This window comes from Hylobates moloch, unplaced genomic scaffold (assembly GCF_009828535.3).
Source record: "Hylobates moloch isolate HMO894 unplaced genomic scaffold, HMol_V3 SCAFFOLD_12, whole genome shotgun sequence".
Taxonomy (NCBI): domain Eukaryota; kingdom Metazoa; phylum Chordata; class Mammalia; order Primates; family Hylobatidae; genus Hylobates; species Hylobates moloch.
This window is the reverse complement of record NW_026652287.1, coordinates 99,950,967-100,095,145: the sequence shown is the minus strand read 5'-3', so window position 1 is coordinate 100,095,145 and position 144,179 is coordinate 99,950,967. Positions and strand designations below refer to the sequence as shown.

At 40.4% G+C, this 144,179-nt stretch overlaps 2 protein-coding genes across 6 annotated transcripts; both read left to right on the top strand.

Moving 5' to 3' along the window:
• Nucleotides 1–18,631: 18,631 nt before the first annotated feature.
• Nucleotides 18,632–22,725, top strand: LOC116479146 (putative golgin subfamily A member 2B). 2 transcript variants are annotated; one of them, XM_058425907.1, is made up of 7 exons: nucleotides 18,632–18,929; nucleotides 19,406–19,651; nucleotides 19,736–19,811; nucleotides 20,529–20,614; nucleotides 20,876–21,087; nucleotides 21,354–21,460; nucleotides 21,558–22,725. In XM_058425907.1, exons 2-7 carry the CDS (start codon nucleotides 19,622–19,624, stop codon nucleotides 21,677–21,679), a joined length of 633 nt encoding a protein of 210 aa, XP_058281890.1. In that variant the 5' UTR covers nucleotides 18,632–18,929; nucleotides 19,406–19,621; the 3' UTR covers nucleotides 21,680–22,725. The 2 variants fall into 2 exon arrangements, with proteins under 2 accessions (XP_058281890.1, XP_032026903.1); XM_032171012.2 differs by lacking the exon at nucleotides 18,632–18,929 and having other exon boundaries at nucleotides 19,343–19,651.
• Nucleotides 22,726–31,319: 8,594 nt separating this feature from the next.
• BLTP3B (bridge-like lipid transfer protein family member 3B) lies at nucleotides 31,320–133,929 on the top strand. 4 transcript variants are annotated; one of them, XM_032171008.2, is made up of 22 exons: nucleotides 31,516–31,602; nucleotides 42,243–42,388; nucleotides 62,477–62,639; nucleotides 67,050–67,088; nucleotides 68,144–68,235; nucleotides 72,486–72,675; nucleotides 73,526–73,666; nucleotides 75,234–75,404; nucleotides 81,898–82,078; nucleotides 84,491–84,574; nucleotides 86,173–86,355; nucleotides 87,715–87,836; nucleotides 98,340–98,481; nucleotides 111,496–111,689; nucleotides 112,012–113,516; nucleotides 113,799–113,974; nucleotides 120,329–120,471; nucleotides 121,237–121,387; nucleotides 123,294–123,547; nucleotides 123,853–123,961; nucleotides 131,653–131,846; nucleotides 133,683–133,929. In XM_032171008.2, the coding sequence occupies exons 3-22, from the start codon at nucleotides 62,577–62,579 to the stop codon at nucleotides 133,800–133,802; spliced, it is 4,254 nt and encodes a 1,417-aa protein (XP_032026899.1). In that variant the 5' UTR covers nucleotides 31,516–31,602; nucleotides 42,243–42,388; nucleotides 62,477–62,576; the 3' UTR covers nucleotides 133,803–133,929. The 4 variants fall into 4 exon arrangements, with proteins under 4 accessions (XP_032026898.1, XP_032026897.1, XP_032026899.1 ...); XM_032171007.2 differs by lacking the exon at nucleotides 42,243–42,388 and having other exon boundaries at nucleotides 31,320–31,602; nucleotides 87,718–87,836; XM_032171006.2 differs by lacking the exon at nucleotides 42,243–42,388 and having other exon boundaries at nucleotides 31,341–31,602.
• Nucleotides 133,930–144,179: the final 10,250 nt, after the last annotated feature.

Below are 144,179 nucleotides of genomic sequence, written 5' to 3'. Positions count from 1 at the left end.
TTGATAATTCAGAATAACATTGGATTTTTGTTATTTGAGTAATATATGACTGTGGCATTTTGGGAAAATCATTTCATTCTTTCTGTATCAGGCACATTTAGAGTTTATGACCTGGTTCTGTGTGTAATCTTATTCTTCAGATTCCCAATGCACAGTTTTTACTTGTCTGTAGATGCTGTTGTTATTACAACACACGTAATAGGTGTGTCCATTAGGGTAGGGTAGGGTAGGGTAGGGTAGGGTAGGGTAGGGTCCATTGGAGTCACCGTAGCTATTAATTCAAATAGGATCTTTCCAGAAGCATTTATTATAGATAGTATTTGATATTGAATCTTTATTAAAAATTGTTTTAATGGTTAATAGATATTGTGAACTGCCACTGTATGTTCAGTTGGTTACCTTCTGCCCTCATTTATTCTACTCCAACAACCGGCCTAGGTTCTGTTCTTCAAACCTACAAGGCATGCTCCTATCTCAGTAACCTTTACAATTGCTGTTCTTTCCATCTGGAATGCTTTCTCCACATATCTGCATAACTGACTTCCTATCTTCCTTCAGATCTTTGTGCAAATGTCATCTTAGGGAAATATTTTCTGATCGCCCTAGTTATAATTGCAACTTAAATCTCCTACTTCTTGTCCCTCTTTTCTACTTAGTTTTCTCCTTAGCAACTATCACTATCTGGCAGGCCCTATATTTCACTGCCTCATTGTCTTTCTCCCCTTTCCTAGAATATTAGTTTCATGAGAGTAGGAACTGTATCCACCTAGTTGCCTACTGAATACATTATACCTAAAACAGTACCTGGAGTAAAGCAGATACTAAACTATTTGAGTGAATGAAAAAACAAAAAAACAAGAATGATTGAGTGAGTGGATGAATAAAAATATAAATGGTTGAAAACATATATGAATAAATATATAGATGAAAAGTACTCTAAGGCCAGATGCGGTGGCTCACGCCTACAATCCCAGCACTTTGGGAGACCAAGGCAGGCGGATCATGAGGTCAGGAGTTCGAGACCAGCCTGGGCAACATGGTGAAACCTGTCTCTACTAAAAATACAAAAATTAGCCAGGTGTGGTGGTGGTGTGTGCCTGTAGTCCCAGCTACTCAGGAGGCTGAGGCAGGAGAATCGCCTGAACTCAGGAGGTAGAGGTTGCAGTGAGCTGAGATTGTGCCACTGCACTCCAGCCTGGACGACAAAGTGAGATTCCGTCTCAAAACAAAAAAAAATACTCTGATAGTAACTTGTATTTTTGTGCAGTAGAAATAAGATAACCCATTTAAAAATTGAGTTTTTAGAGATGGATAATTTTTTGCCTGTCTGCCTGGCAATATTTAAGTTAAGTTGGTATCCAATGTTATTTAGCTACAGTAATGTTTGGAGTGCTATAAAATCTGTAATCAAATACATTTGTTACTTTTTAAAAAGTTTATTATCTGTGAGAAAAGAATAATTTTCAAATTTTTATAGAATTAAGCAATACAGGGGACAGAATTTTTTTTTTTTTTTTAAGACAGAGCCTTGTTCCATCGACCATGCTGGATGGAGTGCAGTGATGCAATCATGGCTCACTACAGCCTCCTGGGCTCAAGCACTCTTCCCACCTCAGCCTCCTGAATAGCTGGGACCACAGGTACACCACCACAGCTGGCTTATTTGTTTATTTTTATTTTTTTTTGTGGAGACAGCGTCTCCCTGTGTTGCCCAGGATAGACTCAAACTCCTGGGCTCAAGCGAATCCTCCTGCCTTGGCCTCCGAGTCCTGGTATTATAGTTGTAATCCACCACACCTGGCTGAGAAATCTTAATTCTTTCTGATAATATGTCAAGTGTCCCTTTATCATCCCAATAATGTTTATGCAGTCTGGCTAGATTTATAATGATGAGAGCTCTTTTTTTGCACGTAAATCCTAGAGGTATATGAAGTCTGACTTTCAAATCAATAGAGTAACTAAAATATTTTAGAGCCACTTAAATAGATGACTACGCTGGTAGGTGTGAGACTCATCAGTCCGTCAGAGCCATAGTAACTGTATATTGGAGAAATTGCAACCACTTTATCTCTGGATAGCCCTGGGCTGCTGCTTACCTGCTAATTTTGAGTTTCAGTTTAGTTAATAGATTGGGAGTTTGGAAGAAAGCTTAGCTTTCCTCATTGAAAACTTTAAAAGGCAGATGGTCTGACTCCTCCAGACCCCTCAACCCACACCAATATTACATACAACCCTCCACCTACATACATATGTGCACAGTCTAGATAAAAAATTAGTTGTACACTATAGGATACTGAACATAGTGAAGCTACTAGATTGTGACTTTCTGAGGACTTGCTTGGTTCTGAGTCTTCTTCTCCTTTTCGAGTAGTCTGGAGATTATGGTTTCACATTAGGGTAATTCATCTAACAATAACTGCTTTGCCAAAATCTGCTTTTTTGCATTGGACAAGTGCTGCACTTACTTTATTCTATACTGTGTGCTGTGTTTATCACTTTTATCTTTGTATTGTTTGCATCTGTAGCATGTTTGCTGGTGGTTTGTTTTCTCTTTGCTATTTTGACCAGTTGACACATTGCAGATTTTCTCATCTATGAGAAACTATTTTTAAAAGTTTATGTTCCATCCCCTTTTCTTTCTAACTTAATGCACTAAGCATCACTTTTTTGTTTCTTTTTGACTTTTTTTTTTCTTTTTGTGGAGAACGGGGTCTCTTGCTTCTAGGATTCTAACATATTTGCACCTTATGGTTTCTACTCTTTGATAAATTTTCAAGTTTGTGTCAGAAGCGATAGCCTTTATCTTGTACTTCCAGGAAAATATTACAATTCCTTATTTTTCAACAGTTTCACAAAGGCTGAAAAATTTGCCTCATACTTCGCTCAAAGCCAAACAGTTGCTTCAAACTTCATCTACAAATAGAGGTAAGTACTAAGTTTAAAGTTCAGCAGATGATCTAATTCAATCTTAAGCCTTTTGACATACTGAGTCAGTGGTGTCTGTAATATAATATGTTTTAGTCTTTTAAAAAAAATAACAATAGGCTGGGCGCTGTGGCTTATGCCCGTAATCCCAACACTTTGGGAGGCTGAGGTGGGTGGATCACGAGGTAAGGAGATCAAGATCATCCTCGTTAACACAGTGAAACCCCGTCTCTACTAAAAGTAGAAAAAACTAGCTGGGCATGGTGGCACATACCTGTAATCCCATCTACTCAGGAGGCTGAGGTAGGAGAATCACTTGAACCCTGGAGGCGGAGGTTTCATTGAGCCGAGATTGTGCCACTGCATTCCTGGGCGACAGAGCAAGACTCCGTCTCAAAAAAATGAATAAATAAAAAATTTAAAAAAGCAATAAAATAATGAGAATTTATTATTTGGGTAAATCCAGAAGAAACATTTTCTACAGAGGTATGTATTGGGTTGCTTTTCTGAAAGGAGTAAGTGATATATAGAGAATTTATTTTTGTTACCAACTTAAAACTAAAGGTCATTGTTTCAACTTTATGCCAACTGAAATTCATAAGTGCTTTACAATGAACTTTATATATACATTTTAATGGACTTGAGCAAGCATTTTTGGACTGATTTCATAGAAGTAGAATTTCTGGAGGAAAATAATATAAAACAGTTTTAGGGATTTTAATAGAAATTTTCAAATTATCCTGCAGGAAAATTGGTTCAGTTTATACTCCCACCAACAGTGACAGAGCTCCAGTTTCCTCCTTCCATCTGTCATCTTTGCTGGTCTTTAAGAAGAAAATATTGTTTTCATTACATTTCTTTGGTTTCTAGTGCTTTTGAATCTTTTTTACGTGCTTACTGGCCATTTTTATTTTTTAGGAAGTGCCAGTTTCTCCATTGCCCACTTCCTGTTGGAAATCATTTGGTTTTTTTCTGAGTAATTTTATAAAATTATAAAATATTTTCTCTTTTTTTATCATTTGTCTTTTTCTGAGTAACTTTAAAGATTTCTTTATAAGCTAAGGATACAAACCTTTTATCTGTTATTGAAGTTACAAAAACTTTCTCCCAGTAAGTAATTTGTCATTTTTCTTTATTTTTTCTTTCTTTGTTTTTTGCTAGCCAAACTCCAAAGTCACATTTTACTTAATTTTTATCCTGCTGAATGAAAGCATTTTAACTTAGTGATTTTAGTGTAAACTGGAGCAGGACAGAATGTAATTATCTAGGTCTCGCTCTGTCACCCAGGCTGGAGTGCAGTGGCATGAGCATAGCTACTGCAGCCTCAAACTCTTGGGCTCAAGCGATTTTCCTGCCTCAGCCTCCCAAGTAGCTAGGACTACAGGTGTGTGCCACCACGCTCTGCTAATTTTTAAAATTTTCTGTAGAGATATGAATTCTCTATGCTGCCCAGGCTGGTCTTGAACTCCTGAGTTCAAGTAATCCTCCCACCTTGGCTTGCCAAAGTGCTGGGATTACAGGTGTGAACTACTGCTCCTGGTTGAGAGTTTACTTTTGTTTGCTAGTGGTGTTCTTGGTATCTTTTCACATTTGAGGCTTTGGTCCTAGTGCTGAAGTATTACACTCACCATCTAAGGTTTACAGGGCTTTTGTTTTAATATTGAACAGATGGAACTGCTCTGCATCTTTGCAGGTATACAAAATGTGCCTACCAGGACTCTCCTTTGTATCCATTGAAAGCAAGAAGTAATAGAGTAAAATTTTGCCTGGCTAGAGGCTTTGAAAGAATGGAGTATTATGGTTTAATTCTATTAACTTAGAATTATGAAGGTGAAAAAATTTCAAAACTTTTAATTTCGTGTTGAATGCAATTCGAAAATATAACCAATGATTCCATTTTTTTTTTTTCTCTAATAAGTTTGGACATTCCATCCATCTGGGAGTTTGGACACTCCCAGAGTGAGCAGAGACAGCGGTTGCATGAGCAGTTTTCCTTGTGAGGCCACAGGTCCCTCTGGACGCGCTGCTGCCTGGCCACACCTCCTTTCCCTTTCATCTTTCTAATAGACCAATGGGCTTGGAGCATTAAGGCCATACCCCTATTATGCATTCTAGTGCGACCTTGTTTACATCTCCTCTGGCTCAGTCACACAGCTGTGTGGTAGGCTACTAGAAGTGTTTAGTAGTTGTCACTGGGATCATGCTGATGTGGCCCCATTCCCGGCCTCTCCCTGCTCTGTGATATCAGAAGAAACCTGACAGAGCAAATTGGCCATGGCCAAGGAAAAGGTAAAATGCACCAGGTTGTGGCCCCCCTGTCCCAGGCCCCTTCCGATGGCAGGACTGCTGCCAGAGTCTGTGCCACTCCTGAGGCACACTGGGCTGGGCTCCACCCGGTGCCTCTGGGCTCCCCCAACCAAAATATTGTCAGCCAGCCCCTCCCCCTCAGCAGCCCAGCCTCTGCCCTCACCAGTCGCCCCAGGGTGACTTTGGGTGGGTGACTTCTGGGGCTCCCTGCTCCATACTCAGTCTTCACCTTCTGCTGCCCCAAGCCTGACCTCCCTGGGGTCTCTGGGCTGACATCTCCAAGGTCCTGGGTCCTGGCCCTGCACCCACCTCCCACATCTCAAAGTGGTGACTTGGGCCTCATGCTGATAGCCAGCCCCCACCCCAGGGAGGAGTAAAATATAGTGACATCACAGTCCCCCTAGGAACTGTCATTACTGCCACGAGACTGGCCTTTGATCTTAGGACCCAGTACACTAAGTGTTCTCACCCTGCTTCTGGTTCCTCTGGTCACAGCACAGATTTCCAGCTGGAAGGGGAATGGGGACTATGGGACCTAGGAGCGAGAGATTTCAGGCTGCCTTACTCCCTTAGCATAGACATTGACAATGTGAAAAGCCCACACTTTCCCCATGAGCTCAAAATGTTGACAGTGTCTCTGGGTAGCAATAGAACGGGTTTGGTTTGGTTTTCTCCCAGACTTCTACTCTCCAGAGAGTTTAGCATTTTTTTTTTTTTTTTTTTTTTTGCGTTGTCCACCTCATATTCGAATTCTCCATGGTTCTAGGACCAGAATGCCCTTCAATCAGTCATCTCTGGAGTAAGATCTGCTTATCTGCTGTGGAACAGATCTTGGGAAATTGAATTTGACAGTTTGAATCTTCCTAATATCATCTCAACCTAGGCTACTTTGAGTGCCTGGGGTTGTTGCCTGTTGGGGAAGCGCTAGCCTGACTAGTTGTCAGGAGCCCTGTATTTTTACCTTGATTGAGTCCCTAATTTGTTCTTTGATTCTGAACAAGCCACCTCTTCTCCTTGGGCTTGCATTTCCTGAGGAGGTAAAGTTAGAGCATATCAAAGGTCTTTGTTAGCTCTGAGAGTCCAAGGTTTAAAGGCCCACTAGAGCTGGGCATGGTTGCTCATGCCTGTAATCCCAGCACTTTGGGAGGCTGAGGCGGGCAGATCAGGAGGTCAGGAGTTCGAGACCAGCCTGGCCAACACAGGGAAACCCCGTCTGTATTAAAAGTACAAAAATTAGCCAGGCATGGTAGCACACACCTGTAGTCCCAGCTACTTGAGAGGCTGAGGCAGGAGAATCACTTGAACTTGGGAGGTGGAGTTTGCAGTGAGTTGAGATGGTACCACTACACTCCAGCCTGGGCAACAGAGCAAGACTCCGTCTCAAAAAAAAAAAAAAAACAAAAAAGCCTACCAGAATGAAAATCTCAGGGCCAAGGGCTCCTGTCTGTCTTTTTCTGTCTTATATCCCTGCTATTAAGAACCATACCTGGCGCATATGTGCTCAGTAAATGTTTGTTGAATGAATGCACCTTTCTAAATTACAAGCTGGCAGAAGAAGGGTGGGCTTTTCTCACACTTCATCTCTAGAGGTTTATGTTACTGTCCCTTTGAGAGAATCTAGATTCAGACTTTCAGTTCTATGGCTGTGGGCCAAAACCAACAAAGACCCAAATCCTCTTTCCTTGGGAGCTTGAGGAGAGTTTACCAGTTCATGTTTCCATTGAGTCTGAGAACTTTGCCTTTAAAATCCATTCCTGGCTGCTGCCTACTGCTTCCTGATCTGGGGAATAGAGTCAAGGGGGCCACCCTCAGTCACCTTCTTTTAACTCTCTACAGAAACAACAGAACCAAGAAATGGTGGATCAGTTGGAAGAAGTAACTCTTTGCTCACAACATGACTGCTGGGTTTGGGGGACACTCAGATGTAGAGGCCTCAGTCTCGTCTCACCCACTCCCAGCCTGGGGAAGAAGGCTCACCCCCCAGATTCCACCCCATCCCCATAAGTTCCCTGATAACTTGGTCCCATGGGTGGAACTGTCCTGGGGCATTGGTGCCATTCTGGGGGCATGTCCCTTGCTGTACCATCTCTGCCTCCCCCTAGTAAGAGCTCTGTCTTCCTCTTCCTATAGGAAAAGAAGGAGTGCCACCAAAAGCAGGGAGCCCTAAGGGAGCAGTTACAGGTGAGTAATTGTTACATTCTCCTGTCCTCTGGAGAATGTTTCTTTCCTTCTCTATCAGCTTTTGGCTTTTCTACCAAAGGTTCACATTCAGAATGTAGAAATCCTTGTATCAGAGAAAGCTGAGTTAAAGACAGCCCTGGCTTGCACTTAGCATGCTGCCAGGCCGAAAGAAGGTGGGAATCTGGGCACCCTATCATCCTTCAACTTGGCACTTTGACAGGCCATTAGAGGGAGTCCTTTGGGCCCCACCTGAACCTCTCTCATTCCAGGAGAGTCTGAAGATCTGGCCAGCCGCCTTTAGTATTCCTGGCAGTGTGTGGGAGAGTTGGAGCAGGCTCTCTGCTGTCTCCCTACAGCAGAAGAAAGCAGACAGGGTGAGTCCAACCGCCTGCCCCATCCCCTGGCAGCCTGGCTTCCTAGATGGCGGAGTGAGCCTAAAGTTTCCTTCTGCAGGATGGAATGTCCTGCCCAGAAGGCAGCATGGGCCATTTCTTGCTGCTTTTGTGTGTGGTTGTTAGAGGTAGCCTGGGGCTGAGTCAGCTGCTATGGGTGAGTTAGGGACCCTGTGGGGAGTGAGCACTGGACGCAGAGCTTGGAGGCCAAGTGCTCACCCTGCCCTTAACTAGCTTTGGCCTTTGCCAAGTGCTAGGTGGGGGATATGGTACTTGTACTGTGAAGGTACAGAAGAGTATCTTTAGTATGTTACCATTTGTGTAGAGAGAGGGAACATTGTGTGTGTGTGTGTGTGTGTGTATGTGTGTGTCTACATACATACTATGATCATATACATAAAACATGTCTGCAAGGATTCATAAACTCAGGAGGGGATTAGTGGGAAAGGAGAGGGAGAGCATTAGGACAAATACCTAATGCATGCGGGGCATAAAACCTAGATTATGGGTTGATAGGTGCAGCAAACCACCATGGCACATGTATACCTATGTAACAAACCTGCACATTCAGCACATGTATCCCAGAACTTAAAGTAAAATAATAAATAAATAAAACACAAAAAACTCAGGAGAGAGGAACAGGGTGGCTGGGAGATATTTCCCTTCTGTACCTTCTGAGCTTTGGACTATGTGAATGCATCATCCTTTCAAAAAGTTAACAAAAGATTGATTGCCCCCTTCCTATCTGTGCCCCCACCCCCTGTGAACAAATGGGCTTAGAGAATCAGATATACCTTGGGTTTCAAGTCCCAGCTCTGTCTGAGTGATCTTAGGCAAGCACTTAACCTCTAATACCCCATGTTTTTTGTCGACACGATAGAGGTAATGATAGTAGTTGTCTGATATGGTGGTTGTGAGGATTAAATGGGATTGTTAGCGTGGTGGCTGGTGAAGCACTTAATAAAGGTTCAAACAGTGGTAGTAATAACAGTAAAACAATAGCAATATTATGTAATCCCTCTGGGCCTCTGTTAGCCAGCTATAAATTCAATCTCTTTCCCTGTCCCTTCACCCTTACTAAGTTCTTTTAAAAACAAATGAGACTTGACTGGGCGCGGTGGCTCATACTTGGAATCCTGCACTTTGGGAGGCCTAGGTGGGCGGATCATGAGGTCAGGAGTTTGAGACTAGCCTGGCCAACACAGTGAAACCCTGTCTCTACTAAAAATACAAAAATTAGCTGGGTGCGGTGGTGGGCACCTGTAAATTCCAGCTACTCAGGAGGCTGAGGCAGGAGAATCGCTTGAACCTGGGAGGCCGAGGTTGCAGTGAGCCGAGATCATGACACTGCATTTCCACCTAGGTGACAGAGCTAGACTCCATCTCAAAACAAACAAACAAACAAACAAACAACAACAAAAAACAAATGAGACCATGGGCTTGGAAATGCCTTGAAAAAATGTCAAGTGTGATTCAGAGTGAGGAAGTGTTACTGTGGAATAGTTACTGTAGCTATTATTACCGGTCAGCCAGCTGCTCCTCTGCCTGCTATATCCTGACTTAACCTTGGTCTGTATTTGCAGTACAACAAGGAGGTAACCAGAGAGAGAGACGCCCTCAGGCTGGAGTTATACAAGAACAGGTAGCATGGGGGAAGGTGGGATGGGAGGTCTGGGGGCCCTTAGCATGGGTGATGTGCTGGGAGGTTGAGGGGGTACAGGTAAGCATGGTGAGGTGGTCATACAGGTTTGCATGTGTGCACAGTTAAGCTCTAGTGCTGGTGACTCATGGTGTAGCCTTGGGCAACTCATGCCTTCTCTCGGGCCTGCCATCTGTGACTTTGGATTCCTGGGGTTCCTTCCAATGCTACGGTTCTGTGGTTGTGAGGCAAGGGTGGAGGGTTGATCACCAAAGCAGTCCTTTCTGTTCTTAGTTCATTCCTTTCTCTACTGCCTCTGGCCATAACCGAAGCAATGAGGACCTGAAGCAGGAGAAATCAGAATTGGAAGAGAAGCTTCAAGTCCTAGTGACTGAGAAGGCTGGCATGCAGCTTATCTTAGAAGAGCCACAAAAGAAATTACAAATGACTGCACTCCTGCTTCAACAGGCTAGGGGGTGCGGCTCCGGGGGTGGTTGGGGCCCTATCCAGCTGGTCCATGGTCTAGGGATCATGCGGGGTATGGGGAGGCTCTAGCCAAGAGTTGGAAAATTTAGGTCCCTGTTCTGATCCTACCATAGAATCCTCTAGAGAGTGCTAAAAGTCTACAAATTGGGGCCCTACCATAGACTGGGTAATCAGAATCTCAGGGTTAGGGCTTAAAAAAAATTTTTTTAAAGCATCATAGATGAAAACCATTATTTTATAAACTACATTGGTATGGCTAGCTAATGAGTCTGTTTATTTCCATCTGAGGTTCAAGCCAACACTTTCACTATTCCATGGGTAATAATAGTAGAGATTTTTTTTTTTGAAAACGGGGTCTCTCTTTCTCTCTGTCACCCAGGCTGGAATGCAGTGGTGTGATCTCGGCTCACTGCAGCCTCTACCTCTCAGGCTCAAGTGCTCCTCCTGCCTCAGCTTCTCAAGTAGCTGGGACCATAGGCGCACACCACCACGCCTGGCTAATTTTTGTATTTGTAGAGACGGGGCTTCGCCATGCTGCCCAGGCTGGTTTTGAACTCCTGAGCTCAAGCGATCCACCTCCCTCAGCCTCCCAAAGTGCTGGGATTCAGGCGTGAGCCACCATGCCCAGCCTGAAATCTTTTTAAAATTATTTAATTTTTTATTTCTAAAGCAAAGAAACTTGACAGCAGAGTTGTACTGACTGAGTTGTACATTGAGCCTAGCCCTAGCCCTTTTAAGGCGCACTGTGTGGAACAGCCCGGGCTCCCCAAATCTAAACTTCTCACTCTTCACTATCCAGTTTTCAAGGCACTGTGAAGCCCCTGATGCTAAACAGCAGTTACCGCAGGCCATGGAGGAGCGGGCACAGCTGAAAGCACACCTAGGGCAGGTGAGGCTTTGCAGGGGAGGGATGTGGAAGGAAGATGACCCCAGGTGGCCAGGAGCAGGTGAGGACCAGTGACAGCCCTTTGTAACTTCTGTACCCATTCTTGAAGGTAATGGAGTCAGTTAGATAACTGCAAACGGAGAGAGATACGTATGCTGAAAATCTGAAAGGAGGGAGTGCCATGTGGTGTCAGAGGATGCAGCAGATGTCAGAGCAGGTGAGACCTGACCCTTCAGCCCCCCACCTTAGATCACTTGATCTTTCTAGGCATCTGTAAAATGGGAAGACTATAGCCAGAGTTGGTCATGGGTCTGGGCCGTGTGGAGGCAGGGTCAGAGAGGGAGATGGTAGCCCATCCAGCCACCAGCCCCTCTCTTCAGGGCCCTTTCCCTCTGTATTTTGGGCAGGTGTGCACATTGAGAGAGGAGAAGGAGGATAGCATGAGTTGAGTATAAGAACTGTAGATGAGCTTGGCTGAAGTGAGTAACCAGATGGGTAAGCTGGGGCTGTGGTGACCTGGGAGCAGGACTGGTGTCAGAGGGCTCTGGGGGTGGCTTAGAATGCCCCAGGGAGGTGGGTGGATGGAGGGCTTTGGGGCAGAGGGAGAGAGGTCTGTGCCAGGAGTTGGCAAGTCTGGTAATCTCCGTAAGAATCAGTGTTCCCATCAGCAAAGAGGGAAGCATGTCCATTGTCAGCCATCCACAGTTGTCTCTATCAGAAAGTGGCTTGGAAGATTGACTAATATCTGGCTGCAAGGAATCATTAGCAGGCAGGCCAAGTTTGGGGAGCCTGAGAGGAGCTGTGGACCAAGAGGAGGGTTTTTTTGAGAATCGAGAGGCCCTTACTGTCTGCCTCTTTTCTTACCTGAACCCCTGCCCCTGGAACTCCCAGCAGGGCCCTCCAAGGTGGAGCAGCAGCTACAAGCAGAGGCTGACCACCTGCAGAAGGAGCTGGAGAGTCTGGCAGCTCTGAGCCCAGGAGCGAGACACTGAGGGCTTCAGTCACCAGAACCAGGAGTAGGAGGAGAGGCTGCTGGAGCTGGAGCAGGTGGCCAAGCTCTTGGTGGAGCAGGCAGAGACATGCAGGCAAATCCTGGAGACCATGCAGCACAAATGCACCACCATCAGCCACGTGCTCACCCAGAACCACGAGCTCAAAGAGCAGCTGTCTCAGCTGCAGAACGGATTCATAAAGCTGGTGCGTGACCCCATCTGGAAAGCCTGCCCTCCTCCCTAGCCCTCCTGGCATTTGTTTTCCCACCCATAAAATGAGGCAGTGTACCCCTAATGTGAGATGGTACTTCTGAAGTTACCTGTGAACCAGAGCCCTGCTCTGATGGCTGTGGGGACGAGGGAATGATTTTTCTAACCTGCCTCCACCCTTCCCGGTGCCATGGGAGGCAGACACCAAGTTCTAGGGTCTCCAGCTGCAGTGGGTGGCCGCCAATTGCTTCTCTCTGTCCAGACTAACGAGAACATGGAGATCACCAGTGCACTGCAGTCGGAATAGCACATAAAGAGGGAGCTGGGAAGGAAGCTGGGCAAGCTAAAGGAGACGGTAACCCTGCCCCATCCAAGAAGAGCTGGAAGGCAGGCACCAGCCTCTGGGGAGGGGAGGTGTGAAGCCAGAGGCAGCTCCAGCCTGGGGGACAGGTGACTCCAGCACCCTCCAGGGCAGTCCTGTGACTGTTTCTTGCTTCCCGCCCTCTGACATTTAGTGGTGGACTCCTGCCAGGTCTGGACATCATCATCCCAGCTAGAGTCATGGAGCCCCCCCCAAACATAGGGAAAGAGACGGTGGTATAAGAGGCTCCTTAGAGTCAAACTAGATTCCGGCCTTGGCTCCACTGGTCACCTACTTTTCATCTGTAAGTCTCGGTTTCTTTAACTTAAAAGGGAAGTTAGCACCTTCCTCTTGGAGGTGCTGAGGATTAAATGAGATAATACGTGGAAAGCATTAGGCATGTAGCACAGTTAGCAGATGGTGGTTGGCTCCTTCTGCTTTTCCCTCATTCTGTGGCCTAGTTTAAATGGTGGGAGGAAGTGTGTGAGATTTAAGGCTGGGTGTAGGGGATCAGTCAGTGTGGTTGGAAAAATTGTAAGATGAAGTTATAGGATATAGACACAAACCTTCTTGGAAGGCCAGAAGGTCTGCATAGCTTCATTAAAGGATTTGGCTGAAAGCAGCCTAATCCCCTTTACCTTGAGTTGATAGCAATAGAGCAAATAACATGGGAACATGGGGGAGTTTATTGAATAGCTTGTTTACTCATGTGGTCCTAAGACCAACCTTTGATTATCCACAGGTCCACGATTGCTTTCTACTCCGTGGTCGGCAAATTTAATTACCCACAGGTGTGTTGACTCAAAGGCTCTGACACTAAATCTGTGCTGAATAAATGCCGTCAGGGCCAGCTAGTCAAGGTGCACAACTCTTTTTGTGCGTGGTCTGGCCCCTTAGCTGCTCTGTCACTGAATATCGGTGTCTGAGTATGTTATTCATCTGCCGTGCAGCTGGGGTTTGCAGGACAGACCCCTGCAAGTGGTGCCCCGCATGAGGCACGCTGTGAAGGATCACAACGGACCCCTTGAAAACAAAGGTGAAAAGAACTGTGCAGTCAGTAAGTCACTGATACCCGCTCAGAATTTCCAAGTTTGGTGGGGATTGTTCAGGCTAGGGTTTCATCATGGGACAATAGTTATCAGCTCAACAGGAACAGTATGTAAAAGTATTGAAGCAGCTGCTTAAAACTAATGGAGCCTCGTTTTCACAGGCTCGATTAAGGGACCTAATGCAAACTGTTGTCTCACGTAACCCATGGTTCCCAGAAAAAGGAATGCTAGATGTAGAGCTCTGGGAACAAGTGGGGAGAAATCTTAATCAGTATCATGCGCAAGGGCAACGGGTCCCAGTATCATCTTTAATGCTATGGGCCTTAGGGCAGCCCTGGCTCCGTTATACACAGAAGAGTCTAAAAAGGGGAAAGAGGAGGAACCGTCACCTGCCTTACCACCTCCTTTTCCCTCAGCCCCAATATCACCAGGCCAAAATAACAAAGAGGAGATGGAGGTTTTGCCTGAGCCCCCTCCTCCAATAAATAGGAAAAAAGACAAGAGCTATGCTACAGCTATGGGACCCTTTCTTAGGCAAGGGGCATTACAAGGGGAGCTCTTAGCCTGCCTGGTAATGCAAGATTGACAGGGCAATTGGGTATATAAACCCATTTCTTTTAACATTTATAAAAAGTTAAGAAAAAGCATTAGAGGCTGAAGCCGCGTGGCCAAGCTGGCGGTAGGCAGAAGGAAATGCTTGGCAGCAAAGGAAGCTCGCAGACACAGAGCCAGCGAGTGCTTCCAGGAACTCGGCCTGCACAGAGGCAGCAGTGACAAGGAGCCAGGCCCAGCACACCAGAGCTGGCCTGCTAGGGAGGGTCAGGAGGTGTGCACGAAGGTCCACCCAGCTGGCAGCGGCTGCCCGGTGGCAGCAGGGTGAGGGAGCAGCGCAGGCAAAAGGCGGCACAGACAAAAAGCAGCGCCTGAGCAAGCGCAACATGGCCGCCGCCCCCGGACCCGCCGGCTAGACTCTTCATGGCTCCGCGGGTGGCCCATGGCAAAATTTCATGTGTTCCTTGTATATAAGCGACATCCCAGATTATAATTCTCTGCTAAGATTTAAGTACAATTTAAGAATTTAAAACACCTCTTTCTAATAATGGCCACTGTTGCTTTTACACTATTCCCTTGGCGAAGCAAGACAGAGAAAAATTTGCGTTTACAATACCAGCTATCAATAATGAAAGGTCAGCTTGCCGATTTCATTGGAAAGTGCTTCCTCAAGGAATGCTAAACAGTGCTGCCATGTGTCAGTATCATGTAAATCAAGCTTTGTTCCCCAGTAGGAAAGAATTTCCTGATTGCGAGGTTATTCATTTTATGGATGATATTCTACTAGCAGCCCCAATGGAGCCAATTCTTTTAAGTTTATATACCTCTGTCATAAAGAATGCACAGCTAAGTGGTTTAATCATTGCACCTGAAAAAGCACAAATGTCCTTTCCTTGGAAATATCTTGGGTACATACTTCCTGGTCAGTAAGGCCTCAAAAGGTTAAATTAAATACTAGCAACTTACACACCTTAAATGATTATCAGAAATTACTAGGTAATTTTAGCTGGCTTCACCCCACCTTGGGCATTCCTACTTATAAGCTGCAAACCTGTTTTCTATCTTAAAGGGCAACACAGCCCTGGATTCTCCCAGATATTTAACCCCTGCAGCAAAAAAAAAAAAAAACAAAACAAAAAGAGATGGAAGAAATAGAACAGGCTATTTTCCAAAGACAACTAAATCTCATAGATCCAGAATATTCCGTTCAATTGTTTATTTTTCCCACTAAACACTCCCCTACAGGGTTAATAGGACAAATGGACCCAGAGCTATGCCTTCTAGAATGGATTATTTGCTCACGTACCGAGACTAAAACACTATCTCCCTATATCCAGTTAATCAGTAAAGTCATATATTCAGGCCACAGATGATGCAGTCACTTCCTAGGTTGTGATCCTGATATCATCAGGATTCCTTTGAGTAAAAAGGAATTCAAAGCACTATTGCCCTTATCAATGGCCTTGCAAATAGCACTCTCTGATTATACAGGTCAAAAAGAGCATGTCCTTCCTGTGGATAAACTCCTTCAGTTCTTATCTCATACTCCTATGATTTTCCCTACAAAAATAGTTCACTCCCCCATACCTAATGCTTTAACACTATTTACTGATGGTTCTAGTAAACATGGAAAAGCGGCAGTCTGGTGGAGACCACATAATTCCATCAATCGATCTGGATTTACTAACACTCAGCTGAGGGTGGGGCCTTGATATTGACTTTGGAAACTTTTTCCACTCAGCCCCTCAATATTGTTAGTTACTCGGCTTACTCTGTTTATTTACTGCAGAACCTTGAGACAGCCCTAATTAAGTCAACTCTGGAGCCCACCCTGTGTGCTCTTTGACTTCAGCAATTGCTAGATCAGTGTACACATCCTATTTTTATTTATTTATTTTTTTAAAGTCTCCAAGTAATTTTATTTTTTAAAATTTTTATTTATTTTTTAATTTTATTCTTTAAGTTTTAGGGTACATGTGCACAATGTGCAGGTTTGTTACATATGTATACAACACATCCTATTTTTATTACATTCAGGGCCACAGCTGACTGCCTGGCCCATTGGCTTATGGCAATGATGAAGCAGACCTTCAGGTTATGACATCAATGCTTGACCAAGCCACCCAATCGCATCAATTTTTCTGTCAAAACTGGAGAAACTTGTCTAAACAATTTCAACTTACCCAGAGGCTGGCTAAACAAATTATCCTGCAATGCCGAGATTGCCAGCTCACAGGCACGTCCCCTCCTTCAACCCTAGAGGATTGGAACCTAATAAGTTACGGCAAACAGACGTTACACACATCCCTGAATTTGGAAAACTTAGATACGTACATGTATCCATTGATACCAATTCTCATTTAATTAGTGCACACGCCCTTCCTGGAGAGTCTACTGGGTATGTCATTAAACGTCATCTTTTAACTTTTGCCTTTATGGGGCAACCCACAAAAATTAAAACTAATAATGATCTAGCTTATGCCAGCTCACAATTTCAACAATTTTGTCACATGTGGAACATCCAACATTCCACAGGCATCCCGTATAACCCCCAAGGACAAGCCATAATAGAATATGCCAACTCCACCCTTAAAAATATGCTCAAAAAACAAAAAAGGGGAGTATGGGTAAGGACCCTGCAACATTATTGGCACAAGCCTTATTTACCCTTCATTTTTAAAATTTAGATGATAAATTTCAGTCCATTGTAGAAAAGCACTTTGCTAAAACCTCTCAAGACATAAAACTGCAGTTTTATGGAAAGATGTGAACAGTAATGGATGATGTGGTCCAAATGAATTGTTAACTTGGGGAAGAGGGTATGCTTGTGTTCACACCCCCTCAGTCCCTCTTTGGATTCCAGCACGATGCATCAAACCATACCATGACGTGACTAGGACCCAACCTGGTACCAGAAATGAAGGAACTGACCCTACAGGACTCACAACCCTGGATGATGCGGCTTCCTCGGACGGCACAAGCCCTGGACATTACCTGGGGGATGCTGAAGAAGGCAACTCAGGAGGCTGAATGAATCCTGCTCCAGACACAGACACCATTCACTCCAGATAATTTGTTCCTTGCTATGCTCTCTGTTGTACGTTGCAACTTGCATAGGGTATTGATACTTCATATGCTCTTGCTTTGTCTGCAGCCTGTACCTGGTACACTCTATTGGGCTCATATCTTAGATCCACCTTTCTTTTGCCCTGTCACCTGGGCAGACACCTCCTTCTCAGCCTTTAATAACATAACTGTTTGGCTAGGAGGGATAGACTTACCCCCAGTGGGGTCTCTCATTAATGGCACACATTAGACTAAGGTGCCAGGTAACACTACATATCACTCCACTATCCTCCCACTGTGTGTACCTGCCCTTACTGTGTACCTGCCCAAGCACAATTATGGCTACATCATGGCAAAGGAGATGCCTTAACATTCCTAGCTGCAGGTAGCCTCAAACCGGGCGATGCAATCAATGCCACTTTCCCAAACATTCCTTCCTGTGCTAAAGAACAAAGCCGGGAAAGTAATGGATTCCACTTTAGCTGGGAGATCTGTCACGGGGAATAAGCCTGTATCCTCCAGTTAGGCAATTATAACATCTTAGACTGGAGCCCCCACAGCCATTTGCGGGGCAGCCTTACTAATGTCCTCATCCATCATGGCACCAATCACAGTTTCATAGCCACGTCCCATTTCCCTATGATTTGGGCCTCTGGGGGGATGGGATATTCCAGACCCCAAGTAAAGTCCATGCCACCCCAAGACACTTCGTGGCACCTGGGACATCTTAGCACCTCCTTTGACACCTGGCATTGGACATAGCATAATTCCAGTCACAGCTATACTATAACCTTTATTCATAATCACACTGATCCGTGCCTGATTTGCACTACCCATCCATATGTTTTCCTTGTGGGAACTAATATTTCTGTTATACCCTAAAACTCCACATTTGCGACCCAGGTGCAGGGACAGCCTTGGGTCACCTCATGTATTACTAATTACAATGTATCTAATTATAAATATTACTAGAATCTTGGTATTAAGGAGACAATCTGAGGCATTCCCACCAGTCAATTTGACATGCGGTTGTTAAGGTTCCTCTGCCCTTCCCACTTTAGATCGTGTCCTGTCCCAGGTCAGACCCAAAAGATTCATAGGCACACTTATAGCCTTTATAGTCTCAGCCATAGTAATCCTAGCAACTGCTAGTGTGGCTGTAGCATCTATTACTGAATCAGTACAAACAGCTGCTTTTGTAGATAATTTGGCCGGAAATGTTTCTAATGAACTTCTCTTACAGCAAGGTATAGATCAAAAGATTCTTGCACATCTGCAAGCTCTTGAGGCTGCCCTTGGAATATGTGGGGGAGCGACAAGATGCACTGGCATTCCAACAGCAATTAAACTGTGACTGGGAGCATAAACATATCTGTGTCACTTCTCTACCGTGGAATCAATCAATACATAGTTGGGATGAGGTGAAACAACAACTCTGGGGAACCTTTCATGACAATTTAACAGCAGACATAAGGCAACTTAAAAATACAATTTTAGAATCCCTTCAAACTGTAGATCTACACACCCAACAAACAACCATATGGAAGGGTGTGTGAGATCATCTGTCCTGGATAGACCACCGCTCCTGGGGCAGGGGGGGTGTGTGTGGGGGGGGGTCACTCCTTGATAGGAAAAGAATGTTGCTAATTATACTCATGTTTGTCTTATGTTATTTACTACTTTTAGGATGCAAAGCCGGAATAAGAGCAATGACCACCATGCCTGACAGACCTGTTGCTGCACACACCTGTACTCTCCAATGAACAAGACTGAATGCAAAAAAACCAGAAAAGGGGGAGATTTAGGGGATCAGTCAGTGTGGTTGGAAAATTGTAAGATGAAGTTATAGGATATAGATACAAACCTTCTTGGAAGGCCAGAAGGTTTGCATAGCTTCAGTAAAGGATTTGGCTGAAATCCTTTTTACCCCTAATCCCCTTTGAGTTGATAGCAATAGAGCAAATAACATGGGAATGTGGGGGAGTTTATCTGAGTAGCTTGTTTACTCATGTGGTCCTAAGACCAACCTTTTGATAATCGGCAAGTGCATGATTGTGCTCTACTTGGCGGGGGCGGGGGCGGGGGTGGGGGTGGGCGGCAAAGTTAATTACCCACAGGTATGTTGACTCAAAGCCTTTGTCATTAAGTCTGTGCTGACTAAATGCCGTGAGGGCCAGCTAGTCAAGGCCTGTGGCCGCCACAACTCTACAGCTGGGGAAGGAGGCATGGGACTCTGGGAAAGGGTGGCAGTCATTTAGACCTGGAGCCAAGGGGCCAGGGGCCTGGGTAGGCAACAGAGCCGCACAGTGACCTTGCTACCCTGTTTACAGCTGCCCTCACACCCAGGGTCTTTCTGCAGGTGGAGCTGAAGAGCCAGGAGGCTCAGAGTCTGCAGCAGCAACAGAACCAGTACCTGGGTCACCTGCAGCAGTATGTGGCCACCTATCAGCAGCAGGTGGTCACCTATCAGCAGCTGACCTCTGAGAAGGAGGGGCTGCACAACCAGTTACTGCTGCAGACCCAGCTCGTGGACTGGCTGCAGCAGCAGGAAGCTCAAAGCAAAGCGGTGGCCAAGATGGGCTGCCAAGAGTTGCAGGAGACCCAGGTGAGGGAGTTGCTCAGGGCAGGGCCCTGAGGGTAACGACCTGGCAACCTCTGTGCCTTCTCACTCTCTTTCTTGGCCCCTTAGGAGCGCCTGGAAGCTATCAGCCAGCAGAACCAGCAGCCTCAGGCCCAGTTGAGCCTCATGGCTCTCCCTGAGGAAGGTACTGGAGACTGCTCACAGGAAGAGGAGAGAGCCCCAGGAGGAAGGGGGAACTGTTAGCAGCATAGGATTGAGGAGCTGAAACAGACTTTTAGAACAGCTGGTCATTATGCCAACCAGGTGTTCACACTAAGTTCAGCACCAATATGGTGACCTCCTGGGAGCAGGGGACCACCAGGTTGCCTAAGGGTGGGTGAACTGGCCCAGGTCAGAAATGGAGCAGGTCGGAACTCCCATGCCTGTTGGTAGTGGGACTGCACCTGGGCAACATAGCAAGATCTTGGCTCTTTAAAAAATAAAGAGGCCGGGCACGGTGGCTCATGCCTGTAATCCCAGCACTTTGGGAGCCTGAGGCGGGTGGATCATGAGGTCAAGAGTTCAATCAAGACCAACCTGGCCAAGATGGTGAAACCCCGTCTCTACTAAAAATACAAAAATTAGCCAGGTGTGGTGGCGGGCGCCTATAATCCCAGCACTCGGGAGGCTGAGGCAGAGAATTGCTTGAACCCAGGAGGCGGAGGTTGCAGTGAGCCAAGATCATGCCAGTGCACTCCAGCCTGGACAACAGAACGAAACTCTGTTTCAAAATAAAGAACAGCTGCTCATTCCCCACTAGGGAGGGGCTGGCCTAGGGTTACACAGTGAGGGTGGGGGCAGAGGTGGGCCCACTCTACTCTTGTTGGGTTGTCTGAAAGACCTCTCTGGCCACCCCCAACAGGAGATGGACTGGACAGTGAGGAGGAGGAGGAGGTACCTCAGCCCATGCCAAGCATCCCGAACGATCTAGAGAGCCAGAAGGCCATGGTGAGCCTGACTCCCCCTGCCCCACCTTTGCTGCCTCCCTCTGTGGTCCCTCCCAGACCCCCTTCTGCTCTTGGGTTCCTGGCCTTCTGATTTCTCTGGTCCCTCATCCCTTTCCTGGGAGCCAGTGGTCAGACACCATTTCACGTGTGACTAACAGGTGCATCCTCTGAGACCCCCCTCTGAGGCAAGGGCTGCTCTCCACCTTCCTGCCCCGTTCGTCCTGTGTATCCCCCTATAAGAATGCGTACCTCTTGCCTGCAGGTGGCATTTTTCAACTCAGCTGTAGCTAGTGCTGAGGAGGAGCAGGCATGGCTATGTGGGCAGCTGAAGGAGTGCACTGCCAGCGCCTGGCTCATCTGCGGGCCTCGGCCCAGAAGGAACCTGAGGCAGCAGCCCCAGCCCCAAGAACTGGGAGTGATTCCATGTGTGGGGAGACCCACCAGGCCCTGCAGGGGGCCATGGAGAAGCTGTAGGTGAGTCTTTCCTGGCATGGGCCAAGAAGGGTTGGGGCAGGAAGGTCGCTGCCTTAATGTGACCCCATTATTTGGCTCCAGAGCCGCTTTATGGAGCTCATGCAGGAGAAGGTGGACTTGAAGGAGAGGGTGGAGGAACTGGAACATTGCTGCATCTAGCTGTCTGGAGAGATAGACACCATCGGGGAGTGGGAAGCCAGGGCATGGCAAGGAGAGCTGCACATCGGTTAGAGGGGCCCCAGCGTCTGAGCCCTGTCCTCTTGCAGGAGAGTACGTCGCACTGTACCAGAGCCAGAGGGCAGTGCTGAAGGAGGAGCACCAGGAGAAGGAGGAGTGCATCAGCAGGCTGGCCCAGGACAAGGGAGAGGGGAAGGTAGGGTGTGGAACATCTCTGTAGGGGTGGAGGGTTGGGGGTGGGTTTGGGGATGGTCTCAGGCACAAGCAGAGCAGCTGAGCACCCCTCCCTCCAGGTGAAGCTGCTGGAGCTGGCGTTGCGGCTTGTGGACGACTGCAACAAGTGGCATGGCAGATTCCTGGCAGCTACCCAGAACCCGCTGATGAGCCCACTCCAGGGGCCCCAGCCCCCCAGTAGCTTGGGGCTACCGACAAGCAGGGTAGTGAGCAGAGCCCTCAGGCAGGGTGGGCACGCAGGAGCAGGGTAGGGCTCACACAGCACCCTGCCTCCCTCTCTCCAAAGATCTTTGCGAGGTGAGCCTTGCCAGCAGTGGGGAGCCTGCACAAGGAGAGGCGGGGAAGGGTTCTCCCTGTGACAACCCCACTGAGCAGCAGATCATGCAGCTGCTTCATGAGATGCAGAACCTCCAGGGGCACCCAGGCTTGGGCAGCAGCCTTTGCATTCCTTTTTTGTACCAGACTGATGAGAACGATGAGGTGAAGATCACCATCTAAAAGCCGGCCACTGTCAGCAAAACCTGGGGAAGTGGGGCTGGAGGCTCTGCCCCTAACAAGTCCCTACCACCCCTTCCCAGTTCCTACCACCCCTTCCCAGTCAATCCTGTACCCTCACAGTAGCAAGCATAAGACCCCTGTCTAATGTGGGGAGACAGGTGGAGATGAGGTGAAGATCACCATAATCTAAAAGCAGGCCACTAAATAAAAAAATAAAAATTTTTAAAAAGGTATGGGATTTTTAAAAAATGGGATTATAAAAGAAGTTATGGGATTAAACATGTTATGGGATAAAAGAGTTATGGTATAAAAGTTATGAAGCCAGACACGGTGGCCCACGCCTGTAATCCCAGCACTTTGGGAGGCTGAGGTGGGTGGATCACCTGAGGTCCGGAGTTCGAGACCAGTCTGACCAACATGGAGAAACCCCATCTCTACTAAAAATACAAAATTAGCCAGGCGTGGTGATGCATGCCTGTAATCCCAGCTACTGGGGAGGCTGAAGCAGGAGAATTGCTTGAACCAGGGAGGCAGAGGTTGCAGTGAGCCGAGATTGTGCCATTGCACTCCAGCCTGGGCAACAAGAGTGAAACTCTGTCTCAAAAAAAAAAAAAAAAGTTATGAAAAGCATAAAAAAGGATAAAAATGTGATTAAAATAAAAGCGGGCCACTGTCAGCAAAGTCTGGAGAAGTGTGGGGCCAGAGGCTCCATCCCCATCATGTCCCAGCCACCCCTTCCCAGTCACCCCTTTACCCCACAGTAGCAAAATAAGACTCTTCCGTGTCTAATCAGGGGGAGGCAAACATGCAGACCCTTTGCCACCTTGGCCAGAGCTGACTCCTTAAATTTCTGGATGATGATTATTGTTTTAAGAGTCAGAGGCTCATAGAATTGGCTTGTTTGGAGGAGGCCTGATGGCCTCCTTAACTCTCACCAAAGCAATTTTTTTCCTCAGGGGGGCTCCCATTTTCTTACTCAGAGAGGCAGCTGAGGTAGGACAATGGGGCTAATGTAGACCAGGTGAGGGCATGGGCTCTGGAGTGGCCCCCCCTTAGTGTACATACTATATCTGTGTAACATTTTGTATATTCCAGTGGTAGGGCCACCTCCTGTATCATACATAGCAGATATGGGTAGGAAGTTCTAATAGTTATTTGGGGCTGGAAAACTTATTTATTGATAGCATAGGACAGGGGAAGGAGGCAGAGATGGGGTCGTGGCACCATGGTGATGCGACTCCTGTTTATTTTGCTTTTTATTTTGGAATGTATTTAGCCATACACTGCTTGGCCTGGTGTATTCCTGTTTCCCTCACTGGGTCATGGAGTTTGTGCCACTGAACAGGGAGCCCCAAAGTGAGCATGTCCAGCTGGGGTATTGGGGACCTTCCAGGCGTGTTACCTGTATGCTGCCTGGTAACACCTGGGGAATTCCACAGGAACTGCCATGGCACCTATGGGGGACCATGGGACCCTGATGGCCAACAGGCTCGGAAGCCTGATCTAGTAGTGCCAAGGAAGGCAGGTGCCAGCATCCAAGGGCACTGACTTCCATCCAGCCCAGCTGTCTTCCGTTTTGTTCCCCTGCCTCCCTTGCCTCTCTGTGCCTGGTAGCCTGTTCTGTCTGTCCCTCCAGATTGCCAGCTGCCCCACAGGCTCCCTCCAATCTGAGTTTATGGCCCTGCCCCCTAGTGGCCAGAGCCGGCTTCACAGGATGAGAGCTTGCTGAGCTCCAGAGGCTTTCCAGGAAGTGTCCCTTGGAAAGGATGTGGCCTTTTCACCGCTCCCAATAGCACCCTAGTAATGGGTTGGCCCTTCCCCTCCCCTGAGCTCCACAGAGAACGCAACCAGCAGAGGACACATTCCCCGTGACTTAGAAATGGGTTTTATTCCCAGCCAAGGGACAGCAGGACTGGTAGAGACTGTCAGGCCACACGGCTGTCTGCACAGCACTGCCAAGCTTGTTGGGGGGCAGGAGGGATGGTAGGGATTGGCTGTCCACAGGCCAGGCATGACAGGGAGGCTCACTGGAGGTGGTGGACTTTGGATGGGGATTGTTGGGGGACAGTGTTCTCTTGTAGTTGGGTCACAAGACTCCACAAGGACAGCACGGTGACTGATTCCCAGCGCTGGAGGCGAGGCAGTCGGCCATGTGTAGGGGTGTATACATACATGTACACACACACACGTATATATATATACGTGTGTGTGTATATGCATATGTATACGTATATATGTATATACATATATACACACACACACATATGTATATGTATATATATGAGTATTTATAGAACAAGGCAGGGGTGTACCACAGAGGGGGCACAAGTTTTCACCAAAGGTCATGCCTGGATGTGTCAGCTCACCACTATAACAGACCATCACAGATGAAGGGGGCTGGTTTTGGGGCTAGGGGAGCCACTGTCAAGTCACAGAACAGTCGTTCAGGCAGGCTTGGAAAGGAAGGTCTCTGAGAAGAGGAGGGATCTGTTTAGAGGTAGAAGAGGGCCCTGGGGCTCTCAGGATGGGATGGATTTGCCTGACCCCATTGGCTGGCAGTTGGAGAGAAAGCAGAAAACGGGAGAGAGAAAAGCTAGGAGAGAGCTAGTAAGGCAAGCGCAACGCGCTGCAGCAGTGGTGGGAGGGCCAGGGAGGGGAGGACACAAGTGTGGATGTGGCAAGATTCCTGGAAAAGAGGGGCTAGAAGGGAAAGGGGAGGAAGATGGAGGAGCCGGAGCTTCACAGGTAATGCCTGGGGGCTGCGGCAGCCCTCCCCACCCCACACATGGCCTGTCACACGGCATCTAGGCAGTGCACCCACAGTCCAGACCGATACTCAGCCCCCTCGGGCTTCCCACTTGTCACCCTGTCTTCCAACCCACTGGCCCAGGGCCACCCCTCGCTTTGGGGAGCCCTACACAACAGCCACCAGGCCTGATAGACAAAGAACATTGCTTGAACCAAGAGGATGAAGCTAAAAGGGATGCATGGCTGGAGGGAGTGTCCGAGTCCTCTCTGGGCAGTCAGAAAGCCCAGGACCCTGTGAAGGGACCCTGGGAGAAGCAGAAAGGGCAGGCAGCCAGATGCCAGTGGCCATAGATTTACAAGTCTAAGAGGGGAGCCTCAGCTGGTTGGGGGGCTACAGGTCATAGATGAGGCTGGGCCCTTCCTGCCAGGAAAAGAAGAGCGAGAGTCAGTGGTGGGGGAAGCCTGGCTGGAGCTCAGCCAAGCCAGCAGGCACTGTCGTCCCCTTGGCTGAATAGCATAGGCGACCCCTAGGAGCAACAGGCCAAGGTGCCTGAGCGCACTGGCTGGCTATGGTCCTTCAGCTGGGGCCAGGGACACTGCCTTCAGTCACACGCTAGCAGGTATGACAGTACCCGGGAGGGAGGCAAGACCCCACACTAGCAGGTATGACAGTACCCAGGAGGGAGGCAAGACCCCATCTCTACTAAGAGAAAAAAAAATGACCGGGCTCGGTGGCTCAAGCCTATAATCCCAACACTTTGGGAGGCTGAGGCGGGTGGATCACCTGAGATCAGGAGTTCAAGACCAGCCTGGGCAACATGGTGAAACCCCATCTCTACTAAAAATACAAAAATTAGCTGGACACAGTGGCACGTGCCTGTAATCCCAGCTACTTGGGAGGCTGAGGCAGGATAATCACTTGAACCTGGGAGGCGGAGGTTACAGTGAGCCGAGATTGCGCCACTGCACTCCAGCCTCGGCGAGAAGGGCGAAACTCTGTCTCAAAATTAAAAAAAATTAATAAATCTTTAAAAATTAGGCAGGTGTGGTGGTGCACACCTGTGGTTCCAGCTACTTAGGAGGCTGAGGTGGGAAGATTGCTTGAGCCCAGGAGGTTGAGGCTGCAGTGAGCCATGATTGTGCCACTGCACTCCAGCCTGGGCAACAGAGCAAGACCATGCCTAAAAATAAATAAAAAATAATTTAAAAAATTGAGAAAGATGGGAGGAGGGCGATTGCATCTTGATTTTCTCTAAACTTTAATTGAAATTGAGCTTTTCCTTCCATGGTGAATGTTGCTAGGAACAAACCTCATTAGTGTTAGCAGCACCTGTTACTTTGTTACCAACAGAAATCACAGATATTTTCATATTACACTGCAGCTGTTGCAGACATCTTGAGATAGCATTTTTGCTCATCATTACCTCAAAATTGTAGTAATTAGACCCAACTTTGGATCTTGTTATTTAATGTGCCAATAAAGCATATCATGTAATATCACAAATATTTTCATAAACTTTATTTTGATATAATTTATTTCCATTGCTCTCTGTATTTTGTGCACTTAAAAAAAAAATCTATTCTGAGCAGTCCACGGGCTTCCTCAGATACCAACGAAGTCCATAGCACAAAAAGGCGAAGGAGGCCGGGCGCGGTGGCTCACGCCTGTAATCCCAGCACTTTGGGAGGCCGAGGCGGGCGGATCACGAGGTCAGGAGATCAAAACCATCCTGGCTAACACGGTGAAACCCCGTCTCTACTAGAAATACAAAAAATTAGCCGGGCATGGTGGCGGGTGCCTGTAGTCCCAGCTATTTTGGAGGCTGAGGCAGGTGGATGGCGTGAACCCGGGAGGTGGAGCTTGCAGTGAGCTGAGATTGCGCCACTGCACTCCAACCTGGGCGACAGAGCAAGACTCCGTCTCAAAAAACAAACAAACAAAAAGCTAAGGATGCTGGGGTCTAACCCAGAGTAGGTTTGCTGCCAAAGTGAGGTCCTGGAAGCATTCAAATGCGAAGAAATATGTTTCTGTGATTTTCCATGAGGCACTCTCTCTCCCCCTCCCTTTCAGGTAGGATACTTTTATGGGCAGAACCTGGTCATTTTCCTAAGAAGACAAAGGCTCTGTGTACAAAAGGGGGCAGAGCCCAGGATGGCTGTGGACCAGAGGTGAAGATTCCAAAGTCAGACAAATAAGGGGGGTATCTCTTTATAATCAGTAGAAGTGTGAGGCTGAGGGGGGGGCAAGGCCCAGGTGAGCTCCATGAAGAAGGGTTGGGGTAGGAAGGTAGAGGGACAATCCTGGGAATTGGAGGTTGCAATGAGAATCTGAGATTGTGCCACTGCACTCCAGCCTGAGTGACAGAGCGAGACCCTGTCTCAAACAAACAAACAAAGAGGCTTCCCTGGAGCTCTTTAGTTATTTACAACAGTTTACAAAACAATGTAGGTAAAGAATAAGGCTCATCTATAATCAGAGAAACAAAGGCTACAGCTGCCTAGGTTATAACTACCCTTTGTTTTTTGACTCAGGTGCTGTAATCACATTCCTTTAAGGCTAAGAATATTTTAAAGTTCCAACAATTCATATTTGGTGTTATTTTCTTTTTTAAAAAACTGAGACAGGGTCTTTCTTTGATACCCAGGCTGAACTGCAGTGGCATGATCTCAACTCACTGCAGCCTGTGAGATCAAGTGATCCTCCTGCCTCAGCCTCCCCAGTAGTTGGGACCTCAGGCGTGAGCCATCACACCTAACTAATTTTTTTATTGTTTGTAGAGACTAGGTTTCACCATATTGCCCAGGCCGGTCTTCAACTCCTGAGCTCAAGCAATCCTCCCACCTCATTCTCTCAGAGCGGTGGGATTACAGGCATTGGCCACCACGTACAGCCGGAGTTACTTATTTTCACAGTGGAAAGTTTCTTTGAGCCAAGTTTGAGAACTGCAACCCTGAAGACATAGATTTAAGTTTCCTTGAATGTATGTTCCAACTAGCAGCAGCTACAATTGATTTGTTTTGTTGGTTTTTTGGGGTTTTATTGAGACAGTGTCTCTCTGTCGCCCAAGCTAGAGTGCAGTGGCGTGATCATTGCTCACTGCAGCCTTGACCTGCCAGACTCAAGCAATCCTCCCTCCTCAGCCTCCTAAGTAGCTGGGTCTACAGGCTCAAACCACCACTCCTGGCTAATTTTTGTATTTTTTTTTATAGAGTCAGGCAGGGTTTCACCATATTGCCCAAGCTGGTCTTGAACCCCTGGGCTCAAGAAATCCACCTACCTCAGCCTCCCAAAGTGCTGGGATTACAGGGAGGAGCCAACAAACCTGGCCTGGCCACAAGTGGGTTTTTAAAGGAAAAGAGGGCCGGGCACGGTGGCTCATGCCTGTAATCCCAGCACTTTGGGAGGCCGAGGCGGGTGGATCACTTGAGGTCAGGAGTTTGAGACCAGCCTGGTCAACATAGTGAAACTCCCTCTTTACTAAAAATACAAAAAAAAATTTTAGCTAGATATGCTGGTGGGCGCCTGTAATCCCTGCTACTCGGGAGGCTGAGGCAGGAGAATTGCTTGAACCTGGGAGGCGGAGGTTGTGGTGAGCCAAGATCCCACCATTGCACTCCAGCCTGGGCAACAAGAGTGAAACTCCATCTCAAAGTTCTTAAATTGCTTACCAAGAATTTACATTGGTTCATTAAAATAACATAAGCAATTTATTGGCTATATGTTGCTCTTTGTATCAGAAATTCCAGGAACATGAAGATAGTGAATGAGGGTACACTGTGCAACTTGTGGTAGCATTTTAAGTAATTTGGGCCAGGCTGGGTGGCTCACACCTGTAATCCCAGCACTTGGGGAGGCTGAGGCGGGCGGATTACTTGAGGTCAGGAGTTGGAGACCAGCCTGGCCAACATGAGGAAACCCTGTCTCTACCTAAAAATACAAAAATTAGCCAGGCGTGGTGGCATGTGCCTGTAGTCCCATCTACTTGGGAGGCTGAGGTAGGAGAATCACTTAAACCTGGGAAACGGAGGTTGCAGTGAGCCGAAATCACACCATTGCATTCCAGTCTGGGCATCGCAGTGAGACTCTGTCTCAAAACAAAAAAACAAAACAAACAAAAAAAATTTTAAGTAATTTGTTAGTCTGGAAACTACAGGGTAAGAGATAAAAAACCAAAATGCCTTTAAAGAACCCTAGACATGGGTGGGGGAATGTGACTTATGTCTTATTCTCATGTCTCTCGGGGTCTAATACATTTTACATGCCTCACATTTTCCAGACTGCTCTGAGCTACTTTTCTTTCTCATAGTCATTCTGTTTTCTCCAATTTAATATTAAAGTTATCTAAAAACCCTTAAAAACAAAGTTATAAGATCTCTTACTCCAGTCAAGTAAAGAATACTTTGTAAATCTTACATCATAGAGCAGCCATCATTTCTATTTATCTCTCATCCTTTAAAATATGCTATTTTCAGGCCAGGCATGCTCGCTCACACCTGTAATCCCAGCACTTTGGGAGGCCGAGGCAGGCAGATCACCTGAGGTCAGGAGTTCGAGACCAGCCTGGCCAACATGGCGAAACCCCGTCTCTACTAAAAATACAAAAAATTAGCTGGGCACGGTGGTGCTCTCCTGTTGTCGCAGCTACTCAGGAGGCTGAGGCAGGACAATCGCCCAGTAGGCAAAGGTTGCTGTGAGCCTAGATTGCGCCACTGCACGCCAGCCTGGGCGACAGAGCTAGACTCCATCTCAAAAAAAAAAAAAAAAATACAAATGCTCTTTCCATCTTGTCGCTCCTGTTTATCCGCCCTTTCTCATTTAAGCTTCTTTTTCCTTTCCTCATGACTTACATACCCTTTGATCAAGATTATTCTTGTTCTTGGCTTCAGCTACCACGATTCGTAAGCCGGAATTTCCACCCAAAACTATAACCTTACAAAATTTCCACTGAGAAATCCTCAGAAAGCCTTAACAGCAAGAAATTCAACAGGATCTTATCTCCAAAACTGCCTGTCCAACTATATTACTTAACTAGTGGCATGCCCCGAGCAAAAACCTCAATTACCTTCAATGTTCATCCTTGATTTAATCTCTGGCATGTGTCCTTTACCTTCTTTCACCTCTACTGATACTGTCTTACCTCTCACCTGAAATAATGCCACCACCTTCTCAATGCCCTTTCTGCCTCCATTCTGTTCTCCATCCTCTGAACTGACAGCACAATTGTCTGTAAATATTTTTCTAACTCAGAAATATGAACATCTTCCCCAATTAACCCATCATAGAGGTCTTCAGGACTCACTATTTCCTATAAAATGATGTCTATATATTTACATTTACAATCGCATCTCCCTCCAACTTTTTTTTTTTTTGAGACGGAGTTCCGCTCGTGTTGCCTAGGCTAGAGTGCAGTGGTGCAGTCTTGGCTCACTACAACCTCCATCTCTTGGGTTCAGGCAATTCTTCTCCCTCAGCCTCCCAAGCAGCTGGGATTACAGGCACCCGCCACCATGCCCAGCTAATTTTTTGTATTTTTAGTAGAGACAGAGTTTCACCATGTTGGCCAGGCTGGTCTCTTAACTCCCGACCTCAAGTGATCCACCAGCCTCGGCCTCCCAAAGTGTTGAGATTATAGGCCTGAGTCACCGCGCCCGGCCTAAGCTCATTTTATAGTCTTGTGCTGGTGAATGATTAACAACTAGATCTCTAGGGGGAAAAAACCCTGCTTTCTATGTTGTAAATACTGTCATCATGGCTGATTTCAAACTACCCTTGTGGACAAAAAGAATCAAAGTCTATAAACTATTTGAAGAAATTTATTCTGAGCGAAATATGAGTGACCGTGGCCCATGACACAGCGCTCAGGAGGTCCTGAGAACATGTGCCCAAGGTGGTAGGAGTGCAGCTTGGTTTTATACATTTTAGGGAGGCATAGACATCGATCAAATACATTTAAGAAATACATTGGTTTGGCCGTGTGTGGTGGCTCACGCCTGTAATCCCAGCACTCTGGGAGGCTGAAGCGGGCGGATCATGAGGTCAGGAGATCGAGACCTACTGGCCAATATGGTGAAACCTCATCTCTAATAAAAATACAAAAATCAGCCGGCCGTGGTGGTGCACACCTGTAATCCCAGCTACTCAGGAGGCTGAAGCAGGAGAATCGCTTGAACCCTGGAGGCGGAGGTTGCAATGAGCCGAGATCGTACCACTGGACTCCAGCCTGGGTGACAGAGGGAGACTCGTCAAAAAAAAAAAAAAAAAGAAAAAAAAAAAAAAAAAAATTCTGAGGAAATGAATAAGGGAAGTAGGACATGGAAGGAAAAATCAGCGACAGGTCAGCGATGGAGGCTGGAACGACACCAGCAGAGGGAAGGAGGGAGGATTAAGGCCAAAACGGTTGGTGTATTGGGAGTCAAGGGCCCTGTGTCGCGAGGGCTAAGAGGGACCCTGGGGCTAGGGCTGTAAACCTCCCGCCCCCGCCCAGAGCCGGCCCAGAGCCCGCCCAGAGCCGGCATTGGCCCCGCCCCGCCTCGTGCCGGCCCCGCCTGGAGCCGCCCCGCCCCCGCCCTCCCCCGAGTCTCTTAGGTGATGCTGCAGCCAAGATGGCGCCCGCGGCGGCCGTGGCGGCCTGAGAGCGATGCTCCGGCTTCTCCGCGGCGGCTGTGGCCTTGGCCGGGGCTTCGGGTCTCTCCCGGTCGTGAGCGATCAGCGCCTCTCCTCCGGCCGGGCTAGCCGGGACAGAGAGGAGACGGCGACGAAGAGAGGAGGCAGTGAGCAACAGGACGAGAGCGCGGCGCCTCCAGTCTCGGCACCATGGCCGGGATCATCAAGAAACAAATCCTGAAGCACCTCTCCAGGTCAGTGAGCGCCGCGGATGTCGGCGCCAGTCGGCCTCCGCCCCAGCCCGCACTGGAGTCAGCCTGCGGCTTCGGTAGCGGCGGCGCCTGGCGGCTGTGCGGGAGGCGACCTTCGGACTTCCCCGCTGTGGCCAGGGCAGAGGTCGCGGCCCTGGATCTCTTGTCGCCGGCGGCGCCGGGGGCTGGCCTCACGAGTCGACCCCTGACGCGTCCTCTCCCAGGGCGGGCGCGCGGAGGAGCGCGGAGTGCGGAGCGCGGCGGGCTGGGATCGCTCCCGGCGCGGCGTCTGGGGGCGTCCCGGGTCCGCTCTGTGCGGTACTGAGCAGAGGCTGGAGGTGGCCTGGCGTCACCCAGGTGTCTGGTTAATGTGCTGGGCTCTAACTCGAGCTCGGTGCTCCTTCCCCTTGGAGCAGAGCGGTTCCGTTAACCGAGGGCTTCTGGCGCAGTGTGGACTCTCAGGGGAGGCTATGTTCTCAGTGAAACGTTAACCTTGTGATTGTTCTGAATTCCTCCCACCTTGGCGTTCCCGCTCTGAGGCATCAGAGGGTGTGCCTGTTTGCACAGCTAGGATTTGTTTTAGGTAAATAAGCAGAGTTCGCAGCTTTGGCAAGTTCTTTCTGGAGTCCTATGAGACCCGCATCATTATTACTGAACATTTTTTTGTTGTTGTTTTTTGCTCTTTTTCTTCTGCAACTCTAAAATTCAGGGAGTTAACATCTGTGGTGATTAAACCCAAGACATGTCATTCTCTCCATTTCATAACGCGGTTTTAGTCAGAAACATGACTCAGTAAAGCTGGCAGTTTGTTACTGCTCTTGGCTTCTCCGTGTTTGTCTCAAGACACAGGCTAAATGTATGATCTTGTTCCAAGTTGTTACCAGCGAACTCAAAGCCCTTGGTTAGGATCCCTTTCTGTTCGATTTGTAAGTTAATTTTAACTAATTTTGGGAAGACACTTGGGTATGATGATAGACTTGTATAGTAAACAGAATTCTTGATTTCCCAGATTGTCTTATACCACAGGTTATATATTGGGAACAGAATTCCTACTTCTGTGATTCAGCAAATATTTTCCTCACTTATAATACTGAATAAGATATAGCACTTTTCTTAAAAGTAGCAAAGTATAGCAGCGCGCGTGTGTGTGTACATCTATATACATATATACATATACATACATACACACATATATACATATATACACATATATACATATACATATATACACATATATACATATACATATATACACACATATATACATATACATATATATGTGTATATATGTAGTATTTTTTTAGTAGAGACTGGGTTTCACCATGTTGGCCAGGCTGGTCTTGAACTCCCAACCTCAGGTGATCCGCTCTCTTCGGCCTCCCAGAGTACTGAGATTACAGGTGTGAGCCACCACACCCTGCATGAATATATATTTCTTAATGTTATCACTCATTGGAAAGTTTCTTTTAAAATTATATATATGGTCCAATCCTGAACTATCTTATTTTGGAAGGTTTTATCTATTTTTAATTTATGTCCTCCAGCCTTTCTCATACCCAGCTCCACAAGAAAATATAGATCTGCAGAAAATGATTTGAATGCCTATTTTCTCACTCATCCAAGGATGATGCTGCATAGCTAGTACCACTCTAGATGCTTAGAAGAAAAGTTAATTCAATCAACAAATAGTGCATTGGAGTTTAATTCTTTTATAGAACTCCATTTGAGAGGGGCTCTTAAAAATTAAGAGCATGCATACCAAAGTATAACAAAAAAAATTAAGAACAAAGATGTAATGGCTTACTGCATGAGATAGAAAACACCCATATATTGAAAATTGAGTCCTTAGGGCTAGTTTTTATTTTATTTTTTATTTATATCTTTTTTATTTTTTGAGACAGAGTCTCACTCTGTCTCCCAGGTTGGAGTGCAGTGGCATGATCTCGGCTCACTGCAAGCTCTGCCTGCCGGGTTCACGCCATTCTCCTGCCTCAGCCTCCTGAGTAGCTGGGACTACAGGTGCCCGCCACCACGCCCGGCTAATTTTTTGTATTTTACAAAATACAAAGAGACGGGGTTTCACCGTGTTAGCCAGGATGGTGTCGATCTCCTGACCTCGTGATTCCGCCCGCCTCGGCCTCCCAAAGTGCCGGGATTACAGGCGTGAGCCACCGCGCCCAGCTATTTATATCTTTTTTAAGACGGAGTTTGGCTCTTGTTGCCCAGACTGGAGTGCAATGGCACGATCTCGGCTCACCGCAGCCTCCACCTCCTGGGTTCAATCAATTCTCCTGCCTCAGCCTCCCGAGTAGCTGGGATTACAGGCATGCGCCACCACGCCTGGCTAATTTTGTATTTTTACAAAATGAGGATTTTTTTTTTTTTCAGAGATGAATTTTTGGGACACTTGAGTTTTAAGTTATTTCATATTTCAAAACATCCTTAACTCAGGTGACTAAAGAGTTTGAGACCAGTCTGACCAACACGGTGAAACCCTGTCTTTATTAAAAATACAAAATTAGCCGGGCGTGGTGGCGCATGCCTGTAATCTCAGCTACTTGGGAGGCTGAGGCAGGAGAATTGCTTGAGCCCGGGAGGTGGAAGTTGCAGTGAGCGGAGATCAGGCCATTGCACTCCAGCCTGGGCAACAAGAGCGAAACTCCATCTCAAAAAAAAAAAAAAAGAAAAAAAAAGAAAAGCTATCTGATATGGCCATAGAAGTGAGTTGCTGAAGAAAAGTTAAGGTGCATATAATTGGAGATCAATACTGCTAGGTCTAAAATCTTTCCAGTACTGACCATTCCTAAAAGGAAATGCAGTGTAGCTTATTTAGTCTGCCAGACATTATTTTTTCAAATGCTAACTTCACATCATTACTGATAGGCTAATATTTGTATCATAAACTTTTATGGTAAAGCTCAGTAAATAATTTTTGAGAATTTATGTATTTAACGTTTTTGAGCACATATATATATGCCACATAGTGGGCATTAGAGATACAAAGATGAGTAAGACATGGCTTCAGTTTGTGGGAAGCTTCAGTGATTCCTATTCTAATATAAGAAGCATGAGTAGGATCACTAACTGTAACCTGTTTCTAAATTGGACTACTTGTCTCATTGCAGGTGATGTGAAAAAGGAATAAAAAATAAAAAAAATTGTATTGCCATATGAAATTTGTTAGATTTTGCAACTGGGAAAAAACTGATTTAAATATTGTTTTTTGGATTATAAATTTACTTGAGCATGCAACCTCCTCCTCCTGAATCACATCCTGCCTTAGCCTCCTGAGTAGTGGTTACAGGATGGCCACCACACCACTAATTTTTTTTCACCATGTTGGCCAGGCTGTTCTCGAACTCCTGACCTGTGATCCACCCACCTTGGCCTCCCAAAGTGCTGGGATTACAGGCATGAGCCACCGTGCCTGGCTGACAGTATTCACTTTTAATAATCTCTAATAATGTGAATTTTGACACTGTATATACTAGTTGCTTATTTAAAATAATTTAATGAGTGCCTGCCTTGTACCAAATATTGTACCATACTGCTGGGGATGTAGCAGTTAACACACTAGGCAAAGATCCCTGCCCTCGTGGAGTTTACGTTTTAATCAGAAACAGATAGTAAGTACATAAATAGGTGAAATACTATGTAAGTACAGTATATCAGTGTGTTAAATGCTACTGAAAAAGTAACACAGGGAAAGGGGAGGAGAAGTACAATAAATTGGGGATGGAGTTTGCAATTTTAAATCTGGTGATTGGGAAGGCTTAATTAACAAAGCAATATTTGAGGCCGGGTGTGGTGGCTCACACCTGTAATCCCAGCACTTTGGGAGGCTGAGGCGGGCAGATCACTTCAGGCCAGGAGTTTGAGACCAGCCTGGCCAACATGGTGAAATCCTGTCTCTACTAAAAATACCGAAATTGGCCGAGCGTGGTGGTGCACACCTGTAGTCTCAGCTACTAGAGAGGCTGAGATGGGAGAATTGCTTGAGCCCAGGAGGCAGAGGTTGCAGTGAACTGTGATAGCACCACTACACTCCAGCCTGCAGAGTGAGACCCTGTCTCAAAAAAAAAAAAAAGAAAAAAAAAAGCAATATTTGAGAAGAGACCTGAGAGAGAGAGTGGGAACAAATGCAAAGGGTCCAGAACTGGGAACTTGTTTGATATTTTAAAAACATACGAAGGCCACCAATATAAGTGGAGAGAGTAAAGTGAGAAGAGGAAGATGCGATCAAAGAGAAAACGAGGGCCAGATCATGTGGGACCTTGTAGTGACTTTGACTTTTACTCTGAGATTGGAAGCCACTGGAATGCCTTGAGCCAAGGATCACTCTGGCAGCCATGTGGGAATTAAATAATAGAAGCACAAGGGCAGAAACAGGAACCCAATTAAGAGACGTTAACTATTCAGGTGAGAGAGAAACTGGACTGAACGAAGGCAGATGCAGTGGAGTTGTTGAGATAGTGATAGTCAGGTTCTAGATGTATTTTGAAGGTAGAGACAGGATTGACCAACAGGTAAGATGTGGATTGATAGAGAAGAGAGGAGAGCAGTAATGGGTGACCATCCAGTGTTTGACATAAGCAACATAAGCAATGGAAAAGGTGGAATTGCTGTTAACAAAATCAGAAAATTGGAGAAGACTGCAGGAGGAGCCAGCTTATGGGAGAAGATCAGGAGTTTGTTTTGGATATGTTAAGTTGGATGAAAGTTAGATTTTTTTTTTTTTTTTTTTTTTTTGAGACGGATTCTCGTTCTGTCGCCCAGGCTGGAGTGCAGTGGCACAATCTCAGCTCACTGCAACCCCTGCCTCCTGGGTTCAAGTGATTCTCCTGCCTCAGCCTCCCGAGTGGCTGGGATTACAGGCAGCCACCACCATTTTGGCTAATTTTTTTTTTTAATTTTTTATTTTTAGTAGAGTTGGGGTTTTACCATGTTGGCCAGGCTGGTCTCAAACTCCTGACCTCAAGTGATCCACCTGCCTCAGCTTCCCAAAGTGCTTGGGATTACAGGCCTGAGCCACTGGGCCCAGCCCGAATGTTAGATTTTTAACTGGAGATGTCTTCCCTTTTATTTGTGATCTAATTTAGACTATACATGTTTTAGTCTGACAACAATGGAAGTATGTTTGTGGTTATCCTTTAGCTTATGCAATAAATAATTACTGGGAAGTGAATTGTAAGTTGAATTTTCAGGGGTGGATTTTTTGCTATTGTTTTTTTTTTTCCTTTTAAGTACATGCACTACAGTAGTCCTCCTCCATGGGCAGCACATTTCAAGACCCCCAGTGGATGCCTGAAACTGCAGATAGTACTGAACAATATGTATATTGTGTTTTTTTCTTCATGTACATCCCTCTGGTAAAGTTTAATTTATATATTAGTCATGGTCAGAGAGTAACAAAAACTAATACGAAATAGAAAAATTATAACAATATCTGTATATTGTAATAAAAGTTATGTGAATGTGATCTCTCTCTTTCTCAGACTATCGTACTATACCACAGATAACTGAGACCGTAGAAAGGGAAATCTTGGGTAAGGGAGGACTACTGTATACAGCAGGTGTCTTTCTCTTTCATATTAATTTCCAACTAAAACTGGATACTGATTCTTGTTGGGTGCTTGGTCTAGGAGATGTTGCAATATTAGCATACTAGAATCCTGGAATCAGAAGGGATTTGTTCCTATCTCAGAGAAGGAAATTATTAAAACATTGACGTTTGTGACTTGTCCAAGGTCTCACAGATAGTGTTGAATGGTAAAGTCACTGATCCAGTACTCTTTTCATTGATTTTTCTGTGCTGCCTATTAAGGTGTTTCCTACTCGCCCCCACCCCACCTCAACAGTTTGCTTTTCTTTTTACCCAGTTTTCAACACTACTCTTGTTTTACCATCCTGCTGTAGTATCCCTTAGGAGATTCTTTTATGACTTGAGAATCATTTGACTCTGCAGTCCTTTGAAGTTAGAGGAACATAATGTTTTGACTCAGCATTTCTTGAAAGTTGGGGGATGTCTCTGGCCGTTTTGTGTTGCTATAAAAGATTATGGGGCTGGGTAATTTATTTTAAAAGAGAGGTTTTATTATTTATTTATTTTGAGACAGAGTCTCACCCTGTTGCCAGGCTGGAGTGCAGTGGCGTGATCTCAGCTCACTGCAAGCTCCGCCTCCTGGGTTCATGCCATTCTCCTGCCTCAGCCTCCCGAGTAGCTGGGACTACAGGCACCCGCCACCACCCCTGGCTAAATTTTTTTATTTTTGTAGAGACAGGGTTTCACCATGTTAACTAGGATGGTCTCGATCTCCTGACCTCATGATCCGCCTGCCTCAGCCTCCCAAAGTGCTGGGATTACAGATGTGAGCCACCGCGCCCGGCCTATTTATTTATTTTTGAGACAGAGTTTACTCTGTTGCTCAGGCTGGAGAACAGTGGCACAATCTCAGCTCACTGTAACCTCCACCTCTCAGGCTTAAGCAATTCTTATGCCTCAGCCTCCCGAGTAGCTGGGATTACAGTCATGTGCCGCCACACCTGGCTAATTTTTGTATTTTTAGTAGAGATGGGGTTTCACCTTGTTGGCTAGGCTGGTCTCAGATTCCTGGCCTCAAGTGATCCACCTGCCTTGGCCTCCCAAAGTGCTGGGATTACAGGCGTGAGTCACCACACCCGGCCAAAAAAGAGGTATATTTATAAAGAAAAGAGGTTTATTTAGCTCATGGTTCTACTGGCTGAGAAGTTCAAGGGCATGGTGCTGGCTTCCAGATAGGGCTTTTATGCTGCATGACAACATAGTGGAGAAGGTAAAGGGACGCAAACACTTGAAGAGGGGAGAGCCTGAGGGATGTTCTGGCTTTATAACAACCTATTCACGTGGGAACTACTTTATTTTCTGTGAGAGCTTACTACTGCAAGAACAATACCAAGCCATTTATGAAGACTCTGCCCCCATGACCCAAACACTTCCTACTAGGTGCCACCTCCCAACACTGTCACATTCAGGATCAGATTTCAACATGAATTTTGTTGGGGACAAATAAACCATATTCAGACTCTAGCAGGAAAACATTATTTGTCTTTTTTTTTCTTTTCTTTTTTTGAATAATTTTCCTTTTTTGCAGTATTACACTTTGCTTTAGTACTGCAGTTTAAACACTTTTTAAATAGGTTGATCTCTTATCAAATACATGTGTTTTAAATTCTGCATATTGTATGCTTAGGATGAATAATTTTTTCAACAGTGGGTATGGCTGGGCACGGTGGTTCACACCTGTAATCCCAGCACTTTGGGAGGCCAAGGTGGGTAGATCACCTGAGGTCAGGAGTTCGAGACCAGCCTGGCCAATATGGTGAAACCCCATCTCTACTTAAAAATACAAAAAATTAGCCGGGCATGGTGGCGCATGCCTGTAGTCCCCGCTACTCAAGAGGCTGAGGCAGGAGAATTGCTTGAGCCCAGGAGGCAGAGGTTGCAGTGAGCTGAGATTGTGCCCCTGGACTCCAGCCTGGGCAACAGAGTGAGACTCCATCTCAAAAACAAAACAAAACAGTGGATATTAGTGGCTGGAGTTTAGTTTGAATGTAAGTTACAAGTAAAAGACTTTTGGTTATTTTCATAAGTGAAAATCGAGTAGTTATATTAAAATCAAGTTATTCAAATAAAATTGAAGCCAGTATGATTCAGGATATAATTTATTGTTTGGTTTTTCAGACATTATATTCACTAATAGTTTGATTGACAGTTTATTGACTTATTTTAAGATTATTCCCAGCCAAGATGAATGTTGTGTATAAACTTTGAATTTCCGTATTAGTCATCAACTAGGTCGAATTTGAACTCTATGCATATTTACTCTTTTTCTACCCAAAAATACTACTAAGAAAGAGACCTGCCTTCTTTTTACCACTACTAGTATAGCATCAAATGTTTTCCTTTACTGTTGTCTATTTGTAAATCTTTAAAAAAATTTTGTAATAAATTAAAAAAATATATATTTTAAAAGTTTAAATTAGTTTTTTTTTTTTTTTTTTTGAGACAGGGTCTTGCTCTGTCACCCAGGCTGGAGTGCAGTGGCATGATTACAGCTCACTGCAGCCTTGACTTCCCAGGCTCTAGCAATCCTCCCACTTCAGCCTCCTGAGTAGTGGGGACCACAGGTGTGCACCACCTTGACTGGTGAATTATTGTATTTTTGGTAGAGATGAGATTTTGCCATGTTGCCCAGGCTAGTCTCAAACTCTTGAGCTCAAGCAATCCACCCACTTGGGCCTCCCAAAGTGCTGTGATTACAGGCATGAGCCACTATTTGTAAATCTTTTGTGTGTACTTTTGTTGTTAGGGATGAGTATTTGGGAATAAACTTCATGATACCAGAAAATTCAGTGATTTTAAGATATGGCAAAAAACTATATATATATATGTATGTATGTATGTATGTATGTATTTTTTTGAGATGGAGTTTCATTCTTGTCGCCCAGGCATGGAGCGATCTCAGCTCACTGCAACCTCCACCTCCTGGGTTCAAGTGATTCTCCTGCCTCAGCCTCCCAAGTAGCTGGGATTACAGATGCCTGCCACCACGCCCAGCTAATTTTTGTTTGTTTTTAGTAGAGACAGGGTCTCACCATGTTGACCAGGCTGGTCTCAAACTCCTGACCTCAGGTGATCCGCCTGCCTTGGCCTCCCAAAGTGCTGGGATTACAGGCATGAGCCACCGCGCCCAGCCCCAACTTGTTACTTTTGCTGTGCTGCAACTTTATATATAACTGAAATGCACTATAAAGAGGGGCATCCATAAAATGTAAGATTTATCTTATTTTTAAAGAATATAGGTATTATTGAGTATGATTTTGATTATCCTTGTTGGTAGATTGTTCATTCCTACCAGTACTTAAGGAAGGTTCTGTAAAATATACAAATAAAATTAAGATATAGGAATGTTTTCTGGAAACAGTCTGGTAGATGGGTGAATAAATAGAATTCAAGATAGATAATGAATCTTATGAGAGAGTCACAAGCAAAATGCTATGCAACCTTAACAGAGAGACGGTGAAACAGAGGTGGTCTGAATGTCAGAAAAGCTTGTAAAGAAATAATGAAATAAGGCCCGGGTGTGGTGGCTCACACCTGTAATCCTAGCACTTTGGGAGGCCAAGGCAGGCGCATCACTTGAGGTCAGGAGTTTAAGACCAGCCTGGCCAACATGGTGAAACCCCGTTTCTGCTAAAAATACAAAACAATTACCTGGGTGTAGTGGCGCAAGCCTGTAATCCCGGATACTCAGGAGGCTGAGGCAGGAGAATCACTTGAACCAGGAAGTGGAGGCTTCAGTGAACCAAGATCGTGCCACACTGCACTCCAGCCTGGGCAACAGAGTTAGACTCCGTCCCAAGGAAAAAAAAAAAAAAGGACATAAATGACAGCTTGAGAGTAATAAAATAGTTATTAAATCTGTTTTCCTGGACTAGGGTGTGTATACAAAGGAAATATTTAAGGCAAATATCCAGAGAAGTTAAGGGTAATTTTTTAGGTCCTCCAAATTTGGCTGCAATTTTAATTTCCAATATTACAGTTTTCTCCTTTTTTTCCACCCATCTTTTGTTGTCTTATTCCTGCAGCCAAATTGTCTGCATCTCTTCATAATAGGCCTTCTTCTCTCAGCTTTATTTTAGTAGTACATTTTCCATGGGCAGCTTTAACGAGGCTAATCATTGGCCTCCATTTTAAAACTCCTTTAGGTCTTAAAGCATATCCTGTTTTATTAAAACAAATGCTTTGTTTTTTGTTAATTGTGTGGACAGTCATCTCTTTAAGGGCAGAATTGCCCCGACAATGTTTTAGAAGCCAGGAACTTTGCTTGTCTTGTTCACCATTGTATCTTTAGCATCCGCCACAGGACTGCAGTACATAGTAGTAATTCAAAAACATTTTTAACTGACCGGAGAAATAAATTTGTACTACTTTGGCCTCCATAGAATACATAGAACATAAATTGGTTGCCCTGAATACATTTTTGGCAGGTTTAACTAGTTGACTCATATCCAGAAAATTTAGATTAAAAGCTTTTCTCCCCCCCTCCCCCCGAATACTATAGTTTTCCAATTTATTTTTGAGTATATAGATATGGCCTATTGCTGGATATCTCTTTGGTTTGTGGATTGTTTTTATGGGTAGCTTTATGCCTCAGTATTCTCGGTGAAATGAGAATTACAGTTAAAAGTGGGGCTTTTGTCACTTAAACCAGTTTGATAATCTGTATGTGTAGATTGCTTGCTTTGTAGATTGCTTGTTTAATTGATTTCATTTAATGTAAATTATACAGTTCAGCTTTTGTATAACTTCTACGACATAGTATCTCATTTTTGCTAATTGACAGTTTAATATAAAATTAAAAAGATAATGTGAATGTAATTGGGGAGTAGTAGTAACAGTGATAGAGAAAATGAAGAAAATCTTAAATGGTTAATTCATCTTAGAATTTAGGCAGTTTGCCTTTAGTTAATCCAATGTGAAATGCAACTGTATTTTTTTTCCAAAGGGCACCACAGCTAAATTTTTTTTATCATCATTCCTTTCCTCTTCCTTCCCTTAAACTTGCTCCCTTCTGTGTCCCCTGTGTACCCATTCCCTGCAGCGTTCCCTGCTGGCTGTGGTGGAGATTGGTGTGCTGTGAATTGCATAATCACCCAAATGAGTACCAGAGGAGTCTAAGAAACCCTGGCAACTGACTGCTTGCTTTCACCAGGAATAGGGACCTTTTTCTGAATTTCCTGCCCTCAGGTAATACGTCTATTCCCCATCCTTTTTTTTTTTTCATTCTATAAATGCAAGCACTTAATAATGCCCCACATAAAGATACTTTGAGAATATTTTCTTACTGTTTTAGTCAGATACCTATTTCATTTTCTTTACTATGTAGCTAGAGACTCATGTAATTCCTCTCTGAGTGTCTTCTCTTTCTTTTTTTTTTTTTTGAGACGGAGTCTCGCCCTGTAGTCAGTGTCTTTTCTAACAGATAAGGTTTGGCAACATACTTAAAATTATAACCATCTCTTCCTGATGTTGCAAGAGAGTTTTGTAACTTCCTGCCAGCTGTTTGGAAATAGTAGTTAGCATTTGATCTACTTCTAAATGAATGGGTAGTGCTTCTTAGTCTAATGTAATTAGTGAGGTATGAAGGCTCCTTTGATAAAGAGGCTGTTTTGAATAATTCTCTCATTCGTCATTGAGGGATTTAAGAATTTATTTGTGTATTTAATGATAGTTATAATCTTTATCAAAGAGATTGAAATAGTCTCACAAACAGTAGTGCAAATGGGATTCTTTTTTTGTTTTTTGAAGTGGTGGGGGTGGTGGGGGGAAAAGGTGTTGCTCTGTTGCCTAGGCTAGAGGGCAGTAGTGCAGTCACAGCTCATTATAACCTCAAACTCCTGGGCCCCAGTGATCCTCCTGCTTCAGCCATCAGAGTAGCTGGGACTACAGGCATGTACCCCATGCCTGGCTGAGTTTTTAAATTTTTATAGAAATGAAGTCTCACTATGTTGCCCAGGCTGGTCTCAGAACTCCTGGGCTCAAGCAGTCCTCCCACCTAGGCCTCCCAAAGTGCTGGGATTACAGGTATGCACCAGCATGCTCTGCCAGGATTCATTTTTGAAGAGTTTGAGGGTTTTACCGCATTATCTTCTACCCTCTCCTGTCTTTTTAAAAATTTCATTATCAGGGAAAGCGATTATGTTATAAAACCAGGTTCTTGGAAATGGTGCTGAATTTCTTTGAATTTAAGACTCAGTGAAAAACCTAGAAACTCCTATCACTGAATACTTCTAATTCTTGGGAAATTTATCCACATAAATACTTTGAACTTCCAAAAGTCTTGTAATAAATTGTTAAACGCCACAAGTAGAATTGTGCAACTTATTACATCCTTACCTAAGAGTAATGGACAACTGAGAAACTTGTTGGCTGTATGCTAAAGCAATTGTATAGGCCTAGTGGCCTAAACATTGTTTTATGTTCTTGTCTGCATTGATTCCATGCTTTCATTTGGGAACTTGGATCTCAAACAGAATCGCCAAGGGAAAGGTGCCAAGCTTTAACCTCAGGTAGAAACCTTTGAGATTCACTTTAGTACATTAATAGTTAAGGTCTTTTACTGTTTAAAATGGCTTTCAAGTATGGTTCTGATTTTGTGTATACCTCTAGCAAATCCTCTGAGACACTTACTCGTGAACTATAATCGCAATTGTAGCCCTTTGTTTTTTTCTAGATTATACCTCCTTAAAACATATCTTTTTTTTTTTGGCCTGGTTTATGCTTAGCTTATTCAAGATGAAGTGTTATGATTGTATTCCAAGTTTTAACCACAGCTATCCATGTGTTTATTCAAATCACCTACCAAGATTAATTCCTTTTTCTTCTTTACCTTCCTGTTTTAATCAGTCATGATTATATTGAAATAACTATTGAACTTATCTTCTTTATCCTGAACCTAGGACATAGCAGGCTGCTTGGAATAAAGTAGATATCAGTAAGATTTGAATATCTCTCATCACCAGATTTCATTAGTTATTTATTGCATCAGTTGTTGCAACTAAACGCTAAGTATTTTCATCTCCTTTGGGTCTCATACTTCTGTATTCCATCCTTGGCACTGTAAGAGAAAGATGTTTCCAAAATGCTAATCTTAACATTTAATTTCTTGCTAAAAATCTTTTAATGGCTCCTGTTTAAGCTTTTTTTTTAATAAAAAAATTTTGTTTGTAACAGTAGAATTTTTGTGCCCAAAGAGATTTTAAAAGAGAACTTTACTACGTAAAGTAGACAAAAGTAGAGCTCCTCTAGTTGAATCAGTAATTGGATGGTGGGTGGTGGTGGTTCCTTTGGCATATTCTTTCTTTCTTTTTTTCTCCTCCCACTTGAGTTGAACCATGAGCAGTCTTCTTAGGGGCACTGTGGGAACAACATTGATGTATAGGTTAAAACCCATATTCCTTGGCATGGAAAACAAGAGTCCTTCATCATCTGGCTTCAGTTGGCTTCTCAAGGAATATTGTTTCTTTCCAAACTACCTGATGCCTTATCTTAACATCTGTGCCTACTGTGTGTGACCCTATAATCTTGAACATGCTGCTGCTGCCTCTGAAATGTCCTTCTCTCTGCCTTATTCACTTGGCAAAAACGTACTGTTAAAAACGTAGCTTGAGTGCTGCCTACTTTTAGGAAGCCTTCCCAAAGTCTTCTTTACTATTTTCTTTATTTTAATAGATAGCCTTACTCTTTTGCCCAGGCTGTTCTTGAACTCCTGGGCTCAAGTGATCCTCCCACCTCAGCCTCCCAAAGTGTTGGGATTACAGGCATGAGCCACTGCACCCGGATATCTACTTTACTATTAACAGAATTGATCATCACCCTTTTCCTTGTGACTCCATTTTATCCTGTTGCCATTTTTATTGTGTGACCTATCACATAGTACCCAGCACATAGTAAGATCATAACATATTGCAATGATTTATTTATACGCTTGCTTCTAATAATAAAATGTGAAGTTCTTGAAAAACAGTAACTATTTCTTATTTGTTTAAATTTCCCAAGAGCCTAATGAGTGACTGGCAAATAGTAGGCACTCAGTTTTTGCTGTGAAAGATATATGTCTAGTTGTGTCAGATCTTCTGATATTTCAATAAAATCTGGATGCCCATATTTTCTGCCCTGCCCTGCCCCCCTCACTCTGTTGCCCATGCTGGAGTGCTATGGCGTGATCACAGCTCACTGCAGCCTTGACCTCCCAGGCGTAAGTGATCCTTCTGCTTTACCCTCCCAAGAAGTTGAGACCACAGGTACACCACCATGCTCGGCTAATGTTTAATTTTTTCTAGAGATGGGGTCTCCCTATGTTTCCTAGACTGGTCTCGAACTCTTGCCCTCAGGTAATCCTCCTGCCTTGGGCCTCCCAAAGTGTTGAGATTGTAGGTATTAGCCACCATACCCAGCCTGATGCCCAGATTTTTTTTTTTTTGAGATGGAAACCGGTCACTCTGTCACCCAGGCTGGAGTGCAGTGGTGCAATCTTGGCTCACTGTAGCCTCTGCCTCCCGGGTTCTAGCGATTCTCCTGCCTCAGCCTCCCTGAGTAGCTGGGATTACAGGCGTGCGCCCCCATGTCTGGCTAATTTTTGTATTTTTAGTAGAGATGGGGTTTCACCATGTTGGCCAGGCTTATCTGGAACTCCTGACCTCAGATGACCTGCCCATCTCGGCCTCCCAGAGTGCTGGGATTACAGGCGTGAGCCACTGTGCCCGGCTTCAATGCCCAGATTTTAATGTAAGTTATATATATATATGTATATAATGTAAGGTCTACATATATATATAAAATGTAAGGTCTACATATATATATATAAAATGTAAGGTCTACATATATATATATATATAAAATGTAAGGTCTACATATATATGGGGTTTTTTTTTTTTTTAGGCGGGGTCTCACTCTGTCACCCAGGTGGGAGTATAGTGGTATGATCATAACTCAATGCAACTTTTAGCTCCTGGGATCAAATGATCCTTCTGCCTCAGCCTTCCAAGTGGCTAGGAGTACAGGTGTGTGCCACCATGCCCAGCTAATTTTTGTTTTTATGATTATTATTTTTTGAGACTGAGTCTCACTCTGTTTTCCAGGCTAGAGTACAGTGGAGCAATCTTGGCTCACTGCAACCTCTGCCTCCTGGGTTAAAGTGATTCTCCTGTGTTAGCCTCCTTGAATAGCTGGGATTACAGATGTGTGCCACCACGCCCAGCTAATTTTTTTGTATTTTTAGTAGAGACGGGGTTTCACCATGTTGGTCAGGCTGATCTCGAACTCCCGAGCTCGTGATCTACCCTCCTCAGCCTCTCAGAGTGCTGGGATCACAGGCGTGAGCCACCATGCCCAGCTAGTTGTTTTTTTTTTAAATATTTTGTAGAGACAGGACCTCTGTGTTGCCCAGGCTGGTCTCAAACTCCTGGTGTCAAGCAGTCCTCCTTGCCTCAGCCTCCCTCAGTGCTGGGATTACAGGCGTGAGCCACTGTGCCCTGCCTAGGTCTACCCATTTTTAATGGTTTTTATTTATTTATTTGAGAGACAAGGTCTCACTCTCTCTCCCAGACTGGAGTGCATGGTGTTATCATAGTGCACACTTAAATGCAGCCTGAAACTTCTTGGCTCAAGTGATCCTCCTGCCTCAGCCTCCCAAGTAGCTAGGTCTACAGGCATGCACCACCATGCCTGGCTAATTAAAAAAAAAAAAATTCTTGTAGAGATGGGGTCTTGCTATGTTTCCCAGGCTGATCTTGAACTCCTAGCTTCAAGCAGTCTTTCTGTCTTCGGCCTTCCAAAGTGTTGTGGGTACAGGCATGAGCCACAATGCCTATCCTATTTTAAAGGTTAACAACAAATTGAGATTTTTTAAAACACTGTGTGGGCCAAATAGTATCTGTGGGCAGACAGCTTACAGGCTGCCAGTTTGCATTCTTTCATTCTTTAAATGTTTATTTGGAAAAACTGGTTATATGTGATTGATTTTTTTTCATTACACGCATAATTACAAAAATAACCAAGCCAAACAAACTCTGTGTAAATTGAGAATGCATTAAAAAAAAAAAAGGCAGTTTAAACCATTGGGAGCATACTTTGATTCTTGTTCCATTAACATTGTAGGTTTTAGTTTAAAAAATTTATGCCTTGACGTTAATCATACTCAAAGAGCCTGTCCGTCAGAAGTTCTGGAGGCCCAGACTTGCAACTGTTTTGGTGGGTGAGGACTGGGGTGACGGAGGGCAGTCTTGGGACTGAGCCCTCAGCATGTGGGATTTGGGATCTGAAACTATCTCCAGGTAGACAGTGTCTGAACTGAATTAGAGGGCACCCAGCTGGTGTCCACTGCTTGGTGTGTGGGGGAGAAAACTCGACACACACGGTCACAGAATTTTTCTGTGTTGATGATTATTGTTGTGTGAGCAGAGGAAAAACATGGTTAGAGAGTTTCCATATACACTATAACACTCAGTTCCTTCTAAAATACCATTTTTTAAAAAATTGTTTTTGGCTCTGTCTGCCCTGACTATAGTAAGCCCTACAGGGCAAAGATCTTTGTCTGGTCTCTCATACATCCCAAGCACCCAGATTGGTGTCTGCCACATAGTAGGTCTTCAGTAAATATTTGTTGAATGTACAACACCTTTAATCTCTCAGACACTCTGCCAGGGACTGAGGACAAGATCCCTGCTCTCCTGGAGCTGATCTTCTAGTTGGGGAGAGGCAAACATGTAAGAAGGCAAGTAATTGCAAATTCTGATAGACCAGGAAGATCAAAGTGGATGAAGCGAGCAGAGCATGGGAGGGGAGGAGAGAGGAGAGAAGCTGCTCTGGAGGAGTGATGAATTAGGGTAAACCTAAGAGATGAGAAGGATGAGAGGGTGAAGAGCATGCCAGGCACAGGGAGCTGCGTGTTCAACTGTTCTCAGGGGAGAAAGTTTGGCCTTCTCTAGGAACAGACGAAGAGAAGGCAAGGGATACTAAGGGAGATGGTGCAAGGGCTTTTGGGCTTTGGGGGAGTTTGGGGTTTATCCAAAATGTAGTAGAGAAGAGGGTTCTTGAAGAGTTTTCAGCAGGGATGGGGCATGTGGGATTTGTGTAAAGCAGGGAGCAAACTACAGCTCAAGGGCCTGCTTTGGCTCACTGCCTGTTTTTGGAAACAAAGTTTTATTGGATCACAGACACACTATTAGTTTTCTTAGGAGCTACAAAGGCAGAATTTATGAAAAAAGAAAATGTTTATGCCTGGAATATATGCTAAGTCTTACAAATTTACACTGAAAGCTCCTTGAGGGTAAGAGTTGCCATATACTGCTACAATGCCTAGTAAATGCTCAGTAAATATGGTTGAACTGAAAATTTATCAGTATGATAATGGAATGGTAACTGATCCTAAAATACCTCTTAAATTAAAATTGTACAGGTTTGATTATAGTCTGGGCTCTACTTTAGTGTCACCTTCAGCATTTGACTTAACCTCTCTAGGCTTCACATTCTCTACTATAAAATGAGGAGGTTGGATTAAATTATTTGATATTCTTTGAAGTATGAGGACTGCCTATGGCTCCACTTTTTTAAGCTTAAAATTGCTTCTAATATCTTCATTGGATGGCAGATGCAATGGGGTGGTTTTCAAAAGGCCATAGTTCTAATACCTTATGTATTTTTATTCTGTTGTATTTTATTAATAGTTAACAAGTTCATTTATTTTATTTTATTATTTGAGATGGAGTCTCACTGTGTTGCTCAGGCTGGTCTGGAACTCCTGGGCTTAAGTAATCCCACCTTAGCCTCCTGAGTATCTGGGATTACAAGCAGGCACCACCATGCCTGGCTAAATTCATTATTTTTTAAGATATTTATATATACACATATGTGTGTGTGTGTGTGTATATATATATATATATATATAGTTTGTATATATCTTATTTGAACAGCTTTATTAAAATATAACTGATTTATAGGCAGTAAACTGCACATATTTAAGGTGTACAATTTGATGACTTTTCTTTTTTTTTTTTTTGAGACGGACTTTCACTCTTGTTGCCCATGCTGGAGTGCAGTGGCACGATCTCAGCTCACCACAACCTCCGCCTCCTGGGTTCAAGCAATTCTCCTGCCTCAGCTTCCCGAATAGCTGGGCTTACAGGCGGGTGCCACCATGCCTGGCTAATTTTGTACTTTTAGTAGAGACAGGGTTTCACCATGTTGGTCAGACTGGTCTCGAACTCCCGACCTCAGGTGATCTGCCCGCCTTGGCCTCCCAAAGTGTTGGGATTACAAGCTTGAGCCACCATGCCTGGCCTGATGAAATTTTAACATATATGTAATCATAATACCATTACCATAATTAAGAAAATGAATATTCACCACCCTCAAAAGTTTTCTCACGCTCCTTTGTAATCCTCTCTCTTCTTCTGCCTCATTCCTGGGCAACCACTGATCTATTTTATATCACTTAGGTTAGTTTGCATTTTCTGCTTTTTTTGTTTGTTTGTTTTTTTTTTTTCCATGAGATGGAGTTTCACTCTTGTTGCCCAGGCTGGAGTACAATGACACTATCTCGGCTCACATAGTAGGTCCTCAGTGCAACCTCCACCTCCCAGGTTCAAGCAATTCTCCTGCCTCACCCTCCCGAGTAGCTGGGATTACAGGCATGCGCCACCACACCCCACTAAAAATTTTATATTTTTAGTAGAGGCATGGTTTCTCCATGTTGGTCAGGCTGGTCTCAAACTCCCTACCTCAGGTGATCCGCCCACCTCGGCCTCCCAAAGTGCTGGGATTACAGGCGTGTGCCACTGTGCCCGGCCTAGTTTGCATTTTCTAGATTTTTATATAAATATGCATTTTTTCCTGGCTTCTTTCACTCAGCATAATTATCTTGCAATTAATCTATTTTGTCGTATGCATACATTCTTATTGCTGAGTATTCTATTGTGGATATGCCACAATTTATCCATTTACCTTTTGATAGATATTTGGGTTGTGTCCATTTGTCAGCTATTAGAAATAAAGCTATTATGAACATTCATGTATAAATCTTCATGAGGACATAGGCCTTTCTCTCTCTCTCTCTTTTACATAATTGTATGTGCTATGTTTTCATATGAAGGACCTAAACTTTTCATTCCTTTTAAGTAAATTCCTAGTAGTAGAATGGTTAGGTATATGCCAGGTATATGCATCAATTTAAAAACAAATTCCAAACAGCCTTCCAAAGTGGTTTCAACTTGTTCATTTTGCATTCTCACAAATACGTATATGAGAGTTCCAGTTGCTCCATATCTTCACCAATACTCAGTATAGTTAGCCTTTTTAATTTTAGCTATTTTAATGGATAAGTAGTGGTATCTTACTGTGGTTTTTAATTTGCAGTTTTCTAATGACTAATGTTGGGCATCTTTTCAAGTGCCTATCTGTCATCTGTGTCTTCTTTGGTTCCAAGATCCCTCTGAATCTTTTGCCTATTTTTTTATTTTTTATTTTTTATTTTTTGAGATGGAATCTTGCTGTGTCGCCCAGGTTGGAGTGCAGTGGTGCAATCTTGGCTCACTGAAACCTCCACCTCCTAGGTTCAAGCAATTCTGCCTCAGCCTCCCGAGTAGCTGGGATTACAGGCGCCTGTCTCACACTCAGCTAATTTTTGTATTTTTAGTAGAAATGAAGTTTTGCCATTTTGGCCATGCTGGTCTCAAACTCCTTATCTCAGGTGATCTGCCCACCTAGGCTTCCCAAAGTGCTGGGATTACAGGCGTGAGGCACCACGCCCAGGCCTTTTGCCTGTTAGTGAATTGTCTTATTTTCAAGTTGTAAGAATTAAAAAAAAAATTGTAGGTACAAGTCTTTTTTCAAATATATGCTTTGGAAATATTTTCTCTCAGTCTATGGTCGCCCTGTAGTTACAGTGTCTTTCGAAGGGCAGAGGTTTTAATTTTGATGCACTTATTTATTTTTTTCTCCTATGATTTGTGCATTTTTTGTTGCATTAAATCTACCAAACTCAAGGTTACCAATATTTTCTTCTGTATTTTCTTCAGAAGTTTTAAAGTTGTAGTTCTTAGATTTAGGTCTGTGATAATTTAGAGTTAATTTTTGTTTATGGGGTGAGGTAAAGGTCAAGGATTTTTTTGTTTTTTGTTTTTTTTTTGCATATGGCTATAACATTGTTCTGGTACCACTTGTTAAAAATATTATTTTCATTGACTTGTTTTTGCACCTTTGTTGGAAATTAGCTAACTATAAATTTGGGTCTTTTTCTGGACTCTGTATTTTGTTGCATTTATTATTTATTTACACCCACCATTATCAGACTGCCTTGATTACTGTAGCTTTTAGATAAGTCTTGAAATTGGCAGTATAATGTTTCCAACTTTGTTCATCTTTTTCAGTTATTTTGGATATTCTAGGTCTTCTACATTTTCATTAAAATTTTAGAATCAGTATGTTATTTCTCTCAAAAAAGAAACCTGCTTGGGTTTTGCTTAGGGTTGCCTTGAATCTATAAGTCTTTTTGAGAGAATTGATGACATTTTAACAGTATTGAGTTTAATCCACTAATATGTTTTATTTCTTCATGTATTTAGATCTTCTTCAATTTCTTGCAACAGTATTTTGTAGTTTTCAGTTTCTAGGTCTTGCACACCTTTTGACAAATTTATCCCTAAAAATTTCATATTTCTTATGCTAATGTTAATGGTACTTTAAAATATTCAGTTTTTGATTGTTGCTACTTATAGAAACATAATTGATTTATTTTTTTATTTTATTTCATTTTTGAGACAGTCTCGCTCTGTCGCCTAGGCTGGAGTGTGGTGGCGCGATCTCGGCTTACTGCAACCTCCGCCTCCCGAGTTCAAGCAATTCTCCTGCCTCAGCCTCCTGAGTAGCTGGGACTACAGGTGCACGCCACTAAGCCCAGCTAATTTTTGTATTTTTAGTAAAGACAGAGTTTCACCATGTTGGCCAGGCTGGTCTTTGAACTCCTAACATTGTGATCTGCCCACCTTGGCCTCCCACAGTGCTGGAGTTACAGGCATGAGCCACAACACCCACCTGATTTCTTTATTATAATTTTTATTGAGTGAAATTTACATACAATAAAATGAATAAACTTTCCATCATCAGCTCTGATTTTTTAAAAATAAGCTTTTAATCTTAGAATAGTTATGGATTTATAGAAAGGTTGTGAAGATAATGCAGCATTCTCATACCCAACATTTAGTCTCTCTATTAGCATTTTACATTCGTATGATTCGTCACAATTAACTAATGTTGATAATTATTACAGGCCATACTCTGTTCAAATTACCTTAGTATTTCTTTTACCTGATGTCCTTTTTCTATTCCATGGTCCCATTTCAAATATATTACATTTAGTCATCATGTCTTTTTAGGCTCCTCTTGGTTGTGCCCATTTCTCAGACGTTCCTTGTTTTTGAAGACCTTGAGGGTTTTTTGTTTTGTTTTGAGATGGTCTCACTCAGTCTCCCAGACTGGAGTGCAGTAGTGTGATTATGACTCACTGCAGTCTCAACCTCCTGGGCTTAAGCAGTCCTCCTGCCTCAGCCTCCTGAGTAGCTAGAACTACAGGCATGCACCACTATGCCTGGCTAATTTTTTATTTTATTGGAGAGGCATAAGCCACCGTGCCCAGCCAACCTTGAAAGTTTTGAGGAGACCTGGCCACGTGTTTTGTACAGTGTCCTTCAATTGGGATTTGTCTGCTGTTTTCCTTTAAAAAAAGTACAAAAATTTATATAAAATTACTAATTTTTTTTTTCTGGGACCAAGAGAAATGCAAATTTCAACTGTGTCAAAATATCTTTGGTTGCTCTATAAAATCAATACACATAACAGTCCAGGATTGATAAGAGTAGTATAAAAAAGGCATTCTTTGTATCTCCTCCATGATAAATCTGTGATTTTAAATCTGATGCATACAAATGAGTCCCCCAGATAACTTCCTAAAATGGAGATTTCTAGGCCCTGCTCCATATCAAGAGCACCAGAATCTCTGGGAATGGGCTTGAAATGGAGTAGTTTTAAAAAGCACCCCAAAGGCCAGGTGTGGTGGCTCACGCCTGTAATCCCAGCACTTTGGGAGGCCACAGCAGGAGGATTGCTTGAGCCCAGGAGTTTGAGACCAGCCTGGGCAACATGGTGAGACCCCATCTCTACAAAAAAATTAAAAATGAGCTGGGCATGGTGGCGCTGGGCATGTTGAGGAGGTCAAGGTGGAGGCAGGGGAGGTGGAGGCAGGGGAGGATCTTAGGAAGTCGAGGCAGGGGAGGTTCACTTGAGCCCAGGAGTTCAATGCTGCAGTGAGCTGTGATCACACCACTGCCCTCCAGCCTGGGCGACAGAACGAGACTGCCTCAAAATAAATAAATAAAAAGTTTTGCAGGTAATTCTGAAGTCACTAGTGTATGTCTTCTCTTTTTCTTAGGATTAGATTGGCATTAGGGGTTTTTGGCAAGAAAACCACAGAGGTTAGTTAACAGCTGTTTTTATTATGTCAAATCAGGGGTACATATTATCAACATGTCTTATTGCTGATGTTGACCTTGATAACCTGGCCGATGTAGCATTTGCCAGGTTCTCCACTGTAAAGTTATTCTTTTCCCCATTTTCATGCTGAACATTTTGGAAGGAAGTACTATGTGCAGCCCTCACTAAAAGAATGAGGAGTTATGCTCCACCTCCCTGAGGCTAGAATATCTATGTAAATTTTTTGGAACTTTTCTGCCAGGGAGATTTCTCTATTTTCTCCAAGTTATTTATTTATTTAATCATATGTTTATATTAGTGTAGACTTCTGTATTTTTATTTTATAGTTTATGTTATTATCCAGTGGTTTTATTTATTTTTTTGCTCAGATTCTTTCAGTTTTGGCTATTGGTAATTCTTTCATATGGCTCCTCTGTCCCTTCAACTGATTTATTTTTATATTGGCCTTATATCCTACAACATTGCTACACTCATTTTTTAGTTCTGGCAGTGTCTTTAATAATTCTGTATGATTTTCTACACAGGTGATCGTGTCATCTGGGAAAAAATAATTTTACTACTTTTCAAAACCAGATGTCTTTTATATATTTTTATTACCTTATTGTGTTGGTTAGAACCTTCAATACATTGTTGGAAAAAAGTGATGAGAGCAAACACCCTTTCCTTGTCCCTGTCTTAGGGGAAAAGCAATTTTAGTCTTTTCTCATTACACGTAATTTTAGCTGTAGAATTTTGGTAGATGTCCTTTAGAGTTTTGGGGAAGTTCTCTTCTGTTCCTATCTTGTTGAGAGTTATTTTTTCAAGAATAGGTGTTGGCTTTTGTAAAATGCTTTTTTGGGCTCTATTGAGAACATGATGTAATTTTCCCTTTTTTTTTTTTTTTTTTTTTTTTTTGAGACAGGATCTTGCTCTGTTGCCCAGGCTGGAGTGTGGTGGTATGATCTAGGCACCAACTCCACCTCCTGGGCTCAAATAATCCTCTCACCTCAGCCTTCTGAGTAACTTGGACTATAGGCCCCTGCCACTATGCTTAGCTAACTTTTAATTTTTTATACAGATGAGGTCTCACTACTTCTGGGCTCAAGCCAACCTCCCACGTCAGCTTCCCAAAGTGTCGGGATTACAGGTATGAGCCACTGTGTCTGGCTAGATTTTACTTTTTTTTTTTTTTTTTGAGACCGTCTCATTCTGTCACCCGGGCTGGAGTACATTGGCACCGTCTCAGCTCACTGCAACCTCTGCCTCCTGGGTTCAAGCAATTCTCCTGCCTTAGCCTCCCAAGTAGCTGGGATTGCAGGTGTGCACCACCACACCCAGCTAACTTTTTTTGTATTTTTAGTAGAGATGGGATTTCACCATGTTGGCTAGGCTGGTCTCGAACTCCTGACCTTAGGTGATCCGCCAGCCTTAAAGTGCTGGGATTACAGGTGTGAGCCACCTCGCCTGGCCTAGATTTTACTTTTAATGTGGTGAATTGCATTAGTTGGTTTTTGGTTGTTAAACCAACCCTCATTTCTAGAATAAACACTTGGTCAAGATGTATTATACTTCTGTGTGTGTGTGTGTTTTTTCCCGCCCCCCAGACAGGATCTCACTCTCTCACCAAGGCTGGAGTACAGTGGCACGACCACAGCTCTGCAGCCTCCATCTCCTGGGCTTAAGGGATCTTCCTACTTCAGTCTCCCAGGTAGCTACAGGCATGTGCCACCATGCCTAGCTAATTTAAAAATTTTTTGTAGAGACGAGGTCTCACTATGTTGCCCAGGCTTTCCTGGAACTCCTGAGCTCAAGTGATCCACCTGGCTTTGGCCTCCCGAATTGCTGGGATTCCAGGTGTGAGCCACGATGCCCGGCCTATACTTATTTATTGTTTTAAACTTTAGTTCATACCTTGGCTTGTGAAATCATTTTAGTTATGATCACTATTTTATTTTTTGAGACAGAGTTTCACCCTGTCGCCTAGGCTGGAGTGTGGTGGTGTGATCTCAGCTCACTACAACCTCTGCTTCCCAAGCTCAAGTGATTCTCCTGCCTCAGCCTCCCAGGTAGCTGGGATTACAGGTGCCTGCCACCACATCTGGCTAATTTTTGGTATTTTTAGTGGAGACGGGGTTTTGCCGTGTTGGACAGGCTGGTCTCTAACTGCTGACCTCAGGTGATCCACCCACGTTGGCCTTCCAAAGTGCTGAGATTACAGGCGTGAGCTACTGCGCCTGGCCGATCACTATTTTAAAAGACTGAAATAGAACATATCAGACTATTAAAATACTGCTTCATGAAATTTTGGGCCTTTTTTTTTGTATGCTTATCAAGTTGTTATGTATAGTATATTTCTTGCCTTAGGTTATGTCAAAAAATTTGAAAATCCCTTAACTAATTCACATTGTGACCCTGGAGATAATCAAGTACCTCAAATAATGAAGTGTTGTATTAAAAGAGGTACACCTGGAGTGACAGGAGTGTAGGTGATTAAAAGAGAAAATGAGGAAATAGGAGTTTCTGTAGAAAAGCCTTGATCTGTTTCTTAGTTTTGATTGAAGGGATCTGTATGGTTGCATGATGAGGTCCATGGGCTGTGAAAGGATTTAATTAGTTACAGATAATAACTTAGTGATCCAAGCCAAAGTACTTGGCAGTCTGTCAGATTTGGGGAAGTTTTTCTGAAAACATCTTCTCTTGTATGACTTTAAAATGTGGTTTTAAGGTATTTTCCCATCTGAAAGTATTGTTTTGAATAAAATCAAACAGAAGCTATTAAATTAATTTGCTTGCATGAATTAATTTGCTTGGTTCTTATAAAAACTCTTCATATGATAATGAAAATTTCATCCTTGTAGGGACACACAGTCTTGAGATACTAGCTAGTGATGTCAATTACTGGTTCATATTAAGGATTTGAATTGTGCCCAGTTGAGAAGAATGGAAAATGTTGGAGAAGAATCTTTTCAGTACCGTTCAGTTCTCAACGTTGTGGCTATGTGTTTCTCAGTCACTCTCTATTATTAATTTATAAGTTTGATCCCAAAGTAGTCTATTTGTTTCAAATTTCTGGAGGAAAGAATATGATCGAATAGCCTAGATGCCATGTCAACCTGTAGATCAATCACTATAACCAAGGAAGTATGTCAAAAAATATCTTAGATGTGCATCTTTCTCCTATATATACGGTTTTTCCCAGAGAAGAATGAATCACTGTTAGCTGGGTAGCCACTCCAAGAGGTATTTATTAATAACAAGCTAAATAATTAAATTATAACCATTAAATATTGAATTACAGTGCTGAAATAATTTACTTTTTAGGTGACTAAAATTAATCATTTTCTTTAAGGCAGTGGTTCTTAGCATATTCTGTGTCCAAAAACCCCCTTTGAAAGTCTGATAAAATATTGTAGACTCCTTGAAGCCCATCTAATACCTGCAGATTAAGAGTGCCTACTTTTTAAATTTATTAATTAAACAATCTAACATGCATTGTTAAATTCCCTGTAACATATAGTTTTTCATGTTATACCATGAAATATTGTATAATGGGAATTGTTATTTTCTTTTTTTGTTTTCTGAGACAGGGTGTCACTATGTTGCCCAGACTAGTGTCAAACTCTTGGCCTCAAGTTATCTTCCTACCTTGGCCTCCCAAAGTGCTGGGATTAGAGGCCTGAGCCAACCTATCTGGCCTGTATCTTAGTCTTAATAATAGTGAACACTTACTGAGTTATTACTCATATTGGGCATCATAACTAGCATTTTACATGTTCTGAGTTAATCCTTAAAACAACTCTATGAGGCAGGTACTATTATCCCCATGTTACAGATGAGAAATCTGAGATATAGGTTAAATAGTAAGCAGTAGATAGCATTTTACCTCTTGTTGACATGAGATTTTTTTTTTTACATAGAGTCTCACTCTGTCTCCCAGGCTGGAGTGCAGTGGTGCAGTCTCAGCTCACTGCAACCTCTGCCTCCTGGGTTCAAGTGATTCTCCTGTCTCAGCCTCCAGAGTAGCTGGGATCCACACCCGGCTAATTTTTCTGTATTTTTAGTAGAGACGGGGTTTGGCCACGTTGGCCAGGCTGGTCTCAAACTCCTGACCTCAGGTGATCCGGCCACCTTGGCCTCCCAAGGTGCTGGTATTACAGGCATGAGCCGCCGCACTCGGCCAAGATGAGATTCTTTTTGTGTGTGTGACAGGGTCTTACTCTCTCATCCAGGCTGGAGTGCAGTGGTGCTATCATGGTTCACTGCAGCCTCGACCTCCTGGGCTCAGGTGATCCTCCCACCTTAGCCTCATGGGTAGCTGGGACTACAGATGCATGCCACCATGCCTGACTAAGTTTTGTATTTTTTGTAGAGATAGGGTTTTGTCACGTTATCCAGGCTAGTCTTGAACTCCTGGGCTCAAGCAGTCCACTTGCCTCAGCCTCCCAGAGTGCTGGGATTACAGGCATGAGCTCCTGTGCCTAGCAAGCTGAGATTTTCTTTTCTTTTTTTTTTTTTTTTTGAGATGGAGTGTCGCTCTGTCACCAGGCTGGAGTGCAGTGGTGCAATCTCGGCTCACTGCCACCTCCGCCTTCCGGGTTCAGGCAATTCTCCTGCCTCAGCCTCTTGAGATTCTTGGCTTTTTGTGCATTTATTCTCTGTTCCCTTAACCAAATTATAAATCTTTGATTATATGGACCTTTTTGTTTTGTTTTGTTTTACCCTTAAATGTTTACTTAGTGCAGCGCACATAATTTAGACCCTAATAATGGTGTATTAATTGTAAAATGTATAATCTAAATCAAGTCTTTTTTTCATTTGCTTGGAAGTTTTATTGCTGTTGTTAGCTATTATTTTTGTTTTTTGTTTTGTCTTTGAGACAAAGGCTCTGTCACTCAGGCTGGAGTGCAGTGGCACAATTATGGATCACTGCAACCTTGACCTCCCAGGCTCAAGTGATCCTCCCAGCTCAGTCCCCTCGGTAACTGGGACTACAGGAGTGCTCCACTATGCCTGGCTAATTCCTTTTTAAATTTTTTGTAGACACAGGGTCTCGCTAATATAGTCACTAATATATAGAACAGCCCAGGCTGGTCTCAAACTCTTGGGCTCAAGTCATCTTCTCGCCTTGGCCTCTGAAACTGCCGAGATTTCAAGCATGAGCCACTGCTCCTGGCTAAATTACATATATTTTAATCCTCCTCATTTTTTACGTTTGCTCTTGCCAGGCCAGTCTTTTTTGGTTTCTCTTGAACTTTTGTCTTTATAAAAGTGGTACATGCTCATTATAGAATACTTATACAGAAAAGTATAAATAAGGAGAAGTAAATCAAGGCCGGGTGTGGTGGTTCACACCTGTAATCCCAGCACTTTGGGAGGCTGAGGCAGGAGGATCACTTGACCCCAGGGATTCGATATCAGCCTGAGCAACATAGTGAGTCCCTGTCTTTAAAAAATAACTAGCTGGGGCTGGGCACGGTGGCTCATGCCTGTAATCCCAGCCAGCACTTTGGGAGGCCGAGGTGGATGGATCACAAGGTCGAGAGTTAGACACCAGCCTGCCCAACATGGTGAAACCCCGTCTCTACTAAAAATACAAAAATTAGCTGGGCATGGTGGTGCGTGCCTGTCATCCCAGCTTCTCAGGAGGTTGAGGCAGGAGAATCGCTTGAACCCAGAAGGCAGAGGTTGCAATGAGCCGAGATTACACCACTGTACTCCAGCCTGGGTGACAGAGCAAGACTGTCTCAAAAAAAAAAAAACAAAACAAACAAACAAAAAACAAAAAACTAGCTGAGCATGGTGGCATGTGCCCATGGTCCCAACTGCTTTGGAGGTGGACGTTGCAGTGAGCCAAAATCAAACCACTGCACTCTAGCCTGGGCAACCGGGTGAGACCCTGTCTCTAAGTAAATTAAATAAATAAACAAATTAGCTGGGTGTGGTGGTCCCAGCTACTTGGAAAGCTGAGGTGGGAGTATCACCTGAGTCCAGGAGGTCATGGTTGCAGTGAGCCATGATCACACCACTGCAGTCCACCCTGGACAACAGAACGAGACCCTGTCTCAAAAAAGCAAAAAAAAATCTAAAACCCCACCAGCCATAGGTAGTCATGGGATTTTATGATGCATTTTTTACACACTTGAAATTATAGCACATAATTTTGTGACTTGAATTTTCATCAAACATTATAATATAGGCATTTCTTTATATGATTGGCAACATATATTACTTGATATGTATGTATTAATAATATAGTGTATTATAATTAGATGGGTTATCCCTCTTGGGACATTTAGATTGTTTTCACTCTTTTTTTCTTGTAGGTATCCTTGAAATGAACATTCTTGTACATACCCAATCAAGGTGTTGCCTGATTTCTTCACTAACCATGCTTCACCTCCATCCCCATATTCCTCCATGCCCAAGACTAAGGATATATAGTCAAATGTTAGAATATATAGTCAAATGTTCTGTTTAAGTTACTCAGATTAGTCTGTTGTCCATCCTTCCTTCCCTATAAGTATTACAGGTTACAGTATTTCTGATATTTTTTCAATTCCACTTTATATCATGCTCCCTCCTGTCTTAGAACCTTTATGCATTTTATTCCTCTGCTTGGAATACTTTCTTTCCCTACCCCCTTTTCCTCCTTGCCTAGTTAACTTCTTCTCTTCCTTTAGATACCAGCTCAAAAGTCCCTGTTTCAGAGAAGCTCTGGATTAGAACTCCTGCTATATATTCTCTCTTAGTTGTGCCATTTGATCTGTCTCACCAACTAAACTGAAAACTCCACAAGGGCAGGGACCTCAAGTGTTCTGCTTCCCAGTATGTGTGTCTGCATAATGAATTCTCAATAAATACTGATTGAGTGTTGTCTTCTGGCGCTAATATTCCGCCTCAGGGAAGTGGCAGTGTTTTTGTTTGTTTGTTATCTATGGTTAGGAATGGCATTCTATGAGAAAGCATCGTGGTATTGAATCAAGCATGATCAGAAGCAAGTGTAATACAGCTCAGCATCATTGGTCAAATACATGTGTTAAATGATTGTTGTATTTCTCAGTTGACATCCTGTGAGAAGATAAGAATTCAGATAGAATCTGGCTCAAGAAATTCTGGTTTGGAGTCAGTGGAGAAACATGAGTTTATTGATTGGTATTCTTTAGGGCATGTGAATAACCCAGTATATAATGTTGCTTTATATTTAATTTCCAAAAAAAGTAAAGACTAACTCTTGTTAGCCAGTAGTTTAGTTTTTTTCAGTAATTTCACTTTTGAAAAAGTATTTGTTGGGCATAGTTAGTAATTTTTTACTTTTTCGGGTTGTTTGGAAGAAAAAGTAATACATATGAATGTATTTCAAAGTAGATGTGTAATTTGTTTTCATTGTTAGTTGTGATATTAGGCAAGTAAGTTCAAGTTTCTCCTTATGTTTACTTATTCAAAAATTGGGTTAAAATTAGTATAGACCCTAATAGGTTATCATGGGAACTAAATGAAATAGTCATGCATGTATGCCAAGAGCTTGGAACACAGTAAACCCCTTGGAAGATGCTCATTGTTATGTTAATTATTTCCAATCTTTTTTTTTTTTTTTCCTGAGACAGAGTCTCGCTGTGTCACCCAGGCTGGAGTGCAGTGGCACAATCTGAGCTCACTGCATCCTCCACCTCCTGGACTGAAGCGAAACTCCCACCTCAGCCTCCCGAATAGCTGGGACTACAGGCATGCGCCAACACGCCCAGCTAATATTTTTGTGTTTTTAGTAGCGACCAGCTTTCACCATGTTGGCCAGGCTGGTCTTGAACTCCTGCCCTCAAGTGATCTGCCCTCCTCAGACTCCCAAAATGCTGGGATTATAGGTGTGAGCCACCGCACCTGGCTGTCTTTATCATTTCTTTGTGTTGCAAACATTCCAGTTACACACTTAATTACTTTAAAATGTACAATAAATTATTGTTGACTGTAGTCACTTCGTTGTGCTGTTGAATACTATATCTGTCTTAGTCCGTTTTCATACTGCTATGAAGACATACCTGAGACTGAGTAATTTATGAAGAAAGAAGTCTAATTGGCTCACAGTTCTGCATGGCTGGGGAGGCCTCAGGAAACTTACAATCATGGTGGAAGGTGATGGTGAAGCAAGGCATGTCTCATATGGTGGCAGGAGAGGGAGAGAGAGAGGTGGGGGAAAACTGTCAAACACTTTTAAATCATCAGATTTTGTGAGAACTCACTCCCTAACTATCATGAGAACGGCATGGGAGAAACTACCCCCATGATCCAATCACCTCCCACCAGATCCTTCCCCTGACATGTGGCGATTACAATTAGAGATGAGATTTGGGTGGGGACACAGAGCCAAACCATATCAGTATCGTATTCATTCTACCTAATTGTATTTTTGTACCCACTACCCATTCCCACCCCTGCTCCCCACCACTACCCTTTCCAGCCTCTGGTGACCATCATTTCTACTCTTGATCTCCATGTGTTCAATTGTTTTAATTTTTAGCTCCCACAAATGAACGAGAGTGTGTAAAGTTTGTCTTTGTGTGCCTGGTTTGTTTCACTTAACTGTAATGTCCTCTAGTTCCATCCATGTTGTTGCAAATGACGGGATCTCATTCTTTTTTATGGCTGAATAATACTGCATCGTGTCTATGTACCACATTTTCTTTATCCATTTGTTGTTGATGGACATTAGGTTGCGTCCACTGCTATTACATTTTTAGTGCTCTGTATATTTGAAAAAATGACTCTGGAGGATAGTAACTGACACATAAATAAATGTCAATGTATATTCTCTTTCAGATTTACCAAAAATTTATCTCCTGACAAAATAAATCTAAGTACCCTTAAAGGAGAAGGTGAACTGAAGAATTTGGAATTGGATGAAGAAGTGCTCCAAAATATGTTGGATTTGCCGACATGGCTTGCTATCAACAAAGTTTTTTGTAATAAAGCGTCCATTAGGGTGAGACTTTGATGTCTGTGCCTTGATATTTGTGCAAGGCCTTTCATGTTTTCCTTCTATATTTTGGCGCTATCTCTTAAAATACTTAATTTTAGATAATTCTGTAAAAACATTTTTATTAATATAATTTCAAAAGAAAGATACCTTTGCATAAATGTGTGCCTTCTATTTAAAGGCATATATTCACCACTTTATAGATCTTAATTTTTGTTTAAATGTGATTCCATTAATATTTTGAAATTATTAATTTGTTAATAAAATAATTGCATCCATTTGGTACATGTTCAAAGATAGTTTTTTCATAAGTTTTATTGTCAAATGGGACAATCTAAACCTGTAGCGAGTTGCTGGGCATGGTGGCTCACACTTGTAATCCCAGCGCTTTGGAAGGCCGAGGTAGGCAGATTGCTTGAGCCTAGGAGTTTGAGACTAGCCTGGGTAACATAATGAGACTGCATCTCTACTAAAAAAAGAAAAAAAAAATAGCCCAACATGGTAGCACATGCACCTGTAGGCCCAGCTACCTGGGAAGCTGAAGCAGCATGATTGGTTGAGTCTGGAAGGGTGAGGCTGCAGTGAGTCATGATTGTGCCACTGCACTCCAGCCTGGGTGATGGAGTGAGACCCTGTCTCAAAAAAATTTTTAAAAAGTAGTGAGTAAATACTTTTTCAAATGAAGACATGAGAACTAATAAATTTGCAGTTTTATCCCTTTTCTTCATTAGTTTCTTTTTCATTTTGAGATTTTTTTTTGAGACGGAATCTTGCTCTGTCACCAGGCTGGAGTGCAGTGGTGCAATCTCAGCTCACTGCAACCTCTGCCTCCCGGGTTCAAGCGATTCCCCTGCCTCAGCCTCCCAAGTAGGTGGGATTACAGGCACACGCCACCACGTCTGGCTAATTTTTTTGTATTTTAGTAGAGACGGGGTTTCACCATGTTGGCCAAGATGGTCTCAATCTTCTGACCTTGTGATCTGCCGGTGCCCGGCCCATTTTGAGATTTTTAAGGGTCTCTGTTTACTGTTAGTATCATTCCTATTATTATTATTATAACTTGTTATTCTACTTATCTTTTTTGTTTGTTTGTTTGTTTTTAAGATGGAATCTTGCTCTGTCACCCAGGCTGGAGTGCAGTGGCACCGTCTCAGCCCACTGCAACCTCTACCTCCCAGGTTCATGCAGTTTTCCTGCTTCAGCTTCCCAAGTAGCTGGAATTATAGGCGCATGCTGGCTAATTTTCGTATTTTTTAGTAGAGATGGGGTTTCATCCTGTTGGCCACGCTGGTCTCAAACTCCTGACCTCAGGTGATCCACCACCCGCCTCTGCCTCCCAAAGTGCTGGGATTACAGCATGAGCCACTGTGCCTGGCTGACCTCTACTTATCTTTAATCGTATGTCAATTTGTGTCACTTCTTGGTCTTAAAGATGAGGCTTTGTTTAAGAGTTGTCTGTTTAGTTGAAATACTGCATGCTGATTGTTTCCTAAAACTAAAATTTTGGCTCCTAAGAAAAGATTATAGAAAAGTTCCTATATCCTTTGATGGTCACTTTTAATTTTTGTTCTATCCTTTGGAAACCTAAATATCTACAAAGACTTGACACTTTTATTTTAGTAAATTTTTTTTTTATTTCAATAGCTTTAGAGATACAAGTGGTTTTTGTTCACATGAGTGAATTGTATAGTGGTGAAGTCTGGGATTTTAGTGCACCTGTCAGCTGAGTAGTGTATATTGTACTCAGGAAGTAGTTTCATCCCTCATCCCTCTCCTGCCCTACCCACCTTCTGAGTCTTCAAAGTCTGTTATGCCACTCTGTGTGCCTTTGCATACCCATAGCTCACCCCCCACTTAAAAGAACATGTGGTATTTGGTTTTCAATTCCTGCTACTTCACTTAGAATAATGGCCTCCAGTTCTTTTCAAGTTGCTGCAAAAGACATTATTTTGCTCTTTTTTATGGCTGAGTAGTATTCCATGGTATTTATGTACCACATTTTCTGTATCCACTCATAGGTTGATGGGCACTTAGATTGATTCCATATCTTTGCAATTGTGCATTGTGTTGCAATAGACATATGTGTCCAGGTGTCTTTTTTATTTTTAATAGAGTCATGTTTGAAATGAGGACCAGTGTCTTTTTGATATAGTGACTTCTCTTCCTTTGGATAGGGACCCACTCAGTAGTGGGATTGCTGGATCGAATGGTAGATCTACTTTTAGTTCTTTGAGAAATTTCTATACTGTTTTCTATTGAGGTTGTACTAACTTATATTCCTACCAGCAGTGTATAAGCATTCCTTTTTCATCACTTCCCTGCCAACATCGATTGTTTTTCAGCTTTTTAGTAATGGCCATTCTGGCTGGGAAAAGGTGGTGTCTCAGTGTGGTTTTAATTTGCATTTCCCTTATGATTAATGATTTTGAGCATTTTTTCAGGTGGTTGTTGGCCATTTGTATATCTTCTTTCACAAAATGTCTGTTCCTTGCCCACTTTTTAATGGGCTTGTTTTTTTTCTTGCTGATTTGAGTTCCTTGTAGATTCTGAATATTAGTCCTTTGTCAGACGCATAATTTGTGAATATTTTCTTTGTCAGATGCATAGTTTGTGAATTTTGACACTCTGTACGTTGTCAGTTTACTCAGATGATTATTTCTTTTGTTGTGTAGAAGCGTTTTAGTTTAATTAGGTCTCATTTATTTTTGTTGCATTTGCTTTTGGGGTCTCAGTCATAAATTCTTTGCCTAGGCCAGCGTTCAGAAGAGTTTTTCCTAGGTTTTCTTCCACAGTTTTTATGGTTTCAGATCTTAGATTTAAAACTTTCATTTATCTTGAGTTAATTTTTGTATACAGTAAGAGATAGGGATCCAATTTCATTCTTCTACATGTGGCTATCCACTTTTTCCAGCACCATTTATTGAATATGGTGTCCTTTCTCCAGTTTGCGTTTTTGTATGCTTTGTCAAAGATTAGTTGATTGTTAGTATTTGGCTTTATTTCTTGGTTCTCTATTCTGTTCCATTGGCCTGTGTATTCTGTTCAATGGAACAGAATACTCTTCTCTGTTCTGTCCCATTGGTCCATGTGCCTATTTTTACACCTGTTCCATGCTGTTTTGGTTACTATAGACTTGCATAATTTGAAGTTGGGTAATGTGGTGCCTCCAGGTTTGTTCTTTTTGCTTAGGATTGCTTTGGCTATTTGGGTTCTTTTTTGGTTCCATATGAAGTTTAGGATTGTTTTTTCTAATTCTGTGAAAAATGATGTTGGTACTTTGAGAAGAATTGTATTGAATTTGTAGATTGCTTTGGGCAGTATGGTCATTTTCACAGTATAGATTCTTCCAGTCCATGAGTATGGGATGTATTTCCATTTGTTTATGTCATCTATGATTTTCCACAATGTTTTGTAGTTCTCCATGTGGAGATCTTTCAACTCCTTGGTTAGGTATATTCCTACATTGTTTTGTTTGTTTGTTTGTTTGTTTTTGTAGTAGTAGTAGTTGTTGTAAAAGGGATTGAGTTCCTGATTTGATTATCAGCGTGATTTTTGTTGGTTTGTACCAGTGCTACTGATTTGTGTACATTGATTTTGTAACCTAAACCTTACTGAATTTATTTATTAGATCTAAGAGCCTTTTGGAGGCAAAACTTGGCATTTTTAGTACAGGGTATATCAACATTATATATTTGATGTTTCTTACATTTTATATTAATGGCCGAACTTTTGTATTTGTCTTGAATATTTACAAAATGATTGCTCAGAATTTTAGGATTAAACAGGTTGTTAAGCTCTTCGTTTAAATTATGATATTAAGATTTGTTTTAAGGATTGTTAAAAAAAGATACTTAAAAGAACCTGAAATTGGCCAGGCATGGTGATGGACGCCTGTAATCCCAGCACCTTGAGAGGCCGAGTTGGGTGGATCATTTGAGGCCAGGAGTTAGAAACCAGTCTAGCCACCATATCAAAACACTGTCTCTACTCAAAATACAAAAATTAGCCAGGCGTGGTGGCACTTGATTGTAATCTCAGCTACTGGGAGGCCGAGGCACGAGAATTGCTTGAACCCAGGAGGTGGAGGTTGCAGTGACGAGATCGTGCCACTGCACTCCAATCTGGGCAACAGAAAGAGACTCTGTCTCAAAAACAAAAAATAAAACAAAAAAAACTTACGATTTCGATTCAAAAGATGACTGAGAAGATATAGCTAGTAATAATTTCTTACATAAAATGGGTACATCTGATTTCAAAAGTATGAGTGAGTTGCTCAGTTTATTTTGTAGTTTAAGAAAAGTGATTTTATATAATTTGGTGTGTCTGTCCTATATTAATATAACACCTGTATTGATTACTGTTCACATTATTTTCTTCTTAATGATTGATCTTAAATTAAAAATTTTTCATTCGTAGATCCCATGGACAAAACTGAAAACACATCCCATCTGTTTGGTGAGTTCTGAAACCACTTTAGAAATAAACATTTATATATATACATTATCTAGCTACTCCGTTCATAGTAATTTTTTGTTTCATGGAAATATAGTCTGGATTTTTCACCAGTTAGCTTTCATTTTATTTTGATAGGACTCAGGTTTTTCATCCTTTAAATGAGAAGCTTTAACTTTAAAGTAGGAGCATCTTTAAAGTTTTTCAGGTCTAGAATACTATGTTCTAAATTGGTATAGTATTTTATTGCATCATTTAACTCTTTGTTGATGTACTATGGGATTATTCTTTCAATAACATTTGATTCAGACTGTCTTTGTTTCTCCTTTTACTGATCTAGTAAATTATGAAATATGTTCTTTAATATACTTTGCTTTTTAAGGAAAGTTGAAGAAAATTGATTATTTATTCATTCATTTAAAAAGTACAATGATCAAGAACATGAATAAAACAAGACAGTTTCAGATAATAATAAATGCTATATATGAAATAGAGAATGAGGAATGGCTGGAGTTGTGTTAGTGATGGCTATTAAGGACATTAGATCTTTCTTCAAGGAAAAAAGTATTACCCTGAGAAAGAACCTTTTCCATTATGGGAGTGTTTATTTTTTTTCACATTTCCTGCTTATTTTATATTTCCCATAGTTTTGTGTCTCATAGCTCAGATCTTAGATTGTGGTAAGCTTTTTGGGGTAGTTCAATCCTACTTATTAATGTATAATTTTATCAATGAATATATCTGGGAATAGAGATTCTGTTTTCATGAAATCTGATGATTTCAGTAGTTAATGGCTATGTCTTAATTCCCCACCCCCAAACACCTGTAATACACACAGTTTTTCCACTAGATAATAAATGCCTTGAGAACCAATTGAGTGCTTTGTGTTCTTTTTTGGCATTTGTGTTTTTAGACCTGTAGAGAGACACTTAAATGACTCTGCTTACTTTTTACTTTCTTCCTAAAGAAAAATGAAAGAGAAAATAATCTTAAATAATACTTTAATAATATACATAGAATAAATAATCTAATTGTTTACGTTTTAACGTTTTTATTAGTCCCTGGATAAAGTAATAATGGAAATGAGTACATGTGAAGAACCAAGAAGCCCTAATGGCCCATCACCAATTGCAACTGCTTCAGGACAAAGGTAAGCTACTTCCATTAATCTGCATGACTGCCAAAGGGAGTTCTTTTCTATAGTCAACTCCATTATTGGCAGCAACAGGACACTAAAAAAAAAAAAAAAAAAAAAAAAGCCTTAACCTCAAATGGCCTGTATTTCAGTCAGCTCTCCCATCAAACATTTTACAGTTTTAGTTATATACATTGCAAAGTTGCAGATTTGACTTTTAACTTCCTTTATTCATCTTGCTTTCCTTGCTATTATTAAATAATAGTGATTAACTAATGGCAGAGCAGCAGCAGAAAGTGGAAGCAGAAGAATTTAGGCATTATATAAATCAGATAGCATCTGATCAGTTTCTCTGCATATCATTTTCTGTGCATCAGTGGAACTTTTATGACTCTTAAGAGTTAAGTTGGGGGCCGGTCACGGTGGCTCATGCCTGTAATCCTAGCACTTTGGGAGGACGAGGCAGGTGGATTCCCTGAGCTCAGGTGTTTGAGACCAGCCTGGGCAAAACGGTGAAACCCTGTCTCTACTAAAATGCAAAAAACTTTAGCTGGGCATGGCGCCGTGCACTTTTAATCCCAGTTACTTCGGAGGGTGAGGCAGGAGAATTGCTTGAACTTGGGAGGCGGAGGTTGTAGTGAGCCAAGATTGCACCATTGCACTCCAACCTTGGTGACAGAGCGAGACTCCGTTTCAAAAAAAAAAAAAAAAAAAAGTTAAGTTGGGCTCGGTGTAGTGGCCCACGCCTGTAATACCAGCACTTCGGGAGGCTGAGGTGGGCGGATCACCTGAGGTCAGGAGTTTGCAACCAGCTTGACCAACATGGTGAAACCCTGTCTCTAGCAAAAATACAAAAATTAGCTGGGTGCAGTGGTATACGCCTGTATTCGCAGCTACTGAGGAGGCCCAGGCAGGAGAATTGCTTGAACCCGGGAGGTCAAGGCTGCAGTGAGCTGAGCTCATGCCACTGCACTGCAGCCTGGGTGATGGAGAGAGACTCTGTCTCAAAAAAAAAAAAAAAAAAAAAAAAAGAGTTGATGTCTTAAATTACAGACCTTTTGGGTTACTCTAAAATTCATTAAGTTTAAAATGTTTTTGCTTTCCACAGGTTGTATTTTGATAGATGAAAATCAGATGCTAATAAAGCAGAAGTATGGGGATCATTTCATAAAGTCTTTTTGAAAACTTAGAACTTACTAAATTTTTAAAAATATATTGTCTGCTTTTTTGCACTCAGTTAAATTTCAATCTAGAACTATACATGATTTTTCTACAACAGGATTTCTGCATTATTTTTGCATTCACATCAGTTGTTCACATAGATTTTTAATGTGATTAATGCCTCCTTATGTTGCGTAAAATGGCAGCTCTGAACATGTGTAGTGTTCTAGGTGTTATGTAAAACAATTGATAAAACTTTTCTTGAGGGTGAATGCATTCGTGTGTGTACACAGACACACACTCACTTACTCCTCTTTTACAAAGGTTGAGCCACCTTTATGTTAGTGCATGCCATGAGAATACCTACAGTGCATGCCATGGGAATCTAATGGTGATTCATTCCACTTCTAAGAGTTGACTAAAGGCCACGTTTGTCAGATGTGCAGTTTATATTTGGACTACAGATATTAGTGACTGGGAAAAGAGCTTTCATGTTAACTTCTTTGTAATGTAGCATCATCCCGCAACTTCAGATTTTACAGGTTAGATTATGATTTCAGGTTTCATAGAATAGTTGTTGGCCTTTAGGTTGGCTAGAGTCAGAAAGAACTAAAATGAATCATTTTGTCCTTGTGTGCTTAGTATAGTTGATAGTGTTCTTCCTAATTCTTGTTTTTATAGTATCGTAAGCTTTCTAATTTTGGCTTTCTAATCATGTGATGATTTAATCTATTTAAATCATCCTCATATTTTGACATACGGCAGTATGGTTAATCTATTTCAGCATTTTTCAGACTTGCCTGATTGTAACAGTCATTTAGAGTGCTTATTAAATCTACAAAGTCTCTGAAGCTCCTTTTCTTGAATTTCTGATTCAGTAGGTCTGGAATGGATATCAATAAAATGAATACATTCATTGAGTGGTGTTCAGAGTAAAAAAAAAAAAAGTAGAATGTGAATATGTATTTTTGGTTCTCACTCTGTTGCCCAGGCTGGAATGCAGTGGCGTGATCTTGGCTCACTGCAGCCTTGACCTCCCAGGCTCAATTGATCCTCCCACCTCAGCCTCCCAAGTAGTTGGGACTACAGGTGCGAGTCACCATACCTGGCTAGTTTTTTGTATTTTTTTGTAGAGATGATGGTCTCTATGTGTTGCCTAGGCTGATTTTAACTCCTGGGCTCAAGCAATCCTCCTCCCTTTGCCTCTCATAGTGCTTGGATTATAGGTGTGAGCTACTGTGCCCAGCCAAAAAGTCTTTTACATTTTAAGAAGAGTATTAAAAAAAAAAAAAGTGTGCAGCCCTGAGAACCAGAAAAGGTTTAGAGAATGAGAAGAGCGTTTTTTTTAAAAAACTTATTTTTTTATTGTTTTTTTGAGACAAGGTCTCACTCTGTTGCCCAGGCTGGAGTGCAGTGGTGCCATCTCAGCTCACTGCAACCTCCACCTCCCATACCGAAGCGATCCTCTCAGCTCAGCCTCCCGAGTAGCTGGGACTACAGGCACATGCCACCATGCCCAGTTAACTTTTTTGTATTTTTAGTAGAGACAGGATTTCTCCTTGTTGGTCAGGCTGGTCTCGAACTCCTGGGCTAAAGTGATCCACCTGCCTTGGCCTCCCACAGTGCTAGGATTACAGGTGAGAGCCACTGTCACTGTGCCTGGCTGAGAATAGCATTTTTTTTTAATAACTTATGTGTAACTAGACTAGATTGTTGTGTTTGAGGTTTGTTTTCCTGTTTTATTTAGTTATTTATTTTTTGAAATGTAATCTCTCTCTGTCACCCAGGCTAGACTGCAGTAGCATGATCACAGCTCACTGCAGCCTCGACCTCCTGGCCTCAAGTGATCCTCCCACCTCAGCTTCCCAAGTAGCTGAGACCACAGACATGCACCGCCATGTCCAACTAATTAATCAATTAGTTAATTAATTTTGAGACAAGGTCTCGCCCTGTTGCCCAGGCTAGAGCGCAGTGGTTTCATCTCAGCTCACTGTAACCTCTGCCTCCTGGGCTCAAGAGATCCTCCCACTGCAGCCTTGTGAGTATCTGGGACCACAGGCGAGTGTTACCATGCTCAGCTAGTTTTTAAAATTTCGTACAGATATAAAGTCTGTCTGTGTTGTCCAGGCTGGTCTTGAACTCCTAGGTTCAAGTGGCCTCCCAAAGTGCTGGGATTACAGGCATGAGCTACCATGTGTGGCCTTTTAAAATATTTTGTGGAGACAGGGATCTTGCTATATTGCTCAGGCTAGTTTCGAACTCCAGGTTCAAGAGATCCTCCTGCCTTGGCCTCCCAAAGTGCTGAGATTACAGGCGTGAGCCACCAGGCCCAGCTTAGATTATTGTTTTAATAAAAAACATTTATTTTTCAATATAAAAATGAATAAACTGGGCCTGGTGGCTCACGCCTGTAATCCCATCACTTTGGGAGGCCAAGGTGGGCAGATCATCTGAGGACAGGAGTTTGAGACCAGCCTGGCCAATATGGTGAAACCCAATCTCTACTAAAAATACAAAAAATTAGCCAGGTATGGTGGTGCATGCCTGTAATCCCAGCTACCCCGGAGGCTGAGGCACAAGAATTGCTGGAACCCGGGAGGTAGAGGTTGCAGTGAGCTGAGATCACGCCACTGCACTGAGATTGTCTCAGAAAAAAAAATAATAATAATAATATGGTGATGTGCAAATCTATCTGTCTGTCTATCTGTCTATCTATCTATCTATATTTTTAGACAGAGTCTTGCTCTGTCACCCAGGCTGGAGTGCAGTGTTGCGATCTCAGCTCACTGCAACCTCCACCTCCTGGGTTCAGGTGATTCTCGTGCCTCGGCCTCCCAAGTAGCTGAAATTACAGACACGTGCCACTGTGCCTGGCTAATTTTCTGTGTTTTTTTTTTTTTTTTTTTAGTAGAGATGGGGTTTCACTGTGTTGGCCAGGCTGGTCTTGAACTCCTGGCCTCAAGTGATCTGCCTGCCTCAGCCTCCCAAAGTGCTGGGATTACAGGTATGAGCCACCATCCCTGACCAGAAATGTGCAAATACTAATAGAACTTGTAAAAATTAGTTTTGTCATTAGTGTATTTTATTTTGCTTTGTTTTTCCAGTGAATACGGCTTTGCTGAAAAAGTAGTTGAGGGAATTTCTGTTTCTGTAAATTCTATAGTCATCAGAATTGGAGCAAAAGCCTTCAATGCATCGTTTGAACTTTCTCATCTTCGGATCTATAGTGTAAATGCACACTGGGAACACGGAGATTTGAGATTTACTCGTATTCAGGATCCACAGAGAGGAGAGGTAACTTTTTTTTCTTTCTTTTTTAAATGTTTCATTTAGTGACAAGGAAAAGAGGACGATTAAACAAATCACATCTCGTGGTTGCCTTTTAACTTTGCTTTTCTCTGTATTACTTTTTTTGGGGGAGGGTGCGGGGGAGACAGGGTCTCACTCTGTTGCTCAGGCTGGAATGCAGTGGCGCAATCACGGCTCACCGCAGCCTTGACCTCCCTGGGCTCAGGTGATCCTCCCACCCACCTCAGCATCTTGAGTAGCCGGGACTAACGGCATGTACTACTGCGCCTGCCTAATTTTTGTATTTTTGGTAGAGACAGGGTTTTGCCATGTTGCCCAGGCTGGTCTCATACTCCTGGGCTCAAGCTGTCCACCTGCCTTGTCCTCCCATAGTGCTGGGATTACAGGCCTGAACCATTGCACCCAGGTCTCTGTATTACTCTTAATCATTCAGTTATAAAATGTGCACATTTTAATGCTTTTACTCTAGTAAATCTTTCCCTTTAAAGCCCTATTTTAACTTCTCAGCTACTCAGAATTGAATTTTTAAATTCCCCAAACTAAAATATGTTGTTTGTTTCTTGGTAACGTGATTTAATGCATTTGAGCTTTACATTAACTGAATTATTTAGAATAAAAGTATTAACAGCTTTACATATGATGAATATGAATATGAAGATGTGTAATTGAATTTGATGGAATAATACAATTTACAAAAATAAAAACATGGTGAATATATCTAAAATGTCATGTGAAAATTAACTGAGAATATACATTTGCTTTGTTTTCAAAAATCTACATTTTTCTCATTCTGTTTTGCATGAGTAAATGAAGTTAATCTCTGTGTTCTCCTTAGGTTTTGACTTTTAAAGAAATAAATTGGCAGATGATAAGAATAGAGGCAGATGCCACCCAAAGTTCACATCTTGAAATTATGAGTGCTCCTGTTCGATTAATAACCAACCAATCAAAAATCAGAGTCACACTTAAAAGAAGGGTGAGTCAACAAGATTACATTTTTGATTCATATGTTAACTCTTGGATTTGACTTTTTGATTTGTGTGTTAACTATTAGTTAATTATAGGAAATTTTAAACAATGTCTTAGGTGAAATATTGGCATATTACCAGTGGCATATTAAAATAATACAAAATAAAAGGAGGTATAGTTACTCAGATAATATTTATAGAAAACTGGTATAATGTTCTTCAGTCTTAGGTTTAATAGATTTTTCAAAGGTTTTTTGTTGTTGTTTTTATTTTTATCTTATTTTGTTTTTTTTGAGATGAGATCTCACTATATTGCCCAGGCTTGATTGCAGTGGCATGATCCAGGCTCACTGAAACCTTGACCTCCCAGGCTTAAGTGATTGTCCCACTTCAGCTTCTCAAGTAGCTGGGACAACAGGCACACACCACTATGCCTGAATAATTTTTTAAGTTACTTGTAGAGATGAGGTGTTATTATATTGCCCAGACTGGTCTTGAGCTCCTGGACTTGTGATCCTCCTGCCTCTGCCTTACTTTTATTTTTATTTTTGGAGATGGGGTCTTGCTCTGTTGCCCAGGCTGGAGTACAGTGGCACAATCCTAGCTCACTGCAGCCTCGAACTCCTGGGCTCAAGGGATCCTCCTGCCTTAGCCTCCCAAGTAGCTGAGACTATAGGCATGCACCACCATGCCTAGCTTATTTTTATTTTTTTTGTAGAGACAGGGTCTTGCTCTGTTGTCCAGGCTGGTCATGAACTCCTGGCTTCAAGCAGTCCTTCTGTCTTGACCTCCCAAAGTGTTGGTATTATAGGTGTGAGCCACGATGCCTGGCCTAAACATTTTTATTTTTGGTAAATTGAATATATTTCTCAGTTGCCAAATATTTGTTGAACATTTACTGTCTTATAATTTCATTTCTTCTATTGAATCTTTGAATTAATACAAGTAATTATATAATTTATCAGCTATAAATACAAAATTAAGTTATATAAGTGCCATATAACTTGTAAGGTACAAGGATTTGTCTGTCTTTTGTTACCACTGCATCTCTAGTACTAGGAGATACTCCTCTCATATTATAGGAACTCAGTAAATACTACTACTTTTTTTTTTTTTTTTTTTGAGACAGAGTTTCTCTCTGTTGCCCAGGCTGGAGTGCAGTGGCGCTATCTCCGCTCACTGCAACATCTGCCTCCTGGGCTCAAGCAATTCTCCTGCCTCCACCTCCCAAGTAGCTGGGATTACACAGGTGTCCGCCACCATACCTGGCTAATTTTTGTATTTTTAGTAGCGACAGGGTTTCCACCATGTTGGCCAGGCTGGTCTTGACTTCCTGACCTTGGGGGATCCACCTGCCTTGACCTCCTGACCTCGGGTGATCCACCTGCCTTGGCCTCCCAGAGTGCTGGGATTGCAGGCATGAGCCACTGTGCCCTGCCAGTAAATACTTCTTGTATGAAGGAAGAATCCATATTTAATTCTATTCAAAAAGGTTTTGAAAACATTTTTTAATACAAGTGTATTATAAGGTTTATATCTTGGCTTAATTTTATAAAACATTTTTTTTTCCTACAGTTAAAGGACTGCAATGTCATAGCAACAAAGTTAGTTCTAATATTGGATGACTTATTATGGGTTTTAACTGATTCCCAGTTGAAAGCTATGGTACAATATGCAAAGTCTCTTAGTGAAGCAATAGAAAAATCAACAGAACAAAGGAAGAGTATGGCTCCTGAACCTACACAGGTAAGCTATAAAATTAACAGGAAAAATACTTACTTTACATGAAAATAGTTTAAAAATTAGAAGGAATTGTTTTTTATTTTCTTTAAGAAACAGATTGTGAGGTTTTGAGTACAAGAATCTTCTTTATCTAGACATCTTTTATGTAATTTTATATAAGTAGTAGCTATATGAAAACATATTAAATGTATTTGTATCTGTTAGTGTTTATTTTGTTTAGAGCTCTGTATTAGGCACTGAAGTTAATGATGACATAAAAGTATTTGATGTTTTAATACCTCTGTTTAGGAAGTTAAAAGAGTACAGTTTTAAAACTACTAAAGTAAAAGCAAATGAGGAAAAAACCTGGGTAATTATAGGCAAGAGAGGACATGTGAGAGTTAATTGTGCAGAGAATCAAAGCCATAAGGAATTGCTGAAATTGAACACAAAACTTCTGTTGGAGTTGTCTGATGGCTGGGGCAAGAACAGGGACAAGCATAATGAGCTATTTATCACTTTCTTAAAAGTGATTATTAGTTTGTATAGAGCATTATTAGTTGGTATGGAGAGGAAAAGTTTTTCTGGTTCTTTCCCAGTAGTAAGTTCTGAGTACCAGTACATCAAGGTCTTTATAGAAGAGACAGTGACTGTTATAATGGATAATATTTTTAATAATTTTATGCAAAGTATAAATGAATTTTTATATCTACCTCTAGTAAAAATTTAACTAGATATTATAAAATTATACACCTATGAAGCTATTTCCTTGGAAACAGTGTTATGCATCTCAGATATATAGCTTGTTGGTGGTCCAGCTTTGTACATGAGAATGGCATACATTTAGGCTTTCTTTATTTTTTGAGACAGAGTCTCTCTTTAGCCCACCCTGGAGTTCACTGGCACAATCTCAGCTCACTGCAACCTCCACCTCCCAGGTTCAAGCGATTTTCGTGCCTCAGCCCCCTGCGTAGCTGGGACTACAGGCAAGTGCCACTTCGCCCAGCTAATTTGTTTTGTAATTTTGTTAGAGATGGAGTTTCGCTGTGTTGGCCATGCTGGTCCCGAACTCCTGGCCTTAAGTGATCTGCCCGCCTCGGCCTCCCAAAGTGCTGGGATTACAGGTGTGAGCCACCACGCCCGGCCTAGGCTTTCAATGAATATCACATTGGCATTATCTATTGCCTCCCTACTATGTCCTAAGGTGCAGGGGTAGGGGTAGACACTGATGTAAAAATGAATATCATCTGACCCTGGCCTGAAGAACCTTAGAGAATAATGGTTAGTCAAATATGAAACAAATCTTTGTAAGTGGGGGACAGGGACTCATGTCTATAATCCCAGTACTTTGGGAGGCTGAGGCAGGAGGTTTACTTGAGGCCAGTAATTCAAGACCAGCCTGGGCAATATATTGAGTCCCCATCTCTACAAAAAATTTAAAAATCACCCAAGTGTGGTGGTGGTGGCATATACCTGCAGTCCTTAGCTACTTGGGAGACTGAGGCATGAAGATTGTTTGAACCCAGGAGGGCAAGCCATTGCACCCCTGCACTTCCGCCTGCGTAACAGAGTGAGATCTGTTTCCAAAAAAAAGAAAAAAGAAAAACAAACAAATCCCCAAATCATTGTAGTTCAACATAAATGCTAGCATGAAGAAGTAAGGGAAAGGGTTCTGTGTAGGGACTACAGAAACACAGAGAGGTTTTAGTTAATTGCTTGCAGGGTGTGGAAAGGTTTCACAAAGAGGTTAATAAAATTATGTCTTAGAAATGAGTAGCAGTTCACAGGCAGACATAGGGAAAAGGCATTTCAGAAGAGACAATAGAATCTGCAGAAATATAGTATTTTTAAAGATCATGATATTTTCTGGTAAAGATAAGAAATTTGGTGTTACTAGAGTAGCGTTTTTAGGAGTGAGGTTCACATGTCTCAGGATATATTACAATTTTCCAAGTTTTATATTTTAAAGAAATTGAGTTCCACACATTCCACCTTGATGTGTATTCTTTCTTAAACTTGATCTGCCAGAGAATATGGTTGCATTAAGATGTCAGACTGGTTTTCCCTTTCCATAATGACTCTAATCCTACTTTATAAATGAAAGACATTAGTACTCATCCTCAGTCTTACTAGGATGGATTTGAACAGGAAGCGGGTAAAAACCCCTCTGGGAAACAAGATAGAGTGGCAATTTGAAATATTGCTATTCATGTTGGAAATTGCAAGCCAGATGATTTTTAGTTGTTTTCAACACATGTGAAGAAAGATCAAGTAATTGTCAGCTATTAGAGATTATTAAAGTAATTTTTTATAGTAGATCACTTTGTGAATCCTGGCAGGTAACTTGAAGGCATTGAAAGAATCGAGTCACATGGCTAAAACAAAACTGCTTTCCTTCCAATCTGTCTATTTATGTGAACAAGGTCTTCTAGAGCCTGTAGTCATAAAAACAAAGAGATATAGAATTGAAGGTAAACTCTGTATTATTCTACCAATAAATTATTCATCCATGAGGCATCTGCAGAATTCTCTGGGGGACCTGATATTAAACATTTGGCAAACAGACCACTGGGCTCTAACATAGAATGGTTTTCCTGGACTGGTAGCCTGAGTTGAAACAAAAGTTTGCAGTGACTGTATATGAAACATGTTGTATAATGTATTGAAGAATTTGGACATTTTCTTGTGGGTGTTTGGGATCCAGTGGAAGTTTTTAAGTAAGTTGCGGATAAGGAAGAGAGAAAAGTTCAGAACTTTAGAATGACAGTTGGTAGCACCATTAGCCAATAAGGGAAGGCAGAAGGAAGTAGATTTAAGGGAGATGAGGGTAAGAAAAGTCATTTTGAAGCTGAAAAAGTATAAGGAAAGAAGTACAGGAGAGTATTTTACAATATTACCATCATAGACATAAATACTATTCTGTTAAGGCTTGCAAGGAAGATTTTGGTAGCTTAGGTTGTGATTAACAGAGATGGCAGTCGTAGTTAAAGACTAATAGATTGGGCTGGACGCGGTGGCTCATGCCTGTAATGGGGGAAGGCTGAACCAGAGGCAGACTTGCATGACCTAGGCCCACTGCCTCACCTGGTGACAGATGAGACCCTGTCAAAAAAAGATTGAAGGTTGATATTACTATATAGCTCTTATAATATGTGGATATGTTTATATAAAATGGAATATGGATTAGAAAACTAGATACATATCTATTAGGAAACTAGTAACAAGGACAAAATTTTGTAATCTCACTGTGCTAATAAAACCTGTGCTACCATTTTGAGGTATTTTCTTACAGGTTTTTGCCCCAGCCTATGTACTTTTTCTTAGTTGTAGTTAGTATTTTGAGGTATTTTCTTACAGGTTTTTGCCCCAGCATATGTACTTTTTCCTAGTTGTAGTTAGTGGGCATATGCAAGTTTCTTCCATGTCTTTAGTCTTTGTAGCTATTACGTTTTGTTGCTCCATCATATTTTATAGTGGATATACTTAACCATCACCACAGAATTGCTTTCTTGGGTAGTAGTTATCATGTCACTACTTCAGATGTCACACAGAATGTCCTAATCTGATTGTTTCAGGTCCCAAGACAGCATGTCAGAAAGTGAATTAGTTAACAGTGTTTCTTTGCTCAACTTTACAACTAGGCAGTTGTTTTCTATTATAACTATTTCTATTATAAGTATTTGCTTAGCTTCATTTTATTCTTCTCTAAAATAGAAAGAAGACTATTTTGAAAATTAAGAGTTGTTAACATTATTCATAGGGGCCAGGTGCAATGTAATCCCAGTACTTTGGGAGGCCGAGGTGGGCGGATCTTTTGAGGTCAGAAGTTCAAGACCAGCCTGGCCAACATGGTGAAACCCTGTCTATACAAAAATTAGCCAGGCATGGTGGTGGATGCCTGTAATCCCAGCCACTCAGGAGGCCGAGGCAGGATAATCTCTTGAACCTGGGAGGCGGAGGTTGTTGCAGTGAGCTGAGATTGCACCACTGCACTCTGTCCTGGGCGACAGAGCAAGACTCCGTCTGGAGGCGGGTTGCAGTGACCGATTTTGCCATGATCCAGCCTGGGGACAGCGAGATCCATCTAAAAATGAATAAAATAAGTAAGTAAAATAAATAAGGGGCTGGGCACTGTGGCTCACGCCTGTAATCCCAGTACTTTGGGAGGCCAAGGCAGGCGGATCCCAAGGTCAGGAGTTCGAGACCAGCCTGGCCAATGTGGTGAAACCCCGTCTCTACTAAAAAAATACAAAAATTAGCCGGGCATGGTGGTGGGCGCTGTAGTCCCAGCTACTCCGGAGGCTGAGGCAGGAGAATCGCTTGAACTGGGAAGCAGAGGTTGCGGTGAGCCGAGATCATGCCATTACACTCCAGCCTGGGTGACAGTGAGACTCTATCTCAAAAAAAAAAAAAAATTAGCCAGGCGTGATGGTGCATGCCTGTAATCCCAGCTACTTGGGAGGAAAATCACTTGAACCCGGCAGGTGGACGTTGCAGTGAGCTGAGATCATGCCACTACACTCCAACCTGGGTAACAGAGTGAGACTTTGCCTCAAAAAAAAAAAAAAAAGGATTATTCATGAGGCAGAGAGCTTATAGTGGCCCATTTTTTTTTTTCTTCCAGAAATAGCGTCCAAAAACCTGACTTTACCATAGTATGAAGAAAAAGGTTTGTAGGTAGATTAATGTTTATATTTTTATTTTTATCAGTATTTATCTTGATAAAGAAGGGAGAAAACATAAAGAAGTACTGGAGAGTATTTTAAATAGCACCATCATAGACATAAATACAGTCTTGTTAAAGCTTTGAAAATGGGAAAAACAGGAGAAAAATTGTTTGATTGACATCAGATTAACAATTAATTAATAAAAAGTTTTCTGGAGTCTATAGTATTTAACGTTTTACAGCTGTATTTCACCTGTCTCTTTACTTACTGTGGGCTGCAGTCATTTTCATGAAGAGATTCTCATTTACTAAGTATACTTTGCAGTTCTTTTACAGTATGATCATAGTTCTTCATAGATGTAATATGTATAAATATATACATACAAAATACATATACTTTGATTTTCTTTATCTTTCGTTAATAACTTGTTCTAAATTTGAACATTGTTAATTTTTAAAGTGGAAAATTTGGTCTCCTTTATCATAATTATTATAAAAATTCATCTACAGTTTTGTGGCTCATGTGTCAGATAATCTTACATTATAGTTATATATACAAAATCATTTTAGGCTACTAGAGGTTCATATATATTTTTATGTATCAACAGGGTTCTATACTATTTCTCTTTAGGGAGAAAAATATTTGAACTCACAATCTATTTATAAATCCTGTCTCGTTTCTGGCTTCTTTAGTTATTCAAGTTCAAAGGACATACCACATCTTTTAGGAGAGGCACCAGAGCACTTAGAGTACTAAATAATATCACAGGGGCTTCTACAAAGATGTACGTTATTTCTATAGGATATCATATTAGTCCCTTTTCACACTGCTGATAAAGACATACCCGAGACAGGGCAATTTACAAAAGAAAGAGGTTTAATTGGACTTACAGTTCCATGTGGCTGGGGAAGCCTCATAATCATGGTGAAAGGCAAGGAGGATCAAGTCCCATTTTACATGGATGGCAGCAGTCAAAGAAAGAATGAGGAAGCTGCAAAAGCAGAAATGCCTGAGAAACCATCAGATCTCATGAGACTTATTTACTACCACCAGAACAGTATGGGGGAAGCCGCCCCCATGATTGAATTATCTCCCACCAGGTCTCTCCCACAACACGTGGGAATTGTGGGACTACCATTCAAGATGAGATTTGGGTGGGGACACAGAGCCCAACCATGTCAGATATATAACAGTGTATACAGGGCCCACATTTGTTTTCTTTTTAATATATATAACTAATAATATTCAAATAAACTGCCTTTAAGAGTTAACTACATTTTCTAAAACAAGGGCTATAAATATGTTAAATATAACTTGAGATATTTGGTGAGATATATTGGGTTCATATTTGATTTGTGTATAGTTTTACAGTTTTTTTTTTTTTTTTTTTGATATGGAGTCTTGCTTTTTCACCCAGGCGTGCAGTGGTACAGTCTCGGCTAACTGCAGCCTCTGCCTCCCAGGTTCAAGTGATTCTCCTGCCTCAGCCTCCCAAGTAGCTGGGATTACAGGCATGCGGCACCACGCCCGGCTAATTTTTTATATTTTTAGTAGAAATGGGGTTTCAGCATGTTAGTGAGGCTGGTCTTGAACTCCTGACCTCAGATGATTCGCCCGCCTCGGCCTCCCAAAGAGTTGTGATTACAGGCGTGAGCTTAGTTTTACAGTTTTTAAATTTTGGTTTTATTCTTAGGCAATTCAGAAAATATTTTAGGGAAAATGTATTATTGATGAAAAATAAGATGTATTATGGTTATTTTTCATGACTTTCGACTGAAAATATTTAGATTTTTGTGTGAAATTTCCAGTATTTAAATTGGCAGTGATAAGGCAGTTTCAAATCTTTTTAGAGCTCTACAGTAGTCGCATCTGCCCAGCAAGTGAAGACAACACAAACTTCAAATGCTCCTGATGTAAATGATGCAATTGTGAAACTATTCAGTGATTTTGATGTTAAGGAAACCTCCCATCATTTAGTGATTTCTCATCTAGATCTACACATATGTGATGACATTCATGCTAAAGAAAAAGGTAAAATAACATGCTTATTTCAAACTATTTTGGTTTTTCTAGAATTGACTACAAAACTGGATTGTTTATTAAATCTGTTGTGTAGAATGTCCTGTAAGATAATTTGTCATAACTGTGTTCATGTGAATATATAGATGAAAGGCACAACTAGAAGCGTATATTGGTATGAAATTTTATTTTGCTTTAGCAGTTAGTACTTAAGCTTAATTATTTGTTAGCTATCAATGCTAACAATAAAATTAGCTTTAAAAAATCAAAGACTGAATAGATGATCCTCTAGGAGGATGATGAAGTATTAGACTTGCCTTTGAATTAACTTTTTCATAATGTTGAAATTGTCTCCAAATTAAGTTTTAGTCCATACTTAATTCATAATTATTTGTAGATGTGTTTTCAGCATTGCAGTTTTTCTACCTATTTTGAATAGAAGCACAGCTGTGCGACTGTTTAACATATTTTATGGCCACCTCTCTTCCCATCCTTAGAAAATATGATTAGAAAGCAAAATTCCAGTTAGGAATTTTCTTTTAGTTTTTGTCCTTGTTATTTTTCCTTATTTAGTAGACGTAGTTCTGTAATCTAGGTGCTGGGCATTTTTGTTTCTCTGCTGGAGAGTATCCCTGGCCCAGAAGTGTTGGGAGTGAGTTCAGCAGGTAGGCCTACCTTAAGGACTATAATTCTCAAAATTTGGTGAGCATTAGAATCAGGCTGAAGACCTTTAAACAATAGAGTTATCTGATCTCTGCGCCTCAGATCTGAATCAGGATCTATATCTATGAAAATTTTTGCCATTTTCCCAGTGTTTTGAAGCTGAGAAAGTGAATATTGAGACCCTGGATACTTAGCAGTAGAAGTTACCCTGCCTTCATTAGACAAGGCATCCTAAAAGGTTCCAGCCTAAAAGGTTGGAGGGGCAAAGATGAGGAAGATTTTGGGTTTGTGGAGGGATTTGTTATCTTTTGTTCTGACTACCATTGTGTCATTTGACTTATAGTTGGCATCTTTTACTTTAGAGATTTGAAAGGAAAATCCAAAAAAGTTAGAACAAACCAAACTAAGAAAATGAGGTGGTCAAGATTAAGTAGTAAGAATGAGAATGGAGAAAGTGTTTTCTAAGGCCTTACATTCCTCACTATTCCCTCATAGAATAAATTGAATGATATTATTTAGGAAGAAAACCTTTCCACCAAAATATCTCCTTAATGGTACAGGTCTGTAATCACTATTCTGAAATCCAAAAGGCTCTGAAATATTATGTTTGTGAAAAACTCATTTGGTGGCAAAACCTGACTTACACCAATACATTTTTTTTATTCTTTGCCTGCTTCTTATAAATATTTATGTTTTGCTGCAGAATTGCTATTTTTATTAGTGCTGCCTCAGAACCTGCTGAGAGTGTTGCATGGTATATCCTGTATATACCATATCATATTACTGTCGTGAAATCTAAACATTTCTGAATTCTGAAACCTTTGGCTTTCCAAAGGTTTTACGTAAGGGATTGTAGACCTGTGCTGAAAATTCTACTAGTTGAGATAAATTGGATTTTACAAATTAATATAGGGGGTGTGTACATAGCTATGTCTCAGTTTGTATTTTTCTTTCTTCTGATTGATTTCCCATTTTGTTTTAAAATTTGATTTTTATGTTCACGTTATACCAATTTGTAATCTACTATAGCTGTGTGACTTTGGACAACTTACCTAACCTAACAGACTTTTAATAATTTCCCTTCCTTTTTTCTTTTTGGAAATGGAGTCTCACTCTGTTGCCCAGGCTGGAGTGCAGTGGCTCGATCTCGGCTCACTGCTGGTCTCGAACTCCTGACCTCGTGATCCGCCCGCCTCGGCCTCCCAAAGTGCTGGGATTACAGGCATGAGCCACCGCGCCCAGCCTTAATTTCCTTTTCAGTAAGAGGTAGGATGATGTGGTGTAGTGTTTAAGATTTCCTGGGTTCAAATCCAAGCTTTGCACTTAACTAGCTGTATGTCCTTGGCCTCTTTGTGCCTCAGTTTCCTTATCTTGAAGATGGGGATAATAATGATTGTACCTATCAAATGCGGTTGTTATGAAAACCAAATGAGTAAGTTTACCTAAAGTATTTAAAATAATGCCTGACATATGGGGAGGCCTTGTCAATATAAAAGTTCTGCTAGTATCGTCTGTGAACTCTACTAGGGCAGGGATTCTGCTATTCTTACATTCTTACCTTTTATCCTGGTGCCTTACAAATGAGGGGGCTCAGTAAATACTCATTGGATTGAATTATATTTCCTAAAATCCTTAATATGCTGTCATAAAAGAGAGACGGTTATTACTACTTGGACTCCAAGTATGCTAAAATTTTTTTGTGGTAAATTAAATCTTTCTGATAATTGGCTTAACATTTTTTTTTCCCTTTTTTTCCCCCAGAGTCAAACAGACGTATTACTGGAGGGGCAATGCAACTCTCTTTTACACAGCTAACTATAGATTATTATCCTTATCATAAAGCAGGTGTGTATAACAGCTTCTTTAAAAGATATAAATATTGTTTTCAAATTATATAGCTCATTTATTTAGTTTAGTTTTATTTTGCTTTTATTTGTTAACAGGAAATGAGATGAAGAGACTGGTATTTTTCTCCTGGCAGTATTTTACTAAGAAAGTAGAATTGCCATGAAATGTAGTCATACAGTGTATATTGAGATTTATGTAGATGTTTAGAAATCATAATTTTTAGAAATTGACAGTTTTCCAAATAACCAATTTAAAACTTAAAAAAAAAATCAGGGTACAGAGGACATGTGTTTGTGCTATTTTGTTAGTTGTGACAAAACAAGTATTAATGTTTTAAATTTTTAAATGATTTATATGTTTAAAAATTAGAAAAGTATGAAGCTAAGAATGAAAAGAGTATGAAGCTAAGAATAAGAGTACGTTTAGCTAAATTACATGATTCCAGATTTCATAGGCTCTTAACAATCTAGTATTGGTAGATTCTTTCTCCCAAATAATGAAAAGAAAAAAAAGTATGATTGTTGTGACCAAATTAATTTGACCTTACACCATTTTTGCCTTTTGTTAGTATTTAGCATTCACACAAGTGAGAAAAACCAAACTAGAGATCATAGAGTTTTCCAGGACATTTAAAAAATGGTAAAGTTTTTCTGTTCACACATTTTTGTTTACACATTTTTTACCAATGTTTGTCATTTCTGCGTTGGTACCTGATTAAATTTAAAAGTTGTACGATTTTTTTCATTTAAAATTTTCATTGCCAACATTCAATATAATAATTCTCTTTTGAAGGATTTTGTCTTATATACTATCCTCCTGACTCATAAATTAACTTACAAATGCATAAAATTTTTAACTAGATGTTTATTTTTGAAGAGGTGTGAAACATTCATAGAGTAGATTTTCTTTTTTTTTGGTCCAAGTCCTCACAAGTACAGTGGTGTGATCACTGCTCACTACAGCCTCGACCTCCTGCCTCAGCCTCCCAAAGTGCTGGGATTACAGATGTGAGCCACTGCGCCTGGCCTGATTTTATTGTCTTAACCCTTTTATGTGCATTTTTCTTAGTTGCTACAGAGAAACCTAATAATTCTGATTTTATATTTTTCTTCTGAAAACTAACTATGGCCGAGTACATCTTGAGAAGTTTTATTGGTTTCTTAAATGTTTTAATCATCATCATCTTATCATTTTTGTGGTTTAGGTTTTTGTTAACTTTATAACAAATCTTTGATGAAAGGATTTTATTTATTTGATAATATTTTCTGGGATTCAGTTTAATGCAGGTTTACCAGGTAATTGAGCATCCAGTGAAGGATGACAAGTCATATGGCTTTAAATTGAATCTTAGTGATTTTCTACTAAGAATGGGTACTAGATAGAAACTCCTCCAGATGATTTGCTTTTGACATTCTTTCCCTCTGTTTCAAATGTTTTACTCATATTTCGGAATAACATGTAGGTGAAGGCTGTAAATTTTTCAGATATCAAAGTCTTTCTTGAATAAATGACTAAATCTCATTGGAAGCATTACTATAATATAATAAATGAAAGTTGTACATTTTTCAATGAAATACCTGTTATTCATTTTACAGGAGATAGTTGTAATCATTGGATGTATTTTAGTGATGCAACCAAGACAAAAAATGGATGGGCCAACGAGTTATTGCATGAATTTGAGTGCAACGTTGAAATGCTTAAACAGGCTGTGAGGGATCATAATGTAGGTTCACCTCCTAAATCCCCAACACATGCCTCTCCCCAGCACACACAAACAGGTATTTTACCTATAATAACATTATGGCATTCCCCTAATATTAAGGGTGTTTGCACTGTGTGTGTGTGTGTGTGTGTGTGTGAGATAATATTTCCTGTAAATGAGTATTTTTTTTGTTTTTCTTTTTAATGTAGAAATGGGGGTCTTGCTATGTTGTCTAGGGTAGTCTCAAACTCCTGGCCTCAAGCGATCCTCCCACCTTGGCCCTCTGCAAAGTGCTGGGATTACAAGTGTCAGCTACCATGCCTAGCCAAGTTTTTTTGTTTTTTTTTTTTTCTTTGAGACAGGGTCTCACTCTGTCTTCCAGGCTGAAGTGCAGTGGTGTGATCTTGGCTCACTGCAACCTCTGCTTCCTGGGTTCAAGTGATTCTCCTGCCTCAGCCTCCTGAGTATCTGGGATTACAGGCACGTGCCACCATACCCAACTAATTTTTGGATTTTTAGTAGAGCCAAGGTTTCACTGTGTTAGCCAAGGTTTCACTGTGTTGGCCAGGGTGGTCTCAAACTCCTGACCTCAAGTGATCCACCCGCCTTAGCCTCCCAAAGTGCTGGGATTACAGGCGTGAGCCACCACGCCCGGCCTAAGCCAAGTGTTTTTAATTAATGTCTAAAACCCCTGCATCCTTTGCTCAGACCAACATAGGCTTGTGGACCAAAGAACTTTTAAAATTAATACAACCAATAATAGTCACACCCAGGTGGAATTTTTCTAGAAGATTTCTCTTTTTTTTTTTTAGTCAACACATAATAATTGTACGTATTTATGAGGTACAGTGTGATACTACTACTTTTTTTTTTTTTTTGCTGGCCCAGTAAGGATTGAAGTGTGATATTTTGTTACATGTATACAAACGTATAACTCTAAAAGCAGAGTAATTAGCATATTCGTCACCTCAGACATTTGTTATTTCTTTATGTTGGAAACATTCAAAATCTGCTCTTACTAGCTATTTGAAAAAATAAATTATTAATTATAGTCACCCTATAAATGCTAGAATTTACTTATCCTATCTAGCTGTACCTTTGTATTCACTAATCACCTGTTGTCTGCCCCTCCCCTCCCCACCCCCATACCCTTCCCTTTCTACTTCTATGTAAATACGTCATTTTTAACAAGAATCCCATTCCAGAGTTTTTGTAGGAGACTAACTTAAATGTGACATGTGTGATTCTTCTTAAAAGAATAATCATCACAATAACTTACATCCTGTATTACTTTATAATTTATAAACTATGTCCACAAATATTATCCTGTTTGAGAAGTTAGTATTCACATATATTTCTAGTACCTGCCTTAATAATAAAAGAGTGACTTTAAAAAATAATTTTGCAACAAATTGAAAGGTATTTTTGTTTCCAGCAGAGAAGGATTACCCTCTGAAAGGGACATGCAGAACACCTTCAGTATTATCTCAACAATCAAAACCTAAGCTAATGTCTAGTTCTGTTGTGGTTAGACTTGCAGATTTCAATATATACCAGGTATGTTTTCTTTTCCAATTAAATTTTCTCATAAACACTTTAGTATCTCATCTAAGCAACTTAAATAACAAATGCTACCAGTTTATTTAAAAAATCTTTACAAGGTTTATGAAATGGCCATATTAGATGGCATAGAAAATATCAGTTTATTAATTTTTGATCATATGGTTACTCAGAGTTAGCCAAACTAACTTTATAGGCACAGTCCTTAAGTTTGTCTAAATGCTTCTGACACAAAACAGCATGTTCTTGTCCAAAAACAGATGCATAGACCAATGCAACAGATTAGAGAACCTAGAAATAAAGCTGCACACCTACAACCATCTGATCTTCGACAGAGTTGACAATAACAAGCAGTGGGGAAATGATTTTCTATTTAATAATGTTGCCGGGATAACTGGCTGGCCATATGCAGAAGATTGAAATTAGACCCTGTTCTTTCACCACACACAAAAATTAACACAAGATGAAATGAAAGACTTAAATGTAAAGACTGACACTATAGAAACCCTAGAAGACAACCAAGGAAATAGAATTCTAGAGATTGGCCTCGGCCAAGATCTCATGAGGAAGACTCCAAAAATAATTGCAACAACAACAAAAATAGACAAGTGAGACCTTGTTAAAGATCTTCTGTACAGCAAAATAAACTATCACAGAGTCAACAGACATCCTACAGAATGGGAGAAAATATTCACAAATTATTCATCTGACAAAGGTCTAATATCCAGAACCTATAAGGAAATTGTATCAACAAGCAAAAACCAAACACCATTAAAAAGTGGGCAAAGGACATGAACACACACTTCTCAAAAGAAGACATATGTGCAGCCAACAAGCATATGAAACAATGCTCAACATCACTAATCAACCGAGAAATACAAATCAAAACCACAGTGAAATACCATCTCACACCACTCAGAATGGCTGTTATTAAAAAGTCACAAAAAAATAGATGATGGTGAGGTCGTGGAGAAAAGGGAATGCTTATACACTGTTGGTGGGAATGTAAAATAGTTCAGCCACTGTGGAAAGCAGTTTGGAGTTTTCTCAAAGAATTTAAAAAGGAACTACCAATTGACCCAGCAATCCCATTACTGGGTATATACCCAGAGGAATATAAATTTTTCTACCAAAGATAACGTGCTGTTGTATGTTCATGGCAGCACTATTCACAATAACAAAGTCATGGAATCAACCTAGATGCCCATCCTCAGTGCAGTGGATAAAGAAACTGTCGTACTTATATACCACAGAATACTATGCAGCCATGAAAAGAATGCAGTCATGTTCTTTGTAGCAACATGGATGTAGCTGGAGGCCATTATCCCAAGTGAATTAATGCAGGAAAAGAAAACCATATATTGCATAGTCTCACTTACAAGTGGGAGCTACACATTCAGTGCATATGGACACAAAGAGGGAAACAGTAGACATGGGGTCTTACTTGAGGGTGGAGGGTCAGGGAAGGGTGAGGATTGAAAAACTACTTAACGGGTACTATGCCCGCTACTTGGGTTGTGAAATTATTTATACACCAAACCACAGTGACACTCAGTTTACCCGTATAACAAACCTGCACATGTACCCCTGAACTAAAGCAAAAGTTGGAAGAACAAAAATAAAGACTTCAGACCCCAACTACAACTTTGGGAGTTTCCAAAAACTACCCTCTGGTTCAATAATTCACTGGAAAGACTCACAGAACCACTGAAATATATTAAAGTCACATCCATTATAGTAACATTATACAAATTAGAACCAGCCATAGGAAGAGATGCATAAGGCAGAGTCTTTTTTTTCTCCTCTGTATTAGTCCGTTTTCATGCTTCTGATAAAGATATACCCAAGTCTGGGCAATTTACAAAAGAAAGAGGTTTACTAGACGTATGGTTCCACATGGCTGGGGAAGCCTCACAATCATGGCAGAAGGCAAGCAGGAGCAAATCACATCTTACATGGATGGCAGCAAGCAAAGAGAGAGCTTGTGCAGGGAAACTCCCATTTTTAAAACCATCAGATCTCATGAGACTCATTCACTACCACAAGAACAGCACAGGAAAGACCCACCCCCATAATTCAATCACCTCCCACCAGCTTCCTCCTACAACGTGGGAATTGTGGGAGTTACAATTCAAGGTGAAATTTGGGTGGGGACACAGCCAAACCATATCATTCTGCCCTGGCCCCTCCCAAATCTTATGTCCTCACATTTCTAAACCAATCATGCATTCCTAACTGTCCCCCAAAGTTTTAACTCATTTCACCATTAACTCAGAAGTCCAGAGTCCAATGTCCCATCTGAGACAAGTCCCTTCTGCCTATGAGCCCATAAAATCAAAAGCAATTTAGTTACTTCCTAGATACAATGGGGGTACAAGGCATTGGGTAAATACAACCATTCCAAATGGGAGAAGTTGGCCAAAACAGAGGGGCTACAGGCCCCATGCAAATCCGAAATCCAGCAGGGCAGTCAAATCTTAAAAATTCCAAGATGATTTCCTTTGACTCCATGTCTCACATGCATGTCATGCTGATGTTAAGAGGTGGGTTTCCAAGAGGCGGAGCTTACAGTGAGCCGAGATCGCACCACTGCGCTCCAGCCTGGGCAACAGAGCAAGACTGTCTCAAAAAAAAAAAAAAAGGTGGGTTCCATGGTCTTGGGCAGCTCTGCCCCTGTGGCTTTGCAGGATACAGCCTTCCTCTTGGCTGCTTTCACAGGCTGGCATTGAGTGTCTGCTGGCACCTTTTCCAGGCACACGGTGCAAGGTGTCAGTGGATCCACCCTTCTGGAGTCAGGAGGATGGTGGCCCTCTTTTCATAGCTCCACTAGGTGGTACCCCAGTAGGGACTTTGTGTGGGGGCTTTGACCCCACATTTCCCTTCCACACTGCCCTAGTAGACGTTCTCCATGAGGGCTCCACCCCTGCTGCAAACTTCTGCCTGGGCATCCAGGCATTTCCATACATCCACTGAAATCTGGGCGGAGGCTCCCAAACCCCAAATCTTGACTTCTGTGTACCAGCAGGCTCAGCACCATGTGGAAGCTGCCAAGGCTTGGGGCTTGCACCCTCTGAAGTTATGGCCCAAGCTCTGTGTTGGCCCCTTTCAGCCATGCCTGGAGCAGCTGGGATGCAGGGTACCAAATCCCTAGGCTGCACATAGCACAGGGAGCCTGGGCCTGGCCCACGAAACCACTTTTTCCTTCTAGGCCTCTGGGCCTATAATGGGAGGGGCTGCCGTGAAGACCTCTGACATGCCCTGGAGATATTTTCCCCATTGTCTTGGGGATTGACATTAGGCTTCTCTTTACTTATGCAAATTTCTGTAGCTGGCTTGAATTCTTCCTCAGAAAATGGTGTTTTCTTTTCTATCACATTGTCAGACTGCAAATTTTTTGAACTTTTATACTCTCCTTGCCTTATAAAATGAAATGCCTTTAAGAGCACCCAAGTCACCCTTGAATGCGTTGCTGCTTAGAAATTTCTTCCACGAGATACCCTAAATCATCTCTCAAGTTCAGAGTTCCACAGATCTCTAGGGCAGGGGCAAAATGCTGCCAGTCTGCTAAAACATAACAAGAGTCACCTTTCTTCCAGTTCCCAACAAGTTCCTCATCTCCATCTGAGACCACCTCAGCCTGGACCTTACTGTTCATATCACTTTCAGCATTTTTGTCAAAGCCATTCAACAAGTCTCTAGGAAATTCCAAACTTTCCCACATTTTCCTGTCATCTTCTGACCCCTCCAAACTGTTCCAACCTCTGCCTGTTACCCAGTTCCAAAGTCACTTCCACATTCATGTATCTTTTCAGCAGTGCCCCACTCTACTGGTACCAATTTACTGTATTAGTCCGTTTTCACACTGCTGATAAAGACATACCCAAGACTGGGCAATTTATGCAGGAAAAAAGTTTAATAGACTTACAGTTCCACATGGCTGGGGAAGTCTCACAACCATGGCGGCAGAAAGCAAGGAGGAGCAAGTCATGTCTTACATGGTTGGTGGCAGACGAAGAGAGAGCTTGTGCAGGGAAACTCCCATTTTTAAAACCATCAGATCTTGTGAGACTCATTCACTACCACAAGAACAGTGCAGGAAAGACTCGCTGCCATAATTCAGTCACCCCCTACCAGGTTCCTCACACAACACGTGGGAACTGTGGGAGTTACAATTCAAGATGAGATTTGGGTGGGGACACAGCCAAACCATATCACTCCCACAATACACTGATGTAATAATAATAAGACAGAGTCTTGGAGCACTTGAAATGTGCAACTTTTCCTCAGGACTTGTTAGCTTTCTAGGGATGTGGGACCCTATGCATAGATGTGTAAATATATGGATGGATGGATATTTAACAATATGCATGAAGTATTGGTCATGAGGTTTTACTCAATCTTTAGGTGAATTGGTAATCAGATTACTCAAAGCCCCCACCCTGTTAATGCAACTAGGCTATCAAGTGTGGCCAGCTCTACCCTGCATCGTTTTGCTATCATAAACTATCAGCTGTGGTGTCAGGGGCTGTGTTAGGCTGTTCTTGTGTTGTTATAAAGAAGTACCTGAGACTGGATAATTTACAAAGAAAAGAAGTTTAATTGGCTTTTGGTTCTGCAGGCTGTATTGGAAGCATGATGTGGGCATCTGCTCAGCTTCTGGGGAGGAGGCCTCAGGGAACTTTTACACGTGGTGGAAGGTAAAGCAGGAGCAGGCACATCACATGGCAAAAGCAGGAGCAAGACAGAGAGTGGCACAGGGAGGTGCCACATACTTTTAATCAACCAGACTTTATGAGAACTCACTATTGTGAGCACATCACCAAGCCATGAGGTATCTGCCCCTATGACTCAAATACCTCCCATACTGGGGATTACAATTGAACATGAGATTTAGAGGGGACAATACTCCACCTCCAATACTGGGGATTACAATTGAACATGAGATTTAGAGGGGACAATATCCAAACTATATCAGGGACCAACCATAAATAGGAAATTCCAATTCCTAGTTGCTTCCCAGCAGCAGGGTCAAAGGGAGACCAATTTCCTTATTACACAGTAGTCTCTGTGGAAGGATCTAAAATGCCTTTTTTGCTTTACGGAACTACAGTATACTGTATATACTGTATTGGCTATACTGTGAATATAATTCTATAGCTAAGAACTCTGTCCTATTTATACTAACAATCTTACTCAGCTTATAATCACCTAACATGGTCTAATTGCAATGTTTGAGACCAACACGATAAGAATATATGACCTATTCTTAAAAAATAAAAGATTTCTAGATTTATCATTTATAAATTGTTCTGGTTTATTTTGATAAGTCTATGGATTTGAGACTTAGTTTTATGTGAAAAGTTTTTATTTAACTGTTGATTCCCCTCTGGGACCAATTTTGCCCCCCAGGGGACATTTGGCACTATCTGAAGATAGTTTTCGTTGTTGCAACTGGACAGGGATGCTGCTGACCTCTACTGAGTAAAGACCAGTAATGCTGCCTATTATATCCTACAATGTGCTGGTCAGTTCCCCACGATGAAGAATTATCTAGCCTAAAATGTCGGAAGTGCCAATGTTTAGAAACTCTGATTTAACAGTTATTTTCGCATTATGCAGTTACTACTTACTTTACATTCGATATACAGTCGTGTGTTGCTTAACAGTTAATACTGTACTTAGATGGTATGTAGCCTGCTTACACTCCTAGGCTATATATATGGTATATCCTGTTCCTTCTAGGCTGTAATCCTGTACATCATGTTACTGTATTGAATACTGTAGCAGTTATAACACAATGGTATTTGTGTATTTAAACCTTACCAAACATAGAAAATATACAGTAAAAATACAGTATAAAAGCTATGTTATAATCTTATGGGATCCGCATCTTATAAGTGTCCTGTCATTGGCAGAAATGTCATTATATGGTGCATGACCATATGCTCCAGCTTTTTAAAGGACTTTAAATTTTAGGATTTAAATAAATTTATGTGGAGATGAGAAAGAGGAATCACTTATAATCCCACATGGTTGTGAGTGAAATACAGTAAGAAACCCCACATACATATACACAACCACACTAAACACAAAACAAAATAAACAAAAGTAAGTAGAAGAACATAAGATAGTATGTTTGTCCTAATTTGGATAAGTTTTTAACTCTTTTTTTTTTTTTTTTTTTTTTTTTTTTTTTGAGATGAAGTACCAATGCCAGTTGAGTGCAGTGGTGAGTCTCGGTCATGCAAGTCTGCCTCCTGGTTCAGCCTTTTCCTGCCTCAGCCTCTCCGAGCGCCACCACACCCAGCTAATTTTTTGTATTTTTAGTAGATGCGGGGTTTCACCATGGTCTCGATCTCCTGACCTCATGATCTGCCCGCCTTGGCCTCCCAAAGTGCTGGGATTACAAGCGTGAGCCACCACGCCCGGCCTTTAACTCTTAAAGGAAAAAAGAAATAAGCCGTTATTTGTTAAAATAAGTTGACATTTTGAATTTGAAAAGAATTTGTTTCCATATATGCAGAGAAAAGCTTTTTAATTAGATGCTGTAAGGAACTGACTTGAATTTATAAAGACTATACAAATTAAAATGATTAAGCAATTTGGCTGGGTGTGTTGGCTCACGCCTGTAATCCCAGCCATTTGGGAGGCCAAAGCGGGTGGATCACTTGAGGTCAGGAGTTGGCGACCAGCCTGGCCAGCGCAGCAAAACCCCCTCCCTAGTAAAAATACAAAAATTAACTGGGAGTGATGGTGCACGCCTGTAGTCCCAGCTGCTCGGGAGGCTGAGGCACGATAATCGCTTCAGTCCAGGAGGCAGAGGTTGCAGTGGGCCGAGATTGTGCCACTGCACTCCAGCCTGGATGGCAGAGTGAGACTCTATCTCAAAAAAAATAAATAAATAAAAATAAAAAATAAAAAAAAGATTGCTTAGGCAGTTTATATAAGAGGAAACATAAGTAAACTGTTGAAAGATTATTCTACTTCATATGAGACATATACATGTCTGTTGAATGATGAATGGGGAAAAAACATACATCTCTGGGTCTACTAAACTAAAATAAATGAAACTGATAAAACTTTATTGGTTGAACTTTGTGAATATTAATATATACATTTTTGATGACGGTAGCTGGTTTTGGGGTGTGAAGAAAATGTAACCAGAACCTTAAAACTAATAGTTTTTAAAAAAAATTTCAACTTTTATCGTAAACTCAGGGTACATGTGCAGGTTTGTTACATTTTTATATTGCGTGATGCTGAGGTTCAGGGTGTGATTATCCCATCATCCAGGTGGTCAGCATAGTACCCAATGGGTAGGTTTTCAGCCCTTATTCCCCTTTCTCCCTTCCTCCCTTCCTCCTTTTGGGGTCTCCACTGTCTGTTGTTCCCTTTTTTGTCTCCATGTGTACCCAACATTTAGCTCCCACTTGTAAGTCAGAACATGCAGTACTGCAGTCTCACCAGCATCTGTATTTTGACTTTTTAATGATAGCCATTCTAACTCATGTATCCGAGATGGTATCTCACTGTGGTTTTGATTTACATTTCTCTGATGATTAGTGATGATTAGTGTATTGAGCATTGTTTCATGTGCCTGTTGGCTGCACGTATGTCTTCTTTTGAGAAGTGTGTGTTCATGTCCTTTGCCCACTTTTTAATGGTGTTTGGTTTTTGCTTGTTGACTTTTGTTCAAGTTCCTTATAGATTCTGGATATTAGACCTTTGTCAGATGAATAATTTGTGAATATTTTCTCCCGTTGTGTAGGATGTCTGTTGACTCTGTCGATAGTGTATTTTGCTGTATAGAAGCTCTCCAATGAGGTCTCACTTGTCCATTTTTGTTTTTGTTGTGATTGCTGTTGAGGTCTTAGCCATAAATTCTTTGCTAGAGCCTATGTCCAGAATGGTATTTCCTAGCTTTTCTTCTAGGACTTTTATAGTTTGACTTCTTATATTTAAATATTTGATCCATTTTGAGTTAATTTTTTATATAGTAGAAGGTGTAGCCGGGCGCGGTGGCTCACACTTGTAATCCTAGCACTTTGGGAGGCCGAGGTGGGCGGATCACGAGGTCAGGAGTTTGAGACCAGCCAGGCCAACATAGTGAAACCCCGTCTCTGCTAAAAATACAAAACTTAGCTGGGCGTGGTGGTGCCTGCCTGTAATCCCAGCTACTCAGGAGGCTGAGGCAGGAGAATTGCTTGAACCTGGGAGGCAGAGGTTGCAGTGAGCCGAGATTGTGCCATTGCACTCCAGCCTGGGCGACAGAGCTGGACTCTGTCTAAAAAAAAAAAAAAAGGAAGGTGTAGGGGTCCAGTTTCATTCTTCTAAATATGACTAGCCAGTCATCCAAGCACCATTCATTGAATAGGGTGTCCTTTCCCCATTGCTTGTGATTGTCAAATTTGTCAAAGATCAAATAGTTATAGGTGTGCAGTTTTATTTCTGGGTTCTCTATTCTGTTCCATTGATCTATGTCTCTGTTTTTGTATCAGTACCATGCCATTTTGGTTCCTTATAGTATAGTTAATGTAATGTCTCCAGCTTTGTTCTTTTTTCTTAGAGTTGCTTTGGCTATTCAGGCTTTTGGGTTTCATATGAATTTTTAAATATTTTAAATATTTTTTTCTAATTTTGTGCAAAATGATGTTTGTAGTTTGATAGGAATGACATTGAATCTGTAGATTGTTTTCAGCAGTGTGGACTTTTTTTTGTTGTTTGTTTGAAACAGGGTCTTGTTCTGTTGCCCAGGCTGGAATACAGTGGTGCGATCTCAGCTCACTACAACCTCCGTCTCCCAAGTTCAAGTGATTTTTATGCCTCAGCCTCCCGAGCAACTGGGATTACAGGCGTGTGCCACCATGCCCAGCTGATTTTTGTATTTTTGGTAGAGATGGGGTTTTGCCATGTTGGCCACACTGGTCTCGAACTCCTGGCCTCAAGTGATCTGCCTGCCTCAGCCTCTCACAGTGCTGGGATTACAGGTGTGAGCCATCATGCCTGGCCCAGTTCTTGTAGAGATCTTTTACCTTTTGGTTAGATGTATTCCTAGGATTTTTTTTTGTTGTTGTTGTTGTTGTTGTTGTTGTTTGGCTTTCAGCTTGAATGTTACTGGTATATAAAAATTCTGCTGGTTGTTTACATTGATTTTGTATCCTGAAACTTTATTGAAGTTGCTTATCAGTCATGGGAGTCTTTTCGTGGAGTTTAGCATTTTCTAGGTATAGAATCATATTGTCAGCAAAGAGAAATAATTTGACTTCTTTTCCTATTTGGATGCCTGTTCTTTCTCTTGCCTGACTGCTCTAGCTAGAACTTCCAGTACTATTCTGAATAGGAGTCGTGAGAGGGGGCATCCTTGTCTTGTTCCATTCCTTAAGGGAAATGCTTTCAGCTTTTGCCCTTTCAGAATGATATTAGCTGTGAGTTTGTCATAGATTACTCTTACTGTTTTGAGGTATGTTTCTTTGATTCATAGTTTGTTGAGGGTTATTGTGAAGGGATGTTGCATTTTCTTTGCCTATTGAGATAATCATATGGTTTTTGTTTTTAGTTCTGTTTGTGATGAATCACATTTATTGATTTGTGTATAAAACATAGTCTTTGGAAAATGAATTCGAGCGATCAAACTATTTGACAGAGTGTTTATAGCTATTATTTTTAAATTAATTTTTTATTGTGGTAAGGTATGACTGAATTTACAATAATAATTATACACACACACACACACACACACACACACACATTTAGGTTTTTGCCATTGAAAGTAATGGCAAAACTGCAATTACTTTTGCACCAACCTAATAATATCAGCTAGGTGCAGTGACTCACGCCTGTAATCCCAACACTTTGGGAGGCTGAGGTGGGTGGATTGCTTGAGGTCAGGAGTTTGAGACCAGCCTGGCCAACGTGGCGAAACCCCATCTCTACCAAAAAAAAAAAAACCTATGTCTATATCTATATATTATATAATAATTGGCGTTAAGCACATTCACATTGTTGTGTAACCAGTACCATTATTCGTCTCCAGAATTTTTATTATCTCAAGCTGAAACTGTATATACCTCTATTATTTTTCATGGTAATGGAGAAATTATGATAAAGATTATTTTAAACAGCGTGCAGGGAAGCATTCTGGATTTGAGGACTTGGATCTATGTCCTGACTGCCATTTACTTATCTATATTATCTGATAGAATATCATTATCATTATTTTTCTATCTGTTGTTTTTAAGGCTCACTATAATAAGTTTGTAAGGAATATTGTACAATGTTGATTTTGTGATTGATAAAGGATCCAAAAAGATTATAGAGTTTTCTGAATAGTCGATGGGTGTTTAAAAATAATTCCATATGAAGTTAAATATAAAGTTTACACTGGAAATTAACCATTAGCAAAGTTTTGTAGGTAGTTTTAAAAGTACTGTCTGGGTTGCATAAATTATTTGGAAAGGTTTTTATTCAGTGTGATTTCAGTAAACTTATTTATCTTTTCAGGTCTCTACAGCGGAACAATGTCGTTCTTCCCCCAAAAGCATGATTTGCTGCAATAAAAAATCCCTATATCTTCCACAAGAAATGTCAGCTGTCTATATAGAATTCACAGAATATTACTATCCAGATGGAAAGGATTTTCCAAGTAAGAGAGTTTTTTATTACTATTTGTCCATTATTTGAGAAGGTATTTTTTTCTTGTTAATATTTTTGAGTTTTATAAATATGAAAAATAAATAAAACTATATTGTTCCTTATTTATTGTATTACTACTTTTTTGAGAGATAGCATCTCACCGTATTGCCCAGGCTGGTCTCAAACTCCTAGGCTCAAGCCATACTCCTGCCTTGGCCTTCCAAAGTGTTGGGATTGCAGGCATGAGCCACTGTGCCTAGCCCCTATTGTTCTTTATTCTTATTGTGTATAGTACATAAGTCTAGTCTAACAATTTTAGATGTTGTTGTTATTTGTTCATGTATCCTTTTCCCTCCCTAGCTTGTAGAATCCTTGATGGCAGAAATCATGAAGTTTTTTTGTTTTTTTGTTTTTTTTTCAAGGCAGAGTCTTGCTCTGTCGCCCAGGCTGGAGTGCAGTGGCACGATCTTGGCTCACTGCAGCCTTGGCCTCCCGGGTTCAAGCAATTCTCGTGCCTCAGCCTCCTGAGTAGCTGGGATTACAGGCATGCACCACCAGGCCCAGCTAATTTTTCTGTGTTTTTACTAGAGACAGGGTTTCATCATGTTGGCCAGGCTGGTCTTGAACTCCTGACCTCAAGTGATCTGCCCACCTTAGACTCCCAGAGTGCTGGGATTATAGGCATGAGCCACCATGTCCAGTGCATCTGGTATTTATGATTCATTTTATTCCAGATATTCAACTTACTTTGTGCTTAATAGCTGCTTGTTAGATTAAAGAATCAATGACAGTTAGGTTATTTGTAGAATAAAGTCATTTGTTTCCCCTTAGTAAAACTCCATTTATATGTCAGTTATATAACTTCATTTATATATTATTGAAAAAGTAACAGAAGTTGTCCTTTTAGCTGTAGAGAATTTTTTTGACTGTTTTAAAATGCCTAAATGTATACTTTGGGCAACTTTTGGCATTTACAATTTTCAGAAATATTGAATTACATGAATTTTTATTTTTAGAAGCTTCTTTGGCTTTCTAACATTAAAATGATTGTACATTTGTATTCTTCGAATATTAAAACTCTTTAGCTTCCTAACATTAAAATGATTGTACATTTGTATTCTTCGAATATTAAAACTCTCTGCTATTGTCTCAGTTCATCTAGGAATTCCTTTTTTTCTTTTCTTTTTTTTTGGAGACAGAGTCTTGCTCTGTCGCCCAGGCTGGAGTGCAGTGGCGTGATCTTAGCTCACTGGAACCTCTGCCTCCTGGGCCCAAACAATTCTTGTGCCCCAGGCTTCTGAGTAGCTGGGACTACATGTGTGTGCCAACACTCCTGGCTAATTTTTGTGTTTTTGGTAGAGATAGGGGTTTCGTCATGTTGGCCAGGCTGGTCTCTAACTCCTGGCCTCAAGTGGTCTGTCCAGCTCAGCCTCCTGAAGTGCTGGGATTATAGGTGTGAGCCACTGCACCTGGCCCATCTCGGAATTCTTAAACTAAATGTTGCCCTCTTTTATGTGATACCTTTTTCATCATGTTAGGTGAAAATCATAGTTGAAAATATTTAGATGAAATAGGTTTTGTTATCAGAGGCATAACAAGTTTTATGTCCTTTCTTTAAAAGTAGAACTCCAAAATACTTAGACCTTCTTGCCCATTTGTTTAATATTGATTTATTAATATATGTTGTTTTTTTTTCTGAGACAGATTCTTGCTCTGTTGCCCAGGCTGGCGTGCAGTGGTGCGATCTCAGCTCACTGCAACCTCCACCTACCAGGTTCAAGCGATTCTTCTGAGTAGCTGGGACTACAGGCATGCACCACCACATCTGGCTGATTTTTGTAATTTTTTTTTTTAGTAGAGGCGAAGTTTCTTTTCTCCTTGTTGGCCAAGCTGGTCTTGAGCTCTAGGCCTCAAGTGATCTGACCTCCTTGGCTTCCCAAAGTACTGGGATTACAGGCATGAGCCACTGCACCCACCCTATTAATATATGTTTTTAGTTTCAAAAGGAACTTCTGATCCTTATACCATGGATTTTGCCTTTGTTGCTAAATTAAAAGATGGCATCCTGGGAATTACAAGGCTGTCTATCTATTTTATTGCTTTATTCCTAGTTTGGGTTAAAATTCTGGCATTGGCCAGGCGCAGTAGCTCATGCCTGTAATCCCAGCACTTTAGGAGGCTGAGGCGGGTGGATCACCTGAAGTCAGGAGTTCAAGACCAGCTTAACCAACGTGGTAAAACCCCATCTACTAAAAATGCCAAATTAGCCATGCGTGGTGGCACATGCCTGTAATCTCAGCTACTTAGGAGGCTGAGGCAGGAAAATCACTTGAACCTGGGAGGCGGAGGTTGCGGTGAGCTGGGATCACGCCATTGCACTCCAGCCTGGGCAACAAGAGCGAAACTCCGTCTCAAAAAAAAAAAAAATTAATTAATTAAAAATAAAAAACCTTCTGGCATCTAATCCTATCTTCATGTTTCAACAATCTTTTGTGGTTTTTTGTTTTGTTTTGTTTATCTGTGTGTGTTTCTCATTTGTTTCTCTCAGCTGCCTTCCTAAGCAGATGAGAAAACTCAAGATAGGTGAAGGAAGACATCTGCTCCGCATCTTATAGGGAGTAAAATGGCACAGTTGAAACTCAAGCATTGTCTTGTAAATCTAAATTCATTGTTTTTTCCCCACTGTATTACACTGCTCCTCTTTGCCCCTGTATTCACCACAGCCATTGTCTGTTATTGCATAATCATAGTATTCCAGCCATGCCCCCATAATTGTTCTTCTTAAATAAAATATATCATTGAACAAATAATTTTTTAAAATTTTATTCTATTTTATTTTTTATTAAAATTTTTTTTTATTTCTATAGGTTATTGGGGAACAGGTGGTGTTCTGTTACATGAGTAAGTTATTTAGTGGTGATTTGTGAGATTTTGCTGCACCCATCACCAGAGCAGTATACACTGTACCCTGTTTGTAGTCTTTTATCCCTCACCCCCTTCCCATCCTTTCCCCCTGAGTCCTCAAAGTCCATTGTATCATTCTTATGCTTTTGCATCCTCATAGCTTAGCTCCTAGTTATGAGGAAGAACATACAATGTTTGGTTTTTCGTTCCTGAGTTACTTCACTTAGAATAATAGTCTCCAGTCTCATCCAGGTTGCTGCAAATGCCATTCATTCCTTTTTATGGCTGAGTAGTACTCCATCATATATAGATGTGTATATATATATATATATATACACACACACACACACACACATCATATATAGATATATATACATCATATATGTATATATATACACATACATATATGTGTGTATATATACATATATATAGATGTATGTACACACACACACACACACGCGCGCGCACACACACACACACACACACACACACACACACACCATGTTGGCCAGGCTACACCAGGCTGGTGTAGAAGATACACACACACACACACACACACACACCACAGTTTCTTTATCCACTCACTGATTGCTGGAGGTTGCTGCAAATGCTATTCATTCCTTTTTATGGCTGAGTAGTATTCCATCATATATACACACACACACATGTATATACATATATATATACACACACACATATATATATATATGTATATACATGCACACACACACACACACAGCCCCCACCCACCACAGTTTCTTTATCCTTTCATTGATTGCTGGGCCTTTGGGTTGGTTCCACGTTTTGTAATTGTGAATTTTGCTGCTATAAACGTGTGTGCAAGTATCTTTTTCATATAATGACTTCTTTTCCTCTGGGTAGACACCAAGTAGTGGGATTGCTGGATCAAATGGTAGTTCTACTTTTAGTGCCTTTTTTTTTTTTTTTTGAGGTGGAGTCTTACTCTGTCATCCAGGCTGGAGTGCAGCGGCACAATCTGGGCTCACTGTAACCTCCACTTCCTGGGTTCAAGTGATTCTCCTCCCTCAGCCTCCTGAGTAGCACCACTGCACATAGCTAATTTTTGTATTTTTACAAAATTTTAACATGTTGGCCAGGCTGATCTTGAACTCCTGACCTTGTGATCTGCCCGCCTCAGCCTCCTAAAGTGCTGGGATGACAGGCATGAGCCACCATGCTCTGCCTACTTTTAGCTCTTTAAGGAATCTCCACACTGTTTTCCATAGTGGTTGTACTAGTTTATATTCCCACCAGCAGTGTAGAAGTATTCTCTGTTCACCACATCAATGCCAACGTGTACTATTTTTTTTATTATGGCCTTTCTTGCAGTGAGAATGGTGGTATCGCATTGTGGTTTTGATTCGCATTTCCCTGATCATTAGTGATGTTGAGCATTTTTTTCTATGTTTGCTGGCCATTTGTATATGTTCTTTTGAGAACTTCCTACTCATTGTCTCAGCCATCAATCCCTTTTTGGTGGGATTGTTTGTTTTTTCTTGTTGGTTTGAGTTCATTGTAGCTTCTGGATATTAGTTCTTTGTCAGATGTATATAGATTGTGAAGAGTTTTTCCCACTTTGTGGGTCGTCTGTTTACTCTGCTAACTGTTGCTTTTGCTGTGCAGAGCTGTTTAATTGAGTCTCAGCAATGTATCTTTACTTTTATTACATTTCCCTTTAGGTTCTTGGTCATGAAATCCTTGTGTAAACCAGTGTGTAGAGGAGTGTTTCCAATGTTATCTTCTAGAATTTTTATAGTTTCAGGGCTTAGATTTAAGTCCTTAATCCATCTTCAGTTGATTTTTGTGTAAAGTGAGAGAAGAAGAGCCAGTTTCATTCTCCCACATATGGCTAGCCAATTATCCCAGCACCATTTGTTGAAAAGTGTGTCCTTTCCCCACTTTATGTTTTTGTTTGCCTTGTTGAAGATCAGTTAGCTGTAAGTATTTGGGTTTACTTCTGGATTCTCTATTCTGTTCCATTGGTCTATGTGCCTATTTTTATACAGTACCATGCTGTTCTGGTGAGTATGGCCTTATAGTATAGTTTGAAATCAGGTAATATGATGCCTCCAGTTTTGTTCTTTTTGCTTAGTCTTGCTTTGGCCATGCGGACTCTTTTTTGCTTCCATATGAAATTTTGAATTTTTTTTTCTAGTTCTGTGAAGAATAATGGTGGTATTTTGATGGGAATTGCATTGAATTTGTAGATTGCTTTTGGCAGTATGGCCATTTTCCCAATATTGATTCCACCCATCGATGAGCATGGGATGTGTTTCCGTTTGTTTGTGTCGTCTGTGACTTCTTTCAGCAGTGTTTTGTAACTAACATTAATGCAGTGTTTTGTAGTTTTCCTTGTAGAGGTCTTTCACCTCCTTGGTTAGGTATATTCCTAAGTATTTTTTTTTTTTTTTAGCTCGTCCCGGACTTTTTTTTGTTGGTAATTTTTAAATTATCATTTCAGTTTGGCTGCTTGTTATTGGTCTGTTCAGACTATCTAATACTTCCTGATTTAAGCTAGGAGGGTTGTATTTTTCCAGGAATTCTTCCATCTCTTCTAGGTTTTTTAGTATATGCGCATAAAGGCGTTCATGGTTGCCTTGAATGACCTTTTGTATTTCTGTGGTGTCAGTTGTAGTATCTCCCATTTTGTTTCTTACTGAGCTTATTTGGATTTTCTCTCTTCTTGGTTAATCTTGCCAGTGGTCTATCAATTTTATTTATCTTTTCAAAGAACCAGCTTTTTGTTTAATTTGTCTTTTGTATTGTTTTTGTTTGTTTCAATTTCATTTAGTTCTGCTCTGATATTGGTCATTGCCTTTCTTCTGCTGGGTTTGGGTTTGGTTTGTTCTTGTTTCTCTAGTTCCTTGAGGTGTGACCTTAGGTTGTCTATTTGTGCTGTTTCAGACTTTTTGATGTAGGCATTTAAAACTATAAACTTTCCTCTCAGCACCACCTTTTCTGTGTCCCAAAGGTTTTGATAGGTTGTGTCACTATTGTTGTTCAGTTCGAAGAATTTTTTAATTTCCATCTTGATTTCATTTTTGACCCAGTGATCATTCAGGAGCAGGTTATTTAATTTCCAGGTATTTGCATGGTTTTGAAGGTTCCTTTGAAGTAGATTTCCAGTTTTATTCCATTGTGATCTGAGAGAGTGCTTGATATAATTTCAACTTTCTTAAATTTATTGAGGCTCTTTTTGTGGCCTATCATATGGTCTGTCTCTTGGAGAAAGTTTCATGCTCTGTTGAATAGAATGTATATTATGCAGTTGTTGGATGGAATGTTCTATAAATATCTGTTAACTCCATTTGTTCCAGAGTATAGTTTTTTTTTTTTTTTTTTTGAGATGGAGTCTTGCTCTGTCGCCTAGGCTGGAGTGCAGTGGTGTGATCTCGGCTCACTGCAAGCTCTGTCTCCCAGGTTCATGCCATTATCCTGCCTCAGCCTCCAGAGTAGCTGGGACTACAGGTGCCCGCCACCATGCCTGGCTAATGTTTTGTTTTTTTTTTTTTTTTTTAGTAGAGACAGGGTTTCACCATGTTAGCCAGAATGGTCTCGATCTCCTGACCTTGTGATCTGCCTGCCTCGGCCTCCCAAAGTGCTGGGATTATAGGCATGAGCCACCACGCCTGGCCGGAGAATAGTTTAAATCCATTGTTTCTTTGTTGACTTTCTGTCTTGATGACCTGTCTAGTGCTGTCAGTTGAGTATTGAAATCCCCCACTATTATTGTGTTGCTATCTATCTAATTTCTTAGGCCTATTAGTAATTGTTTTATAAATTTGGGAACTCCAGTGTTAGGTGCATGTATGTTTCGGATTGTGATAGTTTACTGTTGGACAAGGCCTTTTATCATTGTATAATGTCCCTCTTTGTCTTTTTTAACTGTTGTTCCTTTAAGATTTGTCTGATATAAGAATAGCTACTCCTGCTTGCTTTTAATGTCCATTTGCATGAAATGTCTTTTCCACCCCTTTACCTTAAGTTCGTGTGAGTCCTTATTTGTTAGGTGAGTCTCTTGAAGGCAGCAGATGGTTGGTGAATATTGAGGGAACCCACCCCCAATATTTCAACGTAGGTTCTTTCTGTTTTCCCTAAGTGTCGGCTGATCCGAGAAATAAAGAGAAAGAGTACAAAGAGAGGAATTTTACAGCTGGGCCGCCAGGGGTGACATCACATAGTGGTAGGACCATGATGCCCACCTGAGCCACAAAACCAGCAGGTTTTTATTAAGGACTTCAAAAGGGGAGGGGGTGTACAAACAGGGAGCAGGTCACAAAGATCACATGCTTCAAAGGGCAAAAAGGAGAACAAAGATCACATGCTTTTGAGGCCAATAAAGATCACAAGGCAAAGGGCAAAGCAAAGATCACAAGGCAAAGGGCAAAATAAAAAACTCCTGATAAGGGTCTGTGTTCAGCTGTGCATGTATTGTCTTGATAAACATCTTAAACAACAGAAAACAGGGTTCAAGAGCAGAGTACTGGTCTGACCTCAAATTTACTGGGGAGCGGTCTTTTCCCATCCCTAATAAGCCTGAGGGTACTGCAGGAGACCAGGGCATATTTCCGTCCTTATCTCAACCGCATAAGACAGACACTCCCAGAGCAGCCATTTATAGACCTCCCCCCAGGAATGCAATTCCTTTCCCAGGGTCTTAATTATTAATATTCTTTGCTAGGAAAAGAATTTAGCGATATCTTCCCTACTTGCACGTCCGTTTATAGGCTTTCTGAAAGAAGAAAAATATGGCTCTGTTCTTCCTGACCCCACAGACAGACCTTATGGTTGTCTTCCCTTGTTCCCTGGAAATCGCTGTTATTCTGTTTTTTTTTTTTTTTTTCAAGGTGCACTGATTTCATATCGTTCAAACACATGTTTTACAATCAATTTGTATAGTTAACACATACATCACAGTGGACCTGAGGTGACATACATCCTCAGTTTACGAAGATAACAGGATTAAGAGATTAAAGTAAGACAGGCATAACAAATTATAAGAATATTATTAGGGAAGTGATAAATGTCCATGAAATCTTCACAATTTATGTTCCTCTGCTGTGGCTCCAGCCGGTCCCTCCATTCAGGGTCCCTGACTTCCCACAACAGGTGAATTCTTATCCTGCAGTTCTGTATCTTTTAAGTGGAGCATTTAGGCCACTTACATTCAATGTTAGTATTGGGACGTGAGGTACCATTCCATTCATCATGCTATTTGTTGCCTGCATACCTTTTTTTTTTTTTAATTGTATTTTTGTTTTATAGATCCTCTGAAATTTACGCTTTAAAGAGGTTCTGTTGTGTTTCCAGGATTTGTTTCAAGATTTCGAGCTTGTTTTAGCATTTCTCGTAGTGGTGGCTTGATAGTGGTGAATTCTCTCAGCATTTGTTTTTCGGAAAAACAGTGTATCTTTACTTGATATGTGAAGCTTAGTTTCACTAGATAGAGAATTCTTGGCTGATAATTGTTTTGTTTGAGGAAGCTGAAGATAGGGCCAGAATCCCTTCTAGCTTCTAGGGTTTCTGCTGAGAAACCTGCTATTAATCTGATAGATTTTCCTTGATAGGTTACCTGGTGCTTCTGTCCCACAGCTCTTAAGATTCTTTCCTTTGTCTTAACTTTAGATAATCTGATGACAATGAGCCTCGGCAATCATCTTTTTGTGGTGAATTTCCCAGGTGTTCTTTGTGCTTCTTGTATTTGGATGTCTAGGTCTGTAGCAAGGTCAGGGAAGTTTTCCTCAGTTATTCCCCCAAATATGTTTCCTAAACTTTTAGATTAGTGTTCCTCCTTAGGAACACCAATTATTCTTAGATTTGGTCGTTTAACATAATCCCAGACTTCTTGGAGGCTTTGTTCATGTTTTCTTATTCTTTTTTTCTTTGTCTTTGTCAGATTGGGTTAATTCAAAGACCTTGTCTTCGAGCTCTGAATTTGTTTCTTCTACTTGTTCAATTCTATTCCTGAGACTTTCTATAGCATTTCGCATTTCTATGAGTGTGTCTGTTCCTGAAGTTTTGATTGGTTTTTATTTATGCTATTTCCTTGAATATTTCTCCTTTCACTTCTTGTATCATTTTTTGGATTTCCTTACATTGGGCTTTGCCTTTTTCTGGTGCCTCCCTGATTAGCCTAATAACTAGCCTCCTGAGTTCTTTTTCAAGTAAATCAGGGATTTCTTCTTGGTTTGGGTCCGTTGCTGGTGAGCTATTGTGATTTTTTTGGAGGTGTTAAAGAACCTTGTCTTGTCATATTACCAGAGTTGTTTTTCTGGTTCTTTCTCATTTGGGTAGGCTCTCTCAGAGGTAATGTCTAGGACTGAAGGCTGTTGTTCAGATTCTTTTGTCCCATGGCATGTTCCCTCGAAGTGGTATTCTCCCTTTTTTCTTTCTTTTCTTTCTTTCTTTCTTTTTTTTTTTTTTTTTTGAGACAGAGTTCACTCTTGTTGCCCAGGCTGGAGTGCAATGGCACAATCTAGGCTCACTGCAACCTTTGTCTCCTGGGCTCAAGTGATTCTCCCACCTCAGCCTCCTGAGTAGCTGGGATTGCAGGTGCCTGCCACCACACCGGGCTAATTTTGTATTTTTAGTAGAGACAGGGTTTCTCTGTGTTGGTCAGGCTGGTCTTGAACTCCCGACCTCAGGTGATCCACCCACCTTGACCTCCCAAAGTGCTGGGATTACAGGTGTGAGCCACTGTGCCTGGCTGGTATTCTCCCTTTTTTCCTATGGGTGTGGATTCTGAGAGCCAAGCTGTCGTGATTGTTCTCTCTCTTCTGGATCTAGCCACCCAGCAAGTCTACCAGGCTCTGGGCTGGTACTGGGGGTTGTCTGCACAGAGTTCTGTGATGTGAACCATCTGTGGCTCAACCGTGAGTACCAGCACAGTATTTGGGTTGTCTCTCAGGTCCTGCAGGAGCAATCTGCTTCCTTCAGAGGGTCTATGGGTCCTCTCAGTTTTCCTGATTTATTCCTGTAGTGATTCTGGAGCAAAAATTCACTATGTGAGCCTCCACACACTGCTATGTCCATCCGAGTTGGAGCTGCAAACTAGTCCTGCCTCCCGCCTGCCACCTTGTCCCTGAACAAGTAATTTTTCTTCAGAGTTAAGAGTAGTTACCAGTATTTATGACTTCTAAGCTGTTTTTTTTTTTTTTTTTTTTTTTTTAATTCTTTTCAATTTTTTTGAGACACAGTCTCACTCTGTGCCTGGGCTGGAGTACTGTGGCACAGTCGTGGCTCACTGCTGTATCAAACTCCTGGACTCAAGTGACCTTCCCACCTTAGCCTCGCTAGTAGCTAGGATTGTAGGCATGAGCCATCATGTCCAGCTAATTTTAAATTTTTTGTAGATATAATAAGATCTCACTCTGTTGCCTGGGCTAGTCTCAAACTCCTGGGCTCAAGCTATCCTCCTGCTTTGGCCTCCCAAAGCGCTGGGATTACAGACATGAGCCAACACTCCCAGCCATCCGGGCTTATTTATACAAGCTTTGTTAGCATGTAGCAAAGGAATTATAATCTCATTCTATAATCTGTACTTCTTTTTTCTGAAAAAAGTTACAAAATTCCTTCCTTGCATTTTAAACTTGACCCCTGTAGATACCTGGTAGTGAAATTGCTAGATTATGTTTAACTGTTTTTTAATTTAATGTTTTCTTAGAGAAATTTTCAAAAATAAACAAAAGTAGAGAATATAGTATGTTGCACCCTCATGTAGATAATTTTCATTCTTCATTATCTCTGTTTTGAACAATACTAAATGATCCAACTTTTATAATCTCTTAACTTTCCTTTTACTATTGTGAAAGTAACGTACACGTTGTATTTTACCAATAGAGAAGAAAAAGCCAAAACAATGCTTGTACACTTGCAGTTTTAGACATCTGCTCAAATGTAAGTATATTCATTTGTTAGGGCTGCTATAACAAATACCACAGACTAGGTGGCTTAAACAACAGAAATTTATTGTCTCACAGTTCTGAGGCTAGAGGTCCAAGATGAAGACTTCAGCAGGATTATTTCTTCTGAGACTGCTCTCCTTGTAGATGGTCATCTTCCCCCTTTGTTTTCACATGGTCTTCCTTCTGTGTGTGTGTGTGTGTGTGTCCCTCCTGTTCTGCTCTTATAAGGATATGAGTCATAATGGACTAGGGCCCATCCAGTGAACTCATTTTACCATAATTGTCTGTTTAAAGGCTTTAGCTCCAAATACATTCTGAGCTACAGGGGGATAGAATTTCAGTAAATGAATTTTGGAGGGACACAATTCAACCCGTAGCAATAAGTATAGTGTTGTTAGTCTTGTTTTTAATGCATGTATTTCTTTTATATACTTAATTTGCACCCTGCTTCTTTCCCTTTGTGATATCAGAATATTCAAAGTTTCTACAAGCTGCTTTTAAGTATTATTAACTACATACTAATCTATTTTATAAGTAGACTTCTGTTGGAAACTGCATATAGATCTTTCTTTCTTTTTTTTTTTTTTGAGATGGCGTCTTGCTCTGTCATCCAGGCTGGAGTGCAGTGGCGCGATCTCGGCTCACTGCAAGCTCCGCCTCCTGGGTTCACACCATTCTCCTGCCTCAGCCTCCCCAGTAGCTGGGACTACAGGCGCCCGCCACCACACCCGGCTAATTTTTTGCATTTTTAGTAGAGACGGGATTTCACTATGTTAGCCAGGATGGTCTCGATCTCCTGATCTCGTGATCCGCCCGCCTCGGCCTCCCAAAGTGCTGGGATTACAGGCGTGAGCCACTGTGCCGGCCCTGCATATAGATCTTTCTACTGCTTAGTGTCCTGGGTTCCTTTTTCAGTCCCACATCTGCTCTCAGGGTTCTTTCTGTGCTCTAGCTCTTGGGCAGCATTTGCTCCCTAGTCTACTGTGTGACTGCCATCATCAATCAGTCTACGTTGAGATATTCCCTCTCCTTCCTTCCCTTCCAGAGTGTGATGCAGTCTCTGCAGCACCCACTTTATTTCTATTCCCAAAAGGAAGCACCTCCACTTCACAACTGCATGTCTCTGATAGACTTAAACTGTAATTTTTCTCTGTTTGTATCTGTCTCATGTAATAAACTATGAACTTTTAAGGAAAAAGGCCCATGCCCTATTTCTTTTTGTTTTCTTTGTGCTTAGGGTAAGACAGACAATGTAGTTGACATTCAGTGAATCTTAAAGGAAAGTGAATGAATAAATAAATAAGCAAATAAACCATATTCAGGACATTGTTACAGTGTTCCCTCTCCACTGGTATCTCACACCTTTGATTTATTTTTCTTAAATTTAGTCTAAATGCTCTAGATATGCATAACTTTAGCTTTTGTAGGAATAAATATGTCTGAATTTTTAGAATAAAAGATCTTCAAGGTGCTCTGAAAACAAAATGCCTTTTAGGGTAGAAAAATATATTTCAGGAAGTAATATACCCTCTAATTGTAAATATTAGTTTATTTTGGGAGAGCTATGAAAAAGAGTGAATTCATTTTATTATTCAGGAGATACTTGGTTTTTACATTGCTCCAAGCACTAGTATAGGCCTTGATTAAAAGTGGGGAATAAATTTATGCATGGTCCCTCCTTTCAAGGTGAACCTGCTAGCATAGCACTTTCATAAGAAATTGGTTAACTTAGCTCTCTTATTTTAGAGGATATAGAATAAGATTCAGGTTGTAAAGTCTACAGAAATATGTGATGGAGGACCACTTTGATGTGATACTTCATCAAGAAGGTAATGTTTTTAGAAGTTTGCTTCTTGGTAAATACAACCTTAGGAAAGAAATTGAAACAGTGCTTCCTGTTTTATGCAGTTAGTTTTAGATTAATTTAATATATTCAAAATATTCATGTTTTATATATTTATATGTTATAGATATTTTAAAATATTAAAACATTTTTTCAGTTAGGCATGGGAAATTTTTTTTGTCTATCTAAATGTGTTTATCATTCACATGTATCACTTTGATTTTGTAAATAATACCGCAAATTTGTTTTATCTTAAGAAAGAATAAAACTGACTAAACATGTATTTTTTGTTCTCAGGGAAGATTTAGAACCATCCAATTAAAAATTTTTAAAAAACATCTTGTCTCCACAGTTCCATCTCCCAACCTCTATAGCCAGCTGAATGCACTACAGTTTACTGTGGATGAAAGAAGCATTCTATGGTTAAATCAATTTCTGTTGGATTTAAAACAGAGTCTTAATCAGTTCATGGCTGTGTACAAGTTGAATGACAATTCAAAATCTGACGAGCATGTTGATGTTCGAGTTGATGGTTTAATGCTAAAGGTATCATACAAACAAGTAGTAGTAATGATTTAATTTTGTTCTTTTTATTTTACGATTTATTTTGTGCATATATGTATGTTACATTGATTATTAATTCATGTTATGTTTTTTAAAAAGATTCTCTTCTTAGTGGTCATTGTAAGTCCCCTTTACTCAATTTAATAAGATTTGAGGGGAAGAGTTAGTGTTTTATGTCTTAATAGGAAAGTAGTATTTTGGGGGAAAGGTCAAGCAAAAGAATTTCTGAGCTAAGTCATGTTCTTTTATCTTCAAGATGTGTGGATTTGCCAGTTGGATGAGATTAATTTTTCTTCTCTTCTAGTTTGTCATTCCTTCTGAAGTGAAATCTGAATGTCATCAAGATCAGCCACGTGCAATTTCTATTCAGAGTTCTGAAATGATTGCCACAAATACAAGGCACTGTCCAAACTGTCGACATGCTGACCTGGAAGCTTTGTTTCAAGACTTTAAAGATTGTGATTTTTTTAGTAAAACATATACCAGCTTCCCCAAATCTTGTGACAATTTTAATCTTCTACATCCAATTTTCCAGAGACATGCTCATGAACAAGATACCAAAATGCATGAAATTTATAAAGGAAATATTACTCCCCAATTGAATAAAAACACTCTTAAAACTTCTGCTGCCAAGGATGTTTGGGCTGTGTACTTTTCTCAATTTTGGATAGATTATGAAGGGATGAAAAGTGGAAAAGGACGGCCAATAAGTTTTGTAGACTCATTCCCTCTTTCCATTTGGATTTGTCAACCAACAAGATATGCAGAGTCACAAAAAGAGCCGCAGACTTGTAATCAGGTATCTCTAAATACATCGCAAAGTGAATCTAGTGATCTGGCTGGCCGATTGAAGCGGAAGAAGCTCTTGAAGGAGTATTATAGTACAGAGTCTGAGCCTTTGACAAATGGTGGTCAGAAGCCTTCTTCATCAGATACATTTTTCAGATTTTCCTCTTCCTCGTCAGAGGCAGATATTCATGTCCTAGTTCACGTTCATAAACATGTCAGTATGCAGATTAATCACTACCAGTATCTGCTTCTACTTTTCCTGCATGAGTCACTTATCCTGCTTTCAGAGAACTTAAGGAAAGATGTAGAAGCTGTAACTGGCAGTCCTGCTAGTCAGACATCCATTTGTATTGGAATTTTACTTAGAAGTGCAGAACTGGCTCTTTTGCTCCATCCAGTGGATCAAGCAAATACTCTTAAGTCTCCTGTTTCTGAAAGTGTGAGCCCAGTGGTACCTGATTATTTGCCTACAGAAAATGGGGATTTTTTGTCTTCAAAAAGAAAACAAATTAGTAGGGATATAAATAGAATTAGAAGTGTAACTGTTAATCATATGTCAGACAACAGATCTATGAGTGTTGACCTTAGCCATGTCCCTTTAAAGGATCCTTTGCTTTTTAAATCAGCTAGTGATACAAATCTGCAAAAAGGCATTTCTTTTATGGACTATTTATCAGATAAACATTTAGGGAAAATAAGTGAAGATGAAAGTAGTGGACTTGTTTACAGAAGTGGCTCAGGAGAAATTGGATCAGAAACAAGTGACAAAAAGGATTCATTTTATACAGATTCAAGTAGTATCTTAAACTACAGACAAGATTCGAATATGCTTTCATTTGACAGTGATGGTAATCAAAACATACTTTCAAGTAGTTTAACTAGTAAAGGAAATGAAACCATAGAGTCCATCTTTAAAGCTGAAGATTTGCTTCCAGAAGCAGCTTCACTCTGTGAAAACCTGGATATCAGTAAAGAAGAGACCCCCCCAGTTAGAACACTTAAATCACAGTCATCTTTAAGGTAACAACATTTTATTGGCCTTTTTAAAAATTAATTTATTTTGTGGAGTGTGTGTGCCTATGAGTGTATTTTGTTTTGAGGCAGAAAAACTCATGAAAAAATATGGCATCGTTAACATGTAGAAGAGTAGATGTTTCAAAATATGAAAACATTTTGAGCTTATACGTTTAAATGTGATTTCAGCTATGGATGCTATATACATATTTTAATTTTCTTAGAAGTATTTTTTAGATAGAATTCTTTTCTCTATATGTAATAACTTTCTAATAATTTTGTTAACAGTGGAAAGCCTAAGGAACGTTGCCCACCCAACCTGGCTCCTCTCTGTGTTTCTTATAAGAATATGAAAAGAAGCTCTTCACAAATGTCATTGGATACCATTTCACTTGACAGCATGATATTGGAAGAACAGTTGTTAGAAAGTGATGGAAGTGATAGCCATATGTTTTTGGAAAAAGGTAAAGTTATGATATGGTTTAAGAATTCATATTACATTCATACACCTTAGGAGAAAAGGAATGCTTTTAGTTCAATAATTGTTAACTGTACCCATGCTTTTTAAAGTTATTGAACATAACTAAAAATAACTGAATATTTCTACTTATATTCAGTAAATTGTTAATAATATTTAGTTATTTTTAGATATATTCTAATTGTTCATTATAGCCCCCCCAAAAGACTTATTTATACATACATGGACTGTACAAGAGTACCTAACTTTCCTCTAATGGTTGTTCCATTGTTTCTTTTAACCAGATACTCCTGCCTCTCTATGGCTGAGATCCAGCAATTATATGTATGCAGTCATTTAGACCATAAAGCAGGCGACATTAAGGCTACCAGCCTCTATTACAGAGACTCCTATATTTGGAAATTTGATTAGGTGGGCTTAATTTGCATGGTGAATTCTACTGATTTACAAAATTAGGATTCTTTCACATATATGATAGTATATGGTGTAACTACATGATTTTCCCATTTTGTTGAGAGACAACCAATGCCCCAGTAAAGACTGCTAGAAATGACTTAGAAGGTGTTAGTTGCATCTCCCTCATTAAGGCATTAAGGAGTTTGTAAACAGGAATTAGAAGCATGGGCCATAGTCAGAAAGTAGTTGCTGCAGACACAAAAACATAGGAGACCAGAGGCAAATATGAATTACTTTCTTTTTTCTTTTCTTTTTTTTTTTTTTTTTTTGAGACGAGCTTCACTCTCGCCCAGGCTGGAGTGCAGTATTTTGATCTCAGCTTACTGCAACCTCTGCCTTTGGGTTCAAGCAATTCTCCTGTCTCAGCCTCCCGAGTAGTTGGGATTGCGGGCATGCACCACCATGCCTGGCTAATTTTTGTATTTTTACTAGGGATGGGGTTTCGTCATGTTGGCCAGACTGGTCTCAAACTCCTGACCTCGAATGATCCGTGCACCTCCGCATCCCAAAATGCTGGGATTACAGGCATGAGCCACCACGCCTGGCCTGAATTACTTTCTGTTTGAAAGGAAATAAGCCCACTGATTTAGTTGAAAAGCTTAGATTAGATAATTAGTAACATAATAAATATAACAACTATATAATAAGTAATAGTATAATATGTATTATTGATGTAAGTACCATAATGGTAGCTACCATTTATTGCCAAGCAGTGTCTGTTTTGTTCTATCACAGAATACCACAGACTGGGTAATTTATAAAGAACAGAAATTTATTTCTCACAGTTCTGGAGGCTGGGAAGTCCAAGATCAAACTTCATCAAATTGTAAGCGTTGCATTTTGCAGTCCTCTGGAGGTCAAGAGAAGCTACCTGAAGCCTCTTTTGTAAGGGCCTTAATCCCATTCGTGTAGGGGCAAGCTCTCATGGGCTGATCACCCATTAAAGGCCCTACCTCTTAGTACTATCACTTTGCCAACACGTGAATTTCGAAGGGACGCATTCATACTGTTGCAGGTGCTTAAATAGTTTAGTTCTTTTAATTTGAATTACAACTCTAATAATAGAAGCTAACATTTATTGAGCATTTACTTTGTGTTGGTACCATTCTATATGCTTTGTATATATATTAATGAATTTAAACCTCACAATTCTATCAGTAGTATACTGTTATCTTCAGAGAGTGGTTAAATAACGAATCCAAAGTAACACAGCTAATTAGTGGTTTAAATTCAGGTATTCTGGCTCTAGAGCCTCTTGTCTACTATGTACCTAATTGCCTCAACCCTGTGAGGTATAAGTGCTTATTCTTATCCTTCTTTTACAGATAAGGAAACTGAGGCTCCTGAACTTTAAGTAGATTTCCCATAGTCACATTATTGTACGCAGAACTGGGATTGTCTTTCCTGTTATTCTTTTTTTTTTTTTTTTTTTTTTTGAGATGTAGTTTTTTTTCTTGCTGCCCGGGCTGGAGTGTAGTGGCATGATCTCGGCTCACTGCAACTTCTACCGCCTGGATTCAACTGATTATCTTGCCTCAGCCTCCCGAGTAGCTGGGATTACAGGCACCCACCATCATGCCTAGCTAATGTTTGTATTTTTAGTAGAGATGAGGTTTCACCATACTGGCCAGGCAGATCTTGAATTCCTGGCCTCAGGTGATCCTCCCATCTCAGCCTCCCAAATTGCTGGGATTACAGGTGTGAGCCAACATGCCTGGCCTCTTGTTTGTTATTCTAAGCTAATATTTACTAGGGACTTACTATACCAGTTACTATTTTAAGCATCTTACATGTATTTAATCTTCAAATAAATTGAGGTAGGAACTGTTATCTTCATTTTAAAGGTGAGGCAAACAAAGCCTAGGGAGGTAAGCAGCTTGCCCAAAGTTATACAGCTAGTAAGTGGTAGAGTTTAGCATTTGAACCCAGTTAGTCAGACTTCAAAGTCTGAGCTCTTCTATCTGACACAAACACATCTTAAAAAAATTTACTCTTTACATAAGTCAGAGAAAAATCTCTTTGCTAGATTCTAGTTTACTTTATCTTGGTGGGAGACACTAGTCAGTTTACCTTACATGATAGATGATATTTAATAACAACAATAGCAAACATTTATTAAACCACCCCTAGTCATGTTGCCAAGTGCTATAAAACACATTAATTTATCTAATCCTTAAGACCATCATATGAGGTGGTTATTATTATTGATCACTTTTCTATAGATTTAGAAACTAAAGCTTAAAGAAATAAGGTATCTGGTCCAAAAGTTATAGCCAGGAAGCAGTAAGAGGCAGATTTGTCAGCTAGTCTGACTGATGAGCCCAAGTTTTTAACCAACCATTAAGCTATTCTAGCTCCCTAGACTTGGGGAATGTGTACCATACATAAACAAAAATTCTCTGTCTAACTCTGTTATAATTCATAGCAATCTTTCCAGCATATCACTTAAATGTAGAAGAGATAGTAATATGTGTCATGAAAATCTATTCTAGATTTCAGATAGCTCTAGTTCCCCTGTGTCCCCTTTATGATTTAAAATCCTACCTTAACAGAGGATTTTTGTCCTGTGATCAAAATATATTTCAAAAACAATGTTCTTGTGGCAGATAACCCTACTTAATCTGAAAGCATCAGTGATTTTATTATTTCTAATAATTAAATAATAAGTAAAAGTGACTACCACTCAATGTGGAAAACTTGGAAAATACAACCACAATTTGGAGAGTAAAATCACCAAAAAGTCTCACATTCACAATATATCAGCTGTTACTTATTTTATGAATTTGTGTATGTACCCATATATATGTATGTTTGCTGTCACATTATGTATTTGGCTTGTAACCTACTTTTTATCATCTGTAAGTATTCTCTAATATTATTTAAACTCCTTTGAAAATATTTTTAAGCCTATTGTCATAAGAATGTACCATAGCCTTTTAAAGATTTCCCTGATGTTGGATGTTTAGATTGTTTGTAATTTATCAGTTATAAAAGTGCTATAATTATATTATTGTTCACAAATTTTTGTCTGCATTTTTGATGACTATCTTAGAATATATTCCAGCAGTAGACTATTTTTAGGATCTTAAAAAGTGTGGACTTTCTGTGTAACATTTTAATGATATACATTCCTGGTTCTTTTGGACAGTGACTTATTTTTATGTCAGGGTCATTAATTTTCATTGGAAGGAGACTCTTGGTATTTTGTTTTGTTTTAATTTTACAAGAAATATATGAATATTCTCTCATTTAAAAAGGAGAATAAGGGAGATACTAAGGTGATATCTTCAATTTTTACTCTAGGCATTTCCATAAATCAGATAATATGGAAATGCCTAGAGTAAAAATTGAAGATATCACCTTAGTATCGTATCACCCTTACTGTCTCCTTGATATCATTCTCCACTGCAGAAGTAACTACCATCAACTTTTGGTATATATGCTTCCAGGCTTTTATCTATGTATTTTTATATACGTGTGTGGGTGTGTCAGATACATACAAAGGTATGTGTATACAAAAAGATATGTATGTGCATGTGTGCATGTATACATATTTGTGAATGTATGTACATATTTATGAACACATATAAACACATAGCTGGACTATCAGCCTACCTCTGGTCCCTAACTAGTCTTTCCACATTTCTTCTTATCCATCTGCAGTTTATTCTTTATTCTGTAGCCAAAATATATATATATTTTTGATACCAAGTCTCTGTCGCCCAGGTTGGAGTGCAGTGGTATGATTTCAGCTCACTGCAACCTCCGCCTCCTGGGTTCAAGTGATTCTCTTGCCTCCTCAGCCTCCCAGATAGCTGGGATTACAGATGTGTGCCACCACAGCCAGCTAATTTTTGTATTTTTAGTCGAGATGGGGTTTTACCACGTTGGTCAGGCTGGTCTCGAACTCCTGACCTCAGGTAATCCACCCGCCTCAGCCTCCCAAAGTACTGGGATTACAGGTGTGAGCCACTGTACCTGGCCAGGCAAAATGCTCTTTTAAAAAACACAAATTTGGCCGAGTGCGGTGGCTCACGCCTGTAATCCCAGCATTTTGGGAGGCTGAGGCGGGCGGATCGCGAAGTCAGGAGATGGAGACCATCCTGGCTAACATGGTAAAACCCCGTCTCTACTAAAAATACAAGAAATTAGCCAGGCATAGTGGCACACGCCTGTAGTGCCAGCTGCTCAGGAGGCTGAGGCAGGAGAATCGCTTGAACCCAGGAGGCGGAGGCTGCAGTGAGCGGAGATCGCACCACTGCACTCCAGCCTGGGCGACAGAATGAGACTGTCTTAAAAAAAAAAAAAAAAAAAACAGAAAAGAAAAAACAACAACAACACAGATTTGATCATGTCATTTTCCACTGTACTGCTGATAACTTGTAATTACTTTAAGGCTATTAAATTAAAATCCTTAACATTACTGACAATGCTCTGTGTGATGTGGCTCCAGCTTACTTTTTCTGATGTTTTCCCATGTACTCATTATACTTCAGATGGATCATAGTTTGTTTCAGTCTTCATCTCACTTTCTTTACTGTGATAAACTTTTCCATCTCAGTCTGTTGTACCTGTTTCTGGAATGCTCTTTTTCTTTCTGTTTATTTTATTATTTTTAATTTTAATTAGAGTGGTTAAGGATAACTCTTGGCTTTATTTTTCCCACTCATTATTTTATCCACTCAGTGTTTTTCAGAGTCTTTTTGCTCTCCTTGCAATTATTCTTTTCCATTTAAATTAAAAAAAAAATTTTTTAAAGGGGGCCAGGCACAGTGGCTCACACCTGTAATCCTAGCACTATGGGAGGCCAAGGCAGGCAGATCACTTGAGGTCAGGAGTTCAAGACCACCCTGGCTAACATAGTGAAACCCCGTCTTTACTAAAAATACAAAAATTAGCCAGGCGTGGTGGCGCGTTCCTGTAATCCCAGATACTCAGGAGGCTGAGGTAGGTGGAGGTTGCAGTGAGCTGAGATCACACCACTACACTCCAGCCTGGGCAACAGAGTGAGACTCCATCTAAAAAAAAAAAAAAAAAAAAATTTAAAGGGAGTCTTTTTTTTTTTGAGATGGGGTCTCACTCTGTCACCCAGGCTAGAGTGCAGTGCAATGGTGCGATCTTGGCTCACTGCAGTCTCTACCTCCCGGGCTCAAGTGGTCCTCTGCCTCAGCCTCCCGAGTAGCTGGGACCACAGGTGAGTGCCACTACGTCTGGCTAATTTTTTGTATTTTTGGTAGAGATGGGGTTTTGCTGTGTTGCCCAGACTGGTCTTGAACTCCTGGGCTCAAGTGATCCTCTCTCCAAAATGCTGAGATTACAGGTGTGAGCCACCACACCCAGGCTTGTTCACTTGAGCGGAAATATTATTTTATCAGAGATGTCTTCTTAACCCCCGATGATGTTAGGAACCCCTTATGAAATGCCTTTATTAGCCCCTCATACCACAAATGTATTCACAGGTATCTTCCCTGGGCCATTTATTTAATAATGTATTGAGCACCTACCACATTGCCAAGCACTATGTTAGAAGCTGACTATGGAGTAGTGAATATAATAATAAATTGAGACTTATGTTTTGTATGTCTTTAGGTTTTCTTACCTAATTTTTCTATTCATTTTTATGGCATTTTTTAAAAGTATTGATCTGTGATGGCTACCAGATTTTTAAAAAAATTGTCTTTTACCACAGTTTGAGAAATACTGAATTATAGCACGTTCATTGTTTGCTAACTAATTAGAATCTAATTTTTCTTGGTCCATTTTTTAAAGGAGGCAATGCTTGAGAAAGAGTTGAAGGGATAGTCCATTTTTGTTAAATAGGCATAGTGTTAGATCATGTGTAAAACTGACTTTAATTTATTAATTTACTTTTGTATTATTTCAGGAAATAAAAAGAACTCAACTACGAATTACAGGGGCACAGCAGAAAGTGTGAATGCTGGTGCAAACCTACAAAATTATGGTGAAACGTCTCCAGATGCCATCAGTACAAATTCAGAGGGTGCTCAGGAAAATCATGATGACCTGGTAATAGTCATTTCAAAGAGATTCTATGAAGATAAATGCCACCAACTTTATTTCATATTTGACGTGTATCTATTTTGAGACACTCATATATAAAATGAATTCTTAGATGGTGGGCAATTCATTTTGCAGCTTTTGTTCTTGAAAATGCTTCCCCCCAATCAATTTTTTTTCCTTTGATTTTACTTTTCTAAATTTGTTTTATTCATGTTGAGGAGTGGAGGCTCTTTCTTTTTTCTGTGTTGCTTTTTGTGTTTTTATTTTATTTTTTTTAGAGACAGGATCTCACTCTGTTGCCCAGGCTGGAGTGCAGAGATGTATCCATAGCCCACTGCAGCCTTGAACTCCTGGGCTTAAGTGATCTTCCTGTCCCAGCCTCCCTAGTAGCTGGGACTATAGGTGCACACCACCACACCTGGCTGTTTTACATTTTTTTGTAGATATGGGGTCTCACTGTGTTGCCCAAGCTAATGGTTTCTTTTAAGCCCTCATGATGCAGTGAAATACTTATGGGAGACTTGAAAAATATATTATGTCTAGCTTTTGATGAAAAACATTTTACAATCCTTGTGACCTAATTTTTTTTTAAGTAAATGAAAGGTTTTTACTATCATGGAACAACGTGTTCTGTAGGTCACAAGTAGTATACTTTTGGTCTGGTAGGCCACATTTGTATTTTTAGAAGGTAATGGTAGTTTCCTATATTATTTCTTAAATTTTGTTTTGAACTGCTTGGCATACTAATATTATTTATGCAATCATTAATAGATGTCCGTTGTGGTATTTAAAATTACTGGTGTTAATGGGGAAATTGACATCCGAGGGGAAGATACAGAAATCTGTCTTCAAGTGAACCAGGTGACACCAGACCAATTAGGCAATATCAGCCTTCGGCATTACCTTTGTAATCGTCCAGTTGGTAAGTTTTTTTTTTTTTAATTACTTTTCATATACAATGGTTTAATATGTTTTAACTTTTATATATGTCTCACCAGCAATCCTATCTTGGCTGTAATTGAATTCAAGGAAAATTACATGTACTTATTATTTGTAGTTTGTGGTTCTTTCTATAGTGTGTGGAGCTTCAATAGGAAGATATAGCATAATAGTTCCATGGTATAAGGGGTAGTAGAGAGGAGTGATTTTGATGAAGAAAATTTTTGTTTTGTTTTATTTCGTCTCCAAAAAACTCATTTTGTTTGAAATTATTCCTGGCTTTACTCTATGGAATGAGAATGTGTGTGTGTGTAGATGTAGACAGATAAAAAGGCAAAATAAAATCACATTAATCAAGTTGTTTGTTGGTAAGTTCTCTTGTTCAGCAAGTTCACTCTTGTTTTTCTTGCTATGGGAAAGAACACTAACCATTACCAATTTGTGGCTGTTTCTTTTACCTTCTATTTTAAAAAATAAAAATATTTGAATTTTGAAATATTTAAATCTTTGGAGTTAGATTTGAACTCTTGCATTATTTTCTGGAATGTTAATAAGTAGTAATAACACTAATTAAATATAATTCTGTACCTGGAATACAAGGTTCAAGAGTAATTCTCCACCTGGAATTGTGAATGGAGACCTATCCTTGGTGTAAATAAATACACACATCTTTAATTTCTTGCAAATCTCCCCCTTTCACAAATATGCATATATTTGACCTGTTTAAGACTAGTCACACCCACGCTGAAGAAAAATAAAATATCTTCTCATTATGAATTTTTGAAACGCCATCATGAATTGATATAGCAGTCTTCTTATGAGGACCCATGGGATAAATAACTTTCATACCTCAGAAACTGAAACAGCTTTGCCTTTCCAGGACGAGTTTGTTTTTATCTTAAAGGTTATGTAAGTTGCAAAACTGATTATATTTTTATCTTTTTTGCTAGGGAGCTCATTTTTGGTCCACCTTTGGTATAGGAATTTAAATAATGCATTTTGGGTTATTAATCTTACCAACTACTTTTCCCTTTTCCCTTCCATCCTTACTTTTTTCCATGTCTCCTCATTTTTTAATCAGATTATACCATGTGCATATTGCCTCTTACTCATTTTGGAACCAAGTAGCATAAAATAAATGAGCAAAATGGTTACCCTGAGTGTGAGTTTACAAGTAATTTACTTCAGGGGTTTCACTAGGAACTCGTGTTTTTTAAGTTAGATATTCTATTATTGGAATTTTAAAATTTGTTTTTAAACTATGTGTTTATGCCTCTCTAGGTAATCTATAAATTTTTTGGGGGGACAGGGTCCAAGCATAAGTAAATATAATTTTACACACACACACACATACACACACACACACACACACACTCTCTCTCTCTCTCTTTTCCCTTAAACAATTTAATGAGGTCTTTTCTGTTTACTTTTCCATTATTTAAGGACCCAATTTAATGAGGTTATTTAAGGACCCAATTTAAAGAGGAAGGTACAAAACCTCAGGCTTTTGTTACTTCTTGAGAAATAGCTTAAGAGTCACTTTAAATGTCTGACTTGTTTCTGATTCACAGCCAACATTTGAATGTATAGTTACTTACACAAACACACACTAAGTATCTGAGGCATGTATCACACTTGAGTACTATCATAACGTGTTTTTCTTGTTATCAAAAAAACAGAAAATACAGAAAAATCAACATTATTGTAGTAGAAAGTTGCCATAAAATATTGAAATTAGTGTGTGTACGTATATTGTATATGTACTATAGAATATCATTTAAACTAGGGGTAAATAATAAAACTAGTATTATTTTAATGTACTACATGGCACATAATTGTAATATTAATGAATAATGCTACAAACATTTTTGTATGTTCATTTTCCTTAGGTTCCGATCAGAAAGCTGTAATTCATTCCAAATCCTCTCCGGAGATTTCTCTGAGGTTTGAAAGTGGGCCTGGAGCTGTAATACACTCTTTACTTGCAGAAAAAAATGGATTTCTGCAGTGCCACATAGAAAACTTCAGCACTGAGTTTCTTACATCTTCTCTTATGAATATTCAACATTTTTTGGAAGATGAAACTGTTGCAACAGTAATGCCAATGAAGATACAAGTTTCTAACACAAAAATAAATTTAAAAGTATGTTAATAAATAATTTTATATTTTCATGTTCGTTTTCCTTATCTGGACTTTCATTCATGCCTAAGAATGTGCCTTCTCTATAAAATATATTCTATCAGCATTTATTAAAATGATTTTGTCTTTTTTGGTAAATGATATAGAGATCTTTTTTGGAAATTAGGAAATATATAACAGGCAAAATATAACAGGCAGCTTTCTTGCTGTATCAGCTGAAACATATAAAGATACATGTGTTATCTTTAACTCATTAAAAATATGACCGACCTGAAGTAATATGGCAATGTTATTTTTCTTTCCTGTAGGATGATAGTCCCCGAAATAGTACAGTATCCCTTGAACCAGCTCCTGTAACTGTACATATTGATCATCTTGTGGTAGAGAGAAGTGACGATGGCTCTTTTCATATCAGAGGTATATATGAAAAACTATTTATTTATTTATGAGATGGAATTTTGCTCTTGTCGCCCAGGCTGGAGTGCAATGGCACGATCTCAGCCTACTACAACCTCTGCCTCCCTGGTTCGAGTGATTCTCCTGCCTAAGCCTCCCGAGTAGCTGGGATTACAGGTGCCTGTCAACACGCCTAGTTAATTTTTGTATTTTTAGTAGAGATGGGGTTTTACCATGTTGGCCAGGCTGGTCTCAAACTCCTGACTTCAGGTGATCCACCCGCCTCAGCCTCCTAAAGTGCTGGGATTACAGATGCGAGGTACTGCGCCCGGCTGATGAAAACCCATTTAAATGAACACCTACTCAAATTTGGAAATTAAATTATTTGCATACTGATTGTTTCTTTTCACTTACTATATTTCTTATATGTATATACACATGTAGTAGTGGAAGATTGAGGGACACCTTCAGTACATTGTAATAAAGTATCATCTATATATGTACTGGCCTCTACCCTGGAAAAAACCTCATATATAGTTGGTTTAGTACCTGTTGTACAAATGTGTTTTGAATGTTGTAGAAAGTGAGAGAGGCCTTTGATCTTACTCATGTCTCTCAGTTGATCTCTTTCTTAGCTTTATTTCCTACTTATACTCCTTATAATGGTACTTACCTTGTACTTCTCTGCACCTTGCACGTCTCTACGTTCTTACTTGCCTTGTTACTTCTCATTGGAATTGCTCATCATTATGTGGATTTTATTCATCCTTCCATTGTTCTCTCACCTGTCTTCATAGTGACACTTTCTTTTTATTATTATTATTATTATTATTATTATTATACTTTAAGTTCTAGGGTACATGTACCCAACGTGCAGGTTTGTTACATAGGTATACATGTGCCATGTTGGTTTGCTGCACCCATCAACTCGTCATTTACATTAGGTATTTCTCCTAATGCTATCCCTCCCCCCAGCCCCCCACCCCTCAACAGGCCCTGGTGTATGATGCTCCCCTCATTGTGGCCATGTGTTCTCATTGTTCAGCTCCCACTTATGAGTGAGAACATGCGGTATACGGTTTTCTGTCCTTGGGATAGTTTGCTCAGAATGATGGTTTCCAGCTTCATCCATGTCCCTGCAAAGGACATGAACTCATCCTTTTTTATGGCTGCATAGTATTCCATGGTGTATATGTGCCACATTTTCTTTATCCAGTCTATTATTAATGGACATTTGGGTTGGTTCCAAGTCTTTGCTATTGTGAATAGTGCTGCAATAAACATATGTGTGCATATATCTTTATAGTAGCATGATTTATAATCCTTTGGCTATATAGCCAGTGATGGGATTGCTGGGTCAAATGGTAATTCTAGTTCTAGATCCTTGAGGAGTTGCCACACTGTCTTCCACAGTGGTTGAACTAATTTACACTCCCACCAATGGTGTAAAAGTTTTCCTATTTCTCCACATCCTCTCCAGCATCTGTTGTTTCCTGACTTTTTAAGATCGCCATTCTAACTGACGTGAGATGGTATCTCGTTGTGGTTTTGATTTGCATTTCTCTGATGACCAGTGATGATGCGCATTTTTTCATACGTCTGTTGGCTGCATAAATGTCTTTTGAGGAGTGTCTATTCATATCCTTTGCCCACTTTTTGATGGGGTTGTTTGATTTTTTTTCTTGTAAATTTGTTTAAGTTCTTTGTAGATTCTGGATATTAGCTCTTTGTCAGATGGATAGATTGCAAAAATTTTCTCCCATTCTGTAGGTTGCCTGTTCACTCTGATGATAGTTTCTTTTGCCGTGCAGAACCTCTTTAATTAGATCCCGTTTGTCTATTTTGGCTTTTGTTACTATTGCTTTTGGTGTTTTAGTCATGAAGTCTTTGCCCATGCCTGCCTATGTTCTGAATGGTATTGCCTAGGTTTTCTAATCGGGATTTTATGATTTTAGGTTTTACATTTAAGTCTTTAATCCATCTTGAGTTAATTTTTGTGTAAGGGGTAAGGAAGGGATCCAGTTTCAGCTTTCTACCTAACGCTAGCCAGTTTTCCCAGCACCATTTATTAAATCGGGAATCCTTTCCCTATTGCTTGTTTTTGTCAGGTTTGTCAAGGATCAGATGGTTGTAGATGTGTGGTGTTATTTGTCAGGCCTCTGTTACCTTCCACTGATCTATGTATCTGTTTTGGTTACTGTAGCCTTGTATTATAGTTTGAAGTCAGATAGCGTGATGCCTCCAGCTTTGTTCTTTTTGCTTAGGATTGTCTTGGCTATGTGGGCTCTTTTTTGGTTCCATATGAAATTTCAAGTAATTTTTTCCAATTCTGTGAAGAAAGTCAGTGGTAGCTTGATGGGGATAGCATTGAATCTATAAATTAACTTGGGCAGTATGGCCATTTTCACGATATTGATTCTTCCTACCCATGAGCATGGAATATTCTTCCATTTGTTTGTGTCCTCTTTTATTTCATTGAGCAGTGGTTTGTAGTTCTCCTTGAAGAGGTCCCTCACATCCCTTGTAAGTTGGATTCCTAGGTATTTTATTCTCTTTGTAGTAATTGTGAATGAGAGTTCACTCATGATTTGGCTCTCTGTTTGTCTGTTAATAGTGTATAGGAATGCTTGTGATTTTTGCACATTGATTTTGTATCCTGAGGCTTTGCTGAAGTTGCTTATCAGCTTAAGGAGATTTTGGGCTGAGACGATGGGGTTTTCTAAATATACAATCATGTCATCTGCAAACAGGGACAATTTGACTCCCTGTTTTCCTAATTGAATACCCTTTATTTCTTTCTCTTGCCTGATTGCCCTGGCCAGAACTTCCAATGCTATGTTGGATAGGAATGATGAGAGAGGGCATCCTTGTATAGTGACACTTTTTTATAATCTGATGTGAGTTCTTTCACTTCTTTTGGCACTTTTCTGTACGTTAGTTACTTGCGGTATATTGCCTGTGTACTTAGTTCACCTTTAATGTTTGCATCTCCACTCTAACAAAATTTTTAAGGTTGCTAATGTAAGGTCTGTGTCTTTCAAGGTAGTGAGTAGTGGAAAGAGCATGAGTCAGTAGATTTATATGTTCTGGGCTTCACTATTTTAGTAGCCAGTTGAAGGAATGACATGTGCATCTGTTTCATCTCTTATCAAAAACCTCATGAAATGACAGAAAATGTCAGCTAAAGAATAGTCATTAACAGTGCTACAGAAGAAAGGACAGGACAATTTCAGATGTAGGAACAGTTTGTGGGAGACTCTTAAAGAGTCTTTTCCTCTGTAGTTTGGGAACAACTGGAGACATAGGAGAAAGGCCAACGAAGATCAAAATGGTAGCTTCATTACTGATAATAACTCAGGTGGAGAGGATAGCTTAGGTCTGTGAGAAGACTGCCCAGTCCTCTTTCCCAAATGTGTTAGCTCCCAAAAATTCAGGTCTGTCTTATAAAAGAAAAAACAGAAAAGAATGCACCCTCTTGGCAGGAGGTACAGCATATACCAAAGCAAGAGACTGAACCACATATATGTAGTTCTTTAAAAAAAAACAAAAAACCGTCAATCAGATAAATCATACCTTCTTCCCTGGGAAGCAGGAGAAACAAGACCAAAAGAATCTAAGAGGACTACATGACTGAAGTTCCTCCTCAAAAATAGGAGGAATCTCCCCAACAAGATACTGAGGTTAGAATTAGCCCCTGAGGCAATAGCATGAATAATATGGGCATTCCTTTTTGGGATCCTCTCCTGTGCCCGTGCCCAGTAGTAGACTTCAGTAGGGTTTGCATATAGACTAAAATATTGAGGGTAGATTATGCAGCTGCTAAGCCCCCAGGAAGGGAATGATTCCCTATCCAGTTAACAAACTTGATGTATCTCACCCAGTAGAGCAAGCTTTCCTTTCCCACAGTCACTAGAGGTTGGCTATGGCAAATAGAAACAGCATTCATAGGCAAGAAAATGGGATAAACATGAACAAGAAAATAGGAAAATACAAGACATTCAACAATTCTGAAACATTTGAAAGTAACAGTACTAATCAGCTTTTATAATTATAAGCTAGAAATGCTCTCTAGCTGATTGAGTAGAAAAGGAGCTTGGTGAAAGATAATTGGAATGAATCGAATTGAGAGTCCAGAGATAAACTCTTACATTAATTGATCTTTGGCAAAGCTGGCAAAACAAGTCAATGAGGGAAAGAATAGCCTTTTCACAAGTGGTGGTGGAATGACTAGATAGCCACGTGAAGGAAGCTGAACTTCTTCCTTATACAGGCATACTTTAAATATATTGCAGATTGGGTTCCAGACCTCCGCAATAAAGTGAGTATCACAATAAAGCAAGTCATACAAATTTTTCGGTTTACCAGTGCATATGGAAGTCATATTTACACTATTATTATGTCTTAAAAAATGTACATAGCTTAATTTAAAAATACTTGATTGCTGGCTGGGCACGGTGGCTCACGCCTGTAATCTCAGCACTTTGGGAGGCTGAGGCAGATGGATCACCTAAGGTTGAGAGTTCGAGACCAGCCTGGCCAACATGGTGAAACCCCTGTCTGCTAAAAATACAAAAATTAGCTGGGTGTGTTGGCGCACATCTGTAAATCCCAGCTACCCTGGAGGCTGAGGCAGGAGAATTGCTTGAATCCAGGAGGCGGAGGTTGCAGTGAGCCAAGATCGTGCCACTGCACTCCAGCCTGAACAACAGAGCAAGAATCCATCTCAGAAAAACAAACAAACAAACTTGATTGCTAAAAAATGCTAATGATTATCTAAACCTTCAGTGAGTCATAATCTTTTTGCTCACGCCTCAAGGTTGATGGCTGCTGACTGATGACAGCCATGGTTGTTGAAGGTTGGGGTGGCTGTGGCAATTTCTTAAGACAACAGTGTTCAATTTTTCTGTTTTCTTGCCTGTGCTTTGGATGTCCTGTATTAGAGTCCATGGCCAAATCTGAGGTCATGATGATTTTCTCGTGTTTTCTTTTAAGAATTTTATAGAATTAGCCATTAAATTTAGCTCTTTAACTCAGATGTTCAATTTGAGTATGGATAAGGATTAAAGACACATGGGTTTATTTCTGGATTCTTAATTCTGTTCTACTTGTCTGTATGTCTGTCTTTGATACTACCACACTGTCTTGATTACCAATTTCCTTTAGAGTAAGTTTTAAAATTGGAACATGTGAGTCGTCCAACTTTATTGTACCTTTTCAAGATTTTTTTTTTTACTCTTTTGGGTCCCTTGCAATTCCATATGAATTTTAAAATCAACTTGATAATTTCTACAAAGAAGCCAGCTCAACTTCTGATAGGGATTGTGTTAAAGCTGTAGATAAATTTGGGGAGTATTTCCATTAAATCTTCCAATCCATGAACAGTGGGAATTTTTTCCATCTATTTAGATCTGTTTATTTCTTTCAACAATGTTTTATAGTTTTCAGAGTATAGTAAGTTTTGTGCTTCTTTTGTTAAGTTTATTTGTATTCTTTTTGACAGTATTTTAAATCGAATTGTTTTCTTTCATTTGTGGATTCTTTATTACACATTATAGAAATGTAGTTTATTTTTGTATATTGATTTTTTATCCTGCAACCTCACTGAACTTGATTAGTTCCAGTAGGTTTTTAGTTGTTTCCTTAGTTTTTTTCTATACGCAAGATCATGTTTAATAGAAAGAATTTTACTTCTTCCTTTCCAATCTGAATGTCTTCTATTGTTTTTCTTGCCCAGTTGCCCTAGTTAGAACCTCTAAAACAATGTTGAATAGAAGTGACAATAGCAGGCCGGGCGCGGTGGCTCACGCCTGTAATCCCACAACTTTGGGAAGCCGAGGAGGGTGGATCACCAGGTCAAGAGATTGAGACCATCCTGGCCAACATGGTGAAACCCCATCTCTGCTAAAAATGCAAAAATTAGCTGGGTGTGGTAGTGCACACCTGTAGTCCCAGCTACTCGGTAGGCTGAGGCAGGAGAATCAGTTGAACCCAGGAGGCGGAGGTTGCAATGAGCCGAGATTGTGCCACTGCACTCCAGCCTGGCGACAGAGCGAGACTCCGTCTCAAAAAAAAAAAAAAGTAACAATAGCAGACAGCCTTGTCTGGTTTCTGATTTTAGCCAACAGGAAAAGAGTCTAGTCTTTCACCACTAAGTATCATATTAGATGTGGGATGTTTATACATGATGACCTTTTATTAGACTGAGGAAGTTCCCTTCTATTTCTAATTTGGTGAGTGTTTTTATCATGAAAAGGTATTGGATTTTGTCAGATGCTTTTTCTGCATCTATTGAGATGATCATGTGGCTTTTGCCTTTTATTCTGTTGATGTATTACATTAGTTACTTTTTGGATGATAGATATATTTGCATTCCTGGGATAAATCTCAGTTGACCATGCTTTATAGTTGGGTTTGTATGTTGCTAGGTTCAGTTTACTAACATTTTGTTGATGATTATGTCTGTATTCATCAGCATATTGGTCTTAGTGTTCTTGTGTTTTGTTTGTTTGTTTGTTTTGTCTAGATTTGATATCAGGGTAATACTGCCTTCATAGAAAGTTTGGGAATGCTCCTTTTGTTTTTTGGAAGAGTTTTTAAAGATTTGATGTTATTCTTTAAATGTTTGACAAAATTCTCCAGTGAAGCCACCTGGGCCTGGGCTTTTCTTTGTGGGTAGTTTTATGATTACTGATTCAGTCTCTCCCAGCTATAGGTCTATTGACATTGTCTTCTTGAGGCTATTTGGGTAGTTACTGTCTTTTTAAGAAGTTGTCTATTTCATCTAAGTTACATAGTTGTTTTTTGTTGTTGTTGTTGTTTTTGAGACAGAGTCTCGCTCTGTCGCCCAGGCTGGAGTGCAGTGGCGAGATCTCAGCTCACTGCAACCTCTGCCTCCCGGGTTCGAGCGATTCTTCTGCCTCAGCCTCCTGAGTAGCTGGGGCTACAGGTGCGCACCACCATACCTGGCTAATTTTTGTATTTTTAGTAGAGATGGGGTTTCACCATGCTGTCCAGGCTGGTCTCAAACTCCTGACCTCAGGTGATCCACCTGTCTTGGCCTCCCAAAGTGCTGGGATTACAGGTATGAGCCACCATGCCAGGCTTAAGTTACATAATTTTTTGTATTTTTTATTTTTATAGAGACAGGTCTTGCTACATTGCTCAGGCTGGTCTCCAACTCCTGGTCTCAAGCAGTTCTCCCAACTAGGCCTCCCAAAGTGCTGGGATTACAGACGTGAGCCACTATGCCTGCCCTAAGTAATCTACTTATTGACATACTGTTGTTTATAGTATTCCTTTATAGTATTTTATTTCTGTAAGGTTGGTAGTAATGTCACTTCTTTCGTTTCTGATTCTAGTAATTTCTTTTTCTTGGTCAGTCTAACTAAAAGTTTATTAGTTAATCTAATAATAAGCCTTTAAATTAAATCTATTAAATCTAATAAACCTTTAGTATAAAAACATAATGAATTATGTAATTAACTTAGATGAAGTTGACAAATTCTTAGGAAGAATTCTTAGGATGAAAAGTTTATTTAGTTGATCTTTTCAGAGAATAAGCTCTTGGTTTTATTGGTTGTTCTATCTCATACTACTATCCTCATACTAATATATATAGATATTTAGTTTTAAATTAGATTTTCACAATTGAACTTTTAAAGATTTATCAAGTATTTGGAAATGTTATCTGAGCATGTTATTTGTTTGATCAGATTCTCACATGCTTAACACTGGAAATGATTTGAAAGAAAATGTCAAAAGCGATTCAGTGCTGCTGACCAGTGGAAAGTATGATCTGAAGAAACAATGCAGTGTCACTCAAGCCACTCAGACAAGCCCAGAGGTTCCCTGGCCTTCTCAGTCAGCTAACTTTCCTGAGTTCTCCTTTGACTTCACTAGGGAACAGGTAATGGGAAACCTAATTCAGATTCAGCTTCAGCAATTAAATAACTAGGTATTAAGATACTAATAGTTAAAACATTGTTTACTTATTTTAATAAAATGTACCGAGTGCTTGTTATTGTGCCCAGGTGCTTTGCTAGGTGCTATGGTTAGAGTGTTGAGCAAAATAAAGAATTTAATACCTTCTGCCTTCCTCCAGTGCTATCTCAGTATTTTGGGGATTTTTCCTTGTAGATTCTTTTTTATTTGAGAAAAGTTAATATTCAAGTGTACATACTATATAATTTTACTTAATTGTTTAACAAAATTTTTTCATATTGCTGTATTTGCTTAATTTTTTCTGATGGCTTAGTAATATGGTTTTGGGTATGCTATCATTTCTGAAACTTCCTGTAAACATTTATTAACATTCAAGTTGCTTGTGATTTTTTTTTTGCCATTATAAAGAAACAAAATGTTCAGCAGAGTTTTAATCTGTATGATAGAACCATAGAATGAGTTAATGCATCTGTTCAATGAGGATTTATTCAATGCCATCTCTGAGCTAGGGATATAGAATTGAGCAGTAGATGATCTGTGACTACTGAAGAACTCAAAGTCTAGTGGGACAGGAGTGTTCAATTGGTAGTCACAACATACTGTGTCAGATGCTATACTACAGATGAAGAGAAGTATAGGAAACTACCTCACTTGGTCGATAAGGCAAGAATTCTTAAGCTAGATTTAGAAGAAGTTTGAGAACTATTTGAAATTAACTGCATATATTTTAATGTATCTGTGTAATGCAGAAAGTTCTTAGTTTTATATCCCCGTACTTAGGAATGGCTATATTTCCTCTAATATAGCCATTCCTAATTAAGAGGGAATGGCTCTAAGAGGATAAAATACTTGAACTAAGACTTAAAAGGGTGGTGGGGGAGACGTATTGGCCATCTAGATGAAAATGTCTGATGGGGCGCTGTGGCTCATGCCTGTAATCCCAGCACTTTGGGAGGCCAAGGCGGGCAGATCAGCTGAGGTCGGGAGTTCGAGACCAGCTTGACCAACATGGAGAAACCCTGTCTACTAAAAATATAAAAATTAGCCGGGCATGGTGGTGCATGCCTGTAATCCCAGCTACTCAGGAGGCTGAGGCAGGAGAATCACTTGAAGCCAGGAGGTGGAGGCTGCAGTGAGCTGAGATTGCACCATTGTACTCCAGCCTGGGCAACAAGAGCAAAACTCCATCTCAGAAAAAAAGAAAATGTCTGATGACACATTCAGAATTTGAGTCTGGAGCTCAGGAGAGAGGTTTGTGCTAGGTAAGTCTATTTATGATAGTTGGAGCCATGAGAGTTAAGATCATCCAAGAAAGTGACTCATGACAAGAGAAGACGACCGAGCAATGGAACTAACAGAATGTCAAATTTTAAGAGTTCTTAAAAAGTAGAAGAAAAGATGAAAAGGGCCTACATAGGTTGAAAGGGATAAATATGAAACAGCTGTGGCATAAAAGCCAAAAAAAGGAGAGAGGCTGAGAAAGTAGGTGTAGTTCAGCAATGTCTAAAGCCATAGAGAGGTCCAGGAAAATTCATATGAAATGCAGTCACTGTTAGACTAGGAAATTAGGAGTTAGTATTTTGTATTGGTGGGTCAAAACATGGGAACATTTTTTAAGTGCTTGATGTATGTTTCCAAGTATTGTCTCAAAGCAGTTTTCAGCTTAAGTGCACTCTCACCAGCATTGGGCATTTTTACTATCCCAAGTGTCACGCCCTTGGATACTATATAAATAGTCTGCATTTCCTGAAATGATTAAATTATCTTATCTCCCCCCCTCCCCTGCCATTTATCATTTCAGCTCATGGAAGAGAATGAATCTCTTAAACAGGAACTGGCTAAAGCTAAGATGGCTCTTGCAGAGGCTCACTTGGAAAAAGATGCTCTTCTTCATCATATAAAGAAGATGACAGTTGAATAGCAGGAGTGGCAGTCAAAACTGAAATTATAGCTCTGGAGTAGAAAGGTTATATTTATAATGTGGATGTTACCAGTTAGGGGAAGACTTTTATTTTCATGAAAAGACAATAAAACAAAATGGAATGTGATGAAGTGGTGACTATTTCAAAGCCAGTTTAGAAAGTATTAGTATGGGCATTACGATCTTTTGGTTGTTTTGTGTTTTGGGGCTTAACCCTCTTTTAAACTGTTGTGATGTAGGGAAGTCAACACATAGTGTAAAATAATTACATGCCTAATGAAAAGAAGATGTCATTTCCTAATTTTGATATCTCATTTTTGGCATTTTTTAAAATGAAAAAGGAAAACCTCTTGTGTTCACACAGATTGCTGAATTGATTTCTCCATATTTGTTAATAATTTACTATTATTTACAAAGATTCAAATGCCTTTATGGCTAATGTAAAATGAAAAGAGGCTTACATTTTAAATGTTATTAAAATTATGTACTTAAATCTATCATTAATTACTGTAAAAAGTCCAAGCAGATTAATAAACTATATAATTAATGGGTTTGGAAAATCATCACCCTACTGAACTTATAAAATATCTTGAAAATGTGAAAAAAATCGTTTTAAATAATAGGTACATTGTATAAGTGGAAGCTATAATTTTCAACAAAAAGATGGTACAAATGTAAAAGTAAAAAGCACAAACTATAGAAAAGCAAAATATTAGAGTATATGGCCAAGTGATTTAAAAAGCATTACTTGTACATTCCTTTAAACATTTGTTGTTAGAAGTAAAAGAGTAATTTATCCTGCTAAATTTGGCACCATTTGTAATTATAAAAATTTTCATTAGTACTATTTATATTAATTTCTTTACCTTCATTTTTTCTCCTTAAGAAGTTGATTGTTTTTGGAAAACTTTTTTTCCTGCACATAAGACAATTTCATACCATTCTTATAGTATCGTATTAGGTGGGTGTTTGCACATACTGAATTTATAAAGCTAGTTTTGATTAAAGCTCTATGTGAGATATATATACATACACAAGTCTTCTATAGTAAGAGTCGTTGATGAATTTCGAATTCTATTTTGTTAGGAATTAAGGTTGAAATCAACATGAAAGAATCTCAATCATGCATTATAAAATAAAAGTACATGGGTGTTAAGAAACAGAGACTTTTAAAGATTTAAAATATATTTCTGATAGAATTTAACTAAGTGGTGTGTATTTTAAAATTCACATTCTTAAACATAAATCTATCCAAGATAGAAAATGAAATAGCTGGACTACTCTTTCTTTAAGATACTTGAAAATTTTAAACCACATTGCAACACTTTATGGTGCTTTCAGTGTTTGGCATGACATACACAGTGGTCCTTGTATATAAGTGCTTGGGGGAAAATACATATTTTATTTACATTAAATTTTGGAGTGATTTAGGCTTTATTGAAAACAATACTGGCCTTCCCTCCCCTTCTCTAACATCCATTTTCATTTACGTTATTTAAAATATACAGGCACTGTTTTGGGTACAGAGGATACAGCCAAGAGCAAATTGATAATAGTTTACCTCAGAGTATTAAAAAAATCATAATGTCATGTTAATCTAAAACTATATAATAGCCTTAGATTAAATGTGCAGAGGTCTAATTAAAGATTTAAAATGTATAGCGTATGTCCTTAGAACATTTGATTTTTAGGTATACATTCGGCAAAACCAGTCTGTTATGGAAAAGAAGTATTGATGGGACATTAACTTCTTCAGAGGTAACATTGTTTCTCAAGATTGACCTATTCTATATAAATTTAAATTTTTCTCTGTTTTTCCTTTTTTTTTTGCGATGAGGTTTCGCTCTTGTTGCCCAGGCTGGAGTACAATGGCGTGATCTCAGCTCACCGCAACCTCCGCCTCATGGGTTCAAATGATTCTCCTGTCTCAGCCTCCTGAGTAGCTGGGGTTACAGGTGCCCGCCACTACACCCAGCTAAGTTTTGGTATTTTTAGTAGAGACAGGGTTTCACCATGTTGGCCAGGCTGGTTTTAACTCCTAACCCCAGGTGATCCGCCCACCTCGGCCCCCCAAAGTGCTGGGATTACAGGCGTGAGCCACTGTACCCAGCCTCTATCGTATATTATAATTGCTTATTGTTATAGAAGCTGAATGTTTTACTTATTACTTTCAAATGTGTTTGGTCTTCCCAAGGAAATCATATGAACAGTAGAGATTATGATAATCTGAGCATTCTATGTGCTTAGTTTGATTTTTTTATTTATAAGGAATATTATTTTTATAGATGTTTAAAATTCATAAAACACTGTATTCTGAGAGGTAGGTATTATTCAAATGTTAGAAATTAAAAAAAAAAAAATACCCTAAGGCTTAGAAAGGACAAATGACTGAAATCACAATTAGTAATCTGGTCTTTAGACTTAAAGCCTAGTTATATGCTTTTATTATAGCTTAGTCATTAATTCACACATTTTCCCTTATCTTTTTTATCTTTTAAAGATGACCATAAAACTTTAAATTGTGTGTGTACGTCTATGTATAAGGTATATGTTACCCTGTTTGTGTTATTCAAACTACCTAAAAGATAGGATGATTTTTGTTTAAGTGAACCCCAAACTAGCAGTGTGAGAAATACAGGAAAGCCTGATAATTGACTTACCAGATTTGGCTTTTTTTTTTTTTAAGTTACCATAATTTAGATATAAAGTTGTCATGTCCTGGAATTTAAGAAAGGAAATCTCTAGCTGAGAGATGTTAATGGTCAGGAGATGAAAATGACAATTGTGCTTTGCTTTTTATTTTTATTTTTTGTTTACTTTTGAGTTTTTTGGAGTTTTTTTCCTATATTTTTAATTGAGAAGTAAAAATTATATATTTATGGTGTACAACATGATGTGATACATGTATACCTTGTGGAATGGCTAAATCAAGCTGTCTAACATGTTACCTCACAAACTTTTTGTAGCGAGAACACTTAAAATTTTGTAACAATTTTCAAGTATACAGCATATTATTAACTGTAATCACGTGATATACAGTAGATCTCTTGAACTTATATTTACTAACTGCAATTTCGTGTCCTTTTACAAACATCTCCCCATTTCCCCATCCCCCAGCCTCTGATAACCAGAATTTTACTCTCCACCCCATGAAGTTGACTTTTTTTTGCACTCCATAGTGAGATCATCTAGCATTTTGGCATGTCTTTCTGTGCCTGGCTTATTTCACTTAACACAGTGGTCCCCCGTGTAGCTGGGACCACAGGCGTGTGCCACTACACCCAGGTTTATCCATGTTGTCAGAAATGACAGGATTTCCTTTTTTTAAAAGTTGAATGGTATTCTCTTGTGTATATTTTCCACATTTGCTTTATCCATTCATCCATTGATGGACAGTTAAATTGATTCTGTATCTTGGCTATTGAGTAATGCTGCAGTGAACATGGGATTGCAGATGTCTCTTCCACATACTGATTTCATTTCCTTTGAACATATACCAAATAGTGGGATTAGTGGATAATATGGTAGTTCTATTTTTTAATGTTTTGAGGACCCTCCGTACTGTTTTCCATAATGGCTATAATAATTTACATTGTCACCAACAGTGTACAAAGCTTTTCTTTCCTTTTCTCTGCATCCTCTCCAACACTTCTCTTTTGTCTTTTTGATAATAGTCATTCTAATAGGTATGATTACAGTAGCTTTGTAGTAGGTTTTCTGTGCTGTGCTTTTTAATTTCATGTATGTAAAAAAACATTGGGTATTTTGAATGTTTTTCTTTTCTCACCTTATCCTAGAACTTGAGGCTGGGTGCGGTGGCTCATCCCTGTAATCTCAGCACTTTGGGAGGCCAAGTTGGGCAGATCACTTGAGGTCAGGAGTTCGAGACCAGCCTGGCCAACATGGTGAAACCCCGTTTCTACTAAAAATACAAAAATTAGCCAGGCGTGGTGGCGCACGCCTGTAGTCCCAGCCAATCAGTAGGCTGAGGCATGAGAATTGCTTGAACCCAGGAGTCCGAGGCTGCAGTGAGCCAAGATCACGCAACTGCACTCTAACCTGGGCAACACAGTGAGACTCCATCTCAAAAAAAAAAAAAAAAAATTGGAAATGCCCCCTATATACTAGTTGTGATGAAGCATTATTTCTAGTTAAGTCATATAAGAATGACTGTGTATGACTAAAGGCAAATATATGTGGAAAAAACTCACCAGGAATTCTTTTGTGGGTTTTTATTCAATACATGTCAGTAGGGGAGTTATACCCCCTTTTTAATAAGTTTGTGTTAACCTACAGTCTAATCAAGGCATCTTATCCCAGTGAATGCCACCACCATTCACCCTGGTTCCCAAACTGGTAACATAGAAATAATCTTGACATATCTTCCTCTCCCTATCACTTCATCATCAAGTCCTGTCATTTTTACCTTGTAAACATCTCTTAACTGTGTCTACTTCACTTCTCACCACTCTGTAAGCTACCATCAGCACCTTTGGCCTGCATGACTGCAGTTGTCTCCTAACTGTTGTTCCTGCAGCGACTCTGGCCCTCCCTGTATTCACTCGACTGCAAGCAGAATTCTCCTTTTTGTTCGAAGTTCAATTTTAATCAAGACAACCCTCCTACCCCCACTTGCACCCCTACCTTAAAACGCTTGAGTGGCTTTTTATTGCCCTTCATGATGAAAAGGAAATATTTTATGTGACCATATATATTTGACCTGTGAGGTCAGATATATTAGAACCACTCTCTAAAGCATAGTTCCAAGCATTAAAATAGTTACTGTCTCAGATTAAAGCAGTGGCTGGCACATCACCTAAAAAAACACTTAGTCGCGGTTACCTATTCTTGTTGCCACTTAGCCTCATATGTACCATGTTTTACTTAATACCTTCATTGTCCTTCTTTAAGTATTCAGAATGAGAATTACAGTGCTTCATTCAGCATAAGACTTTTGTTCATGCTGTTTTTTTGGCCTGAAATATCTATCCCTTCCCAATTGCCTAATTAATTCCTATTTGTCTTTCAGATCTTAGCTAATTCATCACTTCCTCAGGGAAACATTCCCTAATTTCTGTCACAGAGTAAGACCCGTTGTTATACGTCTCACCTGACCACGTACCTCTACTTAGCATTTAACACGTGTAATTTTGTATGTATTGGTTTGATTAATGTCAGAACACTAGATTGTAAACTCCATGAGGACAGGAATTTTGTTTCTGTCATTGTCATTGTTCAACTTTGTATTCTTTATGCCTCATACAGTGCCTGGCACATAGTAGGTGCTCAATTAACTTTATTGAAAGAATAAAATGAATGGATGAGGTATCAAAGATGTTTTTCAGATATCAAATTCTTCCTTTCAGTTTGATTGAAGGGAGATGGAACACAGAAAACTAGTTGCTGGTAGTTATTAAAAGGGGGGCAAACTTCTTGAATCCAAAGGAGAAAAAAAGATGGGAGGGTGGAATGGGAATATTTGCTATACTGTGGGCTTCTGGATTTTGAATATGTGAACTACAGTTGATTTATCACAAAACAAAATTAGCATATCACTTAATGGTACTACAATGCCAGAATGTCATCTGGCTTTGATTGTAACATGTGATGTTGTGGCTGTTGAGATCTGCCAATATTCTCAGCTAAACAGATGGAAGTAAGTCCAAAAGAGTAGTGGGTGAAGTAGTTTCTCCTAGGGAAATTGACTAATACTCAATTAATTTCAGTTGTGCCTAATTCCTTAAGGTACAAACAATCTCCTTATTTAGTCTGTACTTTGAAGTGCTATAGAAAGTAAATTTTGTTTCAATTTTCCTTTTAGAATATATAAATACCAAAAGGTAGAGATACACAGTATGTAGAAGCAGTAGTGTTTTTAAAATGCAAATTTCATTAAATTATAATACTTGATTTTTTTTTTTTTTTTTTTTTGAGACAGGATCTTGCTCTGTCACCCAGGCTGGAGTGTAGTGGCACAATCATAACTCACTGTAGCTTCCAGCTTCTAGCCCAAACAATCCTCCCCCATCAGCCTCCCATGTAGCTGGGACTACAGGTGTGTGCCCCCACACCCAGCTATTTTTTCTTCTTTGTAGAGATGGAGTCTCACTCTGTTGCCCAAGCTGGTCTTGAACCCCTGCCTCCCAAAATGGTGGGATTTCAGGCATAAGCCACCATGCCCAGCCAATACTTGATACTTTTTTTTTTTTTTTTTTTAAATTAGGTGGAGTCTTGCTCTGTCACCCAGGCTGGAGTACAATGGCACAATCTCGGCTCACTGCAACCTTTGCCTCCCAGGTTCAAGCAGTTCTCCTGCCTCAGCCTCCCAAGTAGCTGGGACTACAGGTGCACGGCACCACACCCAGCTCATTTTTTTTTGTATTTTTAGGAGAGAGGGTTTCACCATGTTGGCCAGGCTGGTTTTGAACTCCTGACCTCAGGTGATCCGCCTGCCTCAGCCTCCCAAAGTACTAGGATTATAGGCGTGAGCCACCACTCCCAGCCACTTAATGCATTTTTAATTTTTGGGTTCTTAAGATGGCCTTTTTGAGGTGTAAAAAATGAAAGTAGCATGAAACAATGTAAGCATGATGATTTTTTATAAGCCATTAGATATTAGACAATAACTGTAAATTTTAAAGAAATTCATGTGAATGTTAAAATACTGAAATTTAGCATATATATTGTCAACAGTATTGTTACAATCTTAGCAGGTTTGAGAATGTGAAACCTTTTAAGGAAGCATATTAAAAAATACAAACTCAATGTTTTTCCTGCAATATATATAGTATTATAAATCATGTGCAATAAATTTTTGGTCCCAGAAAAAACACATCACTTAATAAAAATAGTAATCTGGATTTTTTTTAAATTCTGAAATCATTTAGAAAGGTAATATTATATAACTTATAAGTTAGTTTTTATTTTCAACATGCTGTCATTAACAAAAAAATTTGTTATTTACAGACTATACTATTTGAATGGTAAGTGAAATTTCTTGTATTATTTTAAAATTTATTGGTTCATTTATTGACCCAGTTTACCTGAATTTCTCATATTCTTAATTCTTCATTGTGTTTAGGAATACTTGAGCATTGTGAAGGATAGGAAAGTATATAGCGAAGTGATGAACCATTCTTGCAACCATTCAGCAGAAGCATTTTGATTTATATGACAAGAACTCAAATACTCAAAATGTCATCAAGAATGATAATTTTTTTTAAGAAAAATAGACATGTGAATAAATATTTAAGAAAAAGATGGCCAGGCACGGTTGTTCACACCTGTAATCCCAGCACTTTTGGAGGCTGAGGCGGGTGGATCACTTGAGGTCAGGAGTTCATGACCAGCCTGGCCAACATGGTGAAACCCCGTCTCTATTAAAAATACAAACATTAGCCGGTCATGGTGGTGCGCTAATCTGTAGTCCCAGCTACTTGGGAGGTTGAGGCAGGAGAATTGCTTGAACCTGGGAGGCAGAGGCTGCAGTGAGCTGAGGTTGCACCACTGCACTCCAGCCTGGGCGACAGAGCGAGACTTCGTCTCAGAAAAAGAAAAAGAAATCAGAAGTATCTAGGCTGGCATGGTGGCTCACACCTGCAATCCCAGCACTTTGGGAAGTCGAGGCAGGTGGATCATTTGAGGTCAGGAGTGTGAGACCAGCCTGGCCAACATGGTGAAACCCTGTCTCTACTAAAAATACAAAAAAATGAGCTGGGTGTGGTGGAACACACCTGTAATCCCAGCTACTTGGGAGGCTGAGGCACGAGAATTGCTTGAACCTGGGAGGCAGAGGTTGCAGTGAGCTGAGATCATGCCACTGCACTCTAGCCAAGGTGACAGAGTGAGAACTTGTCTCAAAAAAAAAAAAAAAGTATCACTGAAGGATATGGGTAAAATAAATGTATAGGGGTATGATGAAAGTCCATCCTTCATAATATTTAAAATCACTCCAAGCCCGGGCTTGGTGGCTCACGCCTGTAATCGCAGCACTTTGGGAGGCCGAGGCAGGCAGATCACCTGAGGTCAGGAGTTTGAGACCTGCCTGGTCAACATGGTGAAACCCTGTCTCTACTAAAAATACAAAAAATTAGCCGAATGTGATGGTGAGGGACCTGTAATCCCAGCTACTCAGGAGGCTGAGGCAGGAGAATCACTTGAACCTGGGAGGTGGAGGTTGCAGTGAGCCAAGATCACGCCACTGCACTCCAGCCTGGGCGACAGCAGGATTCCATCTCAAAAAACAACAAAACAAAAACACTCCAACTAAAATAGATACACAGTAAAATCAGAGCAGGGGATTTTGAAAATTATTATACTGAACAAGTCAAGTATAAGGAAATATGTTGAACAAAATTCCAATAATTAAACACTTGTGAAAGATCTATAATAATTCACTTGGCATGTGCATCATTTGAATTAAAACCTAAAGCATGTTGGTTGTGGCTCACACCCAAAATTCCAGCGCTTTGGGAGGCTGAGACAGGAGGATTGCTTGAGTCCAGGAGTTTGCACCCAGCCTGGGCAACATAGACCTTGTCTTTACTGAAAATTAAAAAAATTAGCTGGGCGTGGTGGCACAGGCCTGCAGTCCTAGCTACTCAGGAGGCTGAGGTAGAAAGATCGCTTGAGCCCAGGTATTCAAGGCTGCAGTGAGCTATGATTGTGCCACTGCACTCCAGCCTGGGCAACAGTGAGACCCTGTCTCTGGAAAACAACAACAACAACAACAACAAACCCTAAAGCAAATAAATTGGCACATACAGAAATTCTTCAATTTAATGTTAAAAAAACTGGCATATGCAATTTAATTTTTCATTAAATGATATACCCACAAGGGTATATCTATTGGAATCTTATGGTTCCAATTTGACATGAAAAGTGAGTCTGGACTCTCACTGCTATCATTGTACCAATAATGTTGGGGCAATTTAGTGTTTATTTGAATTCAGTATAGTTACTTTATAATTTATTATCATAATTGGCATAGCTGTGATAGCCATGTTTGTTGCTTTTTTCCACTAGTTTATTTTTACTCCATTTCTTGCAGTTGAACAAGAGATTTTTCAATCAAAACTTTGGAACTATGACGATGGAAGAGTTTTGAAGAAGGATGTAGAATGAGTAAATTAAGCAACTTTTTAATATCCTGTTTCTATAAATTTCCAGAATTTAAAACATTCCTGTATTATAATATCTAAAAACATGCTAAGGCTAAGTATATCTTTATTTTAAATGTTAAGTTTTTCCTAGCACAGATATTTGAGAATTACTATATTCATATATGTAATCCTTTTCTGTAAATCTTATTGGGGGCCCAGTTAACACTTTGCAATTTTTATGTGTATCAATACTTCTACCCCCTCCTTTTTTTCTTTTTTCTTTTTTGCCTTCAGGAACAATTGAGTTTCTTGTTAGTACTCTTTACTGAGTATCCTTCAATTTTGATTTTCTGGGGTAGTTCCATAACTATGTCCAGAGGCTATTATAGTGCCACCAATTTTAGAGATTGAAGCATGAACAATATATGCACTGGCGATTTTATACTTCTGATCATCCCTCCATGTCCATGGGAGATTTGTTCTAGGGTCCCCTTGGATACCAAAATCCAACCATCTTCAATTCAGGGAGTTGGTTCTTTGGATCAACAGATTTCATATCTTCATTTGGTTGTGGATATGGAACTCGTGGATATGCAGGGCTGACTGTATTAATTGAAAAAAAATTGCGTGTGAGTGAACTTGTGCAGTTCAAGCCAATGTGCAAGGGTGAACTGTACTCTTCCTCCCTGCTTGTACAATTATTGCAGTACATGTCACGAAGTCAAATAAAATTATGGCATCTTAAGGGTTGGAAGGAAACAGAAGTTCTGTTGCTCAGCCTCACACCAACGCAAATCCAGAATGCTCACAACAGGGAGTCACCAAATTACAGCTAAAGTTCTTAACAAGAAAACATACTACCCCATAAACCTTTCTGTTTTAAGTAGTTCTAGTTTGACCTTTTTTCTCCTATTAGTGAATTAATGTAGCTCCCTATTACCTACCACACATTGGTCCTAGGTTTTTCATTCACATTACAGAAGAGCTGTTATATCTCATGCCAAATCTTCTTTTTTCTAGACTTTATATCCATAATCCTTTGTTCCTCAAAAGACATGGTTTCCAAAGCCTTCACCATTATTTGCCATTTAGATGTGCCCCAATTTGCTAAAGTTCCTCTTAAAATGTGGTCACTTGCATAAGTTAGCATGCTTCTGTCTACAAGTAAAGGAAAAGCCAACTAAAAGTGTTACCCTATTCACATAAGGAAACATCTGGCAATGGGGTGGTTCCAGATGCTTACTGATGATGACAGACCCTAGCTCTTTCTGTCTTT

Coding starts and splice junctions, on each gene's coding strand:
- LOC116479146 (XM_058425907.1), top strand. CDS start 19,622: ATGGGCTGCCAAGAGTTGCAGGAGACCCAG. Junction 21,088..21,353: donor GGGCCATGGAGAAGCTGTAG/GTGAGTCTTTCC, acceptor GTCCTCTTGCAG/GAGAGTACGTCGCACTGTAC. Junction 21,461..21,557: donor AGGACAAGGGAGAGGGGAAG/GTAGGGTGTGGA, acceptor CCCTCCCTCCAG/GTGAAGCTGCTGGAGCTGGC.
- BLTP3B (XM_032171006.2), top strand. CDS start 31,559: ATGGCCGGGATCATCAAGAAACAAATCCTGAAGCACCTCTCCAG. Junction 98,482..111,495: donor AGATGGAAAGGATTTTCCAA/GTAAGAGAGTTT, acceptor TTGTCTCCACAG/TTCCATCTCCCAACCTCTAT. Junction 120,472..121,236: donor AGGAAAATCATGATGACCTG/GTAATAGTCATT, acceptor AATCATTAATAG/ATGTCCGTTGTGGTATTTAA.